Here is a 142423-nt window from a genome sequence, read left to right on the forward strand (position 1 = left end):
AATTCCCGACATTTCTTTCACTTATACTCGGCACCACAGCAGAGAAAAACTAAGTCGATATCTAAAAGTTATTATGGTTCTATTTTACCTGTCCGGCCCACTCGTGTGGCTTCTGAGCTTCAATGTGTTTGACCCCCCTGGTTTAGATAGACTCAACTGTCTTTTCTGTCACATATCGATCAAAATGCTTCATAAGCAAATCAATTTCTTTCAAAAAATTTTTTTTTTTAAATCATCTCCTGTTGAGGCTGGTGTTAAATTACAATAAGTGCAGCATGTCGAGGGTCTCTACTTTTGGAAGTCAGGATTGTTGGGAGAAAAAAATGTTTTACTACAAAGTCGTAAAACAGCTTGTTTCACGCATGTGAGTCAGTGAAGGGATCAGATATGAGAAGTGCGTTCAAATGGTGAAAACTGTAGAGGAATTACAATAAAAAAAACGAAGCTACATTTAGGTAGCAACAGTTCGGTGTTGATTAAATGACGCTTCATGAGCACTTTGTGGTGCTGTGGATCCCAGCTGGATCAGCTCAGGCTCAGATTGCTGTGTAATTTGCTCCTTTATCACACACTTCACAGCTTTTCTCTGGGCAACTTCAGCAGGTGTGTTCACACAGGTGGGACGGAGCTCTCGATCTCCACTTCTCTCTTCATCATAAACAACAAGAGAAGAAGAGAATGAGCTGATTCCAAACAAGCCTCACCAAAAAACATTTCCAATTATACACATCTGCACGCCGCTTTATGGACAATATCCTGCAGATTTGTCATCATTGCCACACACCGACATTCAATGACGGCCTAAAGATTATCCTGCAGGCCTGGTTCACAGATCTTTGCAAACATTAACGGGACCCGCGTACACAGTTTATAAACCTGAGTACACTTCTTCTGATGTCTCAACACGTCCGATCTGTGCACATATTTGCAGATCTCCTTCACACACTTGCTATAATAAAGCCTACAAATCTCACTAACACAACTCTATGCTATCCCCACCGTATTCCACTTAATTCACACATGCATTAAACGTGCAACACTTGAGTGTGTTAAATATTACCAAAGCGTTGTTAATAGCTTATTAATTAACCATGTAGTATCCCAGCAGAAGCTGTAATATCGTATTGATGGAAACCCTTTGAGATCTTGACATGTGAAAAGTTTCTCTAGAAATCTGCTTTCCAATCCCGTGATTGGTCAGCAGCCGTTCACGCTGGAAGTGTATGAAAGTGAAAACGACCGAGAGGAAAATCTGCAGTAATCTGAGCCCGTTGTTTGCGAGGAATACAGCCTAACCTGTCGGTCTCCATCTTCCTCTAATCCTGTGTTGTTTTGTCCCTACTGACCTGCAGGAGAGAGCAGGTGAGGCGGGGGGATTTCTATTTTCAGCTTTCCAGTGTTATTACTGCGGCTGCAACAGCAACCGCTACCTGGATATAACCCCCCCACCCCGAAGCCTCAAGTGCCCCTTGACCCGGGCTAATCGACCAACCACAGACACGCGCCGGCTTCAGGGAGGATTCTGGTTCATTCTAAAGCCGGTCTGATTGAATCAGACTGAATGTAAACAAGCACTCGACTCAGACGAGAACAAACTATCTGAACGGAAACCGTTTCTCCACAGCTCACAGGCTCACCTTTGCCTCAGTGACCTCTGACCCCTCGTGAGGTGATTAAAGAGGCTCCGACACACTAAACGACACAGTGGTAACAAACCTGCTGACCACATGGATTTACTAGATAGGAGCCTATTTTATCTATTTACATAAAGTCACATATCGATGTTCAGAATGGAGTGGGAGGACGTAGAAACTTGTGAAATCCCCCCAAAGAATCACATTACATGGCGTTACAAAGATTTAAAAAAAAGAAAAAGAAAAAGAAATCAATCCAAGCATCATAATCTTTAGATTTTCTTTTGAACTGTTTTATGTTTGGACATTAATTCAGTTCACATGCAACTTAATTTCATCCAGAAAAGGGGCTTAACTGGTCAAATAGCGCCATAATAACCTTTAAATTGAAACTTTAAAGTTTTTCTTAGTTGTAGTGCAGAGCACATGTGATGAAAACGTTTAGATTTTCACAAAATCAAACACAGAAAATAAATACAATCTCAACATAAAGGCCAATTTTAATGGAAACTGCTGGAGCAAAATACAGTTAAATGTCCAAAAAAACCCCTTCTCCTATAGCTGTTGCATTATGGGTGTTTTTACACGTTCACCCTGACAGAGCGGCTTTGGGACGAGTTTGATGACAACAAGGTAGCTCGCTTTCACCCCAGCGTCTCAATATCTCAGTCTTCTGATCTGGTGCTACACTTAGGAAATTTGTTAAAAATAAATAAATAAATAAAGGTTTTCTTTGAATTCTTTACAACGCCTGCTTTATAACAATAACCGGAAAATTCCAGAGGAGATTTTGTGAGCCTGCCTCTCCTTTAATCGCTGCATCTCAATGGCAACAGACGCAACAACAACAACAGCAATAATGATAATAAAATAAATAATAATAATAGTAATAGTAATAATAATAATAAAAACAGACGCCTAAGATAGTAATCTTTGTGCTTTGCCACTAAGGCAGGCACACACTTCAGATAGCTCCATTATAAAATGAGCAAAATCGATTTCCCTCTCTTCACAATCTCAGGTCCTTACTTGTACTCGATTTGTAAAGTTCTGTATATTTTATTAGGTTTGATGCAGGAAAAGTAAATGAACGTGTGACCCAAAGTTAATGATTTGATTGTGCTCACCGAGCTATGACTCCAGATCTTAACACAACAAATAAAATATGGTGGAACTACCCTGAGCAGTTTAATGTTTGAGTAATCGTGCTTTAATGCTACATGAGACATGACTGATTACTGCAGCGACAATGACCCATAACTACATCATAAACTAGTCCTCACTGGCACATCTCAGGGAGATAGAGTGACAATTAAGATTAGATAAGTTTGTTTTCAGTTTTACCATCAACCAGCTAAAAGGTGAGCTGCTTTTCAAACTTTAATCCAGCGTGACATTTCATTAGCGTGTCATTATAAAAACGTACTGTGATATTTTCATGTTTGTGTGAATCATTGCAAATAAGTTCTGAATAAATATGAACCTGAAGATGCGTCAGTCCCTCAAAAAAAGGTTTTAATCCTCAAATGTTTCTAAACTGAAGGAAACAAGTGAAAACTCAAATAAAACTTATATAAATAATAAATAAAACCCCCGACCATTTGATCAAAAAACAAAAAAACGACAACAACAAAAAAAACAATAGTTTAAATAGATCAGAACAGCTGGCTTTTGTTCGTAGGTGCAAATAAATCGTCTTAAAGTTTTTGTGCTTCTTCGTCACTCTAACACTTCACATGGATGGACGTAATAATCAGTGATCAGAATCTTTCCCGGCTGACATTGAGCCAAGGGCAGAGTACACCTTCTTCCATCACAGGACAAACACACACACAGAGAGAAGGAAACAGTCGCCAGACAACCCGACAAGCATGTTTCTGGACTGCAGAAGGAAGGCCGGTACAAACAATGAATACTATCGATATTTTGTTTGATTTGAATGCGTTTCTTTCAAGAGTTGGTTCAGGAGAATATCTAAAAAAAGATGTACACAAGAGTAAAAATAAACACTATAATTAGAAAAAAAATGATCAACCAGAGCAATAATATTCTAAAACAGAGGTGTCAAACTTAAAGCTCGTGGGCTCGTGGACAAAAATGCTGCAAAACGCAGAAAACGTAGGACGTAGTTTTGGGGAAATTCCCCCGTATTGTGCAGGCAGCAGCACTCCCAGAACAGCTTCATATGGAAACGGCACATTTTCAGATTTTGGGAGTATTTATGAATAAAACCTTTGGTAGCTCTTTGCACTACCGCACAAAAAAAGACACTCCCACTCTCTTGACTCAGTGTCCATACTCGTCTTACCTCTTGTATTCGTCTTTCCAGCAGATATTTTTCAAGCATACTTACATAATGGTAATTACATAATGGGTCATTTCAGTAAGCTGCGGGCGTGAAGATGCTTTCACTGTCCATTTTTTACATATTTCTCCATATTTTACCGAATACAAAATACTGACGAGTAAATGACTGGCCAGATAGGGCTAAAGTAATCCCAGAGGAAAGGTTCAGTTTAAGTGAAATACTGGTGAGTGTCTTAATAATTCAGCCTGACCATAATAAACATTGTGCTCAATAACAGTCATTGTGTTCCTGTGTTTAGGCAGTTGAGCAACATTTTCATGATATCAATATTGTTCAGGAACATATCAAACCACATCAAATCTAACATAAAACACAATTGAATACCCTGCGTGTCAATATCTGCCCACATGCTGTGCTCTTACTCAGCATATCAAGACTTGCTGACAACTTCTGATGGACGGTGAACTTTTTTTTATATGCAAAAGCTAACACACATACTCAGACTCCAAACAGCACAAGTGGGGGAAAAAATTAAGACTGAAAAGGAGAATACTGAATAATGAACAATGTATAAATGTGTCTTTAAGGCTATTATAACATGAAGGCATATAGCAAATGGTTTTATGTTTGTATATGAACATTTTCTTTTTCAGTAAAGATTTAAGTGGAAAAAAGAAAGAAAACGTTTGATTAATGTCAGAAAATGTCAGTTGTTTATATCAGCTCTTTCAGGGTGTAAAATCTGACGCTGCAGTGTTTACTGCTGCTAATTGTATAATTAGATTTCTTTAAGAAAAACTACAGCTCAGCTTTAATACAGAGTCCCGCAGCACACATGCTTGTCAAGTCCTGAGAACAGGAGATAAGAAGGAGGAGGAGGAGGAGGGGGATGAAGAGGGGCTGACAGTACTAAAGAGCTATGGTGGTAGGGGGGCGGGGGGTCACCCACAGCAGCCAATGACAGCAGCCTCAGTTCATGACCGTCATCCAATCAGAAAGGAGTCACCTTTCACCTCAAAACCTGCAGGGGTCCCACCAGTGTCTGAGACCACTGCTCTGATCACCTGGCGGAGGCTCTCAGCAGAACAAACCACACACATAGGCCACAATGCAGGGACGTCTCTACATGACGTTACACTTAACCGCATTTAACTTACAAACTGTCGTGTAATGTGACTTTTACCGACAGAAAAGTCCGTTTTCTCAAGATCTAACACCAGTTCACGAACACATAAGTCATTATGGTTACTTTATAGCAATAGAATAGAACAGAATTTACTTTAATAATCCCAAAGGGAAATATATATAGCAATAAATCTACTTATTTGATCACAAATCAGCATTCCAAAACTATTTTTCTTACATTTCTCACCTGTGTGATTAATATTAAATTATCATTATTGCCATACAGATAGAATTACAATACAAAGAAGATAAACATGTATCTTATTACTTATTGTACTTTTAATTTATGAAAACTCCAAATATTAGTTATTTAATAGCATACACCAAAACAATAAACTTTTTAAATTATCGGCGCGTGCCTTTGTATTAACTGTACAGGTAACTGTAGCTGTTTATAATAAAGTTGATCAACGGAATTTTCCTCTCAAAACGTGTTAAATTGATGGTTTTCCTCTGTAAACTTGTTGTTTGGTGCGTGCGGTGTAAAGCCGTGAAGCTTAGCGGAGTTTCTCTACAGCATTATGATCAAATAAAAGGTACATTTAATCGGAGTGAATGAAAGAAATACTCCCACCTGTAGTTAGACGCGCGGCTCCGCTCCTCAGCACGCGCTCGCATCCACCACATTGTAGTGGATACGGCATACACATCACTTCCGTCGGAGACCTTCAGAATAAATCACTCCAGTTTGAAACTGCTTTCAAATATCCTCCAACTCAACTTTGTAACAAACTATATTTCGTGTACAATAAATTCAAAGCTTATCTTTCTCAATCATATGGTTTTTAAACAATATTGTCCCTGATTTGGCACCATTGGAGCGAATTGAGCATTTATTTTGAAGGTGAAATGGCTGATTTCCATCATATCATACATGAAGGATTAGCAAACTTTGGTCCAGTTAAACATTCACAGAATAACAGTTAATTCTAATAATCTGTGGACAGCTCGTGAACTTCAGCATGCAGGACTGTCTGGACTCTTCTTGTGCAATCACATGCACACACGTGTGTGCTCGGCAAAGTTTGTTTTGTTGAGTAATCTTCAGTAATAATTTCTTTTTACTGCAGCTTGGGCACAGAATGTGAACTGGTGAGATATTAAAGACAAAACGGAAGATTTAAGTGGTTCTATCCTGCAGGAACATTTAAGGGATTAAGGAATTTGGGGCAAAATCAATATACACCTGAATTATGTGAATGTTTTTCTGGCAACCAAAACCCTACAACAACCACCTCATGAATTTAGAGGAGGCAGTCCATCACAGAGCAAACACACTGAGACACACACTCACATTCACAGTGAAGGGCAATTCAAGGGTCACCAATTAACTTCACAGGCACGTTGTTCCACTTTGGAAGGAAACCAGAGAAAATCGATATAAACCTGATATAACGTTGTATTAACTTACAAAAACAAGTGCATCAGCTTCTCTGTGGATTCACACTAAAGACAACAGCTAAAAGGTGTCACATGCCTATTCCAGTTCCACTTCTATTTATTTCTGAACATCTCTTCACAAAAAGAAGTGGAAGGTCAACTGTTGCTTACAAAATTACATACCCATTTCTGAACTGATTTCACAGTAAGTGTAATGAAAACGGATAAACTAAAACTAAAGACAGTTAAACACACACAGTATTTCAAATAAAAAGCATCCAAATAACACCAGACTATTCAGCTTTTTATTTCCTATTGATCTTAGCAGCTGTTAATATCTATGTCAAAGACATCAGATGTTTTCCTAAGCTTTTCAGCATTCGATGAATTGAATGAACTGTTCATAATGGTGCCAGAAGCTGCTACGACAGTAGATTGTCGGGTCTGTAACATGCAGCTGATGATTCATAATTCCAGTCCTCGCTGATTTAGTAACACCACCTAGTGTAAAGTGGTCGCTACAGAGGCAGGCGAAGCTGCAGATGCTCAGCTCTCCATCAATGTGGTTCTTCCCTGAATTTTAATCTCCATCACCTCATGTTGTGTAAAACTGATGAGCCTTTGCAGTCACTGTCCTGTGTTTTTTTTATCTATTTTATAACGTGTGAATCGGTCAATGTGCACTTTTCCATCTTATGTATTCCTTTGTACAGCCCTTCGGTCCACTGTGGTTAATTGAACATGCTTTATAAATAAAGTTCCTTGCTTGGAGGGGAGACTCAGACAACGGACTGGTGAGGGAGAGTCTCCCTTTGGTTCAGATTTGTGTGAAAAATAAATATGATTCATTAAACAGAAACCAGGGAATTGATGAAAAGTCGAGCTTCAGAATTCAGTCAAAGATATATTACAGCCTTCTACAAGTCATTTAAATGTGGAATATATAAATCAAATATTTCATATAATCTGTGTATAAAAGCACGAAAGAAGGAATACATTTACCGAAAGTAGATAATCAATGGCTATTTATGGGGGTTGTTTTTTTCCACTATTAGGATCTGATCTGAAGTAGAGAATCAAACGCATGCATGGAATGACTAGTTTATTGTCAGCATCCTCAGAAGAGTTCACAAAAATAAAAAAACCTATAATTAGCTGATGAAATGTCACCAACCACAGAGCAAACAGTGACAATGACATGAACAGTACAGATTCAATTATAAATAAATAACATTTCATTTGGACATGAGTTTCTCTGTTGGAATTTCATAGAAAAATCAAAGTGCGGCAAATCAAGAAGCACAAAACGGAACACTTAAAAAAAAAAGTGTTCTGAGAACTTTTTCTGACAAGAAATACTCTGATACTGTTGGTCTGAGTGGATACTGATACTGAGTGGTTCATCACATCAGGACTTGTCTTCACTGGGTCAAGTGATGATCGCTGCTCAGGTGCATGAAGCTGCTCAGGTGATCCAAATGAAAAAAGCACTTTGTGACGGGTGATAAATAATCTTTGTCGTCTCTTCATCACTTCTTCTTACATGAGTGTAAAAGCCCCCGCGTACTCCCATAAGAACAAGAAGAAAGGTTCGGCTGTGAGGACAGTCAGCTGCCGAAAAGAACTCTTGTTCGGCAGTAGAGTTCATACTCTGAGAAGCCGTCCAAACCGCAGGCCACGCCCCCACAGCCGCAACAGCGCAGCTTCTTTCTCACTTCTGATGTTTTCAGAAATACATTTTGCTGAACCGTTTCAGTGATGAAAGAGAACGTTTGTGTCCAGGCCGCCATGTTGGTCCAGTTTTGATGCTTTTAAGTGCGGTAGCTGACAGAACCGGAGTGACGCGTTCAGGGGCATCACGTAACGATCCACAAGCAGTGCTGAAGCTTCGGCAGTGCGGCACAGGGAGACTTCGGCCTTGATGGTTGGCACAGCCCAACAAAATTTCTTCAGCCAGACGGAGCTTGCAGGAGAAAATGACAATTTTATTCGGCAATACCCCGGAGTGCTGAACTTTCTTCTTGTTCTCATGGAGTACGATTCGCCCCTTCTGTCCTTCAGTCTCAGTGCATGATTTGCCCTCATGAGGGGCGAGTGCCTGACAGTCTGATGCCCCTGTGGGGGGGGGGGGGTCAGCTGGGGCAGAAGGAGCAGTGCACGCCCCCCGTCAGGTCTGTGACGGTGCTCTCCCTGACCAGGCTCTGCAGGAGCTGGGTCTCTCTGTCCACGTTGTGCATCTTCTGCGTCAGCATGAAGCTCATGGGCAGGTGGTCGTAGTAGTGCAGCGGCGCCCCCTGCTGGGACAGGCTGTAGCCGAAGCCCGCCAGGCTGACCTGGTCACACAGCAGGCTGGCCAGGTTCAGGGCGGAGACCCCCAGGGTGGGCACGTTCTGCAGGAGCGAAGCAGGACACAAGACTGTTACGAAAAACACGATGAGTGAGACTTCCTATGAAAAGAAACCCGGCACATTTATTCTATTTATTGATTTTTATTAACGACCATCTTCTTCCAACTGGAAACTATCAGTTACCGACTTACTGTCGTGTACTATCAGTGCTTACATTTTACGTTTACAAAAATGAAACGCGCATCTTCATCGTCAGTATGACCGCAGAGCGGAGAGAAGTGAACGGAGTTGATTCACTGGTGCGAGGAGCCACTCTCAACCTTCGGGTTGACATCCTCAAAGGGGGCAAGATGGTTTTACAATCTACAACCCCAATTCCGAAATTGTTGGGACAAAGTGTAAATTGTAAATAAAATCAAAATGCAATGACTTTCAAATCACACCAGCCAGTATTTTATTCACAATAGAGCTGAGATAACATAGCAGATTTTGAAACTGACAAGTTTTACAATGTTATCCATAAAATTAGCTAATTTCAAATTTGATGGCTGCTGCAGGTCACAAAAAAGTTGGGACAGGAGCCTGATCACCAGGGTGTAGCATCCCCTCGTCTTTTCAACACAGAGTGGAGGCGACTGGGCATTGAGGAGACAAGTGTCTTGAGTTCAGCCACTGGAATTTGATCCCACTCTGGTTTAAAAGAGGCTTCCAGCTGCTGGAGAGTTTTGTGTCTCCTTTGACGGACTTTGTGCTTAAATATGTGCCAAATGTTCTCAATGGGTGAAAGATCAGGACTGCAGGCAGGCCAGTTCAGCACACGGACTCTTTTGCTCCGAAGCCATGCAGTTGTAATAGCTGCAGTATGTGGTTTTGCATTATCCTGCTGAAATATGCAAGGCCTTCCCTGGAACAGACGTCGTCTGGAGGGGAGCACATGTTGTTCTAAAACCTCTATATACCTTTCAGCATTCATGGTGCTTTTTAAAACATGCAAGTGTCCCACACCATATGCACTAATGCATCCCCCATACCATCAGAGATGCTGGCTTTTGAACTGAACGCTGATAACAGGAGGGGTGGTCTTTCTCCTCTTTAGCTCAGAGATCACCACACCCATGATTTCCAACAAGAATTTCAAATTTGGACTCGTGTGACCACAGGACACTTTGCTACAGTCCACTTTAAATGAGCCTTGGCCCACAGAACACGGCGGCGCTTCTGGATCATGCTCAACAATGGCTTCCTTTTTGCATGATGGAGTTTTAGGTGGCATCCGTGGATGGCACGGCAGACTGTGTTGACAGACGGCGGTTTCTTATAGTATTCCTGGGCCAATTTAGTAACGTCAACGACAGAATCACGCCGGTGAGTGATGCAGTGGCGTCTCAGCGGCCGAAGATCACTGGAATCCAGTAAAGGTTTTCGGCCTTGTCCTTTACACACAGAGATTTTTCCAGTTTCTCTGAATCTTCTGATGATGTTACGCACTGTCGAGGATGAGACCTTCAAAGCCTTTGCAATTTGACGTTGAGGAACATTGTTTTTAAAATATTCCACAATTTCTTTACGCAAGCCTTCACTCGTTGGAGAACCTCTGGCCATCTTTAATTCTCAGCCTCTCTAAGACATCCCCTTTATAACCAATCATGTTACACACCTGATGCCAGTTAACTTAATTACTTGCTAGATATTCTTTCAGCTGATTTTCTTATATATCAACTGCTTTTTCCAGACCCTTTTTTGTCTGTGTCACAACTTTGAGACCTGTTGCAGCTTGAACATCGAGAAAAAGCAAATTTTGTGGATAAAAATGTCAAATGTCTCAGTTTCAACATTTGAAATGTTATCTATGTTCTAGTGTAAATAACATATCGGCTCATGTGATCTGAAAGGCATTGCATTTTGATTTTATTCACAATTTACACTTTGTCCCAACTACTTTGGAATTTGGGTTGTAGATTTACACGAGCGATATCAAATAAAAGGAGTTTAAAGCGAGAGTAGATTCACATTTGTGTTTCATAATCTGATCAGAATTTATTTAAAGAAAACTGGATTTGAATGAGTTAAATTCTGTCCAGAAACTCACAGCAGATAGAAACTACTCAAAGGAACTGAATTCAACAGCGCTGTTCCATCCACACCGGGATGAGCGAGGGACGGGAGCGGGGTGATGTAATGAGAAGCACAGGGTGATACAGCGTAACCGGCACTGATGAATATCACTGACACTAGGGGGAGCTGCTGCTACAAAACTTACTGTTAAATTGTGGCCCTCAGGGGATGGGAGGGGAAGAGATTAGAGATTTTAATTACATTTTTCAGTCACTGCTCAACCTGAGCAGGTCCTGGCAGGAGGCAAGGAAAACAGACCAAGAGCTGAGACTGAAATCTCAACCTCTTCTTAAATCTGTGTGGAAGTCATATTTATTGCAGAAGGGATAGATTATTGTTTGTTCTGCAGAGAGAGAAAGACTGAATAAGTGTGTTCTTGCCTTTAAAGGTGTGTAGAGAAGATTGGAGGAGGGGACTATACCCTGTGTTTAGACGTTAGAGCACATTACTGGAAGCACAGAGCTGATGGTTCCTATCTGGTTGGTGTTACCTGGTCCCAGCCCCACAGGCGTGGCCGGGGCGGAGGATACTCCAGCAGATCCACTGCCACCTCTTTGATGACCTGCGGGTTCAGGAGTCTGAATCTGGACGGATCGAGGGGGATTTCATCTGGAACCTTCTTCCAGAAGAAGATCCAGTCAAACAGAGGCTGCAACAGGAGGAGCAGAGGGAAGCATGAGCATGCATCGATACAAGACGTGTTTGTGAGTCGCTTCAACCGTCTGATGGGTGACCAAACAGTAAACACAAAGCAGGAAGTAAAAGTGAAAACTACTTTTCACTTCTTCACACCATAAAGCCTTAGACACATCACATGCTGAGTTTAATTTTCTCTCTTTGTCACTTGCTCAGGTTTGACATGTTAAATGCATTTTTCAATAATAAATTAAACCATTGAAAACATACTGATTCTCCTCCACACTGTTAAAATCAAGGTTAGAGTTCAGTACCATCGAAGCATTGTGTATTTATACTTGAATTTAACCACTAAGCACTCCGGAGGTTTACTTCCTTCAGCTCACATTTTGAATCCCTCCTCCTGGAGTATTAGAAGTTCTGTGTTCGTGCGATCACTATCACTCTGAGTCCAGAATAAGAAGCTCCGTGTGGAGTTTCTATTTAAATGTGGCAGACTTAACATTTAGACCGACTGCGAGACTTCAATGAAAACGACTGTAAATGTTTCTGGCTGCTCAATTATCTCCTGGACGCATGCAGCAGGTGAATATTCTTTTAAAATCAGGGCGTTAGTGGATCCGGCTGATGGACTCAAACACTGCAGTCGCCACTCACTACAGTCATCTTGGTGATCATGGCAGAGATCCAGCTGATGTCCACAGTCTTGTACACCACGGCTACAAACAGGCTGTGTGGGTCTGCGTCCATCCAGTGGAGCGGCGTGCCCTCCGGATAACTCATCCGGATGCTGGTTCGATTCCCAACGTCCACGCTGAATTCTCCCAGAGGGCCGCTGTTAAGCCTGAACAACAGAGAAAGACTGATGCTACCACAATAATCTGGTACGTTACTACTCACTCCCTCACGTGACAGTGACACGGAGCGTTACACTGATCAGCCATTACATTATAACACGGCACCTGTTTGTGAATAGGATAAACATACCAGGCAACATTTTGCAGTCAAAGGGTTTTTACAGCTTCAAAAAAAAAAAAAAAAAAAAAAAAGCTGGTATAAGGAATATCAGGCAGCTGGTCATAATGTTCTGGCTCAGTGATTTAGCCACACCTGGCTCCAGAGCTCCGCTTTAACAACTCCTTGAAGCCAACAGAAAATGTAATGCATTAAAAAACGCGTTTATCTTATTTCCATTCTCTTTGCACATTGTAATATTTTTCAAAAGGACCCTTAAGTTCCGACTGATAAAAGTGGAGCAGCTCAACACGCTAAAACGACAAGAATAACAAAAACATTGGTTGACCCGAGCTGAAATGGTTAACTTGCTAAAAAATGTCTCAAATTGATACAAAAAAGAATTATAGAAGAAATTTCGAAAATGACCAAAATGGCTAAAATTTGAAAAAAAAAAAAAAAGATAAATCAATCAAAGTAGCTAAAACATGAAAAAAAAAAATCCACAAAAGTAGCCAGAAAAAGAAACAAGCAAAAAAGATAGCTTGACAGAGTAAATCACTTGAAAAGGTGAATCAGGAAACATACTTAAAAAAAAAGATAAGAAAAAAGAAACTCTTATTATATCAGAATGTACATTCATTCATCCATGGTACTCAGTGTATAGGCGGGTGTTTAATCATGAAATAGGATTTTGACATTCATCAACCATGAGCTCATCAATCAAGTTTCTGTCCATTGTTCTAAACTGTAGTCGTGAAACATCATGTTAAAGGTTCAATATTGCGTCTCTAAAGGTTGCCGACCCGTTCTGGCTGCTGTCCTGTGTCTGCTGACCTGATGATGGTGTCGAAGCGGTCGAGCAGCGAGCCCAGCTCCAGCCCTTTGAGGATGCCTCCGTTTCCCACAACCACACAGCGCCGGCACTGGCCCGCTGTCTGCTGGGTGGAGTCGGAGGCCGGCACCTGCACACACACACACACATTCAGATTCAGGACATCCGGGGAATTCAGCGCCATCGACTTTTACAGTTTGGGACCTCCAGGCGCTTTTATTGCACCGTCCTGGGGTTTCCTGGTGTTGCAGGCCTCGCCAGGAAATTCCAGCTTTTCTGGAAACTTCCTGTCTGAAACTCTAAAACGTCCTTCATGTACAAAGTGTCAGTCGACATGCTTTGTGGCTTCCAACCTGCTCAGCTGCGTTCTTCAAGTTCATCGAGACCTGACACATACACAAGTGCTGAAATCAAAATTTTACAAAGCTTTTAAAATTGGAAATGCATTTAGAAAATAAAGAAGGCGATTACTGTTTTGATTGAAGCTCAGATCACGTGAGCTTTACTGGCCTTTTGTTTGCAAAAGACTCCACGCTCCACCGAGCACAAAGCTCTGAGGCGCGTCTTTGTGCGGTCTCATATTCAAAATGATAAACAATTGTTGCACCTTTAAACACGCTGGAGTGTGTCTGACGGCTCCTTTACACACACTTTTTAACTCAAGTGACTGAGTTACGATAGAACAACGTGTGATTAATGTTTCTCTGAGCTGGCAGTTACAGGAGGATAGGTTCTGCAGTCACCAGCTTCAGTAGGTCCTTGACTTTGCTCTGGAGACCTCTGAAGCCAAATGGCGGAGGGTACAGGAAGACGTCGTCTGGGAGCTCCTCGTCCCTCCACAGGAAGGGCCGGGTCATGTGACTGGAGGCGGGGAGTCGAGACAACAAGCTCTGCCTGGAGCTACCGGGGCGGCACTGATCGCCCAGGACTCTGTGCACGTTATCATGGACGAGCTGTGCGGGAGACAGGAGAGGGGGGGGGGGGGGGGTTCAACAGCAGTTACATAATCACACAGCAGCTATGTCACAACACTGGCTCAGTCAGATTGTTATTTCTACCTGACACCTAACAAAACACTCCACAGCTGCTGTATTCAAGTCAGCCTGTTTGAGCTTTTCGTCTCAGCGGCTTGAAAGTGTTAAATCAGTCAAATTGTGCAGCTTGTAGCAGCTTCAAACCGCATAAACCACCAGGTAAAAGATATGTCCGCTTTTGCATCTCTTTTAACCAGACGAATTAAATTTCATGTTACATGAAAACACTTTTTTAAGCATATATAGAAAAAATTTACATACGGATATTATTCTGTAATAATGACGCCATGTTACTGCTTTTATGTTTATTAATTGCAATGCTAATGCCTTGTTTGTTACAATATTTCATGTTCCATTTTTATCTTTTCTCTTATGCAAATACGGTACAGTAGCACTGTTGCAGGGGTGATGGGGCTCTGGTGGAGCAAAACATGGGAGATACATTGTATTTATCAAACGTTTTTCTGAGCATTGAATTTTCTCTGTTTTTCAAACCTTCTGGTGTGCAATACAGTGAAATAACACAAAATCTTCTCCTATAGCTGTAACATTCTCCATGTTGTTGCACAATCACACTGACAGCATGGCTTCAAGCTTTCATGGCAGCGTCACCGATACCTCAAGCTGGGGTCTCGGGGTTGCTTTCTGTCTGCTAATCTTAAGAAATTTGTTCAAAAATCTATGTTTTCCTTGAAATATTGACCATTGTCTTGGTGGTTTGACTGCCGGGCTGGAGCATCTTGCATGCAAAGGTCGCTTTACGAGCATTATCATCGGTAAACTTCCTCATTTGGGATACTCGTTGTTCATGTTCCTTCTTCATGGTGGCTGTGAGTCATGTAGATGCTTTTACCCTTTTATTATGCAACACCAGAATTCAATGTAATCCCTTGATCCCCTACCAGTATGGCTCCACCCAGTTCTCTGGCAAACACACTCACACATGCACAGATTGTTGCGAGATCTGCAACACAGTGAACTTTGCTTTGACCTTCTTAAAGGCAGGATCGACGGTCATCTTCAACGGTTGGCTTTTCCCCACCTCCATCAGTGGTAGAGAGACCATCCTCAAAGCCAGGAACACTAAAAACACCACCAGCACCCACACACACCTGGAACACACACACACACAGAGAGGAGAAAAAAAAAACCCAAAAGGTTTCAGTTAACATCGAATCCAAAGTGAGAAGCGAACTTGCCGGTTGGCCTCAGCTGGTAAAGAGAACAAAACTGAGAAAAGATGTGCTGAAAGGTTTCACTACATGTCTGCTCTGAACATATGGAACGGAGGATTTTCAGTCTCTGTTATCGTTCGCAGCAACAGCCAGTTCTTTACAGCTGAGCTTGTGCAAATCGTTCATTAAGTCGTGGCGTGTGTGTGTGTGAGTGTGAGTGTGTGTATTCAGGTGTCCATACAATGCATCATGCCAGGACCTGTCGGCTCCAAACAGAGAAATGTCTCGAGTTTCTGTGGGCAGTGTGCACAAATGTGCCCACTGCACGTTTGTAGTATTGGGTTTTCTGTAGCAGTGCCACTTTGACGACGGACTGAAACCACAAGATTTTGGAAAAAGAGCGAGAGAGTGCTCAGAAGTGAAGCGCTGCAGACAGCTCGGGCAAACAAGGGGAAAAATGTTTGAATGACGTCAAAAACAGTAGGAAGATCTTTTATCTCACATTTCGTACAAAGTTGAGCCAATTGTTGATTGAAATGACCTGAACCAACCAGATCAGCGATTTTAAATGGGCTTTTTAAAATACTTTAAGAGAACTTAAGATATTCCTGTTCCGCATTATACTCGGGCATTTGTCTACAGCAGCCGTGTCAGCTCTGATGCCTATAACATCAGATAAAACCGGCGTCTCAATCGTTTGTTTTTTTAACTCAACTTTCCTCCCCGTTTGTGGCCGTATGTAGAATTTAGTCACCCGGTGCACATCGTCAGAACGTGTGCAAAAAGCCTGAAATATCAAATGGTAGCGAATGTAAAAAAAAAAAAAAAAAAAAACATGACAAACTGAAACTAGACAGGAAGCTACAAGACTTAAGAGTTGGCTAACAAAACTAGGAATAATCTAACTTCTGATTTAATCCGGAATGTTTCACAGTATGTTTTGATAATATACGACCCTATTTAAGTGTTGAGCAGTTCAGCCAATAAACACGGAATACATACAAATGACTAAATACTTGTTTGACTTAAATTAAATGGTTTGAATGGATCTCTGCGCTCAATAAATAATACTGGTCTTTTTTTTATGAAACACCACAAAAAGACAGAGATTTCTGTAAAAAGTACATCTGAACGTCTGTGAGTCTACTGAAGAGGCCGCATCAAAAATAATATTTACCGATACACTGGTGGCAGTCTCAGATGGACCTGTGTTTTCAGCTCGCAGACAAGAGTACAAAAGTTTTATATGGATAAATAAATGTGACATTTATCCACATCTAATTGTTTTCTTTGTTTGTTTATTTTTTTTCTTAGCATGAGACCGTCTGCGGGACATCGTTTCTTGCGCAGACAGATCTAATGTCACCATCTGCACAGAGTCGGGTGTCTGTCTCACCAAGCCACTGGTGCTGACGCAGGAAACAGCATGAGTGTTTGTGTGCCGCAGTGAGATCTCCACCTGTGTGAGGTGAGGCGCGCGTGAAGCCTCATGTCGTCGTCGTCCTCCTCCTCGTCCTCGTCGTCCTCGTCCTCAGGTGAACCGGACTGGCGGCGATGCTCGAGTCTACGAAGCCCTCTGGCTCTCAGGGATCTGGGCCTGAACACACACGTGACAATTAGACGGCCATCTCCGGTTACATTCACGCTGTGCTGCAGTCAAAACAACAGTCAGACGGCAGGACAAAGAAAAGATTTGTTATTGGAGGAGACCGGTTTTGATTGATTTAATCGTTCGGTTAAAACGCACACAAAAAAGAAGAGCACTCATATCTCTTTAAACACTCAGCAAGCGTCACACACGTGTTGTTTTACATATGCAAACTTAAGCATGAGGCTTCACTGCATTAGTTAAATAGATCAAGAAGAGACGACTTGTGACAAACACATAGGAGATGATGTTGATTCGTACATGCAGATGCAGATTTTCACATCTTTTGTAGATGCACATATTTGTCATATTTTTATTTTCACACCAGCGTATCTCTCAAAGAGACAGCGTGACGTTGAAATTAGAGAATGGAGTCATCAGTTGTCAAATCTGTACGCCACCTTCAGGTTATAGATGATGCAACGATCCATGGTTCAGCGGTTGAGACTGTTGAGGAATACAGATACCTGGGTACCATCTATAGCCCCGTTTCCACAGTGCCCCTAGGTGCCGGTACGGGTCAGGTCGGAACCGGTTGTTGTGCGTTTCCACTGACTCAGAACCGTTAACAACCGGTACCATTGGTAACCATTTCTCACTACCCCTCCACTTGGGGTACCAGGCACAATGTGCCGGATATGAGGCGGAGGAGCTTCAACACTGCCGTCTGCTCATTGGTCCGTGACAACCGCTGTTCTCCCAGCAAGCAGCCATTTCTAATCAGTTCTTCTGCAGCAATCAGGTAACTTTTTTGAATATGTCCTCCCGTAATGGCGTCACATCCTGCGTGATTACACAACCGTTCATAACCCCGCCTACATTTCAAACCGTTCCCCGTGTAATGGAAACGCGGCACTGATACGGGTCTGGTTACGGATAGTCAACCCCCACCTGACCGGCACCGGTACCAAGGGGCACTGTGGAAACGGGGCTTTAGACAACCAACCGAGGTTCTCCTCCAACACTGAGGGGATCCTGAGGAGGTGCCACCAAACGATGTGCCGACTCAGAAAACTGAACTCGTTTTCTGTCAGCAAGAACATCTTACTGACGTTCTACTACACATTCATTGAAAGCATCTTGTCTTTCTCCCTGTGCTGCCGGTATCACTCCATCACCCCACAGGACAGGAACCGCCCGCGCAACATTGTAAAGGTGTGTTCGAAGACTATTGGACGTCCTGCTCTCCACCTGAGCGCTGTGTACGAGCAGGAGACATGCGGCCTGTCACGTCGCATTCCTCAGTGACACTACACGTGCGCTGTTCTGTCCATTGGAGCTGCCCCCATCAGGTCGCAGGCTCCGCTGTCCGGCCTGCAAGACCCAGAGAAGGAGAGCAACTTTTGTCCCCAATGCTGTTCTCCTGCTGAACTCCAAGGTTTTACAATAACCGGGAATTTTCCTAGTGCAATATTGTCCATGCGCAATTAACCTCTGGACCTGTGCAATAATACAAATCTGCTTGCTTTTTAAGATACTGGCTTTCTTATCTATTCTATTAACTTATTTATTTATTATGCCTTTTATGTATCGCTCTTTGCCAACCTAATTGCCCCTTGGGGATAGATAACGTTTTTTCTGATTCTGATAACGAATGCACCTCTCGATAAGCTATGAATGAATGAATCTTTGTGTTGCTCATAGTAGATGTTACAAATGTGAAAACAATGCAGGGGGCACTATGGAGCCATTCTGCCAGACACTTGCACAATTAAAATATATGCTATATAAAATACATTTAAAACGGTTCCCCGACGTATGTGAAGACGTTTCATGAAGGTTTGAGCACGTTTAAGCAGTCAAAAATGCAGCTGATGTAATATCCTTCACAGCACCGGAAGAAAGTATAATAACAACAATTATAATAATATCTTGCGTTCCGATATGGTCGCACCTAGTTCTGCTTGTTAGAACCCTAATTAAAAATGCCTCTTAAAAGCACTGCTTTTAAAAGCTGAGAATCGAATCTAATAAAAATGTATCCCATTCTGAATTATAATTATCAAACTGTAGAAATCCAGTCTCTGTATTCATGGCAACATTTAGTACAACTTTTTGAGGGGTGTTATTCTCATTTCAATTAAGTGTGTCTCTATTTGTTAATCTGTCTTCTTTGGTATAAATTATACTTACAGAAATAGAGTTTGGGTACAAATTTAAAGAAATAACCTTGTTCCATAGAAAATGCCACATACGTCAGCTCCCGTGTACATTTTGTAATCCAGTTACGATCTCAAACACACAACGGGATTAAGCAGTATGGTTTAATTTAGCAAGTAAAGCTTTTGTTCTGCACCAAATGCATGTGGTGAGATGAAGACAAGTCCTTCTGGGTGTTTGTGTAGGATCACTCACTTACATGACCTGGCCATTGAGCTGTCCTACTTGTTCTCCAGTTTATTTGTTCCGACGCCGTCTGCTCGTTAATGGCCAATAAAAACTATACGTTCACGTCGAACATCGCGGCTGTGGATCGGTGAGGGTGGAAAGCATGTCGGTGCACCTCACGCACAAATACGAAAACAACGACTTTAATCCGTCGAAACACAAAAACACCCCGCGACAGGACAGCGGGTAGCAGCGCGAGCCCCCCCCCCCCCCCCCCCCCCCCCCCCCCCAAGAGTCCGTTGGAGACCCCTGTTGCAGATGAAATAGTTTCCCAGTTAACTGGTGACCGACTCTCGTTTACGTCCGGTGTTGAAGCAGACGGTTAAACGAGACGGAGCTCTGGGGCTCCGAGTTAACGAAAAGGTGAAAAGGGTCCTGACACGTCACTGAGAGGGCGGGGCTCGAACCCAGGTCACACCTTAACAGGAGCCAGCAGAGGTAGTCACCACTGCACTGAACCCCAGGCTGCAGCAGCTGTTCCCCAATGGTGTGGTCCAGGAGCAGTGAAGACGAAATTAGGCCTGTGTTGTTCATACAGGGACACAATGACTGGATTAATGATGTTCTTCGGGGAGAATGAGCTTGTTGCTGTACCATTAACTAGTGATGGTCAAATCAAGCTTCATGAACCACTGTCTTGATTTCCTGAAGCCACTGGATGGCGCTGTCTGTTCAACAAATGTTTGAAAGCACACTCATTTAAAAAAAAAAAAAAAAAAGTGATTGAAAAAAATCTATTTCGAATCTGAATGTTCAAGGTTTGATCTTCAATTTTGAAAAACAAAAAACACTGTATTCAAAATAAAAAAGAAATCTGAAAAGTTTTTTCACCTTACATAAAATTTTGATTCAGCTCTGGAATTCTTTTGATAAAATCCTTTATTTTCATTTTTCACTCAAATATATTGTTTAAAATGTAGGTGTTATTTTTCCAGTTGCAGGTGTAATGTTTTCAGATTAGGATCTTATTTTTTTACATTGAAATCCCGTTTTCAAGTAAAAAAAAATTTTTTCACTTTCAAAACTTTTTTTCAGATCGTATTTTTTCAGGTTCAATCTTTTGGCCCTGTTCTTGTGTGGGGGCATGGCTTTCACTGAGAGGGGCGTGGGATTCAGGAACAGTGGGTACTTAATATATAACTCAATACTCTCTATACACTGTATTCTCCTAAGTCCTAAGTATCGTCAGGCTGAGTAACGTTCAGGAAGACGTTTTCCCAAGTAGGGATGAGCTTTGTATGAACTAGTTTCATACCATCATCTGCTGTTAATGTTCTCAAAGTGTTCATTCCAAACTTCAGTCCTCCTCAGTCGTCCATTTTAACAATGTTTATACGTGCTTCCTTTGAATCTCAATGAAGGCAACACAAGCAGGGTACGGTCCGAGCTTTCTTTGCAACGCTGTCACTCACAATCCCACGCATGATCCCACATCCCTCTCAGTGAAAGCCACGCCCCTCAGTGAAAGCCACGCCCCCACGCCAGAACAGGGTCAAAAGTTTGAACCTGAAAAAATCTGATCTGAAAGTGAACGTTTTATTTTTGTTTTTATTCAAATTAACAAACCTTTTGACCTGGATCTAGCTCCATAAGCATCTATCATCAAACCCACAGTGTCATCTGGTGGAGTCGGGAAATAAAGAAAGTGGTTCATGAAGCTCAGTTTGGCCATCACCACCATTGACTTTAACCTCGTTTCCACTGTGCAGTATGTGTCAATACGGTAACGTACGGCATGGCAAAGCGTACCCAGACCCAACCCGAGTACGTTTAAAATGTCGGCGGGGTTGTGAATGGCAGCGTAATGCGCCAACATTTAAATAAACCCGGTGAACAAAACAACAAGTGACCACAAAGCGGGAAATGAAAAATCGTAACGCTCTGGTACGGCTCTTTCAGTACATAAATCCACAGCTTTTGCAGTGGGGACGCATGGGAACCTGGAGCGTACCGTACTGGCACATTCTGTGCAGTGGACATGAGGAAAAACTGCAGAGCAGTTCTGTGTTGACTACATGCACCTGCTAACTCTAGCACCACTACCACTAAAGACTCAATTTCACAACTTGTATGGTGCAATTTCACAGATGCCAACTGCCACTGAACCCAAGTGAAGAAGAAGAAGAAGAAGAAGAAGAAGAAAGGAAACAGTCAACAGGGATGAAAAAGCTGCTGATAAGAGAGAGAGGGAAACAGTCAACAGGGATGAAAAAGCTGCTGATAAGAGAGAGAGGGAAACAGTCAACAGGGATGAAAAAGCTGCTGATAAGAGAGAGAGGGAAACAGTCAACAGGGACGACGAGAGCGGTGGGAAAGAATGCAGATAAATGGAACCAGCAGATGGCGGTAGTGCAACTTTATGGATGCAAACTGCCATTCAACCCAAAGGAAGAAGAGGTAGACCCTGTGGACCACACGTGTCGAACTCCAGGCCTCGAGGGCCGCAGCCCTGCACGTTTTGCATGTCTCCCAGCTTCAACACAGCTGATTGCAATGAGCAGCTCGTTATCTGGCTTTGTGCTGAATGTGGTGATGAACCATCAGGACATTCAGGGGAGGGAGACATTGAAAACGTGCAGTGCTGCGGCCCACGAGGATCTGAGTTTGACACCCCTGCTGTGGACAAAGGACGTCCACTTCTACTTCTTTCTGTGCCCCCCACCAGTCTCTCAGTATCTCTGGTCAACCTGCTGAGGACACTCTAAGCTCAGCAGCCACTTCTGTCTGAGAACTTCTGTCTGATAGTTTGCATTGGTGATGTACTGTTGATCAGTTGTTTGGTTTAAACAAGATCACGTTAAGATCACCAGTGAAGGTTCAGGTTCATAATGAACTTTCACCTGAACGCCCAATATCCCACAACGATGGTGTATTCACATGCCTCTATATCAGTTTTATTTTATTATTGCATCCGCCAAGGAAGTAATAAAATCATGGGCATATATTTATCTGTTTGTATGAATGTAGCACGGATGTCGAAATCTTCACCACAGATAGATGTTAGGCCATGGAAGGTTCCATGCAATTTTAGAGGCGATCCGGATCATGATCCAGGATTTCATTTTATAGGCTTTTAAGAATTATTGTTTATTTTTGCATTTGTTTCTGCCACTTAAGATACCACTACAATAATTCTGTAACTGTTGGCTTGTTTGAAAAACCCAATACACAATTCCTTTTTTTTAAACTTATTTTAAACTCCATATATGTTGGAAATATACAATACCTAATTGTTTACCATGCATTCGCAGTATAAATCTCCATGATTACATACAATTGATTTGTTTGGGATGCATTAAACTGGACTAAAACCTTCCGACATAAAGTCCTCTTGTGTTAAAGGATCTACCACATCGATAAGTGAAGCGCAAACAATATCCACAACTAGGGAAACGGTTTTATTGTTGTTTTGTGCTTGTTTTTGTCCATATGTTGAAAAATGTACTGAAAAGGTATTAGAATAAAAAGGAGATCTATTAATGCAAGATGTTAGAAGAATTAAAGTACAGCGTTATGGGGACTGGCCCCAGTTTTATTACGTTTTTTTACCGAGGTCTCCTCTGCACAAAAACATATTTCTTAGAGAACAGGGGTGAAAACAAGGCTGATGAATTCAAATAAGAAGTTTCAGCAGAGAGGTGGACGCTTTAATTGCTCTAACGTGGAGAAATGCGTCAGGATCGGCCCACATAACGGTACCTATGAATATTTTAATATATACCCACATAAAAGACATTAAGAATCGAGGTAAATGTAAGTGAAACCGCACTTTCTAACGCACCGCACCGCCGGCTGTTCCGCTCCGTGTTGAGTTCAGAGGAGCAGCAGGCGGTAACCGTTAAACCGAGCGGTCCGCTCCCGCAACGAGAAGCCGTTTTCTTCAGTCGCCCCTCGCCTGAAAAGCAGGCCCGGCTCCTCCATCATGTGTGGAGTCGGTTACTCACTTTGTCATGGAGAGCCCCCGTCCCTCTCGAAGTCTCCTTCGGGGTTGAGAAAAAGCCTCAGTCTAATGTCTGCGTAGCTCTAGAGAGCAGCCCCATCTTCAGCCTCTTCAAAGGGACTGGCCAATCAGCGGCCGAGGAACCAACTCACCACATCCGGTTTCACAATATTATAACTACCAGTAAAGAAGCCACATCCTGAAGGTTAACAAAAAAAAAAATAAATAAAAAGCGAGATCACTTAAATAAAATATATTACCAAAGAGCAAGTCTCCACCTCCGAGTCTGGTTCTGCAAAAATGTTTCTTCTTGTTAAAATTGGAGTTTTTCGAATGTCTCCTCTGATTAGTCCCCCCCCCCCCCCTGTAATGGTGCATTGAGATGACTGTTATATTTGGTACTATAGAAATGAAATTGAATCGAATAAAGCCAAATAGTTTTTACACCTTATATATTTTATTATTAAATACAAAACAAAATCAAATTTGTAAAGACATTTGTTGGATTTTCTTTTAAGAAACAAACACGACATGCATCCTTTTAAATTGTGATACAGAAACTGCTCACGTATATCACTCATGCCCAATGAAACTGAAAAGAGCTCTAAATAAAAGTGGTATTTATTCATATTCTCATCAGTGAGGCAAAGCTTGTCACAGGACTGGAGCCACTTAATCATGTGACTTCATATGAAACCAGTGTGACTGGTGACTGAAGAGTCTGTTACTGCAGGGGCTGTTTCAGCTCAAACAACCCAGTCCCCCCTCGAACCACTTTCCCCACGACAAGGCAGGCAGACGGAGACATCAACTGGTCACGTGACCCTGAAAAAGAGAAACGGCCATGAGCTGCCACTGCACATCAGACAAGCCCCATTCAAAGTTCACTTTAATAACTAATCTTAAGACCTACTTTTTTTCCTTGGCTTTTAACCAAGCTTGAGATACTGCTTCCATTTTACTGTCGACTTTTTACTGTTTTATTGTTTGCCCTTTATGGTAAGTGCTATACAGGACTGTCTCAGAAAATTAGAATATTGTGATAAAGGTCTTTATTTTCTGTAATGCAATTAAAAAAACAAAAATGTCATACATTCTGGATTCATTACACATCAACTGAAATATTGTAAGCCTTTTATTATTTTAATATTGCTGATTATGGCATACAGCTTAAGAAAACTCAAATATCCTATCTCAAAAAATTTGAATATTTCCTCAGACCAAGTTAAAAAATAAAAGATTTATAACAGCAAAACAAAATCAAACATTTGAAAATGTCAATTAATGCACTCAGTACTTGGTTGGGAACCCTTTTGCACGGATTACTGCATCAATGCGGCGTGGCATGGAAGCAATCAGCCTGTGGCATTGCTGAGGTGTTATGGAGGCCCAGGATGCTTCAATAGCGGCCTTTAGCTCATTTGCATTCTTGGGTCTGGTGTCTTTCAGCTTCTTCTTCACAATACCCCACAAATTCTCTATGGGGTTCAGGTCAGGGGAGTTGGCAGGCCAATCGAGGACAGTAATGCCATGGTCAGTACACCAGTTACTGGTGGTTTTGGCACTGTGGGCAGGTGCCAGATCATGCTGGAAAATGAAATCATCATCTCCATAGAGCTTTTCAACAGATGGAAGCATGTAGTGCTCTAAAATCTCTTGGTACACAGCTGCATTGACTCTGGACTTGATGAAACACAGTGGACCAACAGCAGCAGCTGACATGGCTCCCCAAACCATTGCTGACTGTGGGAACTTCACACTGGATTTCAAGCAACTTGGATTGTGCTCCTCTCCAGCCTTCCTCCAGACTCTAGCGCCTTGACTTCCAAATGAAATACAAAACTTGCTTTCGTCTGAAAACAGGACTCTGGACCACTCTGCAACTGTCCAGTGCTTCTTTTCCATAGCCCAAGTCAGACGCTTCTTCCGTTGTCTTGAGTTCAGGAGTGGCTTGACCATGGGAATACGGCTATTGTAGCCCATTTCCCGGACACGTCTGTGAACGGTGGCTTTTGATACCTGGACTCCAGCTTCAGTCCACTGTCTTTGAAGCTCCCCCAAATTCTGGAAGCGGCTCTTCTTCACAATGCTGTTAAGGCTGCGGTCCTCTCTCTTGGTTGTGCAGCGTTTCCTGCCACATTTCCTCCTTCCAACAGACTTTTTGTGAATGTGCTTTGAAACTGCACGCTGTGAACAGCCTGCTCTTTTAGAAATTTCTTTTTGTGTCTTACCCTCCTGATGGAGGGTGTCAATGATGGTCCTCTGGACAGCAGTCAGGTCAGCAGTCTTCCCCATACTTGTGATTTAGTTTACTGAACCAAGCTGAGTGTTTTTAAAGGCTCAGGGAAACCCTTGCAGGTGTTTCGAGTAAATTAGACGATTCAAGTGATTAGTTAAATAGCCTGCTAGTATACTTTTTCATGATATTCTAATATTTTGAGATAGGATATTTGAGTTTTCTTAAGCTGTATGCTATAATCAGCAATATTAAAACGACAAAAGGCTTGCAATATTTCAGTTGATGTGTAATGAATCCAGAATGTATGACATTTTCATGTTTTTAGTTGCATTACAGAAAATAAAGGACTTTAACACAATATTCTAATTTTCTGAGACAGTCCTGTATACTTACCACAAACTTTATCGCAAATCAAGATAAAGATGACTTGACTTGAGGCTGTACTTAAAAATAAGAGAATCACATGAACGTTCACTTCAAACAGAACAGCAGCTGTGGTGAACATTTATGACTGAATGTTCGACTGAACGTGTTTCACCAACCATGCAGAAAGTACCGTTAATTTCTCCACTCTTTTACCCAATTACCTTATGACACCTTGTATGAGTACTGCATAACTGTGGAAGCCTATTTCTGCCACTCAACTTACACTTGACTGAAAAAAATAAATCTAAATAAATCCCACGGTAAGTCCTAATTATTAAAAGGTCTTCCAAAAAACACAACATGAGACCCGAGCTGAGATATCAGCGATGCGGCTATGTAAGATTGCAAACTAATATTAGCCTGAACTGTATTATTACAACATTAGCTGCAGTAATTATTTTAATTCAATCACGTAATATCTTATCACACATTATTGATTGTCAGAGTTTTTCTGCATTTACATCCGTCGCTTTTCCCTCCATCATCCGCCTGACCGGTACCAATCTGGAGATTTAATGATTACAGACACAATGAATGTTCCCTGTAATTTTCTTGGCTGAGAGTTCTTTCACACTGTGGAGCTTTTCCCCAATCACTGTTTTACAACCATCCGTATTTCCTCACCCATCATGGTGGCATCTTTGAGAAACTTGTAGCTGGTCTCAAAGGTCATCTGCTGCAGCGGGGAGGAGTTGGACCTCATGGCGTGGCGGTTCAAGGGCTTGTACACACCTTCGAAACACATGTAGTCTGCCACTAGAGACAGATGCCTGGGATCCACCTGGATGCCTAGAGACACACAGAAACAGAAACATTCAAATTGGGAAGGATTCCGACAGTGTGTGTGTGTGTGTGTGTGTGTGTTGAAGTACCGTAGACGGCAAAGACGTCTTTGATCTCCTTCTCGATGACTTTGAAAGCCACTTCGATCCCGTACGTGTTCGCCATGGCATGAACCTCGTTGGAGTACAGTCTATTGACGTCCAAGACCTGCAGTAGAAAAAAAACCAACATCACAGAAAGAGTTGAATTCACTGTAATGTTGTTACGCTACACTCAGAGAAGTTTACGAGAATTTAAGCTTTGCCACAGTTTAATGTTTTCTGTTGATCCAAAGTGATGATGTCAAATCCTAATACCTGTAATGTGTCATAGACTGAATCATACCAAGATAAAGGCCCTCTAACTAAAATAGGAACGACCAAGGAGGAGTATTCATTAGCCTGGATACGGTCTAAAGTTCTGGTGCTGAAACCAAAAAGCAATATCCTGAAAAGACCCGATCATATTTGAGGGTGTCATGACTATTTTTTTGGAAGAAATACTAATCTGGTGAAGTCCGAGAAGAAAATAATCAAAACCACTTGGGAGAGTTTATAGCTCCATTTTGCAGGATAATTTAATTCTTCCAGCCGTTTCCTCTTCGTTGTTCACTTTTATATCTGAATCTGAAAGATGGTTGAACACTTTCTCGTGGATTTAGTATGAAAAACATGAGTCATCTTTCTCGCAAAATATAATTTCTTCTGCCTCATGGCCAATCAGGCTTTTAATATGGTCAAAAAATAATAAATGATTTCCTTAATAAAAGTGAAAAGGGTATGCTTTGGTTTTTTTTCTAGGTCCTGGATTCAGAACATGAGCTACACCAGGGGTCGGCAACCTTCAACACTCAGAGTGTGTTTCCGACTGAACACAACACACTGGGAGCCGCGGGGAAGTGAGGGTACCTCCTGTCAAACAGCACACTGTAACAAACACACAGATACACACACACACTCATGGTTTTTAGAATTTTATGGTGACGTCAGTGGAGGTCAGAGACATTTTGAGCAATGAGAGGGCAAATATTTGACCAATCAATGGCTTTCTGTGTTCTGGATGTGAGCCATTTGACCACTATGAACAAATATTTGCAGAGTGGTGTGAAAGCTTGACTACGTACGTCACTGTACATGAAGATCTCCTGCATGTTGATGCCCTCCGTGTTGAGGAGCGTCTCCTTCTCCCCGGTCTTCGTAGTGGTTTCGCTCAGCAGGCAGCGGGTCAGGCCTTTGGTCTCCATGATGACGGCGTTCTGGGCCAGCGAGGAAAGCACCGAGGTCAGGTCGAAGTGCACTTTGCTGACCGGCAGCACCAGATCCACCTGCGAGGAGAGGAAGAACAGAGCCTCTGAAGCAGTGAAAACCTTCTGGAACGCGACTTTATAATGTTCACTAACATCCTGCAGTCGTGTCCTGTCATCCAGAGAAACATGAACCCAAAAGACAAAAACAAGTTCCACTTTTTTGGAACGATTTCTTACTTTTAGTTTTCTTTATTCAGCGTAAAAAAACCAATCATACAGTAGCAAAAGAAATGACAACACCTTCATCTTTTGTTGTTATGCAAGTGTGTGTTCATTTAGTTTTGCTTCATGGTGGAAAAAGGTATTTCTGATGGAGTTCTGCATGTGCTCCTCCACAATGTATATGTGTACTAAATCGTTTTGAGTCGTTTTCATGTGGACGCATATTTCGGGCAACGATGCCATGTGGACGGGAAACCTATTAAGGAACGACAGGGAGAAAAAGGATTGTTTCGGCTCGTGTGGACAGTGACAGAGAGTTCGACACTATCGTTTGCAAGTAAAACTATACTACTTTAAGGAAATAACCCCAAAAACTAAATCAACGCTCACCTCACACCAGAGCTCACACTCATGGTCAAAACTGTATTTCTCAATGGCCGGGTTGGACTGCACCACAACGTTGACTCTGGTCTGGATCCAGGAATCTCCTCGTTTTTCTTTTTTGGACCATTTGGTGCTCTTTTCCGGGGTCACTTCCTCTTCCACTCCCTCCACCACCTCCTCCGAGTAAATCTCCTCTCTCTCCGCTCCCTCCAGCTCATCCTCCCTCTGATCCTCGTCTTCGTCGTCACCTTCGGCCTCGTCCTCACTGTCGTAGTCCACCTCAAGAAGGAATTGGAGATTTTAGACTGTATCATATCGGCCAGGTTGGAACCAGACGAGTGTTGGAGCGCTGACTTTGAGCTCATACCTCTTCCTCCTGCTTGTCTTTTCTCTTGGCGTCTGTAGCGTCAGCGTCTCCTTCGTTGGCCTGATCGTCGACGACCTCCCTCTCCTCCTCCATGTCGCCGTCATCGGGCTGCAGAGAGCGTCACAGGGGATCTTTATAATCTTACAACCCAACCAGAAAACACCAAGGATCCCGTTCACACGACAATGTTTCAAATGAAAAGCATAATTTTTGCCTCTTGGTTTCAGAAAAGTTTCGCCGTTTACACGGCGACACAGAAAGTGATGTCTATTAAAACTGTGGTTGGCATGTTGGACCCAATGACGCTGTTGGTTGTTTTTGTAATGAAACCAGACACATATGCATGCAGACAACAATATGCTATAAACATTAGCACACATTCGCAAGGACTGACGACTAAGTTGGATAGTTATCACGGTGACTGTCAACTATAAAACTACCAAGTCCCAGCAGAATATGGACTGGGAGTCATGACACTCTGGAGGAACACGTTGTTATTGTACATTGTGCCTGTGGCGAAGAACTATTTATTACAGACGTGCTGCACATGCGCAGTAGCAGCATTTCAGTAGCTCCGAGCACAGTTGTGGTGGAAGCAGGCACCCAAAACGCAACAAAAGTTTCCTGTTTTCACTGGAAATCATCGTGTAAACGGGGCCTAAAAGACTGCTGGGAAGCCATAGAAGTGAAACCGGACCCCTGCTAAATCGGCGGCTCCATCGCCGCCGCCATCGTCGTCCTTGTCCCGGGGGGTGGCCTTCCTGGTTTCCACGGCGATGGAGGCCAGCTTGGCTGAACGCTTCTTTATACCTGCAAGGAGGAGATGGAAAAATCTGGGGGAGTTCGGGGTTGGGGAGGTGGAGGGGGGGTTAGGAAGTGTGAGCGTCACAGTTTCTGACACATGGAAACACACAGAGACGCACAGACTCACCTGGTCTCCATGTAGCGGAGGATCTTAGAGGGGGTCAGCAGTTTGTCTTCACTGTAACGGTGAGGAGGAAGGAAGTGGAAGGTGACTTTGAATGTTCGCAGCTTTTGGCATTTGTCCAAGCGCAGGCTCTCGACCACGTCCACTTTCTGCAGCACCTACACACACACATAAACACACACATAAACTCACACACACACACACACACTAAAAGCCAGGGAATAAAAATGGGTCTTAAGATTACAAGTGGACCGTGAAGCGGATTGTCGATCGACGAGGCTGTGAACGTTCGGTGTATGGACGTGTGCACTGTGGATGAGTCTTTCTTCCATCTTTTACTTGTTGGATTGAGACTGAGTGAGGTAGAAAACATTGATTTTGTGGCCACGGTCAGGGACAAACTGTGGTTTAACAAAAGAGGCGGCAGAGAGATACAATTTACACACAGGATTGTAAATAGGTTATGGAGAACGATCATCTGAAACCACTCTTCTGAAGGCAGATCATTTCTATTCCCTCTTCTCTTCTTTGCATAATTAAGTATGATTTGAAAAAGCCTCAACGCTTCTACATCTTTTTTTCCCCCAAACAGCTTCAAACATCTCCATATATCTTTACATTTAAAACTGCAGTACAACCTCATCATGTCTCTCATTTATCCCAAGCATGAGAGAACCGTGAAGTGTTGTTCTCCAAACACTGTAACTTGCAGCCAAAAGTGAATGTGCACGTGACTCCTGAATCATTATTCTGATTTGTGTGTTTGACACCAGCGACATCTTCAATGATCATACATAGAACTTTTGAGTGGAAATATTTTCTCATGAATTAGCAAAAGTGGACCTTGGCACAAAGGAAGAAAAAAGGAAGTTTGTAACCAAAAGAAGAAAGAAAGAATCCCAAAGATGAATACAAATGTACTGACCTCGGCCAGGCACACCCTGGTGAGTTTCTTACGAAGCGTCTTTGCTTTCTTCAAGGCCCTCTTGTTGTTTAACACGGGGACACTCATCATGGGAGTTTTGATGTTGGAGCTGGCCACCATCAGGATCTCTCTCAGTCTGCGACAGACACACACGGAGTGAGACGGAGAAACATCACACGTCACCTTAACTGTGGTGATTAGTTCCGAAATGAAGCAGAATCAACTTTAAATGTCTCGTAATACACGGAGACATGTTGAGTTTTACACAAGGGCTTGAACAGGAGGCACTGAGGACACACGCTCTCACACACAGACAATATAATAAACCAAAGTCACACTCTTCATACTGAGCTACTTGTGTGGCACAGGATTCCTTACCGAGGGATCCCCAGAGTGACGTTCATCTCTCCCCTGCCGGCAAAGTGGAAGGTGTTGAGGGTCATCTGGGTGGAGGGCTCCCCGATGGACTGAGCGGCCAGCAGCCCCACAGCCTCCCCGGGGTCGCACAGGGAGCGCTGCCACTTGTAGAGCAACAGCTGGCGGAGGCTGAAGACACAGAGGAGAGACAAGGGCGGCAGCAGATCAATAAAAACTGAACATGCACCAAGCAGAAACAACAAGTTGGTGCAAATCACACACACTTATTCTGGATGTTAGAAAAAAAAAAAAAAAGAGAGAGAAAAGTGAGATATACTTAATACTGCTACCTTGCATGTCAGAGCAAATAGTCCTGCCCATGCTTGAGAAGGATTCATTCATAACAATGAATGCAGTGTGTGATCTTCTCTCTCGAAATTTAACAGTACTTTTCTAATAAAGTGAACATTTTCTACATTTATAATATTTATCAATAAAGTCAATATTTACTACATCATCCTCTGGATCAAATGTGGAGACACATTTTATACCTTACAAAAAATACAGAGTGTTCCAAAATAACGAAGAAAGAAAAACAATGTTTACAGCGTACTGTTTTCTGTGTGCATACATAGGTGGCTAGATTACATCAAAGCAGCACCAACTAGTGGAATTACATGAAAACTACATCGTTTTCAAAAGTTTAAACTTTCGTGAAACAAAAACACAAAAATGTTGCGTTTTCACTTGTTGAGTAAATGGGGGCCATGTTTCTGTGTTGATCCCGCCTCTCCTGGCCGGTACCTTTCCGTGTCCACGTCGTCCTCGCCCGTACCGCTCCGGCTCTGCAGGAACTTCTCCGTGATGTCGTGGAAGTTCTCCGACACGGAGCCGAAGCAGACGTCGGGCCTCAAGACACTCAGCGAGGGCTCGGGGCAGCGGGACGCCTTGCGGTTGTATTTGGCCTTGTTGTCTTCGTCCAGATCGCGCCACTGCTGTATGAGCTGCGGAGCGAGCAGAGACGGAGTTACTCGACACTGCAGGAGGCTGGAGGAGCAGAGCAAGACACAGAGACAGCCCTACCTTCAGCACGGCGGGAGGTCTGTCGGAGGGAGTCTCTGCTGCGGCTGAAGCCTCTTTTAATTTAGCCAACTTCTTCTGGGAGTACAGCAGGAAAGCACCTGAGAAGTTAAACCGAACACGAGCTGGAACATTAAATAATTCCCAAAATCTCTGGCACATCTTCAAAAAACACCCTTCAGCCCTGTTCATTCAACTTTATTTAAGTGGTTTTGAATAGTTTGTGGAATGCAGCCTAACATTTGACATGTTTTGACAATCATATGATTTCAAGATTGTAAGACAAATAAAAAAAAACATTGTAGTTCTAAAGCGTTTTCCAGTATTTTTTGATTCTAACCAAACCAGGGTTGAATAAAAGTTTTCCCCATTCTTCCTGGAGCTTTTCGATGATCTGGACACCCTCTTTTCCCAATCAAATGGTTATAGATTTGCTGATGATCTTAAAAATGAAGGAGAGGCTGCCCATCCAATTATATAGAGACAGACAATCGCAGCTAACAGTAATTTAAAGTCACTATCTGTTCTAGGATTGTATGAGGAACATAGAGTTGATGGAGAAAAGCCAAGCACAGGAAACACCCCCAAAGAGGAGATCTGCAGCCCCCCATAAGACAAGAGGTTTTTATTGAAGCTCTAATTCATGAAAAACTAATGCTTTGATGCTCCAGAATCTGACAAAGGAACAAGAAGTGATGGTGTTAGGCGTCCCTCAGAAGGCCATGAATACATTTTTATAAATAGTTACACAGAAAAATTTTAACTTCAAGCTGGGACCCTCTGCAACCACATCAATAATGTGAAAAAATATTGCATAAAGCTTCAGAAACAGGGCCGAGATGTGTTGGGTAAAAAGTCATTAAGGTTTTATAGAAAGTACTAGAAAGCTGTAAATTTGGCTGTGGAGTTGAGTCAAACTCGGCTGTCTACCTTTGCGTGGACATGCCGTCTCTCTCTTGAGCTTCCAGCGCTGCACGGCTGCAAAGTGTTTGCTGGCAGTCTGAGAGTCCAGACGAGCCAGGAACTGGTCCAGGCCTTGAGACCTCTTAATGACCTGTAGAGGAAAAGAAGAGAAGCTCATGGTATGCGCTGAACGCTAACAGGATTATGTAGCATCAGCACTGAGGTCATAATGAATGTTCCATACCTCGTAGTTGTCTTCTATGAAGGGAAACTGTCTCGACTGCAGGAACTGGGTCTTGGGGATGTCCAGCCCGTCCTCACCGTACAGGAACTGCACCACCGAGCCGTCGCTGTCCCTCACAGTCAGGTCGTACTGCACCACCAGACCCTCCAGATGTTTGATGACACATCTGTCACAGGAGGGGGTAAGGAATATATTTTACTGCCACATTATTAATCTTCCTCAGCTCAATTTTTGAGTTCAAATTCTCTAAAAGCTGTTTTACCTCTGCAGATATCCTGATCTGGAGGTTTTCACGGCTGTGTCCACCAGTCCTTCTCTGCCAGCCATGCAGTGGAAGAAAAACTCCTGAAGAAGAGATCACACAACAAAAGCTTTACCTGAAGAGAAACAGTTTGCAGACACTTCTCAGGTAATCTGAGAAATCTGGAGAAGACCTGATTGTAGAGACTCCGGCCACAACAATGTAGTTATACCATGCCAGGCCACAAGTTGACGCTATTGGTTGTTTTTCTAATGAAACCACACAAACATGCAGCAGACAACAATTGCATTTGGACAAAGACCAAACTGGACTGTTATTACAGTGACTGTCAAGTCCCAGGAGATTAAGGACGGGTCACGACACTCTGGATGCGAATGTTGTTATTGTCCATCTACTCGCGCATGAGAAAAACTACTATTTATGTGCAAATGCAGTAGCAGCCTTTATGAAAAGTTGTGTTTGCCCCATTTACAGACGAATGGTTTTCAAAAAGTTGCGTTCCCTCCCATTTCCACGGCAACAGAGACCGTTTTCTAAATGTTTCGTTTTTCTGTTTTCACAGAGACCGAGTTGGGCGGTTATGAAAAACTACCATTTTCCCTCATTTACATGGAGACAGGGTCAGACGGTTTTCAAAAAGTTGCATTTGGGAGCTGTTTTTAAAAAGTTGCATTTCCAGTGGCTCTGAGCACTGTCGTCATGTGTACGCAACAAAGGTTTTCCATTGAAAACTCAGTGGTGTAAACGGAGCCTCAACAAATCGGTCTCGTTAACGGGATTTCAAGAGGTTAATGACAAGTCTAATTTTTAGAAGACATAAAAAGAATTCTCCTCTCTCACTGTGTACCTGTGGTTTGATGCCCGTCAGAAACCTCCCGGACACAAAGCCCCCGGCTCCCGGTGACGGGTCGTATGGCTGGAAGCACGGCAGGAACTTCCCAGAAGGCATCAGAGGAGGTCTGCGACCCTCCAGCTCGATCTGACCGAGCAGGCATGAGATCTGAACAAAACAGGGCATCAGTCAGCGTGGTGATGGTCGGAATCCGAGGAGCAATGGACGAAAGTAAAGGTGGATGTGGTTTGAAGTCTGTACCTGCATGGTGTTGACCGTTGATCCTTTGGCTCCGGACTGGACCATCAGCTGGAGGTTGTTGTCGGGGAAAGACGTGTGCAGACCAACTGGCATACAAACCTACAGAGACATGAATGGAGAGTCTCTGGACTGCAGCTAAGTGGCGATGGAACTAGAACCTTCAGTGTTTCTTACCTTGTTGATGTCGTTGTTCACCTGGTTGGCCACTTCTTTGAACTTGTGGTCGGCCAGCGTGAAATCTCTCTGGTCCGGGTTGAGGTGAGCGTCCTGCCAGCGGCCGCGGGCCTCAGCTTGATCCACGTTGGAAGGCAGGTTGAACGCAGCCTGAAGGGCCTGAGGACACATTTCATTTGATCCATGTTATTTATTTCTGCCTTGACTATTATAATAATCAAAATGAGAAGGTGCTGCCCCCTACTGGTCATTTACAAAAGAAGTTCACTCATGAAGAATATGCAATTAATACATATTAAACCAAGATTGAAATGCAGAGTTTTTAATTTACTCAGATGCTTTTCAGATTCTATGATCTTGTTGGCACATTATCTTCTCTCCTCTATTCTGAGTGAGCAAATGAGATGCTCCGCATCAGTCACAACAAAACAAAAGCTCCAAAAGAATCATAAAATCCCATACAATTTATCCAAAATGTCACTAAAATAAACACAAAAAGCTGTAATTGATCACAAAATCTATTAAAAAAAAAAAAATCACAAAATTATTAAAAAGCCAAAAAAAGTAACTCAGAAGTTATAAGCACAAAAACCACAAAATGAACAAGAAAGCTATAAAAACCTAATTTACCAATTTTAAACTTGATTTTAAATTGTGATCTTTCATTGTGATTCTTATTATTACTAATAGCATTATTATTATTAGTAGTAGTAGTAGTATATGTGATGTTATATTTCTGTGTATGATTCTTGCATAATATCAATTGTTTTGGTCAAGCTTTATCTCTTTAAATATAGCGTTTTTATTCAACAGTAACGTTTTTAACCAGTACGTTTTAGATTGTGAAATACTTTGAGCTGCATTTTAAATATAAAGTGATTAAGTTATTACCATAAACAGTATAAATACCAACACTACTCCTTTTGACCTCTGTATGCAGTACATGTTGACCCCCGGCAGCCATGTTGAAGCACCGCAGGGCCCATGAACTCCACCTTCACTGTAGCAGCCATTTGGGCCAGTGGCATCCACGGAGGAGGACGCACTGAATTTGACGAGGCTGCCGATCTGTGTGAAGCAGCTCAGACTCACCTTGGAGCCGACCTTCAGCGACTCCTTGATGATTTTCTTCCTGCGTTTGTTGGCGCCTGGTTTGACCAGGATGTCCTCCACTCCTGGAAGTAGACAGGGTCGTTCAGATCTTCCAGAACGGGACAAGTGTGTGTAAGTGTGTGTAAGTGTGTGTGTGTGTGTGTGTGTGTGTGTGTGTGTGTGTGTGTGTGTGTGTGTGTGTGTGTGTGTGTGTGTGTGTGTGTGTGTGTGTGTGTGTGTGTGTGTGTGTGTGTGTGTGTGTGTGTGTGTGTGTGTGTGTGTGTGTGGTACCCAGAGTGAAGCCTCTGTAGAGCTGCAGGTAGGCTGTGAAGAGTCGAGCCAGGCAGCTGAGCAGCTTCCCGCTGGTCTCCCCTCCGTACAGCTCGTAGCAGCAGTGCACCAGACCGTAGGCCGAGGAGCCATAGTGGGCTTTATCCAGGACGCCGACCAGCAGCTCGCCCTGACGGATCACCACCTGGGAACGGGACCGTTACATCAGCCCTCCGCCTTTACTGTAGTGTGTGCGTGTGTGTATGTGTGTATGTGTGTGTGTGTGTGTGTGTATGCTCACTTTAGAGTCACACATGCTGTCAGGTGAGTATCCTGGAGCTGCTCGGGGGGATTCCTGGATCCACGCCTTGCCCGGGATTTTGGATTTTCCGACCAGGTTGAGAGGAACTGCTTTGTCTGGGATTACATTCAGCAGCAGGGTCGACACCAACTGCAACACACACACACACACAATCCTAATCTCAATCCTGACATCATCTGTAGGTGTTTCTATTCAAAGTTTAAAAAAATCTCTCTCAGGTGAAGTTTACAATACGTTTCAAGTGAAAACGCATCGTTTTTATGTTTCATTTCAGAAAGGTTTCACATTTTCATGGCGACATTTTCAGAAAGATGTAGTGAGCATGCCAGGCCACCGGTTGGTGCTGCTGTTTGTTTTTGTAATGAAACCTCACACACACATGACAATGGGAGTACACGGACACTTGTAGAGTTAATTATATTAGAGTAGGAGAAGCTCCTGAAATATTCCAGATATTTTATTAATAATATGATTACATAACTTTTCTTCCATTTTATTCTCATGAATCCATATTATTGCTTGTGTAGTTTGTAACTGCTTTTTCTTGAGATGAGATGGCAATAATGGATTACATTTTTGTAGTTAAAATTTACATGTGAAATTCAAGCTTGAACATGCTAAATTGAACTTTCAACATATTTACGCAGTAGATTTGTTATGGAATTAGTCATTGCATCTTAGAAATAAAGGAAAGTTAAATCTCTCCATGGACTCCAGGAACAGCCACTGACAAACCGGGATGACCAGTGTGCTCGTCTTCTCTGACTATCCCTCCCGAGTCTCCCTTTCTTTTCCCCCCTGGGACTTCAAATACTACTCATGACAGAAGAGCCCAGACGCTTCCTGTACCTGTTTTCCTGTCCAAAGCTTCTGAGGCTTGAGGATGGCCGGAGGCAGCAACCTCACTCGGCCCGGCCGGTCGGTCAGTCCTCGGTACAGCAGCTCTGTGTACTGATCTCTGGAGAAGAAACAGCCCCGGATGGTCATCCTAGTCCCCGACACCATGTGGTCCTGGATCAGACCCGCTAGAGGTTTCCCATCCTGGAGGCGAGCGAGAGAGAGAGAGAGAGAGAGAGAGAGAGAGAGAGAGAGAGAGAGAGAGAGAGAGAGAGGGTGAGAGGAGCGAACGCTTGTGAATGACTGCATTTAAAGCGCTTCAGATATCTAGGAATTTTTCCACACACCTTGGGGACGAGGTACTGCTTGTCGGTGCTGACTAGCGTGTAGGCCTCGGCTCGGCCCAGCTCGCTCTGAGGGAAGTGCGCGTTCATCTCGTCCCCGTCGAAGTCTGCGTTGTACGCCTTGCAGTTGGCGTAGTGGAGCCTCAGCACCTGCGACATCGAGCAGTTTGAGTCAGGTTTTTTTCTCTCTGAATACTGTAGATCCCAGGAGAAAGGAAGAGCGGCCGCACCTTCTCCCCTGGTAAGATGCGAGCACAGTGGGCCTGTATGGAGGGTCTGTGCAGGGTCGGCTGTCTGTTGAGTAACATCACGTCTCCATTTTTGATGTGGCGATTCACCTGGATGCACAAAGACAAAGGTTTTATCCAGTCAGACTGCAGAAATTTAAGTCTCCGCCGGCTTATGGCGACAATTATCTCTGGTCCTTCGACATTTTCCCAATACAAACATGAGGAAATAGACCAATAGAAGACAAATAAGCATCATTTTATTCTATACTCTGTAGCTATGCAGTGGTTTTGTGCGTTCAACATTCAAACCTGTGCAATCCGTCTTTAAATAAGTTTTAGTCCACCGTTTAACATCGATATATAGAAAGCGTCATTCTCAGGAGAAAACCCTTCACATGATCATAAACCCTGTCATTATTTCTAACGATCATGTATCCGACTCACTATCTTCATGGGCATCTTGTGTGGACCCGGCGAGGGCGTCAGCAGCTCCTTAGCAACCGCCTCCCTCTGCGCCGCGTCCTTCGCCGACAGGATGATCCTCCGGCCGTCCTCGCTGATCACCATGGAGGCGCCCGGGTGCACGTTGGGCCCGTTGATGACGGCCTGGCGGAGCTCCTTGACGTTCCACGGCGTGACGGGCTGAGGGTAGGTCAGCTTGGTGGCAAACACCTGCACACGAGGGAGGAATCGGGAACATTTCAATGAGTTCAGATCAGATATTGTGGAGTTTTAAAGAGGAAAATATCCCATTGGAGACATTTTAGTTCAAGAGGCTCATACAGTCTAATTTCATGTTGAGTAATTGAATAGCGCCAGGTCAACCTTTGAATTGAAACTTTCAAGCTTGTTGTGGATCAGAGTTTACGTGATGAGATTGTCTTGATTTTCACAAAAACCTATTAAATTTTAATTATTACAGATAGTTATTAAAATTACACACGCTGCTTCAATTCGGATAGTTTCAACGCAAAATGCATTTCTCCTGAGAATGATAAAATCCACATGTCAGTAGAATATTCTTCAGGACAAGGAAGCTGTTGGCGATCTTTCTCCTCATTCCCATCATCGACAATTTCAAACACTGTTCGAACTTGCTGGATTTAACTATTTTCTTTTGAATATATTAATTAACTTGTTAAAACCTGATGTCAATGTAGTAACCCTGCTGTTTATGAATATGGATGTTGATATAACTGTCTGCTTTTACGTTCATGTGCTGTAACTCGTGTCTTTTTGGAAACATATTTGAATAAAAACAAAGAATAAAAAATAAAAATTCCACATCTCGTAAGCTGGTCATGTAAACCTACGTCCTAAACTTACTATCTGCCATGATTTGGAATAGACGACACAGTTTTGTTTTGGTTTGTGAACAAGAAAGATTCATCTGTAAAAACCTTCTTTCACTCAGGTTAAACAGCAAATACGGCGTGCTTCCTGGAAAACCTGGATCTTTCATTCAAAATCGTAACTTCCCGACGATAAATACTACAAATACTTCAAAGAACGGTTGTTATAGTAATGTCTCGGCTGTACCATGGGTATTCCTATCTCGTTGACTCCGATGTACATGTCTGGGCAGATGACGGATCGAGCAGCGTAGTCCACTCGCTTCCCCATCATGTGTTTCCGGAACAACCCGTCCTTCTTCTCCAGGATCTGTCGGGACAGAGGCAGGGGCGTCTTTAAAACTAAAGGAAGAAGACATGTTCTTTGCGCTGCTATTTGCGGGTCTCGCACCTGTCTGATCCCGGGGTATTTCTCCGTCATCAGTTTGTCCATCTCGCTGTCGAACACGATGTTGACGTGGCTCTGCAGGCGAATCCACATGTTGTACAGTTTGTCCGTTAACGTCTGACCGGGGATCCCGGCCAGGAAGGTTTGGTCTGTCTGCCCCGTCTTCTCTGTCTTCTCCGTCTGCTCCGTCTGCCCCGTCTGCTCCGCAATCTGGAGGAGAGGACAGTGCTCAGTATCCACAGCTGAAATCAAACTGTCTCTATAGAAGTGAACGGGACAGCCGAAGTCGCCCCTCTCTTCTCACCTCTGTCTCCACCGGGTATTTCTCCCCTGCGATGAGAGCCAGAAGCTTCCTGACGACGTCACAGTCCTTCATGGCCGCCTGCATGTTGACCGTCTGGCCGTTGGTGAACAGCTGATCCCCGAGCCGATTGATTGGACGATACCTGAGGAGAGGATGAGGCGGGCTCAACATGATCGCACCTGCACCGATACCTTAAGCTATGAGCTATAAGACCCCGTCTTTTTGACAACGTTTCAACTGAAAATGCTTGGTTTTCATTTCAGAAAAGTTTAGCTTTTTGTGACTAAATGCACCAACCGCACATGCACCAGAGTACAACACTGCAACACCAGGACCACAACAATATGCTTCGTGAAGTACTCGTGTGAGGAGATCCGCTGGTATCTCCATATGTACAGTCCCTACTTGAAAGAATATAAAGATGGACAGAACTCCCGGTGTGAAAAATCAAAAACAGTCGCAGTCCGCGTGCAAGTCCAAAGCGGTCTGCAGACACGCAATGTGGAAAGCATGGCAGAGCCCTAAAACCACCAAGTCCCGGGAGAATATGGACTGGGAGACATGACACTGTGGAGGCAAACATTGTTGTTATTGAACATCTACTCACCCATGTTCAGAAGAACTATTTACTACAACCGTGGTGTGCCTCCGCAGCAGCAGCGTTTCAGAGAGGTTACGTTTGTTTTCAGTGACTCCGAGCACCGTTACAGCAACAAAACACTTTTGTTTTCACTTAAAAATGTTGTGTAAACGGGGCCAAGTCACACTTCTTTGGCTGGTTTTGTGACTTAAATATCCATTTATACTGGTGCATACCATCTGTGACCACTAGATGTCACTGTAGGACAGTGTTGTATGATGCATTTTTGCACAGATGCAACTTTTAGTGAAGAAAATACAGTATGTCATATATTTGAAATTATAAAGCATCACTTTGTAGGAATTTATTTGGGAGTAGTGTGTGAGCACGTAGATATAATAACCTGCAGGGAGGAACCACCAGCAGCTCCAGGAAGAAGAGGTCAGGATGGAAACCTCCGTCTCCCGCCTCGAGACCCGAGAACAGACTCTTCAGGAAGAAACCTGGAAACAACATCGGACAAACAAATTAGGGAACTTTTAATAAGTTCAGCCTAAAATGGAGGAGATTATAAGTTTTGGTGATTCCTGTGCTTCAGTTCAGCAGATACAAATAATATATTTGGCTAATTTTAGTAGAAATAAATGGTAAAAACATCTGTTAGGAAACATATTGATGTCAGACCAATGAGATCACACAGCTGTCTGGTTAAAAAAAAAAACATTTGAGCTTTTTTAATGTGATTTAATATCAGTTCTCTTCTTTACTCAGAAATCAAAACATTTTTTAATTGATGAAGCATATGGAGCGGCTGGTAAACACCAGCTGACTCCATGTCATTAAAGTTTAAGCCTGAGCCTCTTTTTCAGGTTTCTGCTCCAAAATTACACACCCAAAGTGAATAGAGTATATTTCTGGAATGACAAGGTGTTTTGTTTCTCAAGGTTCTGGACCTAAAAGCAGTGGAAATGTGGCGAGTGGCAAAAATGGCTAATTGTGTTCTTGTAGCTGAGCTTTTTCTGTGTAATTTGATGTGCAATATGACTCCATTTCTGCTGTTAATGCTTTTTGTTGTGATCTTTTCTCGTCCTACCTTCCATCGCCCACATTTTGTTGATGTGCTCTTTGGCCGTGCTGGCAGTCATGTACACTCTCTTCCCAGCCAGCAGATCTCCTGCGAGGAGGGAAAACCCGAGAAGACGGAGAAGGAAGTTCATCTCGTGGATGTGTTTTCTGTAATCTCCTCCTCACGTGTAGTCTCAGGAAGGAAACCCTCTCTGACAGTAAGCGTCTGCTCGACAGTACTCACCTTCAGCTGTGTCGGAGAATGAAGTTCCTGATGGCATCGTGACGATCAGCTTGCTGTTGTGTTCACGTCGCACCGTGGACTTGGTGCAACTGTACGCACATACACCGTGGCACATTATTAAAAAAAAAAAAATCAATTACTACCACTTATAATTATTACCACTTATAGCCGTTAACCACTTGTTTTTTTTTTAATGTATTCTTCAACACGGTCTTGATTAAAAGTCTTTTAAACTTTCAGATTTTCTTAATTCACCTGCAGTGAGGACACTTCCGAGATTTCATCTCAATCTTCCAGAAGTCACTTATCAAACTGCCCTTCTTCTCAACCAAATGTTTGATCTGAAACACAAACACACGCTCAAATTAAAGCTCTTTCCCTCACACAACGTTAAAATGTAGCTTTGCGTGTTTGTGGGTGTGTCCTCACAGGTTTGATGTCGCCTGAAGCTTCTGCATCAACACCAACAATCGTGTCTGTAAACTGCTTGAGCACCAGCTGCAACTCGTCTCCGGTGGCTTTAGGGTTCAGGTCCAGGTACTAAAGAGTAACATGCATGCAGATGAATGAAATCTGTGCAATCTCTTCCATGCTCTCCATCTCTCCCCCTGCAACTCACCTGGTTGAGAACCTGCTCGGCCTGGTAGACCTCCTGCATGGCTCCATGCTCCACTAACTTCAGTTGGTTCTGAAGCAAGTGGATGGCGGCTCGGGGACACGTCAGCCTGCGGCAGGCCAGGCAGGAGCCGCGGATCAGCAGGTAGAGTTTCTGATGGAGGAGAGGAGATTTTTATCAGCTCCTCAACATACAGTACAGGTGTGTGTGTGTGTGTGTGTGTGTGTGTGTGTGTGTGTGTGTGTGTGTGTGTGTGTGTGTGTGTGTGTGTGTGTGTGTGTGTGTCAATGCTCACATCAAAGAAGAGCGGGTTGTATACAGGCAGCGGGAGGTCGATGTGACCCAGGTGACCCGGGCAGTTGTTGAAATCCTGACAGCAGGTCGAACACACCTGGTAGATAACATTAAAAGATTCATAAATTCAAGAAATCTAACAGGGACGGCTGCACAATCATTACAAAAAAATAGACTGAATAGCATTAAATTCTACGTTTCCACTGTGCATTCATGATCTGTATGTCCACACATCCAGTTTCACTCAATAATTTAACATTACAGCCTGCACTACAGCAACTGAAAACCTACCGTCAAGCAGTTTTCAGAACTAGTTTTTATCTAAAAAAAGGTCCTGGCTGCCCTTCGATTCAAACACATCTGGTCTGCAGCTGCACAATCAGCAGGACAGAGCAGCTGTGTGAATCCTGCTATGATTGTTGGTATCGTTCAAACACAATATTGCAACTTCACAGATGTCCACCACCTTCTCCATTTTCGGATTTTTTTTTTTTATTCTTGCAGAAGCACAAATGAGAGAAGCCAATGACATGGACCAATCATCCAGATTAAAACAAGTCAGTCTCAACACAAGTGTTTAATCCGAGAGTGGGCAAAGTATTCATCCTCACTACCAAGGGCCAAAATGTGATCAATCAGTCCTTCCGTAATGATATAACAACACTTACAGTGACTAAATTGTTGTAAATTTGTTATTAAGAACTAAATCCCAGCCTTTTTACTGAATACAGTATATATATATATATATATATATATATATATATATATAGTAACAGTATCAAAAAACAACAGGCATAAATAAAACCTTTAATAATTCCTGAAGTACCACTCATATGCAAAAACTAAAATCCTAAATCATCTTAAAATTCTTCTCCATCAAACGTTCATACCAAGACACTTTGTGTAAATACAACATGCTGATCACAGAGGTTCGGTTAAACATGCTCGTTATATGCAGCTCCAACAGAATTCTGGCACCGTGTCGCACAGGAGAGACACAAAACAAGGACTGTGTGTGTAATCTGAATGTACCTCTTTGGAGTCTGCAGGCCCCAGGGCCAAATCATAGAGGCTGTTTGGAGCCACGTTGCCCACAGCGTCGAGGAACCTGGAGTTACTGATCAGCTTCACACTCAACTTCCTGATGAAGAGATTAAAAAGGACAAAAACAAATTAAGTTACTCTGGATTTTCTGGCATTCTGAAGCCGTTTCATGACTGTACAGACTCTCAAACTTGGGATTTATGCAAACATGTGTTAAGTTACAGTTCCCCTCTGTCAGTCCCGCTTGAAATAGTTAATTATAGATTCAATCAAATATATTTATCTATATTCATCTGATTAGCTCCTTGATATTATATATGTTCATTAAACGAAAAGATTTGAATCAGTGTTCCTGCAACATAAGAGTGAAGGACAAACTGGAGCTTGTGAGATGATCCATGAAGAAAATAATAAAATAAAGTCCTGAGTTTGTGTCATTATATACTCTATAATCGTCACTCAATATCAATGCAGGATGAAGTAAAAAGTTGTACATAAGTATAACCTTGCATTGCACAGAGAAGCTTTGGCAAAGATAACTTTTTACCATACCACCAACATGAATAAAAAGAGAGCAAGTTAGAGGTGCAGTGTATTGTCGCGTCACACTATTAGATTATGTCTGACTATCATGATCAAATTAACCAGAACTGTGCTTTTTAACGATCGTCTCTGTGAAGACATGCTTCATGTTCCTTATGGGAGGTGAGGGGGCATGATGTGGCTGCACTGTAAAGTAATAAAGAAATCTGCAGAATATATGCAAGTGATCCTGATTGACACTAAAAATGAGGACGTTAACGTGTTTTAAGCAGTATTAGTAAATATGAGGTTAAAATTAGACAATAACTTCAAAATAAATGTGCGGATAAATTTAAGAGTCCACAAGTTGTTTTCATGTTTAGCATGTAGCCCAGAGTTAAAATAGGTCCTCCCTCACCTGATCTCCTCGGCTGAGTACATCCCAAACGACATGCCCTCCAAACGGCGCCATGGTACTTCTTTTCCAAAGAACATCTTGTAGAATTAATGACACTTTAGTTGCTTTTTGTTTTCTGAATTTAACTCATGTCGCAGAAGGCTAACCACACGACCAGCAGCTCCTTCTGGGTCGCACGTGGGACCGTAACATCACACTTCACACGGAGAGGGGATACATCGCGATAAAAGATTAGCTTTTTAGAGTAAATGGTATTGTTTGTACGGATAGATTAACGTTAATGGTAAAAAAATATACAGATGAAATAGATAAATTTTCTTCAGGGTATTTATTTTTCAACAAAAGCAGAATTTATCTGTTCACAGGTCACCCCCTCCGTCTTTACGTTAGTGGACTGTCCCTCCCAGAATGCTTCACTTCGTGCCAACATGGCGGCGCCCTGCAGGCACGTAGGGCACTGCATCCGAAAAAACGGAAGAATTTTGTTTTATAACCTCGAGCGGCGGCTCGGGAACAGGTATAATACATTTGAGTGCTTGTTACATCACAGTCATACTGTTTGATTGTTAATATGGCGTCATAAATGTGTTGTGTGAGTGACAGCAACACTGAGGAGGTCACGTCTACGTCTCGTTAATTTATGTCACAGTTGGACGAGGACACAATATTTCTACTTATCTCTTCATCCCATGTCTCTGTGCTCACAAAACCTGCTAAAAGTATCTTCTGTCATACATATTTGCTTGCTGTCGTGTGAAACGTGACCAGTGAGAGACAGGTGTGGACCTCAGACGCTCAGGTTTCTTCTGTAATGCAGCCATGTTTGATTTCTTTCCTGCAGAATAATCTGCTTTGTTTTTGTTGTAATGAGTTTTTGAACTATACTTTCATTATTCATCATTCATCCTTCGCAATGATAACATAATTCTGGTATATTGCCAATCACTACCAACATTATCATGCAAGAATGTAAGATTGACTTGTTTTAATATTGTTTTTACTGTTGTTATTACTTTTAATATTTATTAATATTGTTCGTATTCCTTTGCTTCTCTTTTATTAGTGTCCATGGCACAGATTATTTGTTGTTTGATATCTTCACGAAAGAACCAGACTGCTGCTTTTTGTATGCTGTTGACCGTTTGTATGTTGGTCTCGTGCTTCGCTTCAGTAAATGTTTTCTTAAGCGGCTTCCTTCGGGGCCTTTCTGAAGCTCTAAAATGTCTTAGGAAAAAAAACACAAAATCAGAAACACGAGAAAATCAATCATCAGAATGAAAAGTTTTTGTTATTCTGAGGGTGTTCGAGCTTCCACTAAATGTGCCTCTAAAGACGGACTCTTTGAATATCTGCTGTGTGTAATCGAGTGTTTCCGTGTTTTTTTTTTTTTAGGAGCTTCAGTGGGAGTTCGGCTCTGCAACAACAGGCTGCAGAAGCTCCAAAAGGTAAATCACTAAAAGGGCTTGAATCATTATAAAAAAACCACTTCGTGACAACCGACTTCACGATGAAATAAATGCAAAGCTCATGTTATCTTCACATGGAGTGCTTGATAATGGACGTACTCTCGCTTTTTCTTCTACTCTGCTGTTAATGACCTATTTATAGAGGCAAGGCACATTTCTGTCATTAGCACCATTCAGCCACAAGGTGATTCACAGTTCTTTACTGGGAAAAAAAGGAAATTCAGTCATTTATTGCAATTAGATTGTATTAATGTGGCATTATTACCATATATACTTCTGTTTATACTCTTCATAGCAATACATAGCTTACAATCATCTGATAATCATATAATTATAAGCTCCTTCCATTGTTCCTTGATATCAGCAGTGATTTTGGGCTTTTCATCAGATTTATTGAACGTTGGAGAGAAAACTTTAAAACAAATCCCCTTTCTAAAACTGATTTGAAGCAGTGATGATTGAAGATGGATGTTTTTTGCGTTTTGTTTCAGAGTCTACAGAAGCGATAGTCATCCCCAAGAAGAAGACATGGTATTGCATCGTCATTACTCATTAACTCTTCTTTCTACCAGCTGTAACATTGCATTAATTCAAATTATTTTTGGGGGGTGGGGGGATGCAACAGGAGCAACGTGGCGGTGCTGGAGGCGCTGGCTTCCACCGTCAGCAGGGTGAGGCTCCCTCTTATGTTGTTTTTCAGTCCTCATTTCTGTTTCGTGCGCTCGCTCACCGTCTTTGCTCTCCCCTGCAGGACTCCACAACGTATCCATACCCGTTCCAGGACGATCCTTACCTCTCCCCCAGGACCAATGCTGAGTCTGTATGTACAACAAACACATTCTGCCTGACAGCAACACAATTTATCATCTCTAAGTTTACTTTCAAGTCAAGCGTCGGCCTTGTCATAAAATATGATGAGGTGAAAAAGACTTGAGTGAACAATGAAAGAAGTCAGCGAATTTTCAGTTACCACAGTAAAGTGTCGAGTTCTTACTCTTAATCATTTCTTTCTGTCTCTCTGCAGAAGCTGTTCGCATCCGCTCAAGAGTCGGGACGAGCTTCAGCCAAATATTTCATCAACAACAATCCCAAGTTCTTCACCAAAGACTTTGCAGAGCCACATATACCAGTAAGAAAGCAATGCAGCAGTCACTGAAAACTATAAATAATTTAGTAGTTCTACATCGTAGAACTTTTTCCTCCCACTGATGTAACTTTAGATATAAAGTGATATAATAAAAACTTGAGTAACGTTTAATTCCACTGGCTTTTGAAGATGTAACTGGAATGAATCACTACTTTTCAGTAATTTTCTGTGTGTGTGTGTGTGTGTGTGTGTGTGTGTGTGTGTGTGTGTGTGTGTGTGTGTGTGTGTGTGTGTGTGTGTGTGTGTGTGTGTGTGTGTGTGTGTGTGTGTGTGTGTGTGTGTGTGTGTGTGTGTGTGTGTGTGTGTGTGTTGCAGTGTCTCATGCCAGAGAGTGTGTCGCTGCGTCTGGAGGAGGTGAGCGAGGCGGCGCTGAAGGAGCGAATCAGCCTGAGGAAAGTTACAGCTGCTGTCGACATGTACGATCAGTTGCAGCAAGCCGGTGCGCACCCACACACACACACACACACCCCCACACACACACACTTCCTTTGAAATTGTGTTGAATTATTTTAACTTCCTGTTGATTTAGTCAAAACTTAACCATAAGCTCAACCTTGATGTAGGCACGGCGGTCTCCATGGAAACCGTCTACAACCTGCTGGACCTCATCTGTCTGTACGGCGATAAGGATCCGGTTCAGGAGGGAGAACCTCAGCCGGATGACACAGTGAGTCTTAAAAACACACCTCACACCTCCCCCCTCCACCCCCCGGCTGGTGCTCAGGTTTTGTCCGTGTGTCCTGCAGGAGGCCAGGGAGGAGCAGAGGAGGAGGATGGCGAGGGTCTCCCGGGCCAACGACTTCCTGAAGGTGACATGGAGGGAAAACAACAACGCAGTGAGGATCTTCAACCTGCTGCCAGAGAAGGACACCCGCTGTTACTCAGCTCTCATCAGAGGCATGGTGAAGGTAGGAGGGGCTCCCCCTGCTGGTGACGTTCTGCTTCTGAAAGGAAGATCTGATCCATGTGTGACCATCCACAGCACGGAGCGTACGCTAAGGCCTTCAGCATGTACACAGACCTGCTCAACAACAGGCTGACAGGTGAGACTCCATAGGGGGGGGGTTAATTGAAGTACCTGAAGTAGTCAAGAGTCAATATCTACTCAGGTTTCATTGATTGAGATTCAAAATAAAAACAAGAGCATCCTACTGAACTAAAGGAAAATCTGTCAGAATAATTCTCATAAATTACGAAGTGCAAAGTACTGAAAAAAGAAGATCAAATGGAAAACCTAATGCCGAACTGGGGTAAATGAATTATTAGAATAGAATCAAATAGAAAATGCTCTATTCATACCAAAGGGGCAAATCCAAGGTGTCCAGTCGCTCACCTAATAATCATGATGACGATGATAAAAAATTCACAGTTGCAATCGTGGCAGCGATAAAATAAGTGAACCGGGATTTAAAATGTAACAAAAATGAGGGTGGCAGCACTTTAGGTTACTAAATGTGGCACACAATGGTATTACCAGTTATTGTATTATCTGAATAAATTATTTAGTTAATGATTAATGAGAAATCCGTACAACTGATCAAATTAAACAGTAACTAAATGAATAAAATCAAAACTACCTAATATGCAAATTTTACACAAATTAATATTACACTCCACTACTTACACTAATATTGTGCAAAGATAAATTTTCTATCTTTGCGCAATATTAAAAAGAAACTAGTATTGTAATTAAAGTATTTATTTAATTAATTAACCAAAATATTAGTTTTATGGAGCATTATAGAGGCAGATATTATAGGCAGATAAATTCATATTATATTAATCTTAATCTTAAATTTACTAAACACAATAAAGTGAGGGTCACAAAGTTTTCTTTATTAATCGTGGTTATTTAAAAAAAGAGGTGTGGTGTAGTTTTATTTAAATGTGTGTGTAGAAACAAGTTGATATTATTGTGGAGGCATTTAAACATGTAAAATGATCCTTCAATACGAAATTTAATGTATAATTCAGTTGAGTGATGGTATCGTTGAATGTAGTTATTTTGTTTCTCATAAAATTCAAATCAGTTGTATCAGGATGTAAAACATTTTTCACACTGTGTAGTTACATAGAAACCTTTTTTAAAAGGTTTATTTTAGTCTCGTTATTCCTTTTTGATTGAAAACAAATTGTGGTTGATATTCTCAAAACTTCCACCAGAGGGCGCCAGATCATTATGGTTGCTGGAGCCACCCTGAAAATAATTTTTTAAAAGACAGAGACGTTTTAGTTGAAAAACTTCAATCTCAGTGTTGATGTTTTCATTATGTGGCAAACATCAAAATACTTTAAAGCACAGTTTGATTAAAAGCTGTGGATAAACACATTATGTGCCTCTGTTTTTTTTAATCAAACAAAATAAGTAAAAGAAAAAACATTCAATCCACCAAAATGACAGAAATTCTAAAATTATGCATATTTTTTCCTGGATTTTTGTAAAATATTAACTTCAGATTATTGAATTCCACTTTCATACAGTGGTATGCAAATTAAACATTTTAATAATGTATTTGCCTAATCACATTTTTCTAAAAACTGTCTTCAATATTCCCGCGTTAAATGCATGAATCGAGTGCAATGATGAGGAGAGAATCACACTTTACCTTAAAAAGAGCAACTTTTTCCGGCGTTTATTCTAAAAGTTTAATCATGATTATCAATCAGTACCAATAATTTAGAAGGAAGTTAAGGGTTAATGAAGCTTTTCCTTCTATTTCTCAGCTCAAATGAAGCATACAAAGGCAGGAAAACAACTGAAATCATGACTTTTAAAGACGACAATAGGCGTATTTAAAAAAACCTGAAGGCACAAAAGATGTTTGGAGGAAGGAAGGAGACTAATTACTCCACCATCTCTCCTCAGCTGACATCCACATCTTCAACGCTCTGATCTTGGCTGCTCAGGACACACAAGACAAATACGCGGAGAGATGGGAGCTCATCACGGTAAGACTTGATAATCCAGTGGGATTATTTCCCGTGGGAGTCTGTGTTCCTCCATGCGTTTCCTCCTCCGTCCTGTGCAGGACCTGCTGAAACAGATGAGTCGGCAGAAGCTCCGCCCCAACCTGCAGACCTTCAACAACACGCTCAGAGTGCTGCGCCGCTGCGGCATGCTGGCCAAAACGCAGGCCCTGAACGTCCTCAACGAGATGAAGGCTCTGAGGATCGGTAACTATCACCACACACTCCTCAAGTCATTCCTGACCCGGTGTGTATATGCTGCTGCTCACACACACACACTCACACTCACACTCACACTCACACACACACACACACTCACACTCACACTCACACTCTGTTCTCCCGCCTGTGTGCAGCTCCCAGTGCCGCCACCTTCGAATACATCGTCAGGATCTTCCACAGATCAGGTACGCCGAGCGACTTACATTCAAACATGTATATTTAGGTTTTAAAGTTAAATGAAAATAACTTCTTTATTAAGGGCAAAAAAAAAAAACTCTGGAAAATAATTAGAAAAAAAGGAATTAGAATAAGTTTTCCAGATAGAATAATGAGATAAATTATAGTTGCAACATGGACGGCGCCTTGCGAGCCTCGCCGATCATTTCTGGCTCCCTTCTGTTCTCCGCAGAGTCGTTCAGCCAAAACAACAGCAGCAGCATGCTGCAAGAGGTGATGGCTGAGCTGGAGGGAACCAGCTTCACCTGCAGGGACCCTCACGACGGTCGGTGCTTCGTTTCAACTCCTCCGCCCTGCAGCCTGATTCAATATTCACCTGATTTGGTCTGTGACCTCTGACTCTGTCTCTTCTCCTCCAGTTATGTTCTTCCTGACTGCGATGAAAATTGTAAGTCCATATATTTAAATTGAGTTTCTGTTTGTATATCTTGTACTGATTCTGACACATCGACAGGCCGGGACCACTTTAAAGTGTCTTTCTTTACAGCGTGCAATCAAACTCTAGTGCAGGTTGATTGACTGTGTTTAAGGATTTCAGAAGCTCAGTATCCTCACCGTGTACCCCAACTAATGTATAAGGAACTCGTTTTGACAATATTTTGCTTTATTTCACTTTTTCCTGAGATTAGATCAAACATAGTTGATGAATTTGGGACAAAGTCCTCATGTAAATTGATATTCCAGCAGCAGTACAGTAGAAAACGTGTGAAAAATATTAAACTGCATGGATATTTTGTGATGATGTTCTGCTCAGCGCATAATATGAACGTCTTTAAATATATATATCACTGCAGCTTTTTTTCTAATGTGAGTCTAACCGTGAACTACGCCACGATGGTGAACACTGCTTTAAATGAATGGATTTATATTGTAGGCCGTCCTTTATCATCAGTGACTCTAAATGGCCTTTAATACCCTGAGCTGGATAATCAGAGTATAAAACATTAACGGATAGTCTTGTGCTTTATTCCTATTCTTTTAATTTTGTAGTTATTCTACAGATTTACGTCTTCAAAGTGTTGCTATTTTAGTGGTTCCTACAGCAAAAAACCATAATAATAATAATTACCATGCAGTGATATTGTCTTTTCTGGACTAATTTGTTAAAAAATGTTCATGAATATGTGTGTCTAATTTTTTTGAGGGTCGTTTAGCTTAAATAAAGTAGATTAAACACGATTTCTTTGGAGGATAAAGTTCATTTATCTGACTTTCATCGACCTGGAGGAGCACATGTCAGCTAAAAAGACAAGGCTGGTATAAATGACAAGCACATGACGCAGTCAGCACTTAGACAGACGTCATGAACATTAAATAAGCAATATCAGCTCATGAGGATTTGTTTTGTGGACTTCAGCAGCTTTTTAACCAAAGATTCGGTCTAAGATCACACCTGCCATCCCATGCTTGTCCCCTTTGTCTTGTAGTGTTTGGACAATAAAGACCTGGAGCTGGCGTATAAAGTCCACCGTCTGATGGAGGTCGGGGAGAACTGGAGGCTGCTGGGAGATTCCTTCCATCAGGGCATTTACTAGTGAGTAGTAGACCTTCAGCTGAGTTTCATCCAGGGTTCGGTTATTGTTTGTGTTTTAATCTAAATCCCTCCTCCACCCTCTGCAGCTCTCGCTTCTTCAGCCTGCTGTGCATGATGGAGCACCTCGACGTGGTGATGAAGTGGTACAAGCGGATCGTCCCCTCGGTCAGTGCGCGTTCCTGCCATTTTCACTTGTGCCGGTGAAGGAACGCTAGAGGGAATGTGTGTGTGTGTGTGTGTTTGCAGCTGTACTACCCGAACCCGCAGGCCCTGAAGGATCTGCTGCAGGCGCTGGACACGGACAACCGCCTGGACCTCCTGCCCGCCATCTGGAAAGGTCTGCTCATTGCGTCCACGGTCAGAGACCCGTGTGCCGCGCCACACGTGGTGCTGTCAGACCCTCAGCAGTCTGTTCTCTCCCTGTGTCGCAGACGTCAAGTCTCTTGGCCACGATAACAAGCCGGACCTGGTGGGGGAGCTGCTGAGCCTGATGGCTCGAGACCAGCACGACCCAGAGGTCAGTCGGATGCTCAAATAATCAAAACGACAAGGAGTTCACCCTGAAACGATCTCCATACATCTCCTACTATTTTCTTAGATTGTTACCTGATCCTAATGGCAATTAAAAAGTCAATATTTATTTATAATGTGCTATAATTACTATTTTGGACATTTGTGAGATATTGAATCCTCATTTTCTATTAGAAAGTCTATATTTATAGCATAACACAATGTTAAGTCCTTATTTTAAGAACTAAATCACTATTTTGCACATTTAATAAAGACTTATTTTGTATATAATAAATAACATTAAGTCTTTAAATTAAACAGTCAATATTTATTTTGTTAAAGAATACAGAGTCCTTACTTTAATGTACTAAATTAATATTTTGGACATTTATCAGATACTAAATCTTTATTTCGATAAAAAAAAAAAAAAAAAAAGAATATTTATGACATATTAGCATCCTGATCCTTATTTTATGGCGCTAAATCACAATTTTGACAAAATAATCCACCGAGCCTTTCTTATTTCAATCAAAGTCCAAGTTCTTAGTTGCTCTTTTGTTTTTTTATTATTTGAGTCATTTTCCCGTGTCACCATTACTGGGACTGGTGAGAGTGTGTTTGTGGGGCACTGATTTCTTTATTTTAAAGAGATTTGTGCATCGATTCACTTTTGTTAGTTGTTTTTTTTTAGAAATGATCACATACAAATCACCTTTTTTAAGTTCTTAAGTGACAATTCCTGACATGTAATATTGTTATTTTTGATTTTGTATTTGAGATTGTTGATATTTGAGATTGTGTGTGTGTGTGTGTGTGTGTGTGTGTGTGTGTGTGTGTGTGTGTGTGTGTGTGTGTGTGTGTGTGTGTGTGTGTGTGTGTGTGTGTGTGTGTGTGTGTGTGTGTGTGTGTGTGTGTGTGTGTGTGTGTGTGTGTGTGTGTGTGTGTGTGTGTGTGTGTGTGTGTGTGTGTGTGTGTGTGTGTGTGTGTAGGTGCAGGCCTCCTTCGCAGTGTGTGCTCTGGATGTGAAGGCAGTGATGGATGTGAAGTCTGCCGTGGAGTGGAGCGCCTCCTCGCTGTCGGACATCACCATGCTGCTGCTGCGAGCCGACCGGAGCCTTCAGGCCTGGTGAGAGAGACAGAGAGAGAGAGAGAGAGAGAGAGAGAGAGACACTCTGAGTCCACCCACCTGCACAGGTACGTGAACCTCTGACCTCCGACCTCACCCGCCCGCCGTCTGCTCCTCTGTGCAGGGAGATGCTGCAGCTCTTCAAATCCAAGAACAGAGTCCCCTCGTAAGTCCCCGCAGCCTGATCCCTTCCCCTTCACACGTGAGCAGAAGAAGTGATTGATGCTGTGTCTCTCCGCAGTGAGAGGCTGCTCTACGCCTTCCTCGCCGCGTGCCGCCGAGACGCCGCCCCTGAGAAAGCCGTGGAGCTGGTCCAGCTCTCCGCCGCCTTCTGCCTGCCTTCAACCTCGCGCCTGGCGAACAGAGCGCTGGAGGAGTTCCATCTGAGCGAGGAGCAGAGGTGAGGAGCACACGTCAGCACTTTCCCCCCACTTTTATCCCCCGAACAGCACTAAGATCAGCAGCAGCTGTATTCATGTTATTTCAACGTAGAACAAACACATTCATGGTCTGACTGCCTTAAAAAGTCATTATTTAGCTATCAGCATCAGAGCTGTACTTTTGATCTATACTGAGATGGACCTGGTGCTTTTACCAAAGTCTCTGTGCCTCTCCTTCAGTAAACAATGTGAGCATTTTAGAGTCATTTTCTTTGTTTGATATTTGCTTTTCATTTTCAATGGAAAGGATTCATTGAGATAAAGGAGCTGATTCGATCATTTAATCTTCTTTCTGCTCCCTTTCAGTCAGGAATTTTAAAACTTTTGTTCAGTATTGAATTGTTTTGTTTTTGATTTTTACAATGAATGAAATGCATCAACTAAACTTTTACCACTTCTGCATACATGTGCATACATGTGAACCAGCATTATTGTCTTCATCTTAAACATGACTCACCTCCAGTTAAAGGTACCAGCAGGGTGACATGTCACATGTGGTGCATAAGTTAGTAGAAAAAATGTGTTTAAATGTCTTAATTTATCAAATCAAACAGTAAAATAAAACTCTGAATGTTTGTATTTTGCATATGAGCTCAGGGTTTCATACCCCAGTCGCTCAGTTTGAAATAAGTGTCCGTCATTGACTGCTTTCACTATCTGATTCTCGTGAATGAATCCCTTCCTGTTGTCTCTGCGTCCTCCTCCAGAGCCGTTCTATCTGAGCTGGAGTCTGCAGGAGAGACTCTGACTTCGCAAGACGGCACCAACTGAACCACGTCGACTCCTCCGCACATTCATACCTGTCTCTATACGTGTAGTCGAAATAAATGTGACCGAAATACAACGTGAAGCTGCTTGTCTGCTCCTTTCCCAGTAGAGGACGCTGTTTATCCTTCATGAGGGAATGGTCAGGGAGCGGTTGAAGTTGCATTATAACAGAATATGTGTTTCAAGTTCTTCTTCTCCTTCCTCCTCCTCCACATACTGTGAAGTCATTAAAAGATCTGAGAGAGGAGCATCTTGAGTTTCTAAAGCTACTATCAAAGTCACACACAGTCTGATATCTGGCCAACTTCCTCACATCCCCGATGAGCTGCTTCCTCAAGCTGCGTCGTCTCATTCCGAGGGTGAGGAATGCTGGTATAGTGATGGCAGTGTGTCTTCACATGCCGGCGGGGTTTTACACACAGCGTGTCTGAACAGGTGCCTGTTCCCGGCAGCTTTAATGTTTTTTGTTTTTGTTTTTTGGGACATCAGCGAGACATTTTAAACAGACTCCGCTAGTAGCCTTATTTTCAGCTGAGGCATCTTTATAATGTGTGTACCTGCTGCTGCACACAGAGGTGTGTGTGTGTGTGGGGGGGGGGGGGGGGGGGGGGGGGGGGGAGTCCATACAGGTGAGTCTTTCAGGGATTTTTTATTTTTTTTTAACGTGTTGACCAATCAGCAGCTGAGCTGGCAGCATGACCAAATAAGGACAAGTGGGCTAAAGTGAGTGAAGGGAGGCTGTGTGTGGGTGTGGTCTGTAGACACACATACATGCGCACACACACACACACTGAATGTGACATGATAGGCACGCACTTATAAAAACTATTTCAAAGTCCCATTTTTAGGGAAAATGTCCTAAACTTGTTAATTCATGAATTGTCATTCTTTGCTTTGACATTCGTCTGTCCTGAAGCCTGGCTTGGACTCTGAATAACCTCGGTGCAAAGTTACAAAACAACAATGGCACAGATTGGTTTGCCCTTGGAGAAGAAAAGGCGGGCGAGCATGGCCTGAAAGGAATCTGTTCAGCAGACTTTGCGGAAAAAAAAGAAAAAAGAAAGAAAGAACAACAGTGGAAGTGGCTGGTCAACGACATTCCTGTCTTCCGCCCCATGATGCTGCAGTGTGGCGGAGGTCACACATCCAACCTGTCCACAAACACAGGACGTGATGAAACATCCTCCAAAGCTTCCGATCTCTTATTTGTAAAGCCAGATCTGTGAGGGCGTGACTGTGTGGTGAAGTCATTGTTTTCTCCCCGTGAGGACAGTGTAAACAAGCGGCAGTCATGGGAGGGAGGTAAACAAAGAGGCAGAAAGGAAAGAACAATGTCTTCAATTATATTAAACAATAGATTCTGATTGAACACCAGAGATTGAGTGAGTGATATTTATCTGAACAGCACTGCATAAAGTGTGGTCTCTTTCTGGTTTTAATTACTATTATTTCTTTTTTTTATGAATGAATGTACATTTAAAGGAGCTGTGATAACGTGATAATGTTAAAATGCATTAATGTGGAGACTACAGTAATGCTGAAACACACTACTAATATAGAAGTTATGGTAATGTAGAAATGCATTAATGTACAGTGAAGGCTGATATGTAAGTATAGTCATGTAGAAGCTACAGTAATGCAGTAACACAGTAATGTAAAATCTACGGTCATGGTAATGTATATCCTCTGATAATTCAGGGATAATGTAGAGCATATGGTAAAGCACATGTAAAACCTATAGTTATGTAGAAGTACCTTAATGTAGAACCTATAGTAATGCAGAACTGCAGTAATCTATAAACGCGATAATGTAAAACCTATGGTAATGTGTAAACTAATGTAGAGAATACAGTTAAGTAAAACTTAATACCAGGAAATATTTCACATTTCTTTCAGTCTTACATTTAATTTATTCGCAAAAATTGTCACCATTTACTTCTTTTTAACGGCGATATCAATGACCCTTTCACATAATGGGGCATTTCTACAGCTTTAAAAGAATGAATGGCATCCAAGATGGTAAATGTTTACCCTCGCTGAGATTGACGGATACTAACGGGCAGCGAGTGCAGCCCGTCCTACACAGTGGAAACAGAAAAGGCCCAAAATTCCACAGATCTGGAGTCATCCTGGCTCAACCTCTGCTTCTGAACTGTGTCATTACATTTCCAACTGGAGCTGTAACACCACTGAAAGCAGCTTTTATACCCCTTTAATACTGTCATCTATCAAAAAATATATATATATATATTAACGTTCACTTGTTGGTTATTATTGTGACAGTTGTCACAGAGCTTTTGTCACATGAGAAATAAATGACTAAATATAGTTGGACCAATGACAGGATGATTAAAATGTGACTATTTGTCCAATCTAGTTTTTGGTATCCGAAGACCTTTTCACCAATATCCATCCATCCATCCATCCATCCATCCATCCATCCATCCATCCATCCATCCATCCATCCATCACACTCATACAGATGCTGAAAAGTTTTATAACTAACTGTGTTTAGAAAATATTATTCATTTCAAAAGCAATTCAACAAATCGATGACTGGCCTCGTCAACAACCTGAATCTGGATGAACTTAAAATATCCATGCATGGTGTTCTGGATGATGGAATGTGGTACAATACGTTCTGTCAATAATATTATTTTAAACAAGCGGCGCCCTGCCACTTAACTTCATTTTTAGCCGATCAATATGTTTGTTCTTCATGGATGAGGCTGTGCTAATCCCACATCCTGAATATACAACAGACATGAGCAACTGCTGGCTGAAAGATAGATTGACAGGAAGAATTGATTAGTCATGCTTAAACCTGATATCAACAGAAATTATTCCTAATTTATACTAAAATTAGCAGCATTTTAAGGTGGAAATGATTGAATACATGAATTTCCTTTGAACAAACATAAATAAAAACTATTCAGGGAAATGAACTACTCGCTCCAAGAGAGTGGGGGCAGTTATGGCCTTTACCTTGCAGCAGTTCTAAATTATGGTTGTGCAATCCAGCACTATTTAGGCTGATATGCTGTATTTCATGGAGCAGATTCTTAACTATTTAAAAAAAACTAATAAATATGTGCAGTAATAAAGTGTTTTTACTCATACAATGTGTATTCATAGTCTTGTTTTTAATGCTACATGTTTTTACATGATGGCCCATTGAATAATGTCCTCAGTCTGCCTCGCCCACCCGGATGCTCAACGTACATTATTGGCAAATACAGTTCATCTCCCATCTGCAGGACTTCTGTGGAATATCTGCCGACACACTGAATGTTCATGCATGCCATTGCATTGACTAATTTCCATATGTGGCTGGTTTATGGAGCTGCAGTGGTTATCAGACAGACTATTAAGAGAAGAGCTTTGCATGTGTGTGTGTGTGTGTGTGTGTGTGTGTGTGTGTGTGTGTGTGTGTGTGTGTGTCCAGGGTGTAACCTGACTTAAAATCAGCTGGGATCTGCTCCAGTTTCCAGAAGCCTTGAGTTTGATGCAACATATTAAAGTAATACTTAAGGAGTTTGCACAAAAAGTTGGTTAAAGTGAGAAACTGGAAGTATTAGTCAATCATCAATACCATTGGTCACACTTCAGCCTATGTTTTGTGTAACTCTGTCTGCTGTCTCAGAGCTCTGCGGCTGCCAGCCTGGACATGCAGGAATTCTTTGTCCTCCTCCTCTCATACCTTTCTTTCCCTTTTTTCCACCCCCTCTCTCTGTCTCTCTCTCTCACTCTCTCTCTGGAGTGATGTGCTGAATCTTGTCAGAGCAAATTCCACGGAGGAAAGAAATAACTCTGCAGGAAAGGAGGCGACTTAGCCATTACCTGCATGAGCACAAACGTCTATTTTAGCATCAGCCCGAGCCTCGGTGGTCCTAACATGTCTGTGAACAGAGTGACCGGAGCCTGATTCTTGGAAATGAGAGTGTGTCCTTTAATCCCACCATGGAAATAACAAGTGTCCTGTTCAACAAATGAAAACCCTCCTCTTGCCAGGCTGTGGATGTTTGAAGAAGACAAGACACTGATGGCACTGGATTGCAAGCTGTGACCAGATTTATCTTAATATAATCCAACCTCTCAAAAAGCACTGACACACCAAAGTGCTTTGTATGTTTCTCCCAACCAAAGAGGTGCAGAAATATATTTTATTTAAAATGTTCTATCACTTTTTTTTAATGCAAATGAACTCTGGTTATACACTCTGCACTGTTTATAGAAAGACTACACACGCTAATTCACTTTTGCATGTTTTTGGACTGTGGGAGGAAACTGGAATATAAAGAGAAAAAATGCAAACTCCACACACCACACACACACACACACACACACACACACACACACACACACACACACACACACACACACACACACACACACACACACACACACACACACACACAAGATCCAACATGCTGCAGGAAATCTTGTGAGTGAAGTATTAAAATCCACAAATGAATCTCAATTATCTGAAACAATATCATTATGAATGGGATCCCCGGTTTTGCATGACAGCTTTTTAAAAGTTTTCCTCTGAAAACACGTCTTTTATTCAACTATTGTATACCGTGTCTCCCTGTCTGTATTTTCTTATCAGAATGTTTGTCTAAAATAACGGTGAGAAATTAGGCATGCTTGGAGTGGATTTCTAATCGTCTTTATGATTATCAGATGCTGCAACAACTTGAGCCAAAAGGTAAATTCATTCATTTGAATTAAGAAGGATCCATTTAAATCAGGTATTCGCTGCTGCAAGCTTCTGATAAACCATGTGTCCAACAGGTCAGCCTCACATTCTTCATAATTTAACTCCAATTTCTAGGATTTATAAGGCTTTAATACATTCAGATCATCTGAAGTGCTTCACTTAGTGAGCAAGTAACTCAGCTAATCTGTGAGAGTGGGCTATCCGTCAGGCTCTTTAGTATGTTGAAGAATCCTATCTGATCTGTGTTCAGCGTGCATTTGCCACACAGTGGATTTCATGTGTTTAATTAAAGCAAAACCACATGGTAACTTTACATGCTGCATCTTTAGGAAGAATCAATTCATGAAAATGCCCGTTTTTCATTGTGTTTTAGGAGACTATTTTACACAAAATGATATTGTGATTTGTGGCGTGTGATGTTCACAAATTGACCTTGGGGCAACAAATTTACCCCCAAAATACTCGAATGCTGCCTTTTTGATTTAATGGAGGAATAATTTCACATTTGCCATCTACTATCTATATATTTATTTATGGGCTAAGACTTGAAAAGAGGGTTCTCGTCTTCTTATTGTATTGTGCTTTATATATATTCAAATTATGAGGCTTTGAGTAAATTTGACTGTGATATACGTATCTCGGCCAAATGTCCTCTGCTTTTAGAAATGACAAAATGGTCACGCTGTTTGGAGCCACTGAACCTGCTTCAGTTCAGTACTGTTCACGTGTTTATAACCCCACAAAACAACATTTTTAAAATCCCCTTTATAGGAGGTTCAACACACATTAATGTGTCTCATCGTCTTCTTTTAATCGCATGATAGTTGAGAAAAATACACGCTGCGATTGAATGACTGTAGTTGCCTTTATCCATTCGCTTCCCAGAATTAATGGGAGTCAACAGATACAAACGGGCAAGTCAGGTGACGTGTGGATGAGCTCTTTTTCTCACACATTTGTTTGGAGCTTACCTAGTCAAGTTGTGACACGGCAGCTGGTGGTTGCAACACCACTAAACATATTTGGTTAACAGGTGAATCACTCCGTCTTTTAATGGTGAAGCTTGTAATGTTGCTCTAACAGGCTATTATCGGGAAATAGCTTCTTGGGGGAGTGTCAAAAATATCACGAGTGAAGTGGTGGGCGCACTGATGTCATGTAGTCAAAATCTGCAGGGAAACAAAGACCACCCTTGATGATCGGTGCTCCTTTCGTAAACAGCAGCCCGAGGACCTTGGATTGTGTCTGCTGGTGCATAACTGGGTCTGCGGGCAGGCAGCCGGCTCATGTGATAACACTGATAGTATGTCCACCAGCCCAATAAACTGTTGGCCTATTCACTATTGTTTGCCCCTCAGCAGTGTGTGTGTGAGAGAGAAAGACTGTGGCAGGAAGAGATGGTTTCAGAGAATAAGAGTGAGAGAAGCTGACGCAGCGACGATTGTGCAGTTTTAGCAGGATGCTGCTTCAAACGCATGACTCATGAAAACAAACAGAAAAAGCTTGTGCCGTTTTAAATTTAAACACTTTATGACACCTGTGGACAATGGTGAGCCGCAAAGCTTCTTTACATGAGCTGCAATGAAGAGTTTCCTCAATATTACTGATGCTCGTTACTAAAATGTGCTTTTAAACATTAAACCAGTATTGTTTGTGAGACTTTATAAAAGTCTCGGTCATTCTTTTTGATGCATGCATCCTTTTTATAGGCGCTTTTTAAAGGTCCCATATTCTGCAGTTTTTCAACAATTTCGGACATGTGTCAAAAGTCCAACAACATTGCATTCGAAGTGTATTTCCCCAAATTGACCCTTGGTCCTGAATTTCAGCCAGTCTAAAAGTCCCTCTTGTGAGCTCTGCTGAGAACAGGCTGTTGCTGCGTCTGTACCTTTAAATGTGAATAAGTTGTGTCTTTCCTCCTGGGGAGAAGATCATTGTTGCCAGATTGGGCGAGTTTCAGCCCAATTGGACTTCTTGGGGAACCTGTACCTGTGTTACTTTTTTTCTTTCTTTCTTTAGTGCACTTGTTTGTTTATGAGGTGTCCTTTATTACGCATATACAGTAATAGTTTTATGGTTTTAACATGAGTATATCCAGAGGTTGAGATTTTTATTGAGGTGGGCGGGTTTTATGTTGTGTTTGGGCTGGAAACGGATCTGGCAACCGTGGAGAAGACATGGCTTTCCGGTACCATGTGCTTTATGTTTATGGTGGATTTCTCGCCATGGCTCACAGAAACGCTGTTTTTCAATCTTACCAGTTTGAACCAGAATCTAACCCAGAAGGAGAGGCTCCTGAAGAAGTTCAGTTCTGCAGCAGGACATTTCAGAATTGTCAGTTAAAAGTATCGTGTGTCTGAATATGTTACTTGTTTTTGTTGTATCTGTTGTTGCAGTCACTACCATGTAGCTAACACTCGCCCCCGCTAACTGTACATGTAACTGTTACAGTTTTTCATATTACACTGAATTTATTCAGTACCTCAGTAATCTTTGTGAGTTTCTATTTACCTGTGTGAGGGTCAAAGTGAGTATCCACTACCAGAGGGAGTGGTTATTTCCCTGCATGACATCATGAAGGGAAAATTACTGAATCATCTGTGTTGGCTGAAAAATTAGAGCAAGAAAGTGAGGAAGATGACAGAGTTTCTTCACTTCACAGGCTATGGGGACACATATTACTTTTAGAAAACCATGATAAAGGGAATTTTGCATAATATGGGCCCTTTAACAAGTGGTGAGGTCAAGACAAATAATCCAGTAACACTTAATCATGGGGAAACCAAGAGGAATGGTGGAGGAGGAATATGCTATCGCAAATACCAGGCACCTTGCAGAATATAAACAGCTCATCTGGTTAAATGAGTCACTCTTCGTTGTGTGGCACATCCAGGCAGGAGAAGGGTTTCCTGTTGTTTCATGAGTAGTCAGAGGTCTTACTCTTATCTGTATCCATTCACCTTCTATATCACCTCCCTGGAGGTACCATCTGACCACAAGTCAATCCTGCTCTTTCCTGTTCAAATAAAACACAAATTTTCTCTAATTTCTTTCATCTTGTCCGGGTGCATTTGTGGCATACAGCAAGACAACAGTGAAGGCCTGAATATAAAGGTTAGGTAACCGCTTGAATACGGTGTGATTACCAGTCGTTATAGAGACTCGAGTATTTATTGTTTCAATTGTTTAAATTACTGATTCGAATAGTTAGGATCTAATTAATGAAGTGTACTGTAAAACATCCCTAAAAGTGTGTGTTTGTGCAGATGGTCAACATGTGACACAATCCACCTGTAGGTGCTGACACAGCAGGATTTGTAGGTTTGCATGGCAGCTGATCGTTGCACACAAAGGTGAAGGATTTCTGGTTTGACTCATTACAACCTGACGGTTTCATTCTGTACAACACAATCACTTCAGAGTAATGAATAATAGCGGAAGTGGAAGCAGGAAAAGATAATATCACAGCTATCAATCAGTTTAACAAACAAATGTTTGGAAAGTTGTACACGAAGGAAAATGTGCATCATTTCAATAATAAATTAGAAGTTTTAAAGGTAGACTTCAAATGTAATGGTAAAACAGACAATAGTCATATGCAGAAATATATCCCAATAATGCTATATGATTAAAATAAATGAACAAAGAAAGAGCCAATAAAATACAAGATGAGGCAATGTGTATAGAATATATATTGAAGACGAAGAAATATTAACTAAAAGGACAGAATAGAACAGTTTTTAACAGTGGTAATGTCAAATAAAAATATTTTAAGGCACTTTTAGTAACTGGTAATTTATTTAGTAAATTGGTGGAGAGCTGCACATTTTTGTTTCATCAAAACAGAATTGAATAGTCTTTTTCTGTGTTCGATGAAGTTGCATTTATACAAGCAGCTAGTTTAGAGATTCTATAACAGCCGTTATATGTTCTCTCTTGATGTTTACTGAGTAAACACAGTAAAAATGTTGTGATAATAAACTTTTGTAAAAACAAAAGGAAAGCATGAGTCAGTTTCTCAGCTGGTTTCGGGAAGGTCTGACTGGTGAAATGTTCCTTAAGTGAAAAAACTTGGTTTTGGTGATGCTGTTTCCATGTGATTTAAAATCAATAAAATTGCACTAAGCTTTCTAATGTCATCTCTACGTTGAACAACCACACGTTCTGTCTGATATGGACGTTTTTTTTGTCAGCCATTTAACTGATCACAAGAACTGTTTTGACCTCATTTATAATAACCAGTCACTCAGTTCGTCATTCAGTTTGATTCATGTCGTCGTATCTCATGGTTCTCCGGATAAATATCACTGCGTAGCTATTGTCTGCATAACGATGGTAGTTCATAGAATGTTTTTGGATTATTCTCCCAATAGGAAGCATATGGGAACAGTAAGGGACCTAATATAGAATCTTGTGGAACACCGTGTTTCATATACAATGTTCAGCTCGATTGGCATCAAAGCCATGCTGATAGGGTTATCGTGCATAGTGCGACAGCTTTATGACAAACCTTTTGAACATTTCACTACATTTTAAACCAGAAAGTTTCATTAAAATTGGCTTTATATTGAGATTGTCGTCATTTCCTATAGTAATTGTTGGTTGTTTTTGTTGAAAATATAGACATTTTCATTACATATACTCTGCACCACGCCAAAAGGAAAACTTTAAAGGTTAAATTTAATGGTTATTGTGGCACTATTATACCAAGCTGACCCAATCAAGAAATTGACACCCCTGGTATAAACTGAAATTAATAGAAAAGAAAAAAGTATTTTCATCTTGAAATGGTGAATTATATCTGGTTTTGCCATGTTTTAAATCACATAACGGATTTAATTACAAAGAAATGCTCTAAAATTATTCTATTCATCATAACTGAGTTGGAAAATCACAAAAAATTGTATCTTTCAAGTCGTTAACATAAATGATTTATCTTCTTTTACCAGGAAAACAGTCAAAGCTTTGACATTTAAGTTAATTTGAGTTGATTAGGGTTAATAGGGTTAATTTAGGCCCTTGTGTGATTGGGCGTGGTCTGTTAATTAGGCCCTTGTGTGAATGGGCGTGGTCTGTTAATTAGGCCTCAGTGCGAATGGGCGTGGTCTGATAATTCGGATCTTGTCTGAATGGGCGTGGCTTGTTTATGATTAGGATAATTAACCACAGGTGACAAATTCTAGAACTTTGTTTCAGGTTTCCACTTTACCTGTTTCTACTGTAAACACTGAACGGGTTGCTGGTTTTTTTTTTCCCACAAAGGAGGCCAGACATGACTCCCCCAGGAGGAGGACAGAGGAGAAAGGAGGGGGAGGTTTGATAAAGGAAAGGGGTGGCGCAGAGGGGCGGAGCGTCTCCTCTCCCCGGGCGGTGTCGGCGGAAGAAAAGAAGTGGCAGAGAGGCAGAGGGAGGCCGACAGAGGGTTTCATTTCACCGGGTGGTTTCACTGAGCTGCACCAGGAGACTTCAGGTAAGAGGAGAAACACGGTTTTAGGCGTTTATGGTGCTTTTCCCCCCACATTGAACAGTTGCAGACTGGTGTTGTGTTCACGGACTTCACGGAAAACAGAATCTTTGAGGTCAATGCGGCACGTCCCGTGTTTATCAAATCGGGGTGAATTAAATTAATGTTTCCTCTTTTAATTAGAAAAAACTAAACCAAAATATGCTGTAACTACCTTAAAAATTTTTTTTTTATGTCACTCGGGTTGTGCTACGTTACTTTACACAATGAAAGCTAATTTATCCCATTTAAAATGCATCCCAGGTATAAACTAATATTTTATTAATTTGCTAGTTTTATATCTAACTTAAACATAGATTTGTCGATTTTTGGATGGATTCATTCATGCAATGATACTAACTGCTGAAGACGGCAATCACCTGCGAATAAGAGGAATGTCGGCGTGTTTGTGAATAGATGGTCCAGACACTGTCTGTAAATATGATGATCTGAACTGCAATGTCATTCTGATCACTGCCATGTGCTTCAGCCTCCACAGGAACAGAAATCTGTGCATGTTTGCTGCAGACCCAACAGCTTTTATCCGCACGAGATTTATTGTGTCTCGTATGCAGATCTGTGCTGCACATGTGCTTGGTGAAGTGAACTCAGGAATGATCTCTCACCATTCACCAACTGACATCTGATTGTACTGATACGGGCAAACCCCAGATCCCTTTTGAAATGGACTCTTTCCCCTTTTTTTTTTTTTTTTTTTAAAGCAGTGACATCTGGTGGCAATGAAATGCACACTTCTTGTGTCTGCAAATGAAGGTCCTTGAACTGGAGCAGCACAATAGCTATATCAGATTTATGGCTGTGGAATCGCTTTGCAAACAAATTCCAAACGACTGACTGAACTGTATGATTATATATCTGTACAGAATGCACGTATGCTCTGAAAATGGTCAAATATGGAGGAAAAATGCGTTTAGATATATTCACAAAAGTTGTGTGATTAAGCACAGATGATGGGGGCAAACATCAAACTTAAAATGTCACAGCTGATGTTTGTATTCATTGGAAATCATAATGGTATCCGGACGTTCAACACGGCTTTAGTATAAGAGAAGCCAAACAAGAGACAAAGGATGGCTTTGGAAATGCAGTCCAGTAAATTATTAATTGCTCTTGATCATGATTTTTGCTTGTTTTGTATCCAGGCCTGGCTTGCTTTAGATGTTTGTCCATTCATTATTCAAATAGCCCGAGGAGCAGTTAGCTGTCAATAGGCAGTGTACCATGCTTTTGCCCCAAACCCGTTAGTCTGTAATCTTGTATTGTTGGTATCCATGCCTTAATCTGGCTCTGTTTTGCTTGCGTGACAATGTCCTCAAACAGTTTGCATGTCTGCCCTAAAGCTGAGCCTATTTGTTTGTCACCTTTTGTAATGTGATCACGAGACGTGGGTGAAAAATCCAGGAAGGAAAAGAGCGAAATTCTCAAATCAGCATGGGGTTTGTCAGGGTTTTACAGCTGTTATGATCACATGTCTTTCCCTGCATGATGTCACGGATATCTCGGGGTAATTGAGCTTGATTTGTCTGAACAGACGGTTTCATTGATTGTTTGAGTGGAATCTGTCAAGTTGACTTAACTCCTCTTTAACAGGGCTTCGCTCTGTGCAGCAGGAGGCTGTTGCCCTCTCTCATCTGCAATTACTGAACTTGTATATCTTATTTTCTGTCATATCCCATGTGTTGTTTGATACAGTTGTCTAGCAGTCGCCATAATTCTTGTTTTTACTGCTTAATGTTTATCCAATAAAATATTAATCTTGCTCAATGAGCTTAACCATTGAGTTAGTCTGGGTATTTATGCTGCAATGAAATGCAATTTGAAATCTAAGGGTGCACAGCATACAGTTTGTTAATTAGCAGTCTCCCTTGAATTTTGTGCAGTGAGAATGAACTAAACGAGTGTATTTATCCAAGATAATTAAAGGTGATACTTAATTTCGCCAGTAGATGGCACTGCTGTAACCTATTCTCAGCCATTTCAAACAATATGTCAAGCCACGTTGACATTGACACAAAAGTGATTCCTAAATTACAAAAAACTATTTAAATAAATCAATGTATATGTAAAACTTTCAGTTATGCTGGACTGCTGCACACAACATTGACAGCCATAAGTAATCTCATAAAGACAAAACGCATCAATCTATTTTGACATATATATAAAAGATGCTGTGAGTGTCACCCCATCTGGACACCGTGTTTCTTATTTTTCTGAGCTTCTACTTCCACTCTGGTCTCACTCATCAACTGCACTTCAGAAATAAACCGGTCCGAATAAAATGAACAAAATATGAAAGTAAAGAAGGAAACATTTAGTGTGTATCACAGTTAATGGTGATAAACTAGACTCATTAATACGGTAATATGTGGCACTTTATGAAAACGTGTTAACAGAAGGAGATGTGATTGTATAACAGGTCATGCCGCTATATGATATGGACCATTCTATCATATAATTTATATTTTCTTACACTCGTGCGAGGAGCTAGATATCTTATTGTACTATTTATGGAGACGTACTGACTTTGTGTGGCTGTTCTGATACTGAAATCCAGACTAATTGTTTAAGAAGACGGTTTTCATTTAGAAATGGAACCCTGAAGTCCTTTAACATAGTTACTTAATGCCACATATTCATGTTGATTTACCTGTTTTTGTCCAGTTACTAAAATATAAACGCATCTATCTCCATAATCTACAGACGCCGCCTCCCCTCACCTCCATTATAGAATGTTGTAATGGTTTGAGAGGCAGCGTGCATCAATCTTTCAGAAGCAGTCGGAGTCTCGGTGCTGCTAAAAGGCTCTTTGTGTAATAGATGGAGCTGCAGCCTGCTTCCTGTCTGACTTACTGTAACAGATCTGTTTGAGCCCCAGGCTGATCCGGACAGTAAACACTCCAGGATAAATCTGACTCTGATGTGACTTATGTGGATTTATTCACAGTACCAGGCCCGTGTTGGAAACTCATAAATGCTCATAAATAACTGATTCTTCTAGAGCCGCTCAATATTAAGTAACTCTCAATTTAACGTGGCACACTCGCGTCATCAAGGACCAAATTAGATTTTGGTGGTAAACATTTCTCAAAGACCAATCCATAACATTGTCTTTTATCATAGCTATGAAATAAAAAGTGTGCTTTTAGACTTTTTGATCTGAAATGAATCTGATGTACAAAATGTAAGGCAGCACTCTGGTTTTTTTTGCCAATCTTTCTCAAATTCAAGATCGTTAAAAAAACAAAAAATGCTACAAAAAAAAGGCAAATCTTGACAAACTGAGGGAGAAGAAAAGAAGGACCACACCACCACTCTGTCACAAAAGAATATGTTGTATGGGAAATAAGTCGTTCTTTACTCATTTATTAGATAACAGTGGCATCACGTCAGCAATTTAGCAGTTCCAGGTTAAATTCCACAAAATATTCGGTAGTTTTGTACAAGACAGAAGTTGTTCAGGAGTTTTATGTAAAAGAAAACAAGACAAACGGTAAAATATTAATCTGCAAGTTCTTCTAGCAGCTTTGTGGCACGAAACCTCCTTTTTGTCTTAAATGATTTAAGAGGAAGGGGAATGTTTCAGTGTTCTGTGGCACAAATTAACATTTTAATTCCAACTCAGTGAAAATGAGGACAGATGAAGAGTAGAAATGTCCATAATGATATCTGAGGGTTAGATATGAGGTATTGCTGTACTGTGTGATAAACACATGCTAAAGTATTGGATTTATTTGATTATTTGTAATGTTTATTGCAAAGTTTATTTTTTCCGTTCTCTTTTCTGCTTCTGAATTCTGGGCTCCTGTCACCAGTTACAATATGATGTTGAAATTATACATAGTCAAATATATCCACTGCAACACAATCTGATTGGATAGATGTGTATGGAAACTTTTACAATATTTGCATTGCATGATACAATACTATATACTTGCAATTCATTGTTCAGTCCTAATTTCTTTATATGCATCAACATTTTTAGTTTGCCTGAGTAAAAAAAAATCTGAATTATACAGACGAGTTACATTCTCACATGTCAGTGAGTGTGCATTGAAGATTATCAGGTAATCTGCAATGATCAATCCTCTGAGATGAATCAGTCCTACTAGAGATTAAAGAGTTTATTACATTTTGTTAGTCTCTTCAACAAAACTCAAACCATATCAGATGTTTATATAATTCAGAAAGAAACAAATGATGTGTTTCCCCGTGTGTCCCACAGGTGTCAGGATGTCCACAAGCATCTGCAACGAGGAGCTGGAGGAGATCAGGCAGACTTTCCAGAATGCCGGTCAGTAAACGCGTGTGCTGATGACTTGAGTGATCGACAGGACATGTTTTTCTTGGGACGTCTGGATGGAGATGAAAGCTCTGAAGTCACATGTCGGAGGAATCATTCAGTTCAATGGTTCTCTGAAGAGAAACTCTGTCGTTCAGTCACATTTAACGCATCCCAGGTTACAATGGAGTCATCTTCTCCATCCTGATTGGTTAATGGGAACACTTTAGTAGATAAAAATAAACTCGGTCATCATTTATCACTGACGCACATCACTGCAGCCCTTCATTACAAGAATGTGTTACTGGAGCTGGAAAAGATGAGTGTACAGTGTTGAAACTCGGTAATTAAATAAAAGGGCAACATGGTTCACTTCTGCTGTGGACTGTACAAACAAGACAACTGATGTTGACTGTTGATTTTAGTTGCTATAATCTGGCAAATTAAAATCAAGTGAAGTCCATAATTAATTGGACATTGACACAGTTTGCCGTATCTGGAGGCTCCACCACAACAGGTTTGAAATGTGCAGCATCGGCATTAATTTCAGAGGTTTTATGTGTAAATCAAGTGAACGATGAGTGAAGGAATGAAAACATCTTAAATATGGGCTTAACTACAGCAAAAGGAGAAAGGTCGTACGTGCTAATATGATTGAAAATCAAACTGTCACCTTTTATGTGATGGAAAATCCTTCACAGTACATGACAGCAGATGCTGAGTTTACTCTGTGAGGAAGTTCTGCTGGGTTTCTTCAGGTTCTGCTTGTTCTTTACTTTCTGAAACAAAACTGAAGGGGAAAAGTACGTGTTTCTTCCTGATGGTACTAATGCAAATGATTCGTATCATCACAAGACGCCAGTATCCAGAAAGACTATGCCACCGCAGACCTAGAGTTCCACATTGTTAAACAGTGACGTGCGCTACGTCAGGGTTGTCAAACACATTTTAGGTCAGGGGACACATGATCAGGACTGAACAGATGCTCTTGGAAGCTCTCGGTGGTTTAAACTCTGGAAAAGTCTTGTCTTAATTGTACATTATATAGTCTGAACTCCTTCACTGATGGTGACAGCAGATTCATGACCTGTTGTCTGCTCCATGTAGCTGAAATCATGAGGGATGAAGACGAATGAGCAGACAGTTTTGGTTCTTTGCGAGGAGAGTTGTGATTTTTTTTTTAACGGTTCTTTTACAAGTTTTTATGGCGCTCATGATGCATTCAAACAACTGGGGAAACTGGAAAGTCTCCAATCAGCAGAAAACTCCCGAGATCATCACCCATAAGCTGAAATGGATGAAATTGTGATGATAAAGTTACTTGATTTGAGTTTTCTGGAAATTTATTTGTCTAAAAACCTCCAGTCTAGCTTGTCATAAGTTGGAAGGAGTATTGACTCTTCGGTTCATTATTTTTTGCTCTGACCTTTTCCCCACTCCTGTCCTGTGTAGATGAAGATAACAACGGTTACATCTGTGCCTCCGAACTCAGCAGCCTCCTCCAGGAACTGAACTTTCCTTTACCGGGATACAAGATCAGAGAGCTCCTCAAGACGCTGGACAAAGACAACGACAGCCGGATCAGCTTTGAAGAGTTCACGGCTGTAGGTAACATTTACAGAGTCGCTCACTAACCCGCCAACACACACTTTGTCTGTTGGGTTGACTCGGCATGTGCAATTTTAATAAGTAAGACGCGTCTGTGATTCTGGATGTAAAAATCTGAAAAAAACTAACACATTAAGGTATATTGTCTCTGTAGAAGTACCGGATGAGAGATTTCCCTGCTTTTCATTACAAGTCCCCATTTCTCTTTGGAAAATGAGCATTTCTGCAATTAAGAAGAGAAAATAAACTCAAGCTGCTTCTTCTCAGAAAAGATCTAAACCAATAAAAGTTTTTCATATCAAATACTGTCTTTGTGTTTTATATCAGAACTGCTGATGAAACTGATTCTGCAGATAACGTACAGTGTCAATGACTCTAATCTGGGGCGTGTCTTTTTTTAAAAAAAATTTTATTGTCTCCAGATCCTGACCGACTTGAAGGATGACAAGTTGGCCCAGCAGTTCAAGAGAGCCCTCAACAAAAGAGAAGGCATTGTGAACCTGGGAGGAACCAGCGAGATCTCCAGTGAAGGAACTCAACACTCGATCTCTGGTGAGTCTTCGTCAGTGAGACTGAGAGTCTTCGTCAGTGAGACTGAGAGTCTTCGTCAGTGAGACTGAGAGTCTTCGTCAGTGAGACTGAGACTTCATTGTTCCTTCAGTTTCAGCCGTCTAAGTGCACCTTGCAGTTATAATTTGATTTTGACTTATTTCTACCCAAAAGATATACGGATACGCCTTTGTAAGGTTCTGCATTTATTCACATCATGCCACATTGTTGAATGTATATAGTCCAAATTAGGTCAAACTCAATGTTAAGCATCCAAAATGTTTGTCTGCTGCTCCTTTTTGAAAATGTTCTTCTTTGTGTTTCAGAACAGGAGCGCTTTGCTTTTGCCAACTACATCAACTCCAGTTTGGAGAAGGATCCGGACTGTGCAAGTCTTCTGCCCATTGACCCAAACACAGAACAACTCTTCAAAGCTGTGGAAAATGGCATCTTACTCTGGTAGTGTCATCACCTCGACTGTACCCGTACACGTTGTTTTTTTGTTTTTTTTCTTTCTTTCTGAACAATCCAGTACAGTTTCATCACATGTTTCTCTGACCTTCCTCGTTTCAGTAAACTCATCAACCTCTCAGTTCCCGACACCATCGATGAGAGGACCATCAATAAAAAGAAACTCACTCACTTCACCACACAGGTTAGTTCGACGCTCAACTACTGAATCGGGGAACATGCATTTGTACACAGTGCTGACTGCATTTGATCTGGTGCACAGTATTACTGAAAACATATTGTTTATATGTTTTTGTTTCAAGCTCCAGTGTTGTGCTGACTCCCACTTTTCTCCTCCAAACAGGAGAATCTGAACCTGGCTCTGAATTCGGCTTCAGCCATCGGCTGTCAGGTCGTCAACATCGGAGCACTGGACCTGAAAGAGGGGAAGCCTCACCTGGTGCTCGGACTCCTCTGGCAGATCATCAAGATCGGACTGTTTGCTGACATCGAGCTGAGCCGCAACGAAGGTACGGTACTCCGTGTGCAGAGTGTAACATGTGCTCCTGCTTTGAGTGGATTATCATCCATCTTGTTCTCTTGCAGCTATCGCAGCGCTGCTGGAGGAGGGGGAGAGTCTGGAGGAGTTGATGAAGCTCAGTCCTGAAGAGCTGCTGCTGCGCTGGGCCAATTTCCATTTAAAGAAGGTCAACATGTCCATATCCAACTTTTCCGGTGATATCAAGGTGAGGACAAGTCGCATCGCCTTTCTGTCCACATGGTCTTAGAGACGCGAGTCACATCCGTGTCTCTGTCTTTTTCCTCTGCAGGACTCTCTGGCGTACTTCCACCTGCTGGAGCAGATCGCTCCGGACGGCAGCAAAGACGACGCTCCCAGGATCGAGGTCGACATGAGTGGTCAATATGTGAGTCATCTGCAGCTTCTTGTCATTTCTAGGTAGTAGGAGGCGTCTCAAAGCAAACTGAATCGGATCAGTTGGACGAGTCTGCTTACTAGATTATCCACCCTAGTCCTAGACCAAAATCACTTTGTCTTGAAGATGCTGTGACGTTCCCACACCCACTAGTGGTTTTTTTGTATCTCTCCTGAACTGAAAATCTTAATATTGATGTATTTTCAGATTATAGTCTGTCTTCATTCTCTCTGTGGCAGCCTCCGTTGGCATCATAACTTTAGTAATATTCAGTTTAATGTTGTCCAATCTGAAGTGAGGAGAGCATTAGTTTATTAGTGAGTTTTTGTCTGAGGATGTGAGCATTTTCTCCATTCGGTTTTATCATCTGGCTGAATGCCATGACGTTTCAAATAGGGCTGACAAATCAAAATCATTGTCCTTATAACGGCATGCGCAATACTGCAAAAGACTGAAGTGTGTTGGATTAGGTTTCCAGGCTCTGCAAGCTCAGAATGACTGAATGGTAAAGGTGAAACAGAAATGCAATAAATTCACATAAATGGTATCATTAACTAAGAAGAATGAAACAAAGCCTATTACTTAAACACAAAAAACTACATGGCCCGGCCACAGCTGGTGTAAATTAGTGGCAAGAGAGAAATCACTAAGCAAGACTTTATGACGTAATGTAAACATCAGACAAAACGGAGCAAAATATATAAATGTACACTTCACAGAACAACCATTTGAGAGAACAGCTGACACGTGCACAAGTGTTATATTTATGTTTTTTCACAGATTTCTGAAATACCAGTGGGCTTGTTAAGGTCTTATTTCATGTCAACGTTGGACAAATTCACTTAAAGTTGTTTAGAACAAGCTCCTACGTCATATAGAATATATCAGTGGAGATACAGGGACTCTAGAAGTCTGATAGGCACGCTGCCCAAAAATATCACCAGTCCAGTAAAGCTGTGCTTCTGGTCTCCTAATGCAAAGTGTTCAAGGCTTTCAGGATTTTTTTTATTTTTTGATACTTCCAGAGGCCTCTTCTTTTCTCACGGACCTGGTCTGTAGTGATCAACTTGTTGCTCAATGAAACAGGGAACGGCAACAGAGCTGGATTGTTCTGATTCCATACAATCAGGATGAGCTTGATATTGATGTGTGTGTTTTAATATATCTGAGCTGTTTCTTTCACTGAATCACAAACATTCAGGTAATTCTGTCTGATCTTTTTTGGCCAAAGTCACCGATTCCAAACTAGGAATCTACAAGGAGGAATCTCTTTAATTTTTTGTGGGAAAACGGGATCAGAAAATGCTTTGATGGAGTAAAACTAATAAATTCTATCTCTGCCGTTGCCAGCAATCGGATCTTACAAAGAGAGCCGAGCTGATGTTGGTGCAGGCCGACCGTCTGGGCTGCAGGCAGTTTGTCACTGCGACGGACGTCGTGTCTGGAAACTCGAAGCTCAACATGGCGTTCGTGGCCACGCTCTTCAACAAACACCCGGCTCTCACCAAACCCGAGAACCAAGACTGGACCCCCATTAGTAAGCACGGCTCGGTCCTCTCACACGTTCGCTTTCTTCACGAGTGATAGCTAGTGATGGACGTCCATCTTTCAGGTGAGACCAGAGAGGAGAGGACGTTCAGGAACTGGATGAACTCTCTGGGAGTCAGTCCACATGTCCACCACATCTACGGGTCAGTCAAAACAACTGCTGTCGTTATTAAAGCGTCGAGGTTCGATATGTAGTGTCAATATATTTCATCTGTGTGTGTTTGTTCGTGTTCAGTGACCTGATAGACGCCATAGTGATCCTGCAGCTTTATGAGAAGACTAAAGTTAAAGTGGACTGGGACTCCAGAGTGAACATGCCTCCCTTCAAGGGAATCGGAGGAGGACACCTAAAGAAGGTAAACTACTTTGTCAGCAGAACTTAATGAGCGCATTCCTTCAGTTTGTATACTACACTCATTGAAACTTTTCAACTCCTGAACAAAAACGCAATCAAACGGTTAAACCGATCAAAATGACACTATAAAGCACAACTTTCACGCCCCGTTTACACAACACCAAACTTGTCTGAAACGAAAACGACATTGTGCAAACTGAGCTTCAAAATATAACTCTAAAATTCTCATGGGACGGCTTTAAGAAAAAAACTTTCACAATCTTGTTTCATCAAAATCACCACATGGTGTTAATGTTTCTTTTTTACCAGAGAAGTTATTGTTCTCTAAAATGTTTTATCTTCTACATATTGGTTGTAAAGAAACAAGGAAGTAACCAAATATGGGCACGTCCTCCATAAAAGGCTAATAATAGAAATTATTTTAACATTTGGTCTTGTAATTAAGAAGTGACTGTCAAACTGGGGAGAGCATTTTGTTTATTAACGTAGATATTGATTTAGGTAAGGACATCAGTGGAGTTATGAGATTTTTTTGTTGTTTGAAATATACACAACTTATTTGGTCCAACGTAACACACAGGTTCTCATTATAAAACCGTTCAGCCACATATCTGCCACTTGTTGATGTTTTTGAAGGCTTCTTTTTGCACAATCCGCTCCCAGACTAAACTGCATGTTCTTCGTCTGCGTGTTTCCACCCACAGTCCAGAAACATGTGTTAGAGGCTAATTTGTGACTGTGACACTGTCCTTAGACGTGAATGTGAGCATGTTTCCCCTTGTGACCCTTTGTCTGTGCACAACAGATCGAAAACTGTAACTACGCCGTGGAGCTGGGGAAGGATAAAGCCGGTTTTTCCCTGGTGGGAATCGCGGGACAGGACCTGTACGATGCGAATGAGACTCTCACCCTGGCACTAGTGTGGCAGCTAATGAGGAGGTGAGGCCTGTCTTATTAGCCATGGTAACCCATGAAGTACAGTCAGTCTGTGGTCTGTGATGGAGCTGCAGTTTTCTTCAGTACAGGAAGGGGGAGCTGTTTCACTTAAACATGAAGCAGTTGCAGTATCTCACAATGCTTCCAGTAGATTCAGAGTTTCACTTTCCAGTGCTGCTTTGGATTTGATTTGGAATTTTCCACTATAGATAATAGATTTCTTCCCATGCAGAGTGCACAGCTCAGGGTTTTGTCACTTTTTAGGAAGTCAAACTCCAAGTAATGTCGGCCGTTCTGAGAATCAAACACTGCGTGTCCTGTTGTCTCCTGTTGATCCCTCTGCTGTTTACACTGATGTTGCGCGGCTGATACATCATTGTTACCAGACATTCCCACAATACAAAGTCACTGTTTAGTTACACAATAATTTGGCCTGCTTGTGGGAAATTACCAGTAATCTAATTACTGTTTTTGTTAAAGTGATCCCTTACTTTACTTGTTACTTGAAAAAAGTAATGGAATTACAGAAACGCGTTACTGTAATCGGGGGTAAAGACGGTAATGAAAAATAAATTCCATTGAAAAGTGTGTGGGATATTTCACTTTGCAGTTTATTTATCCTCGATCACAGTTATTGCGGGTTTCTCTGACAACGACCGTCCTTTCTGATGCTGTGACGTCCCTGTGAAGGTACACTTTAACAATCCTGGAAGACCTCGGAGGAGGAGAGGGCGACGTTATCTGCGACGATCTGATCATCTCGTGGGTCAACAAGACTTTGGCTGACGCCGGCAAAACGTCGTCCATCAAAAGCTTCAAGGTAAGTGAAGGAAGAGTTAAGCCAACAAGCAGCCTGACATTTACAAAGGCAAAGCTCTCTGGGAGTTTTCTGGGTTTCCTAATGATGCCATCCAGATCACAGCTTCTCCAGAGCCGTCCTTGTTCCTGTCAGTGATAACGTATTAGTTATCCACAGTGCTTTACGTCCATAAATGTAGCATGCATGCGATTAGAGGAATTAAACTAAAAATACAGCTACAAGCACAACAGATAAAACTGTAAGGGCATCACAATACAAAGGGTATTAACCTGATCTCTACAAAAACAAAGCAAATATCTACATGTTCCCAATGTAAATGAATAAACAAATATTGAGCTTGGAATTTAAAAGAACTAATGTAAAGCCATACATGAGATTATGAATGAATGATTTACTTTTGTTACACCCCAAAATATTCCATATAGTACACATCAATGCCCAAAAATATGAGCAATATACAAAAAACAAAACTAACCAAAAAAAAAGCCCAATTCCATTATTAATAATCCGTTGGTATTGCTCTCCATTGTAAAACTTAATTATTCTGTATTTTTAAGCTTTTCTGAAAGTTAACAAAGAACTACTACAGTTAATTTCAACACTGAGACTTGAACTCCTCTATATTGTTTATCAATTCTCACTTTACGTGAATCCAAAAAAATAAAATAAAACCTTCTTAGGGCTTCAACTCTGAACCCAATATGATATTTCAAAATACACAATGTCTAAAAATGTTGACGCGTAAGACTGTATAAATAATGAAATTAAAATAACCTAATCTAATAGCTCTTAAATCTTAAATCTAGATTAGTTTTATACACCTCTCGGCACTGTTGGACATATGGCACTATAAGTAAAAAAATAAAGAATTTGAAGGCTTTTCCAACTTGGATTACAAGTTTTATATAAAACTGCCAACTTTCATCTCCAGTCATCTCATTTAATGTCAACACATTTTTTCCCATAACTAATTATTTTAAATCATTTCCTGAACAAAATGAAAGTGTGGCAGTAAATAAAATGATATTCAAATTATTTGATACTGTACAAATAAGTCTAAAATAGCCTAGGTCCCAGGAGTAAACCTTGTGGAACACCACGTCCCTGTTCTCAAGTGAATTGAGAGCCAATGGAGCAACTGAAGTGCAGGACTGATGTGTTCATTAGAAACTGATCTGCAGCATTTAGAAGTTTGAGGGAGTGGAAAGTTTGAATTTAGATCATTGTAGTGCTCTGTGGGGACCTCCAAGTCATCCTGGTCATTAAGTGTCTTACTTCGGATTAAAGATTAATTTTGAAAAAAAAAACCTCTCACAACAGAGTTGAATTTCAAGAAATTAAGAAATGTTGAGCTTCACAAACCTGATTTCACTTTCCGAAGGTCAAACTCCCCGACGTGTTTCTGGATGCACACGGGAACAATTTACCATGTCTGACATCTTACATTGCAATTGTCTGGTAAAACCTGATAAATGCATCAAGTGAAGCTGCTGTTTATGTTTCGCACACGGCCCAAACTTGTGCCTGTTTCACTCTTCAGGATAAATCGATCGGTACCAGCCTTCCAGTCCTGGACCTGATCGACGCCATCCAGCCGTCCAGCGTCAACTTCGATCTGGTTAAAAAAGAAGTTCAGTCAGACGAAGATAAACTGGACAATGCAAAGTGAGTAGCCTCTCCAATTGTACACTCCTTCTCTTCTCCTTTTCATATTCTTCATTTGACTCTAACTCTGATCGTCTTTAAGACTTGGAAATAAAGTCCATCTGTGGTTTTCACTTGCTTTTCTTCACATTCAGGTGACGTTGGTGGGAATTATGTACAACAGAAAATGGGGGGCTTACTGAAGAAGTACAGTGACAGAAAGAAAAATTTAATACAGAGCACATTAAAAAGATAAAAGTAATCATTAATTGTATATTACATTTTTTTTTAAACTGTTAGCACTATCACATTTTTTGAAGTCTGGATTTATTGGTTTCACATTCTAAGTCCTTTCATCTAATAAAAAATCATGTTTAAGATACTTTATCACAACATTGTGGCTTACAATTAGAACAATTTCAATAAACAATCAATATTACCTTAATATATAGTATCACATCTAAAAGGATGTTGAGTCATGTTTGAGGATTTCTATATAATTATTTCCAGAAAATGTGATAATAGTTATAATCTAACAGTCTCAAGAAACTGCCCCTTTCACCCTGATGTCTATTTTCTTATTTGCACATATAAAATGAAAACAACTGATAACTTCTTTCCAACAATTTTCTCACCACATGTTTAAAAGGATTGAATTCCTCCGATATTTAAAAAAGAAAAAAAATCATGTCTCACTCCTCTTTTCCATTTCTTAGCTTGGTTTTGTCTCAATAAACTCAAGTAATGTCACACAGACAACTTCAACTGGACTAATAAAATAAAAGATAGTCATTATGATGAGCTCAGTACTCACAAGCCTTCCTCCCACCAGGTACGCCATCTCCATGGCGAGGAAGATCGGGACGAAGGTGTACGCCCTGCCCGAGGACCTGGTGGAGGTCAACACTAAGATGGTGATGACCATCTTCGCCTGTCTGATGGGGCGAGGCATGAAGAGGGCGTGAAGGGGACGCGTACCGCCGTACCATCAAGCTGCTTTCATGAACTCTGAGTGTTCGTCACCTGCAGGCTCAAGCGAAGCGACAACCACTTTCAAAACTTCACCGGGCGAGTTTTTCTGCTCTGTCTCAGTTCCTTCTTCCCTCTGCCTTCAAACAAAGTTTTTCCCCTCATCGAGCATGTGCTTCTGTGCCAGCCTGTCGGTAGAACAAACAGCTCTTGTACTTAAGCCAGAATGATCTCCTACTCGAAACCTTTGGGCCTTTTTTATATAATTAACCAAAGCTGTGCTCAACTGTTAAAGTGTGAATGTGTGCAGAACGCAAAGTTGACCAAATAATATATAGAATAAAAACATTCTCTGCGATTTTAACGTCTTTCATTCCATAACAATGTCTTATTTAAGCTTAAAATTCATTAAAAAGACAAACCCTAATTGATGTTTGCAATTATGTAAAACTATAAAAAACTACAACAATAAATTAGATTTCACACCTTTTTGAATAAAAAGAACTCCACTGGAGATTTTAAAACAAACTTGCTCCATTCAGGCCCTGTTGTGTAACGCTGTTGGATTTTATTGGCAAACCTCGATGAACTGCAGACATGCTTGTAATTTGACCCCAGCATCTGTGTGTTGGCTGCTGGTCTTTCTGGAGAAGAGAGTTTTCTAAAAGCTGATATTGTGAAAAACAAATGTTCTTTCTATTCACACTAGTCTCATTAACATGTTGAACCTGACCATGTAACAGAATAGATTCACTTTACATTTCGCCTCACAGTCGACATAAATCTGCCTCGGTTTCCAACGCTTCAGCATCTGGAATAGAACTAAGCCTCTACAGTTTGTGTTATTCTTCAATCCTCCATCTGAGGGCGCTGTACATCTCCACTGCAATCAGACAGCAGACTGTTGTTGCCTTAATCCTCTAACACTGGTGAATTTTGCAGTTGAATATTTAGAAATGTTTCGTTTTGCAGGTTTTTTTCCCGTCATTCAGAATAGTTCCCTGTAAGTCATGTTATTTGCTTTTTGACTCGCCACTCTTAAACAATGTTTCGAGCAATACTTCCATATTTTAGTGTGTACAATCAAATAAGCTCAATAAAAAAACTGTTTTCCATATGTTATTTGTTCAGTGTGCCTTTCTTTGAGTCTTTAATACCACTTGTGGTTAATTACCTCAAAATGTACTACAACCGTAAGGAGAGGTGTATCCTAATTATTCTTCCCGGAAGAAAACCTCCACATCCTCACTTCAGCATCTTGTTCAGTTTCAGAGCCATACAACAGCTGGACTTTATCTTCAGGAAACCCTTCAATCACGGAGTATCTCTCCATCCAGTCCACACTGTGAACCTCGACTGCTTTGCACTGTAATTCATCTGCAAACGACACGATCCCTGGAGACTCCTGTCATGTTACCAAGGAGGGGACACATGCATTAGTGTTGCACTGCAGTCAGGTTGTCTCACAATCTCAAGTTTAATGCTTCGATCCCTCAATCTCAGGTCCCAGCCACTTCTTCTTCTTCTTCGAGATGTTTCTGTGTGAACGTGTGTTTCTAGTGTGTATGAGGTGTTGACAGGTGAAAAGCACTGTAAAGTTTAGTTTAGTAAATAATGTACTACTACAGCATTCCATTTAAAATGACTTCAGATGTATTTACATTGGTTGTGAAATTGGTTAAACAGAAGGAAGGTTTTTCCTATTAAATAATGTAGAAAAGCAGTGCCACAGTGTTCATATATCGACATGTTTTTTTATTTCATTTTTATTTGGGCGGTTTGGGTGGGTGGGGGTGTTCGCCGGGCGCATTAGAGCCCAAAATGTAACGAGGAGCCAAAATGAAAAAACAAGCTGAATTGTTCTGACAGTACATTTTAGAACAATTCAGGTGGTTGTCACATGTTGGGTGGTTGTTCCAACCTGGACTCTAACAAGACTCATCATTGCATCACTTGCTCCTCCTCTTACTGCTCCATCTCCTCCTCCTGCTACTTCTTTCTGCTCTCTCTCCTCCTGCTCCTCCTCCTTTCTACTCTCTCTTCTGCTGCTCCTCCCTCTACTCCTCCTCCAGCTCCTTCCCCTCCTTTCTGCTATCTCTTCTTCTGCTCCTCCTCTTACTGCCCTATCTCCTCCTCCTGCTCCTTCTTTCTGCTCTCTCTCCTCCTGCTCCTCCTCTCTCTAGCACCACCTAGAAACACTACAACGGCAGCCTCGGCCCGTAGGAACGTCGTAGAGAGATGAAACCAAAACTCAATTGTTCGTCTCATCAAGGCCTACAATTCACCTGCTGTTGTGGTCTATTCTGTACCCCTTCCTTCTCTTCTCTTTTTTGTTTTCTTTCTTCTCTATTTTAATATCTTTCCCTTGTTTGAGTTTATGTTGTTTTGCTCTCTTCGTTTTTTTATTTCCAATATTTTTCTCTTCTTTTTCCACATATTCTTTTAATTCTTTTCTTCCTAGTGTTTATTGAACAGTCTCTCTTCCTCTCCAACTTCTTTCTTTTTGCCATTTTCCACTCAATTTTTTGTGTTCAGCACTTTTCTAATTTCGTCTTGTTTTTTATTTTCCACATCAGGGCTTATCTTGGCTTGTTTTTTATTAAACTTTTCTCTCTTTAATGCTCATTTGTTTTAGTTTTTTTAAGCTCTGCTGCTCTGCTTTCATTTCGTGTTAGTTGATTTATCTACACGTATTCCAGCAGGTGTTATTAAATACATGGGAGAGGTCTCTTGACCAGGTTGGTATGTGGAAACAGACAACACCAGATTTAGATATTACACATTTTCCTGTCCAGCATTCATGCCATTTATGGGTAATAATACATTTTTCTCCATTTGCTCATGAATCTCTTAGTCTTAAAGACCATCTGTCCCCACTGCAGACGACAGAGGGCTCTGTGTAATTCCACTTCCACTTTGAAAGCTTCTGTCACACCAACAGCACAGTTTCTTGAATGTCCTGGATCTTCTACTTCTGCCACATGCCGCATGCCGTTTTTACCATTCCGGTGCACGCTGCTTGGAGTTTATCAACCCCTGTCAGGTTTTATGAGGACAAATAGTTTTTTGGTTTTTTTCAAGAAGTGTTTAGTGTGTTTGTGCATCATGGTGGTTTTCTTCCATTGCAGTCTCGTGAGGATAAATCAACACGACTCATCTATTCATTCATTCCTCCCTCTCTCCGTCCATCCATTAGAACAAGTTCAATCATATTTCACTCCATATTTCTTTATATCTCGAATCTGTGACCAAAGAGAGCCAGGATAGCGCGTGTGAATTCCTTGTGTGCAGGTGTGCACATCAAACACATCTTCTTCCCAGTAATCAGACGAACCCTCGCAGACAAAGACGTACTGCTGGTTCAGAAGCCACTTCAAACCTGGTTGTTGAATTCAAATGAGCGTGCTGGCGAAAAGGAATACACACACGCACACACACACACCACAATTTGCAATTTAAATTCAGCTTCTTTTTTTTTTTTTTTAAAGACCATGTGATCATTGCTTTTGTCACTTACATTTGTTCACTCCACATCCATGAATTCATCTGGTGGTTGTTCGCATTTACAGAGAAGCAGAGGAACGATGGACACATGAGGGGAGCCGATGAACCGGCTGAACGGCTGAACAACTGAACGGAGGGACATTGGGAAATTGATCAGGTTGTGTCTTTTTGTCTTTCCCTCTCAATATCTGTTGTCATAACTACCATACCTCCTGTTGCCATGCCATCGGGTTCCTGATGGAGGATGACCTCGGAGTGGATGACCTTCCTCTCCGTCTTGTTGCTCCGTCTGTGTGTGCAGGTCTCCTCACTGTGGCAACTTACATGTTGTTTTTCCTTTCAAGGATGTGTGGAAGGACTTGTTAACTTCGTGTGTGTGTGTGTGTGTGTGTGTGTGTGTGTGTGTGTGTACAGAATGACGGGTCATATGCAGGATTCACAGAGGCTCTCTGTAAAAACATGGACAGAGGAGGAGAGCGAACGAGCCGACAGCACACTGAGCAGGTACACACACACACACACACACACACACACACACACACACACACACACACACACACACACACACACACACACACACAGTAATTCTGTCACATTAGGGAACTTTTCATCGACTTACATTCGTTTCAGATCAACTTATTTGAACTATAACCATCAACTGTTTCTAAAAAGTTATTTTATATTTGTCCCCATGTCATGAAAAGCCAATATAACTTCAGTGTGTTAACAGATTTCGATACAAATTATGTGGGTAGTTACACGTTCACCATCATACTAGATTTTGAGGTTCTCTTTGTTCAATTTGTTGACGATGAAAATAATATGAATCTTATTTGAAAGACAAGGCTTCTGAGCTGAATCTCTTTGGAAACTTTTAATGCAGACAAAAAATATATAAAGCAAGACCATATCAATGTTCGTGGTGCATCAAGTGCTAACATCTAATTTAGCTTTCAATTCAAATGATATCTTTGCTTTTCAGCGTATGAAGTTTCAGGCTGGTTTGGATCACATGTAGTTGAGAATCTCAATATTGTTTTAACATCGTGTTGAAAAGACCCCAAGTGGCCAATTATCAGATATGAGCTTTGTTACTGTCGTTTGTGACACAAGCAAGAAGTTTCTTTCAAAGCTTTAAACATCAAACAAAATGTTCATCTATATACGTGTTTTGTTCTTTGCACTCACTGGATTGTTTTTGCGGTCCACAGAGGACAATCTATGTGCGACGACAGTTCTTCAGAGCTACAGAGAATGACCGCCATCGACAAAAGAGAGATGAATTCCCAGAATTCTCTTCATGGGCGAGGCGCCCTTTCCAGGTAAGACAACACGACAAAAGTCAAGATTCAAGGAGATCTAATTAGTTTCACAAAGTGATCATATGTGACACCGTGGAGACGTTCAGCGTCCAGTCGCCGTTCTCTGCCCTCAGGATCGTTGGCATGGTGATGACTCTGAGAGAGTGGGCTCAGAAGAGCCTGAACGAGGAGAACGAGCGGCCAGATTCCTTTCTGGAGCGTTTCAGGGGTCCCACCAACGACATGCCGGCCCCGCCCAGCCGCATCAGCCACAGCCACGCCGGCCCAGACGCAGAGCATGAAATCAGACGCTCCAGGCGAACGTAAGAAAATTAAATTGGAAAAATACACAAAAGATGAAACGTCAAGCAACATATTAGTGTCTTTTGACTGACTTTCAGGAAGAGGAGGTGTACTGTTGTGGTCTTATCGCCATCGGATGATGCTTACTACTACTGGCTGATGGTGATCGGGGCTGCAGTTTTCTATAACTGGACGCTGCTTGTTGTCAGGTAAGAATTTGTTGAGCTGTTGGGAGTTCTCCCAATCGCATTACGACAATCTAACAACATTCGATCCCGTCTGAAACGTCGCTCAATAAAGATTCCTCATGATGGAGGTTTCAGATTTTGAGAGAACAATTAAGACCTGCAAGCAAGAAAACTACAGTTCAGGCTCAAGGACTTTCATGTGTAGAGTTTGCATGTTTCCCATGTGCATATTTCTCCGGGCCAACCAGCTTCCTCACTCCTTGGTGCTTCAGAATTTCTTGGAGAAGTGTGTGTGAGAGGTGTGTCAGGGCAATTTCAAAAATGTGGATCTTGGAAACTGTTTTCAAAAAGTTCTGTTTTCAGTGGCTCCAAGCACTTCTGTCGTGTAAACAGACACCCAAAACACAAAGAAAGTTTTCTGTTTTCACTTGAAGACCTTGTAAACGGGGCCTTGATTTTCTCAATACACATTTGTAGCAGATCACACTGAAATCTGTCAAAGCCTTAATCTGGATAAAAGATTTTTGGATAAAAGGGTATGAGAACACAGACTACTAACTTACTTAAACTTACAGCATGACACAACTGGAAGCTTTAATAATAAATAAAACCTTCTCCTGGAGTATAATTTTCATTTCGTTCTGCATGGTCTATGACGTGTCCACACCCTATTCTTATTTGAATATTAATATTTAAACAATATCATTCATACTTTTTGCAGAGCATCACGATGACAATCATTAAATCTCGTCTTGAAGCAGGCAGATTTAGCAAACACTAGAACCTGGTCGGGGAATAACAGGTCGAGTTTCATTTGAACTTTAAAGTATGGGATATGCTGGAACCTAAAGATTTCTCAATGAGTGGATTAAATGTTTCTCTTTGAATTTACTGCAGTTCTTTCTCCTAAACGATGTTAGTCAATAGTTCTGCATGATATGACCCAACAGTATTGATCCAAACACATAACAGACAACTTTTATCTGAGGTCACTGCTTGAAAGAGGATCACATATTTGCTTTCACTGATAGTATCACGTCCTTCTGTTTGAAATGTCGCTGGGATGTCTGTTAGCTCTCCGTATGTGTGTTTGCAGGGCGTGCTTCGATGAGCTCCAGATGAAGATTGTGCTGGCGTGGCTGGTGCTGGATTACATCTGTGATGGAGTCTATATCCTGGATATCGCAGTTCGTCTGCATACAGGTTCATTTTGACTTCTTAGCATCAAACTATATAACCAATTGTTCTTCCTCTCGTTGAGTTGTAATTCATGTGTATGTCTTTAGGAGAAGACTCTGTGTTTGTTGGTAAATCAAACTGGGTTTCAAAGTTCTCTGGGTATTTATTATGTTTGTAAAGGATTCCTGGATCAAGGCTTGATGGTGAAAGATGTGCGGCGCTTGAGAGAAACCTACGTCCGAACACAACAATGTAAACTCGACATCTGCTCCATCCTTCCCACCGACCTCCTGTACCTCTGGGTCGGAATGAGCTACACGCCTCTTCTTCGGTTCAACCGCCTGCTGCGGCTGTCCCGTCTGTTCGAGCTCTTCGAACGAACCGAGACGCGGACGGGCTACCCCAACGCTTTCCGCATCTGGAAGCTGGTTCTGTACATCCTGGTCATCATCCACTGGAACGCCTGCGGGTACTACAGCTTTTCCAAGATTCTGGGACTGGGTTCTGACTCCTGGGTTTATCCCAACGCCTCTGACCCCGAGTTCGGCTCCCTGACCAGAACTTACATTTACTGTCTGTACTGGTCCACTCTGACGCTGACCACCATTGGAGAGACGCCACCTCCTGTTAGAGATGAAGAATATCTCTTCTTGATATTTGACTTTCTGGTAAATTTATAATATCTTCCTAGAACGAAAAAAAAACCTCCTACAATGTGTAGCTCTGTAAACAAGGACTGCACTTTTTTTTTCTGTTCCAGATTGGTGTTCTGATTTTTGCCTCCATTGTGGGTAACGTCGGGTCAATGATCTCCAACATGAATGCAACGAGAGCAGTCTTTCAAACCCGCGTAGACACACTGAAACACTACATGCACTTCAGACATGTGAGCAAGGTGCTGGAGCAGCGCGTCATTCGCTGGTTTGACTACCTCTGGACCAATCAGAAGACAATAGATGAACAGGAAGTGCTCAGGAGCCTGCCTAATAAACTCAGGGCCGAGATTGCCATAAATGTTCACTTGGACACTCTAAAGAAGGTAAAGAGCCTCATTAGCCAATAGCTTCATTTGGTTTTTTCACAACATTAAGTTTCTGTATTTTTGTAGTAAACTAAGTCAAGCACGGTTGTTCAACAGTCAGCACTATATCTTCAGTCTCAGACAGACCAGAGTTGTGTTCTGACTGTGCCCGACCTTGTGCCCTATGTAAACAGGAAGCAGCTCCTTCCCCATAACTCCACTCGAGATAAATTGTTAATATAAACTTGATGGACTAGATCAAGAGATTCTAAGACTGTGTTGCATCAAGCATTACTTTTGTGTTTCTGTGTGCTTTTGGATCTAGGTTCGTATTTTCCAGGACTGCGAGGCAGGCCTTCTTGTGGAGCTTGTGTTGAAACTTCGCCCTCAAGTTTTCAGTCCAGGAGACTACATATGTAGAAAGGTTAGTATTCTCTTTTGGGCTCGTCAACGTTTTCAAAATGATGTGAGTCTACAAGGAAATGGCAGAAATGTTGAAAAGGGTATAGTTTTCCTCTATGGCCACTAGTGGGTGCTGTTGTTTGTTTTTGTAATGAAATCTCACACACTTTTGGACAGAGAACAATATGCTATAAATATTAAGAATGGCAAGTACACAGATATTCGTAAGGACAGACAATGAAGTTGGATTGCTGAGTGTGAGAAAAGTTGTGTTTTCCTCCATTTCTATTGAGATGGAGTTGGAGTGTTTTTGAAAAGTTCCATCTTGGGAGCTGTTTTCAAAAGAAGTGGCTCAAAGTACCATTGTCCTGTCAACGGACACCCAAAACTCAACAAACGTTATTCATTTTCACTTTTGAATGTCGGCATGTCGTTAGTTGCGACAGCTGACACACTGTGATGCGCATGCTAATGTCCCGCTCCAGTGATCTCAGTGCTTTTACATGATCAGTCACATTCTCCCATCCACGCTCAAAATTCACTTCCTCAAACATACAATAGCTGCCATGGCTCTCGACGTTTGTCCACAGACACTTTGACACATAGACAAATCCATAGGGGGCATCAAACCGCCAACCCTCAGACTGTACGATGCTCGATCAAACAAACCATATCAGTCCCAAGTGATAAAATTCTTTTAAATATAGCACTTCCAATCTTCCTGTACAGTTTGATTTGCTACTCATGCCATACAAGCTACCTTACACTTACCTAACACACCGGCTCTGATCTTCTTTCCAAGGGAGACGTAGGGAAGGAGATGTACATAATAAAAGATGGCCGCCTGGCAGTGGTCGGGGAGGACGGAGTCACCCAGTTTGCTGTGCTGACCTCAGGAAGCTGCTTCGGTGAAATTAGCATCTTGAACATAAGCGGCAGCAAGATGGGGAACCGGCGCACAGCTAACATCCGGAGTCTGGGATATTCTGATCTCTTCTGCCTGTCCAAACAAGACCTGATGGAGGCGCTGCAGGAGTTCCCCGACGCCAGAGCCCAGCTGGAGCAGAGGGGGCGGGACATCCTGAAGAAAGAGGGGCTTCTGGAGGAGTTGAACGTGTCTGCTGGAGAGGAGATGGAGGAGAAGATGGAAAGGTTGGAAACCAGCCTGGACCGGCTGCAGGTCTGTTCTGACCAATCAGCTTGTGGGAGATATTGAAAGATCTCATGATTTCTTGCAACGACAATGATGATGGGTGTTTTCTTTCAGACATGTTTAGCCCGTCTACAGAGTGAGTTCAACTCCTCCCAGCTTCGACTGAAACAGCGCCTGACAGCCCTCGAGCAAAACACCACGCTGGCCACCGGAAGTGGCTTTTTGTCGGACGTCGATGGCAACGAGAGTATGTCAGGTGATGGTGTGAGGAGCGAAATCAACATTCGGCTCTGATGGACATCGCTATTTGTTTTCTAGTGTGTAGCTGTAGTGTTTTCTTTCTTCGAGATGACTCGTGCTTTCCAGTATTCCATATTACACATATAAATGATGTTAAATGTTTTGCTGGATATTTGGACTAAATGTGGGAAAAGTGCCAAACAATAAGATTTATATACAGAAACATTTACGGTCATCCGCTGATGGCAACACACATTTTTTTGTGATTATAGAATGTGTGTTTTGATCAAACAAACATTTCACTTTATACTTTTTACTTATTCTCAAAATCCCAAGGATACGTCTTTCCCGTTATTTTATCTTGTATCTTTTTAGGGCATTAGCCCAGACCAAGTATATTAGAGTTGGTTTCAGTGTGTCCCATTAGATTTATTCACTACAGCATTGTTTCCATGTTCTCATTAAAGATGTAATGCTTACCCACCCTCTGTCTCTCTATGATTTTTTTCATCCGTTTCCAGTTTATCGTGTCCTACTTGCTCCAGCTGTTTTCGATGTGAGTCTGTCAAACCTATGAAAATTGTTCAACCCTTTGTGATCAACCATGTGTTTGAGAGTGAAATAAAGTTCAACAATTGAGACATTCAGAAATGTGGAAAAAAACATAAAGGTGCCGTTAAATAGTCAGAATAACTAGACTTATACTTATGCCTCGATATTACTGTAAAAAGAAAAGTCTTCAGTCACAGTGGTCACACTATAAAATGATAGAGTGACTGATGTGAATAAGATAGCAATGTGTCAGTAAAGTTTGATCATGTGCAAGAATATAATTGTTGCTGATATATATGTCAGAGAACGCTACAACTGTGTCGTCATCATGCCCATGACGTGGTGCGGCAGCCATCTTAGATGGGTCTCCCACGCTCACCACAGCTTTCATTTCTACTGAGGAAGCTGTAGTCCAACCACAGCCATCATAAATCATTCATTCATAAGTTATTCTCTTTAAAAAAGACAAACATGGTGTGGGGCACATTAATAGATGTATGGATGAATGACTGAAGCAGACTTGCACAGTTTTGAGGATGAAATTTCAGGTCATCAGGAGCAAGGCTCAAGGCCCCCAGAAGCCGATGAAATATGTCATCATATCTCATAATGTAACTGTGATTCTAAGACATTTTATGAAGAAAAAAACACTTTGTGTTTGAAATTACGTTTTTATTAGTTATAGATAGCTGAGATGAACAAGTCCATCAACGTATGTGTGCCTGCAAGCGTGTTAAAAATTATGAATCAGCAAATGTTTATATTTTAACCACATTTTTACTTATAATTGAATGTTTGTACACAGTTTTAGTTTTTTCCATTCCTAAGACTTAGTGGTGTTTTGCTTGTTCAGCTTCCTCTTGTGAGTCACTGTGGGTTCCTTTCTTGACACCTCCGTATCCATTTCTGCACAAAAACACAAAAATGTTGTTATCAATCCTTGTCCCATAAAGTTTATACGGTCAAATGGTAGTCTGCCAGGAATCATCAGCCTGCTGAAGGCAGTCGAAATGATTTCAGAATGCAAATATAACACAATACCTTTCTTGTCCTTCTGTAGTGTAGACTCGGGATCATCCGGCTGAGGATCGTCCCACTTCTTATAGTAATACGGCTGATCAGGAGGTCCAAACCTCTGGATGTAAAACACACCACATAATTGAATTTTGTAGCTCTGGAAGAACAAGCAAAGCCCCCCTATCCTGAAGCATCTGTACCACACCTTATCAGGCCACATGAAGCTTATGAAGAGAATGACGGGGAGTCCCACAGCAATGACGTAGACACCCAGGAGCCAGGGGCGCTTCTCCAGGGCCCTCAACAAGGTCTCTATCATACCTGGCTGCAATGCACCAACACATTATGCTATTCCATATAACATATGGAGTTTATCAATGCTCCTTTATGAACATACATTATATTATCAACAAGCTACAAATAGTATGAAGACTAAGACTACAGTTCTAAGATTAAGAAACCAAGATCCATCCATCTTCTATGTGTTTTTGGACCCTATTTAAAAGACGTTTTCAAATGAAAATGCAAAATGTTTGTAGCATTTTGGGTGTTCATTTACACAACAATGATGTCCAAAGCCACTGAAAACTGAACTTTTTGAGAACGGCTCCTAAGGCAGAACTTTTCAAAAACACTCAACCTTTAGGGAAACTGGGAAAAATGCAACTTTTTGGAAAATTTGTCAGTCTCCATCGAGGTGTAGACGAGGAAAAACGTAACCTTTCTTAACTATTTCTGCTGCACCACAGCTAAAATAAGTACTTCTTCTATGCATGGTCGAGTAGATAAACAATAACTGTTGACTCCCAGTCCATATTCCCCTAGGAGTTGATAGTTTTACAGTTGAGCGTCTCCATAATAACAATCCAACTGCTTCGTCCGTCCATATGAATGTTGGTGTACTCCCATTGTTAATGTTTATAGTGTATTACTCTTTGTGGCCTGACATGAAAACTACATTGTTTTCAGTGTTTCTGCCATTTCCATGTAAACAGACATCATTTTCATACTGTTGCCATGTAAACGTGAAACTTTTCTTGAATCGAAACCTCAAAAACGATGCATTTTCACTTTAAACATTATCGCATAAATGGGGCCTCTTTGTGTGAAAACACAACTATAACGCCTGTGAAATGCTATAAAATAATTGTTTAATGCATTGTGTATTCATTGGCCAGTCAGATTTATTATGCCTGATGACCCCCATGTTGACAAAAAGAGCTGAGTCATTTTTATGCGTGAGTCAATAACAGAAAGACATTAACATCATATATTCATGTATTTGATAATGTTATCACTGAACAAGATCATCACATATTGTAGGTTTTCTTAATATTATTCTGCCTGTTCACTTGCTGCTGATCAAATGTATTTGCAGACGTAAGTGTAATGAGATGATCATTAATAATCATTGTTGTTGCTTCCACTGTTGATTCGGACGTCATCTGTACAAATGTCAATACCGCTCCTGGCTGTGAATATATTAGAAATTGCTTGAAGTGCTTACCAGACCTGCAGCTGACACTAATTTCACACCGTCTACTAACATCAGGGACAGCAACACAAAGCTCAAATCCATCTGTGAAACACATGGTCATATGCACACACACATTCACATGAGTGGAAACAAAGCTATTTGTTTTCCCACGTATACTCTCATATAAACAATCAGGGTCATAGCAGGTCGGACCCACAAGGACGGACACACACACACACACACACACACACACACACACACACACACACACACACACACACACACACACACACACACACACACACACACACACACACACACACACACACACACACACACACACGATCGACCCAACTGTTCATACAGGTTTACGCAACAGATAACAACTGTAAACCACCTGCCTCAATCCACAATGAAATAGAAATAGAAGGAGGAGAAATGCAGTTTTCTGAGAAAGAAATATGACAGAATACAAAGTTGCAAAACCAAAAAGCAGACATGTGAGGCAGAGAGAAGATATAAAAGTAGCACAAAGAAAGAGCTGCAGTGTACTGAACTGAACATATTTACCTTTTTTAACGCAGCGATGATCCACAGTTTCTGTTCCTTGAACGTCTCTTCCTGAAGACTTACAGAGACACGATGTTGGACTTTGGCCCTCGGTCACTTGTTACACAGTCACTACTTTAATGGGGTTTAACACCATTATTAACACACACCTGGCAACCTGGTCAGCCTTTCAGTTAAAAGCCTTATTTACCCTGTGTTTCATCATGCCAGTAGTAAATGATTGGTGTGAGGGTTAGCACAGATTAATGGTAAAGTCTAATGTAAAACGAATGTTATCTGTGAAACTAAAAAGAGGTTTAGTCCATACAATCTGTAAAAGACAATATAGTGACTTGTTGTGAAGCTGTTTGAGGACGAGATTGGTAATAGTTACTGCATAAAAACATTGTCACAATGATTTTTTTCACAAGAGGAGATCAATTTAAAATGAAACACTTGAGGAGATTAATTGAAGGGAAAAAGCCTGACAGAGCAGGAGAAATAAACTTTTCTTAACAAAATTAATCAAGTGACTAAAAATGTAGGTCATATACCGAATTAAATATTTAGATGTTTTATATTTTACTTAAATAATTCATAATAAACTACAAAACAGCCAAACACTGGATCATACACACACTCTCAGGAGCACATGAAAACAAGGGCTTTAGTGTGGGTTTATTGGACATGTGCAAATCTGACTTTTGCAGATTTTCACACTTGTAACCATGTTTACACCGCAAAGTTTTCAAAACAATGTCCGTTTACACGGAAACTTCAGAAACCCTGAAACCCTAACCCCTTGAATGCTGACATTGTTGTTATTGTATTGCACCCCTGCATTAGAGTGATAGCAATCATCTCCGTTGATTTACCATGTCAGGAACTCTTGTTCCAGTGTGACGGGTAAAATCCATCTACTTTTCATCTTTGATTGCGTAAAACAAGTAACAGCCACTTAGTTCAATTGAGTGTCTGTGTAATTCCTGCAGACAAACCATTCTCTTCTCTCAGCCTTGCAGTGAGAGGTGACCTTGAGTGGCATTTCACTGCTCGCCGTGTTTACTCGAGCTGGCACAGTGCTGCTCGTCACCGGGGACTGCTCACATCTTTCAGTGGCACTAACGAGGAAGTGAGATAAGTGGGTAAAAAGTCAAGAAGCTGGCGAGAAGAGAGGACAATGCAGGCAGTCTGGTAAAAACAAAAGTGAGCAATGCAGTGTACATCTGTTCTGGACACTCCCTGCATATTTTGGTATGTTTTATGACTGTTGAGAATCAGGTATTTCATCAGGTTGTTTTTTTCTTTCACTGTCCCTGGCCTGCTGCCCTGTTTGCCCTCACATGTGGAGAAGGTAAACTGCAGGCGAGAGTCAGATAGAAGAAACTGAACTCAGAGAAGTAGAAGTCTCCCAAAGAAGAAGATGAGAGGTCCTCTGTTTCTGCTGCTCGTCGTCACTGCGGCACAGTCTCTCAATGTAAGTCTATGTTGTTCAATCTTTTACTTTCGCTCTTTGTTTATGCCTTTCACTGTCTCCAAACCTTGAATCGTGTTGTTTCACATGCCAATGATTTATTCTTTACAGCATTAATGAATCAAGACTAAAGGAAGGCTGATATAACTGTGTGCAATCACAATAAAGCACTAAGTCTCGCTTAACAAACATGTATTGTCACTTCACTGACTTTTGCTCATACAATCTGTAATGCTTACTAAAAATGCTATTTAATCACTCTGAACTACCTGTCTATTAGACACACAGTGATGTGTATTTTCTTGTAGATTACAGACACAATGCATATAAAGTGATCATATGATGAAGGATCCAGTGTTGTGCATGTTACTAACCAATGACAAATGTATTCCAATGTCTGATTAATGTTGTTGTTATAGTGTTTGCTGAGCCGTGAAGGACAGTTTCATTACTGAAGATGAATTAATGGGAGGAAGATATTCCTCAACATTTGCATGTATGATCTCTTATGGACTGATTACTTATGGATAATTATAGTATGAAGGCATGTGCGTAGGCATCAGACGCGTGCCGTGAGGAGGTGGCCCGTCTACGGGAAAAAGAGAAACTTCTGAAGAGCAAGCTTCAGAAACAAGAGCTCCTCCTACACAGATTACAAGTACTGAACCAACCTGGCAACGCGGACAAAGTGAGAGGCGACCAGAGCCAGGACGAACAGTACACAGGTCAGGGCCTCAGGACTGTCACACGGTGTGTGAGAAACAAACTATCAACCATTTAAGCTCCCAAATGTTGAATTGTGTATTTGTGTGTGTCAGATTGCTCCCAGCTCTTCAGCGCTGGCTCAAAATCCAGTGGTTTATACTCAATCAAGCCAGTTGCCAGCCCTAATCCTATCGAGGTCTACTGTGACATGAGTGATGGAGGTGGATGGACCGTCATACAGAGACGGATCAATGGATCAGAGGCTTTTAATAGGTGTGTGTGAACATTACATCAATGTGTGATCATGTAAGAAACAAAATCATCCATCTATCTGTGTGTGTGTGTGTGTGTGTGTGTGTGTGTGTGTGTGTGTGTGTGTGTGTGTGTGTGTGTGTGTGTGTGTGTGTGTCAGGTCTTGGGCAGAGTATAAGGATGGTTTTGGAAACAAGGGCGCAGAGTTTTGGCTTGGAAATGACCTTCTGCATTACATCACATCTCAAGGTAAGGTCGGTATGACCGATTAGTACCATTAAAGGTGTTATTACTTCCAAGTAACAAATAAGATCAACAAGCTTACTATTAGAACTGAAAATACCCTGGAAGTGTTGTTTTCTGATTCTTTCAGGAAATAATTCTCTGAGGATCAACTTGGAGGACTTTGATGGCAATCAGCGCTATGCCGAGTACAAGAACTTCAAAGTAGCTGATGAAAAGGTGTTAATATGAAGTGTCAGTGACAAATATACTTCAAACTCAGCAATTGATTAGTTTTGAATGGTTCATCATCAGTAATCTTGACTGGTTTATTACCATTTTGGCCCGCCTTGAGGAGTCTGCATGCTGTGTCTGTCTCTGTGTTTGACATGTGACATTGGATTGAGCAGGTATAGATTATTCATTAATACATTTACTACAGTTGTCAGGCCAACAGATAATAGGTTGGTGGGAGCAACGTATGCCGGCTGGATACATGAAAGAAGAGATATGGTGGCCTCTAGTGGCTATAATAGGTACAACTGAAACAATGTCAGCAGGCAGGAATCAGCTATCCATGGTGTCTGGAATTTGCTCACAGTCAGATGGGATTGGCTCCAGCACCCTGCAGCCATTAGTTTGATGATGTCCAACAGAGGCGCGAACACAGTTCAGAGCTGGAAACAAACCAAAAACATGAAGACTATTTTGAGTTGTGTGTTTAAATCCATTTGTTTTAAATGCCGTTTAACCCTGTGCAAGGTTTCCAATCCCAGTTTAGGGTATATATTTGGTATAACTGGGACAAAAACACTCTCAGTCACACCTAAGCTCAATTAATGCTCACCGTTTAACCTCACATGCTTGTTTTTGGCCTGTGGGAGAAAACCACAGTAGCATAGACAACCCAGAGCACCCAGAGAAAACCCATGTGTGCACAGGCAGAACATGAAACCTCAACCAAGAAAAGCTTATTGTCGATTTAAATCCATAACTTTCTCGCAATGAGGCAAGTGTGCTACCTACTATACCACCGTGCAACCTATAAACAAAAGAAGAAACATTGTGCACATATCTGAAGAAACAACATATCTTCAAGTTGATTGTATATTTACCAGAATCTGAGGAGTTTTTAATCCAATCAGACGTAGATCACTGCGGTCACAGTTAAATAAGGTGTAGTTTTTATTAATCAGAACCAAACAAAACAATAACATCTTTTTATTTCCCTGTATTCTCATACATCTATAAAAGTAATTTAAAATGACCTCCTGAGCAAAGTAAATCATGCAAGTGGTCCTCATTGTGCTTTATTAATATCATTGATGACATGAAACAGGCTTTAAACCAGAGGTGCCAAACATATAGTTCAGGGGCTACATACAGCATGATTTAATCTTGAGTGGGTAAAATAGTACCATAATGACCTTGAGATTCTAACATATACCCGATAAAAACGTCTATATTTTCACACAACCAAACACTTAGTACAAACAATTACTGCAATCTCAACATAAATTCAATTTTAATGAAACCTTCTGGTGCAAAAAAGAGTGAAATGTCTAAAACAAATGTTGCATTATGTATGTTATAGCAAAATCACCCTGACAGCATGGCTTTGAGCTTTCAGATAGCTATCTGTCATGGCAGCTTCACTGAAATCTCTGCTCGGATCTCAGTTGTGTTGAGGCCACTACACCTTAGGAAATGTGTAAAATAAAATACAACCTGTCCCATTTCAAAGCTCATAAAACTGACCGGCAGCTTGTATCTTCTTCTGCAGGAGAAGTACAGCCTGACCTTTGGAGCCTACGTGGGAACTGCTGGGGATGCTTTTTCTGGAAGCTTTCAGGTGGGAGTGTCAGAGTGGGCCAGTCACCAGGGCATCAAATTCAGCACCCACGACCAGGACAACGATAACTACAAGGGGAACTGTGCTCAGGAAGACAAAGGAGGCTGGTGGTTCAACAAGTAGGGATTTCCATGTTATCAAATCCACTTTTGTCAGTCAGCTGTCACTAAAGATTTCTTTACAATTCACTCCCAATAGGTGTCACTCAGCCCATCTTAATGGTATGTACTATCCCCACGGGCACTACAGTGCTCCAACAGATGATGGCCTGGTTTGGTACCCTTGGAGAGGATGGTGGTACTCTCTGAAGACCAGCGTCATGAAGCTGCGACCCGCTGACTTCCAAATCCATCCCATTGATGATCCAAATGCAGTTCAGTGCAGCCCACCTTCCTAGAACATGATGCAACACCTCCTTGGGTTTTAATGCAAGTAGATGAATTCGCAGATGAGGGGAAATGACGATAAAACAACATTTTGTTACATGTTTTATAAGAGATCCATGATTAGAACTTGTGAAAGTCACTGAGACACTGATGTTGCAATAGGAAGTAGCCTGCACACACAGCTGTCTGTTTTTGCTGGAGCAAAGGGAAATCTGTGTGTGTGTGTGTGCAAGACACAGGCAGGAACACTGCACCCAAGGCACTGAAAGGCCTCATTATCAAGCAGCTCAACACTGACTCTCACATATGTTTAAGCCATAATTTACAGTAAAAGGAGCAGGTTGCACGCATTTATTGAAGCTCTGATCAACGTTTAAACTGCATGTGTGCCACAGACATGTAGGATAGAATAAGGCTCCCAGAAACAATAGTGACACTTGAGGATGTTGTGAGTGGGGTCCGCTTCCAGTCAGTTTCTGAACAAACACACAGCTTTACAGTATATCTCTGTTATAAACACAACTCAAGAAATAAAACATAAAATCTTTGTGCTTGGATTTATTTCACCGATATCATTAATCTCATGCTGTTCTAATTTTATATTTGGTATAAGGAATTTGCTATGTTAGACTTTGGCTTTGCAGGCTGCCTTTTTACTGAAGCGCTAAGACTATAAGTAAACATTGTGGTGTCAGTCTGACATTTTAAGAGGTCTGGAAGATTCTCATAACATTCATCTTTGGATCTATAAACACTCATCAGCCACTTCATTGTGTATACCTGTTCAAATATGTGTTGATCCATTAATCAGCCGATCAACCAGCGGTAACTGAGTGTGTTTAGACATGTAATGAAGTTGAAGGTGAGCATGGAATTGGAGACGAAAGGTGATGAATGTGGCCGGGTTGTTGGTCTGAATATTTGACAAACTGCTGATCTGATGGGATTTTCACACTCAACCATCTCCAGGGTTTACAGTGAGAAAATACCCAGAGAGGAGGAGTACCGGGTGAGAAAACCTTGTTGTTACCAGAAGTCAGAGGAGAATGGACAGACTGGAGAATGTTGGGGATGATGGAAAGACAACCGGACATCAAATAACCACAGGATACAACCTGCAGTGTGTAGAAGAGCATCTGTAAGCTTTTCCAACAGTGTGAACCCTGGCGCTGACGAGGACCACCGGGTGTCCCTGCTGTCAGCTAAGAACAGGAACCTGAGGCTACACTTCACACATTACCACCAAGACAGGAGAAACCTTGAAGGTCTGGTGAGCCTCTATTTCTGCAGAGTTTGAAGACTATAAAAGCTTCGCACTTGTATTCATGGTTCAGGCTCCAGGTTTAATGGTGGAAACTTTACATTCTACTGGTTCTGATCTCTTATGACCTCAGCGCACCATCTTTCTGACGGAGACGTCCAGTAGGACAACGCACAAAGTTAGAAAGCTCAAACTGTCTGAAACATTTATTTACCATTGCAATTTCCTTATATGCTCAAACACACGTGGTGCATACAGAGTCAATATAACCAGAGAGGGAGGCAGTAGAGCAGTGCTCTCCTTCCTCCTGTGAATCCAACAGTCTGGGCAGCCTAACGCAGTTGCCAACAAGTTTAGAGCACATGACTTGGTACCACCACATGAGTGTTGTCACACTCTCAATGATTTTGATGTTTTGAGTGGAGAGTGTTGTAAAACACGTCAGTCCAACATCTCCAAAGGGCGTTTAACTGAGTTGACAGCGTGTCTTGTAGACTTAACTGTAACCTTTTGCAATTTATTTTTTTTATCATTGGTCTCCAGTACCACAGCAATACAGTGGCTTCTAGTAGCAGGGAGTTTATTGGTTTGAAATGACTTGGTTGAAGAGTTGCATGTTCTTGCCATGCCTGTTTGGATTCCTTAATTCCTTTTGGAGTGTATGAAAAACTGTCCATCTGTATTTATAATCCCTGAGATGAGCTCAAGACTTGTCCAGGGTGCTCTGCGCAGTGAAATGTGTGTAGATGAACATTTCTGTATCTATTTATCATTCATAGTTTTCATAAAGGATTATTTGCTTACTTCAAAGAAGCCATAGGTTGGTTTGCTGCTGATTATCACAGTTTGCTCTCGAAATACTGTCAACTTATACAATGTGTATCCTGCCTCCTACCTTATGTTGGCTCTACGACTGGCAACTTTCCTGATAATTAAATTCACAATCAGAAGAAGAACAAAAGTTCCTTTGTCTCCTGTTTTTATATAACAAAAAGAAAGAAGGTGCTTTTTTTTGGAGACCAAAATTCAAAATATAATTGAAGATTAAACATTAGTTGTCATTGTACCAATAGCCCTTTTTTATATTATCTATCTATCTATCTATCTATCTATCTATCTATCTATCTATCTATCTATCTATCTATCTATCTATCTATCTATCTATCTATCTATCTATCTATCTATCATCCATCCATCCATCCATCCATCCATCCATCTATCTATCTATCTATCTATCTATCTATCTATCTATCTATCTATCTATCTATCTATCTATCTATCTATCTATCTATCTATCTAAACTAGAGGTTTGCATTCCCAGAAGAAAGTTCAAGTGTGAATGCTGAAGGCTGAGTTAAGCTAATCTATATCCCAGTACATATAACACATATATCTAATTCAACATGTCTGAAAGGGGTAGGAATAAAAGTTTTAAAATAAGAATGATCAGTTAATGTGATGGATGAATAAGTTTAATTCCTATAAAAAAAAATGTTTTATGTCGAGACAATGAAGTCTTTGTACAAATAAATCTATTGCAACACAAACCCAGGCAGGGACCTGTATCTGGAAGTATGCGTCTTTAATGAAAGCAACTGTCCCAGGAAGGCGGCGCTTTCTAATCTATGCAGAACTGCCCTCAGACGAGAGGCCCCGCCCATTGCAAAGTACCGTGATGAGTAAAACGAGCGCACGGAGAGGGGTTTAAACGGGCGCTGATTGGCTGACAGTCCTTCACACAGATCAGTCAGCTGGAGCTAGAAGGAAAACAACACATTCTTTATCTCTCCGGGATTTCTGGGACCTGCTACGCTTTCGTCACAGTTTTCATTCTTCACACAGCTTCGTTTGGGTTATTTTTTAAAATATTCATTCAGGAAGCGAGGATGTAGTGTTTGTGTCGGGCCGGTTTTTTGTTTATTTTAGTAAACGCTAAGGTTAGCCTAGCCTCCTGCTAGCCGCTGCCACTAAGCCTCGTTCTTCCGCCTTGGTGTCTCCAAGGTGACGGCGGCGGCCGCTCCATCCACACCGTCACCCCGGGTCTACTCCCCCCCCGCTGTCTGCGTCCCGGAACCGGGACTGTGGATGACTGAGCCCGCTGGGCTGCGAGCCTGTTTCTGACGGGCGGGCCGATGCGAGGACGGAGGGGGACGTAGCACCGTGCGGGGTCGGAGAGGAGATGTCCGTGCGGGGATGCCTCTTCCTGCAGACGGTGCTGCTGTAGTCGAGTGTGCACGGCGTCCCTCCTACCGAACCAGCGGCTACACATAAATGGATGGTGGGGTCGCAGCATGCCCACCCCCTCAACTATTCACACCACCACGCCGCCGGGAGGGAGCATCAGTGGGGCAGGAGGAGGCGGAGGAGACGGAGGAGAAGAGGGGCCCATGTCTGCCACTTCCAGCGCTCCCATCGACTCCTCGTTCCGGTTCGTCCCAGCCTTCTGCCTGGGCGTGGTGGCGGCGGGAGTGATCCAGCTGGCCTGGGGCGGGCTGACCCTCACCTCCGTCTTCCTCAAGCTCTTCATCTACGTCTCCTTCGCCCTGCTGTGCGTCCTGGCCGGGAGTTTCGTCCTGCTGGTGCGAAAGAGTCCTGTCAAAGTCAGCTGCTTCGACCGGAGCAGGAGGCAGTCCGCCGTGCTGCTGGACTTCTTCAACAAACTCATGGTAAGAAGAGCTCTGAGCCACAAGGATGAGCCAGGGAGAGTCTTTTTAGGTAGCCACGAACGAAAGGGATTCTGTGGCCACAGATTAGGGAAGTGTTGTTACTCATTCCATCAAAAGTGGAAGGAAATCTCCCATCTGTCCATCTTCTCTTTTGTCTCACAGCACATGGGACTGCAAGACTATGATCAGACACTCAAGACAGGTCACAAGTCTATCACAATTCCATATACCAGGGGTGTTCAACATGAGGCCCGTGGGGCAAAAACCAGCCCACAAAAGGCTTCCATCTGGCCTGACAAACCACCAAGGAAATTGTAGAATTTTCAAAGAAAACATTGATTATTTTTAAAAGGAATTTCTTAAGACAAGTGGCACAACACTAAGTCCCGCGCTGTTCGTAACACTGTCACAAAAGATGCTATCAAACTAGTCTCAATAGCCATACAGTCACATTGAGTTTGTAATAACATGTATAATGCAACGGTGATAAGACATTTTTATTATCATTTATATTTTAGACATTTTACAGTATTTCACACCAGATGTTTTCATTAAAATTGTCGTCATGTTGAGATTGTAGTATATATCAGTAGAAATAGTTTGGTTTTGTAATAATATAGACATTTTCATGATGTACACTCTGCACCACAACAAAGAAAAAGTTTATACTTTAAATTGAAAGGTTATTATGGCACTATTTTACTAGTTCAGCCCAGTCAGAACAAAATTGAGCTGTTTGTGGAACCTCAACTAAAAATGTATTTGACCCCCTTGATCTATACCAACACACATTCACACCTAATTGCAGTTTATTGTCACTAATTTCATTTAACAAGCACATCTTTGTGGGAGTACCTGGACAAAGCATGTGAACCTACAGGGGCTATTCTAGCTTTAAACCAAGAGGTCTAACCAATATATCATTGAATGTCCCCTTGCATCATCATGTATATGGAATTTGCCAACAGTTTACTCATTCTGAGCCTTTAGTTTAGACTAATTATTCTGCTTAGATTTCTTTGATACTGTATAGATATGATCAAAATAGAAAAGAAGAATGAAGCTAAACTTACTTCTTTGTATCGGGGTGTAGTTATTGATGACTAAATCGTCTGTATGCATGAATGTGTGTGGTTATATTAGCCCTTTGATGGACTGATGACCTTTAAGGGTACAAAGCCTGTCATCCAGTGTCAGCAGAGATTAGCTTTAACCCTCCGAGACCCTGCTCTGAAGGAAAACTGGATAGAAAAATAAAAAGCAATAGACAGAAGGTTTGTGCTATGATGAACCCTAGTAGCAGCACCAAAGGAAAGAACCATAGATTTGTATTCACAATCAGTGATGAGGCACCTTTTATTCAAATCACTTATGTCTGAGAACAAAAAAGATAATCATCAGAATACATTTTATTTATTTATAAACAAGATCTATAGCTGTGTCGCTCAATCCTGGTCCAAGACGACTGATGGAATAATGGCTAAGAAATAATAATATGTGGTATAAAACCCAAACAAAGTCAGCGTACTGACTCCATAATGTGTCTCATCCCACACAGATGAGTGAATTCCTGTGGATCTCTAATGGCCTAATGTAGAAGCCATAATGCTGAATCACATCTCATGAACACTTGCTTGTTTTCTCTCTTTCACCCCCCATCTCTGCTTCCATCTCAATTATTTCTCGTCTCTCCATGTTTTCCCGTCGTCTCCCTGCCCTCCCATCCTCGCTATGTTGTTCTATAATAGATGAGGCAGACTCAGGCTTCTGGATTTAGACTCACTTGCTACACACACACACACACACACACACACACACACACACACACACACACACACACACACACACACACACATACAATAAATGTTAATGTATTCTTCCAGAAAAGGGATTGTGTCCTTGCAACCTGCCAGTGGCTGTTCCTAACAGGCAGCTGCAGCCCAGTGGTTGTCTTTCAGCCGCAGCTGATGACTTATTGATGTGGGCAGCGGAGAAATATTGTCGCAAGCATTTGTCTGGCGGACATGTCGGACGAGGGAGGACAAATCAGAGCCGCCTCGTCTGGCAGGATTTGAGGCTGATTTGGACACACGGGTCTCACTCTTCTCTTTCCTTGTGTTGCTTTCCAGTGTTTGAGGATTTTATGTCCCCCCCACTTTCTGTGATTCAAATGAAAAAGAAGTGTTGTCCTGTTTTGCAGGGTCGTTTTGTGGTGCTGCCTCAGGAGTCCAGTCAGGGCCGGAAGGTGGTGGTGTCACACAATGTGGATAAAGCCCTGCAGGAAGGTAATGACTCACCTGTGCAATGGATGGAGTTTCCATGTTAATGCTAATACATCAGGGACTGTTGTGAGGGACTTCAATCCAGACTGAGCGTCCGCTCTTCTTTACGGAGCAAGCGCGAAAAAGCAGCAAATCAGGATCCTTACGGTGGATCACGTGGCAGTCTCATGATAGCCTGAGATCACTGGAGAGTTGAATGTGACTGTTTTTAAAAAGTTGCTGCTCTCATCAAAACAATATCACCTCCACCATTGTTTGCATCTATGTTGATTTAGGTTTGAATTTAGGAGCCAAATTGGATCTGAAAGCGCATCTTGCGCATTCAAAAAATGTCAACTATCTGAGAATTTATACCATTATTTGATTTTATTGACATTTAAATATATGATGAAGTGGGGCTCTGTGTTACCAGATATAATCATGTGCTTTATTCCTGCTCTGTTTGTGACAGCTGTTTGTTGTCACGGCATAAATACTGTGCACTGAAATGTTATAATCTGTTTGATATGGATATGCAATCCTTGTTTCTGCCATGTGCAGAGATGCATTTATCCCTGTAGAGTACATTTGCTGTTTCATTCCTAAAATAGTGGTTTAATTCAAAAATCACCCAGGATTCAGATGGGTTTTCTTTCTTTTTTTTATTCTTTGTTACATTTCATGAAGTGATTCCAACTGCTGGAAACACTCTAAACTTCTGTTTTTGAGAAAACTGCTGACTTATGGAGCTCTGTGACCATCAGTCATTGATCCCTCCCACTCATTACACCAGCTCTTAACACACACACACACACACACACACACACACACACACACACACACACACACACACACACACACACACACACACACACACACACACACACACACACACACACACACACACACACACAGAATCTGTGGATCAGTATGTTTGGCTGCCAAGTAACAGATGGCACCAGGATTTACACTGATAGTGTGTATTTGCACATGCTCTCGTCTGTGTTTTGAAGAGTTCCACTGGAAGTTCGAACGCTCCTTACATTCATGGACAAGACCGGTTGAGTCAGTGAGCGGGTCCTTTGGTGCATCAGTGTGTCTTTTGGCTCTGTTCCTTTAAATTGAACCAGGCAGTGAGCTCAGGTTCTACATTATTACCTTCACTGGGGATCTGTCAACAACTGAAGACTGGACACACTTTATAACTATGATTCTGTTTGACATAGTCCACAGATTGTACATTTTAGTGGCTTCAGAAAATCAGTTTGTATTTTAAAAAAATTAAGTGTTTAGCAATCTTACAGAGTCCGTTGGGGTGTTTTGTGCATATTTTTTCTGTGCATGTATGGGTTTTATGCACACATCAGATTCTTCCAACAGTTCAAAAACATGTGTTTGAGGTTAATTGGTGAGTCTGAAAGGAGTGAGTGTGTGTTTGGTCTGTGATAGACTGTCTGGAGTGTATACTTCCTTCACCCGTAGTGAGCTGGGATCAGGTGGATGGAAGCTGCAGGTTGTTAGTGGATCGCATGTCAAAGTCATTCCCACCGACAGTCTTTACATCAGGGTTGTTAAATATAAGGCCCGTGGGCAAAAAGCTCATGTGTATGGGATCCCATCAACAAAGTGAAGCGTAATCAAGGTTGGGCCATCATTTTCTCCAGGTAATCAGGCTTCCCTCCACCCTGTTATGCTGTGCCAGAGCTGTGTAATCACTGAAAATGTGTGTGGCCTGAGGGTCACGTGTCACCACCATCTGCTCCTACGTTATCTTTATCAGTGCTGAAGGCTGATTCACTTATTCGGCAAATCAAAAAAGGAATAATTGATTTGGCTCACAGCTTCTATGGAATCCCTTTCCAGTTCTGATTCAAAGCACCACGCGCTGTCCTTCAAAGCCAAACTGAACTAACATCATTTATATGCGGTCATCAAAGCTGTCGCTGGTAATTGAAATTTCTGGGTTTGATTTCTTCTTTAACGTATAAATAGACATTTGTGAGACTGAAGCGGTGGCTCATGATACTCTGGTTGCAGTTGATTGTAGCTGCGATGTTTCCAGCTTTCCTCTGGTTGTCGCCTCATCAATGAAAGAGAGTGAGAAGCTTCCCTGGTCCACCTCAGCTTTCAGTCGGCTGTAACAAGCTCTCTGGAGGAGGCACAGAGCAGATGAACGAGCAGTCCCCAGACTTTGACGTGGCACAGCTGGGTTTTGGGGAAATGAAACTTTGTGTTCAGTGGAAAATAGATTCAGGATTGCTCTTTTTGTCCACCTAACACAGCACACTTCCCTCTGTTGCTCCCCCCTAGTGTTTGACTATGCCTACCGAGACTACATCCTGTGCTGGTACACTCCTCTGAGTCACGATAAGGGCCAGTTGTACTCCATGCTGTCGGAGGACTGGTGGCAGATGATCGGGCAGCTGCGATCCCGACTCGCCAACATCGACCTGGTCAACGTGGTGTGCTACGACAGCATCCGAATCCTGCACACACACTTCACTGACCTCAAGGTTGCATCTGCCAGGTACAACACACATCTGTTGCCTTTCAATCTCCAAGGCTGTCAACCGCTGTGCAATCGGGGGAAGCCGCTGAAATAATGCGACTCCCGAGGTCTGACTCACAGTTGTTTACCAGGAAATGAGCTCCACCTTTGTGTTCCTGAAAAGAGCTCTCCTCTCACCTGTCACAGCAGCGTAATTTCATGTTCACAGACGGGGTGAAATTACTGCTACACAGTGTAAATAGCATTAGAACATTTTCCACTCACTCAGGTACGCACGCAGACCGCAGTAAAGAGCAGACACAGTGGTGATTCACGCATCATCTGCCTTTATTATCTCTGCAAGTGAAGCGAGACTGATGATTTGACCACCGGCTTCCCTCATCTTCACTAGTTTGGGAACAATATAACAGCAGCAGGGTCGCATTTTCCAAGAGAATTACCACGGTGGTCAGGAAAGCTTTATCTTATCTGATGTGACACAATGATCTCGAAACCATCCCTGCCGCTCCCTGTTTCAGTCTCTGTGTTAATCTGCTTCCTTTTCACGCTCGCTCGCAGGCCGGACGAGTGCACCCGGCCGTTTCCTCTCCATCCCTGTTTGATGAGCCCGGACTCAGAGCTGGCCTTCCTCCGCTGTGTGGCCAGAATCCTGCTGCTATGTCTGCTGCCACAAAAGGACGCCAAATCTCCCACACTACGCTGCTGCCTCACGGAGGTCATCACCACCAAAGGTACTGAAATCACATGAGGCCACTATGGCACCAGGGCTCTGCCACTCAATCATACCAAACCAGGGGTGTCAAACATGTGGTCCGTGGGCCAAAACCAGCCCGCAAGAGGCTCCAATCCGCCAAACCACCAAGCAATTTGTAAAAAATTCTAAAAAACTGGATATTTTTTACCACATTTTTTAAGAGTAGTGAAAATGGCACCACAGCCAGACTCAAGCTGAGATATTAGTGATGGGGTTATTATGGCCCTATTTTACTGGTCTGTCCCACTCGAGATAAAACTGGGCTGTATGCGGAATCTGAAATAGAATGTGTTTGACACATCAGATCGACACTATTTCCATTGCATCAGGAATGAAACGGTGCTTATTGTGTCGTAGGGATTGCTAATATGACATTGCTCCAAGTCTTTTGATTCTAACCTGACTGCAAACGTTGCTACAGTTCAGCCGTGATGTGACAAATGGGTGTGGACAACTGCACGACACGACACGCACCATTTGTCTCTGTTGCTCTGCCAAACGTTCGGAGCTGAATACATAATGGGGATGAATTTGTGATCAAACTTTGTTCCTGGCACACTCGGACAGTATTCACAGCCGACACGACAGCAGGAAAAGCACAAGCGCACCCTCGCTGGTGTCCTAATGTGCTACAGTCAAACCCTCTGCTGAAGTTTGTCTTCAATCTCCAAGGGAGAGGGGTATTTGTGAGCTGCTGGGAAAAAAAAGTCTAATAGGCTTCTGTTGAAAATGCTCTGATACTGATAGTATCAGTTGGGTTCTGATACTATCTGGTACAAGATGGTGCACAGTTTGCAAGATAACTTTGTGATTCTAAAGAACAGTTTTCGTAATACATTCATCTGTTTTTCATTTGAGTTTTGTTCCGAATTATGACTATACTTCTTCGTTTAATTTGCTATTTGAAGAGAAACGAATGTTGTGCGCTGAAGGACTCAACAAAGTCAGACAATCAACTTTATTTCATGAACTGGATCATTTCTGTTGTTGTTATGCTTTGTAAAGAGGCACACAGTCATTTTCCCTAATTCATTTTCACATTCATATGCAGTTTTTTAAAAAAAGATTTTTTTCCTTGTGTGTGTGTGTCCCAGTGCTGAAGCCTTTGGTGGAGGTGCTCAGTGACCCGGACTCCATCAACAGAATGCTGCTGTCTCAGCTGGAGCAGCGGGAACAGCAGGCTGAGCAGCAGAAGAAAGCCTACACCTACGCTGCCTCCTACGAAGACTTCATCAAGCTAATATCAACTTCTGCTGATGTCAATTTCCTCAAACAACTCAGGTAAGACAAGAGGTGCACACGCATATAACCCCCCCTGGTTGCTTTACAGTATAAATATCTATGCACTTTATATCTGACCGGTGCCTTGTTAATCAGCCAGCGTAAACCAGTTATCTGTTCATCTGCTGACTTGTTGCCATGGGAACAGACAGCGTCTCCTCTCCAGTGCACTCGCTGTGAATGTGGGGTTGGCGTATTACTAAAATGTAATCTTGTTAGGCTGGAAAATGATGACTTCACACTGATGTCTTTCTTTACTCACTGCATGCTGTGCATTATGTGTTTCACAGTGATGGTGTTCCATTAGATCTTCATGAATGAATCAAAACAGCGGGTCGTATTCTCTCTGTGCAGGTATCAGATCGTGGTAGAGATTATTCACGCCACCACCATCAGCAGCCTGCCGCAGCTCAAGAAGCAGAAAGGTAGCAGCAGTGCTTTTCACCACCGTGATGCAGATTGACGGAAGCATGGATGCTTGAGAAATGTGTGGCATTAAAGAAAAGCACTGTTTTACTTTGTTTTTGTTTCCACTTTGAAGGCGCTGGCTGCTGTGACCTTTGATCACTGTCAGTCACAGACTTATTTAACAAGTTTCCTAAGAGTAGCGGACACAACACAACACTGAGACGTGAGCTGAGATAGTGGAGAAGCTGCTATGAAAGCTTGCGATCAAACTAACCTCATAGCCATGCTGTCAGCTTGAGTTTGTAAAAACATTATTATTCAACATCTGTAGGAAAAGTTCTTGGGACTTTTCACTTTATTTTACACCAGAAAGTTTTGTTAAAATGAGTCTGACACCCCCGATGTAGACTCTTGAGTTTACTCTTAATGTTTAAGACTGAAACCCGAGAGTGAAACCTTGATCTGAATCTCAAGGCTCAGAACTGGTAAACATCTGCGCCTCCCATCTAATGCAGTGATTCATTGATCGCTGTCACCAGCAATGGAAAAGACTAGTGTCAATGCTTTCCTTATTGAATACTTCAGTATGGAAAATACATTAAAAAAAGATTTATTTCTGGTTAACCAAGTTCAGTTGTGTCTTGCCTGAATTCAATCAGGTTTTAAGGCAAACAGTAAGAGAAAATGCAGATTGTAGATATGATGGGAAACCTGATGGTCAGTCCAATATGTGAGATAAGACCCTGTTAAGGTGATCAAACCAAAATAAATGTTTCATGCAAAGCTTAAGAAACTACAGTCAAGAATATAACGGACATTTACCTCTGAAAATGTCAAGTCGACTAAAAATCACTTTACCTTTGGCATTTAAAAGATAGATTGAGCTTATCAAAACCACATTTTTTCTTTTCAATGGCTTATACAGGAAAAAAAACAAGCAAGATGTTGACAAAATCCATGGTCTCCTGATTTTATTGTTTTCCTATTGAATTTGATGTTTTAGTAAAAATTTTACGAATATTTATTTTTTTATTTTTAGGGTTGTATAGGCATCAGGATTTGTATGAAAACATCACATATATCAATATGAGTGGGTCACAAGTCTTTTTTTAAAAAGAAGAAAATGTACTGTAAATCTCGGTAGATAGACTTTCACTTAAAGTGTGTTCCAATGATTGTCACATTCACCCGTACACACACACTACAATGAGTGACTGGGTTCCTTTCACTGTATCTACAAGGCAATCATTATCCTCACTGTACCAAGTGAGACACCCTCACCCCTACTATAAAACACTTTTGTTTTTGTTTCCTTTTAAGTTTGGGATTTCTTCTTTCATTTTGCTTCCAGCTTTAAAATATTTTGATATTCTCTTTTTTTTTTTAATGGTGGTAGTTTGTTATTTTTGGCTGCATGCATTTATGGAGTATTATTTATATGTAATTCAGGAGGAGACTTGGTGATGAAGATGACTTGAGTGTACTCGATTTCCTTGTGTTTCCACCCAGAACGAAAAGGCAAAGAGTCCGCAGCAATGAAGGCAGACCTGCTGAGGGCCAGAGATATGAAACGATACATCAATCAGCTGACGGTTGCTAAGAAACAATGCGAGAAGCGTATTCGCCTGCTGGGCGGACCGAACTACGAGAACAACGAGGAGGGAGGAGCGGACGAGAGCGACGAGCCTCAAAGTCAGAAGGTAAGCGGCTAAAAAATCAAATGCTCCCCTGAGCTGAAATGGTGTCTGGCTTCTGGATCTGTTGTTTTGTCTCTCCTCTCTTGTCCAGATTCTCCAGTTCGATGACATTTTGAGTAATCCAGGTTACAGGGAGCACTTCAGAGTTTACATGGAGAGAGTTGATAAGAGAGCTCTGATAAGCTTCTGGGAACTAGTGGAAACACTTAAAACTGCCAATAAGGTAACTGCACACACAGTACCCAGGATTTCGCCTAACTTCTGTTTCTAACTCTGAGAAAGAAAAATAAAAGAGCTTCTTGAGCTCCCTGGTTTGAGCATTTAGAGGAGGTGCACAGGATTTCTCACAGATGTGATGAAAACTTCGTTTGACAGAACGAGGTGCCCCAGATCGTCGGGGAAATCTACCAAAAGTTCTTTATGGAAAGTCGAGAGATCCCGGTGGAGAAGGTTCTTCTTAAGGAGATCCAGCAGAGCCTGGTGGGCAACAGAGGGACACAAGTCTTTGTTAGATTACAAGAGCAGGTAAATGCTCCTCTTGGTACTTTGGTCCAGGCGAGAGTCTTTTGTTTGTAAATGTGAGTCACATGCTTGTGTTGTTTGGCTTCATTCTGCAGGTGGCTGAGACCATGAGGGAGCGATACTACCCCTCCTTCCTCGTTTCTGACCTCTATGAAAGGCTGATCAAAAGAGATGAGCAGCACAGCCAATCACGATGTAGCACGGAGGAAAAAGAGGAAGGGGTGAGAAAAGCACACGCCAAATTTGACAATTTTCTTCACTTATAAGTTTCAATCAGATTTAAAAAAAAAATATCAATTCCCCTCCCTGCGCAGTGCCAGAGTCTGGATGCAGAAGCGGAGGTGTGTGACGAAGGCAGCAAAGGAATTAATGAACAAGCCAGCTACGCTGCTACCAAGCTCCGGCTGCTCTACGACAAACTGGAGTACAAACGACAGGCTCTGGGTTCCATCCAGAACGCACCCAAACCCGACAAAAAGGTATCAGGACGCAAGAGAGTCGATCGAAACAAGAGTTTCTTCACAATCTGCTGCGGGATATCAAAAGTCACACACACCCAATAGATATGGTTTCTTTTTTTCCCCCCATGTTGCATATAAATGTAAATAACTATTAAAGAGTCTGATCAATATGAAAACATTTAATTTTGTGATATGAAATTTGACTAATACTGTAGCTGATGGCTCAGTTTCCATTTTCTAATTATTCCTAAATTTATAAGCTATTGAAAATGTGAATCATATCAAATTTTTTCTATTTTGTCCTGAGTGACTGATCAACATTCTTATTAATTGACCTTCACTCTAATGAATCTCAGCTGAAGGTTTTGCTCTATAAATGGTTCAGATGATGGAAAATAGGCCCGATTCCTTTCACGTTTTTACGCCTCAAATTTCAATTTTTATAGGTGTAATTATTGGCAGATTTCATAATCAAGAAGCCAAGACTGTAGAAAAACAAGGCAAATCCCAAACTAGTGATCGTCCTTTTATCTCGCCAACATCCAATCTTAATCTGGTAAAAAAAAAGTATCTTTGAGGCTGATGTGTTATTGTTGGTGTCCCAACCTGAAATTCACTTGAAAGGAAAGAAAGTCATTTAAATTCATCCAAATGCTACATCATGGTGATCTGAGTTTTATCAGGATATTAACTCAGAATTGAGGTGAAATGTGATCAGAATGTGTATTGTATTGCATCTGCCTGCATTCATACTGCATCTCTTTGAAATATGACACAATATCCATAGCACTCATGATCAGAAGGCTCACTTCCCGACTAAACTCAATTTTCTTGGTTCATCTTCAAGACAGTTCTTTATTTAACTGTGATGATTGTTTGTTTTTTTTTAGATCGTGAGCAAGCTAAAAGAGGAAATCGGAACCATGGAGAAAGAGCACAGTGAGCTCCAGCAGCATATCACAAGGACGGACTGGTGGTGTGAAAACCTGGGGCACTGGAGGGCGACCATCACTACTGCCGAGGTAACAATGACTCCATTTAGCACTACACTTGGTTTCTATGCTGGTTGGAGCACATTTCATGCTTCAACTCTAACTTAAGACTCTGCTTTCCAGAGTGGTTTGCAAGGTGAGGCCGTCCTCTCACACGGTGCAGGATAGAAGTAGATATCCAGGTCAGCCACCTCAAACATTTACAGGAGTGTGTGAGGATGATCTGCAGAGTCCACACAGAGCATCCATAGAGATTCTTTTGTAAGTGCATCAAATTGGACTACGCAAGCAAGTCACGCCACACGGATTGTGGAACGCCCCGATCCAGTGCGTTTAATAAGTGTGAGACACACTTGATAGGCTGTGGTAATTATCTGTCCAACCACCACGTGACCTTCTAATGATGATTTCATGGCTCCCAAGAAAAATGCACTAATGTTAAATTGCAGCCCCTTGACTGTGTGTGTGTGTGTGTGTGTTTTTCAGGCTGCTGAGGAAGGCAGTGAGACCGTGGCTTCCTACTGTATCTGCGTCAGCCTGGCAGAAGGAGAGGAGACGGCCAACAGTCGCTGGAGCGTCTACAGGAAGCTCACGGAGTTCCAGATGCTGCACAGGAAGCTGACTGAGGTAACTGAGACCGACACGTAGATCAATATTTCCCTCAGGGCCACCTGCGCCACTCTTCCATTTACAGCACTGAGGTGGAAAGACTAGAAATAATGACGTGATGATTGATTTATTGCAGGTAACAATGTGTCCGTTTGAAGCCTTTATAGCATGCCTCTGTGGTGTTTAGTGTGCTACAATCAATTTAACTGTGAGATCTGAAACGGCACCTGCTTTTATTCAGTGTATCTCATGTCCTGTGTTTATTAGTGTGCCGTGGACACATATAAAGTATTCTTTTAACCTCTGTGTGTTTCGCAGTGTTTTCCTTCACTGAAGAAACTGCAGCTGCCGTCGCTCAGTAAACTCCCCTTCAAATCCATCGACCAGAAGTTCTTAGACAAGAGCAAAACTCAGCTCAATGCCTTTCTCCAGGTAAATCTTTATCTCACTGTGTGTGACAAATCACTTTAGAGATGCACAGATACGACCTCTTTTTACTCCCCATACACCACAAACTGTGGATCAGTGTGTCGTTCTATCGAAACCAGCATTAACCTTGGGCTCACCTGTTGGATCATAATGTTATGGCTTACCAGTGTATCTCCGCAGGTTTTAACTCCTGTCTGAAGTGAGAGCGCTCCAGTGTTTCTTTTCCTTTGTTTTCAACCAAACACATTGAATGTTAAACCCTTTTCCACATTTGTGGGTGAACTTTTTTCAGACTGTTCCACATTTCCCATTTCTTTTATCCCTGACTGGGATGTGTTTTTCTTTCTTTCCCATCTAATTAAGGTTGAGATGGTTCCTGTTTAGTTATTTGTTTTGGATTACCCAAAGTGATTATTCCCTCAAATAACTGACTTGTTTGGGCTTTTCTAAAATTGAAGCTGCAGTCATTCATGTTTCCTTTTGTCCCAACCAAAAGTTATAGGATTTATTTTCAAGGGTTCCTCCAACAACTCTGAGATAATTATATTAATATGAATGTGAGATTGATCCATTCTGCCGTTTCTAAGGAGGGGGGGGATCAACAGAAGCAACCTGGATGTTTTCCACTACACACTGGTCAAAATTACAAACTTCTACTTTTGTGTAAAACAAATCTTATTTAGGTGTAAAACTGAACTTTGAACCATCATTGTTTTGATTATCCTTTTCCTCAGTGTCCAAATATTTTGTGCATAGCATCGTTTCATCAGCCGATTATAATAAAACACATTGATTTGTTAAGGACCTGAATACCTACATGGTTATAATTAAGCATATACCAATACCAGTATCTGTTCGATACCAGGCACGAGTACTTGCTCTCATAAAACTGCCACCGATACCACTTTACGGCAGCATGCGGTTTACGGCACTTAACTGCAAAGCGCAGGCGGCCAGTGAGGAGCGCAGAGCTCTATTTTTTTTTCTGCTGTCAATATCGTAAATTGACGGCTGGAGGCTCCCTGCCTAAAACAGTGCACTGAAATGGAGCTGCCGCTACTTAACTGGCTTTAGCAGCCAATATACTGCCTGTGTACTCATACACTACTCATTTTGGAAAAAAGTGGTATCGGTGCATCCCTAGTTACAAGTATTTTGGGAATTGAAGTCCTAAAGAACCTTTCAACATCTGTTTCTTCTTATTGATCATAGCTGTGGATGCTGACTTTAGGTGTCTCTTCCCTCTGTGTGTCTCTGTGCGTCTCTGTGTGTAGCGTCTGCTGACAGATGAGCGGCTGTGCCAGTCCGAGGCTCTCTATGCCTTCCTCAGCCCGTCTCCAGAACACCTCAAGGTTTGAAGTGCTTCTAAATAACACGCCATTGCAGAGTGATGGATACATGCCGCACATCAAACATTCGATCCAGCGTCATCGTTTATTTACGTCCTCTTCAATTTGTGAAGGTGATGTCCATTCAGAAGAAGTCCTCCTTCTCGCTGGCGTCCTTCCTGGAGCGGTTACCTGGAGATTTCTTCTCCCATACTGAGGTAAACACTAGTGCAGATGTGGTGAAGCTGCCGCAGCTCTCTGCTATCCTCTTTCTCACTGTGTGTAAACGTCTTTAGGAGGACGGAGACGACGACAGCGACCTGTCGGACTATGGCGACGAAATGGACGGGAGGAGGGACGCGCTGGCCGAACCTTGCTTCATGCTGATCGGGGAGATCTTTGAACTCAGAGGAAGTGAGTGAGCACGCCGAGCCGATCGTGACCTCAAACTGTCACCGAGATGAATTGATCTGAACTTCTCCCTGTCTGTCTCCACGCTCAGTGTTTAAGTGGGTGAGGAAGACTCTAATTGCACTAGTCCAGGTGACTTTTGGACGAACTATCAACAAGTAAGTGGAGCAACGTGATGACTGTGGAAGTTCTGAACCAGGGCTCTGCAACCTGAGGCTCTGGAGCAACGTGTGGCTCTTAAGCCCCACATTTCCCATCCTGACTTATAATAGAAAAATTGCGACATAAGATCTAAAAACTGTATATGAAAGTTTCTAAGTTGTGTTCATTTCATTTTACAAGTTAAACATGTCCAACAACAAGCTTTTCTTTTTTCTTGGTCAATCTGAGATGAATTTGTTATTGTTCCTAAGAACTTCATCCTTATGGATTCTTCTCCAACTTCAACAATAAGAGAATTCATGAATGAACCATAGTATGCAACCCCAGCAGTTATAAGAAATTGTTGGGATACCTAAATATTCTTTTTTCCATGTATTCTTATCCTGAATTCCTGTGAGATCAAACTTTAAAGTCGCTGCTTCTTCTCAGACAGATCCGGGACACTGTAAACTGGATTTTCTGTGAACAGATGTTAGTCTGTTACATCAGCGTGTTCAGGGACGCCTTCTGGCCAAACGGGAAGCTGGCTCCACACGTCAAGGTTCGAACCGAGTCTGAACGGACCGAGACGAAGGAGCGGGCTCAGCAGAAACTGCTCGACAACATACCGGGTGTGAACACACACACACACACACACACACACACTCACACACTCTACTGCTCTCTCATGCACATGGCAGAGGAACATTTGAGTGAAGTGACACTAATAACACATATTTCTACTTTTCCAAACTCTTCAGTCACTGAACTTTCTCACTAAATCTTACAGCTGAAAGGAGCTCATTTTTTTTATTGTCGTCAATATTTACGAATCACTGAAGCAATAATGTTTAGTTTCTTCTGATGAGCTGAAGAGAAACCAGATTCTATCATGGATCAATGGCGCCACCTGGAGTTGGATTTTATATCAAAATTTGGGATTTATTACTAAACTAGAATGTGTCTGTATTTATTTGCCATATTTTGAATATTCTTCTATAATCATGATTACACTTCTTTATATTTATTGTATATTATATTTCAATATATTTAAAATAAACTAAATATGTAAAATATTTATACCTTTTCAACAGATAATTAGTCTTAATATGATATTTCTAACATGTTTAAATGAATTATGAAATAAGTGGAAGCTAAAGAAATATAGATATAATATAAAATGTATATATATGGAGAAGGATGGGGTTTATTAAATTGTACTTCTCGAACATGCAACCAGATTATATAATTTGCTGTTACTTTTTTACTGAAATATCTTTGGTTGATTGGTGTAAACGGTTGATTTTTGATATTTGATTTTGAGCATGTTGGAAATATTAAAAATGAAATGTGAAAAAAACTATTTATGAAATGTATAACCATGTGTTTTGTATTGAAAAGAAAATAATCATTTCTATAAGCTTACAAATGTTTGCCATATTTACTGATTTCGTCTGTTCTCATTTGGAACGTTTTCTCTAAATTTAGATGCACTAGCGAATCTGGTGGGTCAGCAGAACGCTCGCTACGGGATCATCAAGATCTTCAACGCTCTGCAGGAGGGTAGCGCCAACAAACACCTGCTCTATGTAAGAACGTCTCTTCCACCAAACCTCTCTACAGTTGTCCCAGAGCCATGATTGTAATGATTCTCTCTTTTTTGTAGGTTCTAATGGAAATGTTACTTAAAGAGGTGTGTCCTGAGCTGAGGGCAGCGGTGGACAACATGTGAACTCACTCAGTCTCGGCAGGTTCATCTTTCAGGCCTTTCTGTAGCCGACCAATCACAAACTGCCAAGCCAGAGGGGGAGCAAGCCTTCTTGGTGCGGGTCAGAGCCGAGTTCCTCCGCGACGACACGGTGGAAAGCCGACCTGGCTCCGGGCCGAGAGGGAGCGAGGTTTGCCCTGGTGCGGATCTGAACCGGGAGAGGTCACACGGGAGTTTGACCTCTTCCTCTCCAGACCCATCACACTCACAACAGAACAAACTCCTCGTCGTTTCAAACATCACTGAAACAGCATGTCTGTAACCGAACAAACTGAAAGCAAATCTCTTGTTCTGGTGTGAATCTTCTGGTGTGACTCGCGGCGGTCTGCTAAAACAACTTGATTGTTGGGACTGTTGATTTGTGGAGTGGATAATCCACAGACCTCGAGTAAATCCAGCAGAGGTGGTTGATTTCTGTCTGTAGGTTTGGGACCTCTCAACATTCCTTCTACACACACAACCTGAGCAACAACATTTGTGTTCTGTGATTCTGATTCTTGTTTAAAGCTTATAATTGTGCAATATAATGTCATGTAAAAGTAATGGTGATCATTTTATTTATGATTATTATTGATAGATTTTATTTTTACCAAAAATTGTTTAGAAAGCGTTTATATAAGCAATAAAATGCAAACAAAACATCTCATGGTGTTTCTGAAGTTTCTGCCACACAAATGTCTTGATGTTGTCTATAATAAACATGGACAAATTGTCACTTGGATTAAAAAAAAAAAGTTTTTCAGCTTGATATCAATGAGGTTGCTGGCTTTCAGCTCCTTGCATGGCTGCAACCTCCATTGGTGCGTGAATGTGTGTGTGAATGTGATAAACGATGCAAAGCGCTTTGGGACTGCTCACACAGTTGAAAAGTGCTGTACAAGTGAAGTCCATTTACCATTTCATGTCAGTATCACTAATATTTCAGCTCAGGTGTCAGTGTTGTGTTGTGTCTGCCACTTTTAGTAAATTTACTGAAAAAACAAATCAATGTTCTTTTTGATTTTTACCATTTGCTTTGGTGCATTCATTGGCTGGATTGGAGCCAGATATATTTGACACCCCTGAGCTAGATGGTGAGGTTGGTGTCAAATTACGGGGGGGTTGATGCGGCACAGCAGGTTGAGTGTGGGTCCGAGTGTTATACAGAGTCCACGTGTGTTTGAGATTCATCAATCTGTGCCTGGAGATGGATCCCAGTGGAGTTTCAGAAAATTAGGAAACTGTAAATTAACACAGCAGATGCCTTCAAGTGTAAATAAACCAGAACTAAAAGCAATTTACACAAAATCACTGAATCCAAATGGAAAGATTAAAAGCATTCGGAGGAGCGTGATGGTAATGAGTTTATCCATCAGATCTTTACAGAATCATATGCCAGTGTTTTTGTCCATTTATGTTTATTGATGTCCAACAAATCAAATAATGAAGAATTCAGTGGTAAATCAGAGATTTCAATCTGAGATGATCAGTAACTTAAAAGCTTTTTGTAATGTGATTATTTTACCAGGATGTCCCAGTGTGATGATATCTTTTATGAAAGACCAAGCTAATGAAGCATTACATTCACAAGATAAGAGGAGAAAACCTTAGAAAACATGTGTCGTAGTACCACAAGAAAACTGCCTTTTCCTCCCTTGTAGGATTTTTTCATGGATATGAATGCACCATGTGTTTCTAAAGGGTGGGGATCCTCTAGAAGAGGAGGAGGCTGTGAAGTCCAAAAACAGGATCAATATCGAACTGGATTGAACAAAAGCACCTAATTGCATTAATCAGCATACATGTGCATGTGGTATTGGTGTTAATTTAATGGCTTTGTCCCTATTGTACTTGTTTTATTTTTTTAATCTCCTGTCCCCCTTTAAAAACCTGTCATTAAAACAGATTTATCTGATCAGACAGTGTTACTTTAGTTTCCAAAACTAGTGCATATATATATAAGAATCCTGATGTAATTAAATTTAGTGAAAGTGAAAAGAAAATAATTTAAAGATGTCCTTTTTTTTCTTTTTTTAAAATTGGGATCATGTATATCATCTGACTGGACAAAGGAAAACTAGATAAAATGAATGCTTGAATTAGATATGTCATGTATAAGATATATACATGTAAATTTCCATTTCATTTCATGCTGCTTTGTCTTTCACACACGAACAGCAGAACGGAACCTTCGTGTTTCAGTGAGAGTCGGAACCGGAAGTACAAGCGTACCGTGTCGTAAGGTTAATATTTGAACAGGCGTCGCTTAAACTCTGGCTAAAACTCTGGCTAATCGTGGCTTTCGTAACTTTAGTCCCTAACTACACTTGGTGGTAGGTGAGTTTTATTATTAAGTTACAATTGACGATGATCGCTAGTCGCAGAGGAGGCGGGCTAGTGTGGAACCAGACTTAGGTCTTTTGTGTTGTTCTAATTAGCTTCACTTCGGGTTTAAACACCTTTGTGTTAAATCCAACACGCTCGTGAATGTAAATTAACGTCAAACGAAATAGCCAGAACATAAAAAAGTTTGGGTTTAGAACTGCTCTGTCACTTTCTTATAGTTGCTCAGCTGGCACTGTGAGCGGGTTTAGGAAGGAATGTGACGCGCAGGTTGCCCGGACAACTGGCCGGAAGTGAGGCTGTCAGTGAGACACAGCGAGGCTGTCTATGGTTTTCTGGCCTGTCTGCAGTGAAAAGTGTGGGAATGGTGGTTGGATCTCTCAGTTTGGTAATGGATGACGAACTGGAGAACTTCATCAAGGCGCGCAAGGCGAGAATGGCCGAGGACAAAGCCAGTTTATCACACGACCCCCCCTACATGGAGATGAAGGTAGGTTTGATCCGCTGTCAGAGGAGAGAAAATGATCAGGACATCCAGGAAGATTGTGGGTCGGAGCTCAAGCCCTGGTTCTGGGAGCGTGTAGGGATTACATATGCAATTCAACAGACTTAAATAAATTCATCTGCTGCAGATGAATTCGGAGAAATTTGTTCATGCAATTATTTTCAGCAGGCTGGATTGTTGTGACTTGTGTTCACATGTCTCAGTGAAAACGTGTCAGACAGCTGCAGCTCCTCAAAAAGGCTGAGTCCAATATCAAGAGGCTGGAGCACTTTACACCCAAGCTTCTATCTCTGCACTGTGTGTCAAAGGATCCACTTCAAAATCGTACTTATTGTCTATAAAGCTTTGAAAAGTTACGTCTCAGATTTACTAGTAGAATATGAAACACCCAGACCCCTGAGGTCCTCAGGAGGGGATTCACTAACTGTACCTAGAGTCAGGAGAAGCAAGGTGAAGCAGCTTTTAGCTCCAACAATTATCACCTGTGGAACAAACTTCCTGAGGACTGCTGACACACTCTTCTTTTAAATCATGCCTTAAACATTATTATTTGCTCAGGATATCCAATAAACAGTAGGTTTTCCTTATTTTATTACTTTTGTCTAAATAAAGTTTTTACTTTATTCTCCTGTTTATGCCTCTTTTAATTGCCTTTCTTACTTTCTCTAGTACCATTCGGACACAAGGCACAACGTGTCACAAAGAAATATATTTGCCTTGCCTGAATAATGTTGCAAAAAGCTGGCAGGATACACACTCTGTACAGGATACATGTCTGAAAGACAATCTCATCTTCATCCGCAGCCAATTTATATTCATCAGCTTGTCTCTGAAGATTGTGGGACGAAAGCATAGAAAAGGCGCAGGAATGCACAAACACAAACAGCATTGGGGTTTCAGATCTGAACTATGGCTGCCTGAGGTGACAGTCTGATAATGTAAACATAAAGTATTGCAATGATCCAGGTTTCCATGTTCTTCCTCTGCGTCCACAGTCCAAAAACAAAGTGTTATAGGTTAATTGGCGACCGTAAACTGCCTGAAAGTGTAATTTTGAGTGTGGGTTTTTCTCTCTCTCTCTCTCTCTCTCTCTCTCTCTCTCTCTCTCTCTCTCTCTCTCTCTCTCTCTCTCTCTCTCTCTCTCTCTCTCTCTCTCTCTCTGTGTTTGCCCTCTGTCAGTCTGGTGACCTTTCAAGGAGGCTCTCAGCTTTTAATCATAGTTGACTGATACAAGCTTCATCCTTGCATGACCTAAACTTTGATGAAGTGGTATAATATGTGTATATGGACTTCTGAAGGATCGGGGTTGGCATGATGAATGATGTATGGAGGATAGAAAGGAAATGGATCTCTTACTTCTGCTGTATCCAGCTTTTAATGTATGCTATCCTTCTTGTTTCTCAACTACAGGCCAAACCAGACAGAGGTTATGTGTCCAAGGAGAATATTCCCCCCATGTCCGTCACACAGGGTAAAGGTACCGCCATTTTTTCCTGTTATTATATATATTCTTGAAAAAAAAAAGTTGCTCCTTTATGACTATCAACATGGTTCCTCACTCTTAAAAAGAATGTCAATTTTTTTTTTCTAATTCCAATAATATGATAAGAAATCTGTAAAGTTTTCCAAAATGTCAGGGAGACATTTTTATCACTGAACTCTTTACTTTTCTTTAGAGTGAGTGTCCATTCAAGTGTTATTCTCATCCTGACTCTGAACAGCATTTGGATGCAAAATTTAGCTGTCGGTGTCAAATTTCTCGGTTTTTTGCGACAGCTTCCAGTGTATTTTTAGACATCACTGACACCCAGACACTGATGTGTCAGCAGAGTATTTTTCACCTAATTTGTTTTAAAGCAAGGGTGCCAAACCTGTGGCCCGTGGGCCAGCCCCGGCCCGCCAGAGAGCCCAATCTGGTCCTGAGATTTTGTAGCTGTGAGAAATTGACATTAACTGCAAAATATTTATTTGACCACCAGGGGTGGAATTTAGTCTGTATTATGTGGTGAATCAGTTCAGGTAATCAGGATTACGACACACAGATAAATACATGCGTCGACATCAGAGATCATTTCTAGATTGTGACAAAATGTTACATAATAGGTATACATAATATGACCGAGCCTGCTATATTATAGTTCCAGCTACATATAACCAGATGTTTTACGCCTTTGAAGATGTAAATAAATACTGTAATAAAAATCCACTGTGATCTGTAAGTTATAAAGCACAAGGTGAACTCAGGTATAATATTGGTGAAATGACAGTTATTTTATAGAAAATTTGGGTTATTAAACAATAGGTCATTAAATGTGACCTTCTGAATGATTTATTAATACTTTTTTACACTAAAACAAAGACAGGGATTTTGAGTTCTAGTTATTTATGGATTATAATGCTTTTATTTACTGGTCTGACCCACTTGAGATCAAATTGCACCGTATGTAATCCTTGAAGCAAATTGAGTCTGTCACCCCTGGGATAAGTGTTGTAGAAAGTATACAAAGAATTAAAAGGGTCATCCTCGTCTCCTTCAACATTCAACATTCAACATACGGCCATGGACCTTCAACATAAGGAGGTTGAGTGGAATGGGATGGAGTGAGCCTATTTTCCTCCCAACACAGCCTGCATCCTTTTGACTTCATGACATGAATGAAACTCAAGCCAACTAATATTTCCTTTGCAAGGTGGTGGACCTTTAACCTTTTTAGCTGATCAATAGCGTGCATACTGACTCGATTCCTAAGTGAACTCTGAGAGGACGTTTCTGTGGCCTGTCGCAACAAAAGGAAAATCCAGTTTTGTCCCCTCGGGTATCTGATGGCTCACTTCACGACAGAACAGCATTGGTGTTTTAACACAAAACTCCTGCCGATAGGTGTGTTGTCAGAGGAGAGTTGCAGCATCGGCCTGCCCCTCGGTGTGGAGTATGAAAGGAAGAAGCAGAGGCTGCAGAACGAGCTCCGCCTGGACTACAGGCGCTACTTGGCTCAAGTAACTCTCTCCTTTTGTTAGCTGTTTAGTAGATCAACACACTGAGTTCAGTTTGTTCGTCATGCGCTAAATTGCACGACAACGTCTTCACATTGCGGGAATAAAGACGTGCTGTGTTGCAGAAGAAACACGTAGAGCCTGTGAAGTCCAGACCTTTCATCCACCTGAATAACTGCACCTCTGCGGAGGTAAGTCTGTTGCTTTTTAAAAGACTTTATCAGAACAACAGTTTAGTCCCCAGTGTTCATCCAGATGGCTCATGTTTAGATCTCCCTGCATTGCCAGAAACCTAATGAGCATGTCATGTCTCTTTTTTTTCTCCCCAGAAAGACCCTCTTGACAACCCGTCACGTCGGCCCACCCTCCAGAGAGATGCCGCTACGCTGACGGAGGAGAGGAGCGTGTCGCACAGGCCTCTGCGCTTCCGCTACCCGGAGGAGGACGGCGAGCACTCGCCACCGCTTCACAGGCGTCACGAGAGGCTTCAGTCCGAGTCAGAGGAGGAGCTCTTCTTTAAAGAAGAGCCGGAGACGACAGGAGGTAGAAGATACAGACACGTCGGGGTGGAGGCCGGTTCTGAGAGGAGGCGAACAGCCGGGATCCAGAGCAGGTAGTGGGAGTTCCTTTTGTGGCCTTGCTGTTTATATGAGGCGTGTTCAGTCCCAGTTGGTTTGATGGTCAGGAGAGATTTACAGGAACTACTGAGGGCAACAACTGCAGACGAGTAAATTAAAGAATTGGTTTAACAGGAATAAATTATCACTGAATTTAAACAACACTAAACTTAGGCTGTGTCAAAAGGAATAGTAATGCAATAATACAGATAGATGGGATGAAATCACATTTTTTGGTGTAACGCTGGATGAAAACTAAACAAACTGTCATGAAGCTTTTCATGACTCAGTAAAGGAAAAACACTTTCTGGACCAGAGTTCACTCCACATTCGCTACTGTTCACTCATATCACCATATTTAAATGACTGTGTAGGAATTTGGGGCAATAACACATTTTTACTACATTCACTGTCTACACTGTAGAAAAAGGCCATAAGGATCGTTCACAACACCAGTTACAGAGATCACACTGATCCACGATTCTTACTGTCAAAAACAGTCAAATTCACTGATTTGGTTCTTTTTCAAACGGCACAAATCATGTACAATGCATCAAATAACTCACTACCAGGGAACATCCTGAAGCTGTTTGTTAAAAGGAGAGTTTTACATTAAGGAGGGAAATAAATTAGAAAACATCCACGTGCCAGCACAACTTTAAAACTATTTAGGATTTCTGTTTGTGGAGTGAAACTGTGGAATAAAATGTCGGGCAGCTCAGGCAATGTGCAACCATGAAGCAGTTCAAACAAGAAAACAAATTGTGTTCAGCAGGTACAGGGAAAAAGAAGAAGAAGGAGGCTGGAATTTGCCTTCCAGGTTCTTACATTTTGTTTATTTACCTGCTTGTTTACTTGCTGGTTGCTCTCTTATCTTTGCTTTGTGGTTATATAAGTTTTTAAAAGTTATGAGATGTGATTGGTTAAAAGAAAGAAAGAAGAGTCACAGGATGCAAACAGACTGACCAGAGAGGGAAAGATTTAATCAGCTTATGCTTCTTCCTACCTAGTTTTAATTTTTGATTTCATTGTATTTTTTTACCCCCAGTGAAAGAAGAGGGAATCCTTCAGGCGCTGCCAGAGATGGAAGGCGATCGAAAGCGCACAGCAGAAATGAGGAGGCTGAATTTGCCACCGGTCTCATTATAGGTAAGGACAGCGTGAGAGATGGGTAACTTCTTCTTGACAAGAGCATCAGCACTGAAACAATACTGCATTTCACACACAAGGAATGAATCAAAACATCACTGGTTAACATCAACATGGAAGCCCCAAAAACAGTCTTTACATTTTGTACTATAGCTGCAACAACATAACTTAATTATTCCCCAATAAAACACACAGAAAGTGTGTACATTCACTGTTGCAATATAATTCCTTCTGACGGCAAACTATTTCAAACAGAGATCCATCATTTGATAACATGTTTAATTCACCAACGTCAGTGAAACTCCTGAGATTCTGTCAGCAGAAATAATGTCACTGTCCAGGTCACTAATTCTTGCTAACCTATCTTTCCAAAATTTAGATGGAATTTTAAAAATGCTGCTGTGTCAATTTTCTCAGATGTCCTGACGGCAAAGCGACAAGTGATGACAAATTTGCTGACACATATGAGTAACAACTCCAAACCACCATTTTGCTATAGCGAACAGTCCAACCATCAAAACCATTTTCTTCTCTTGGGTGAGCTGGAGCCAATCACAGCTGACTATGAGCGAGGACAGGCTCCACCCTGGACAGGTCACCAGTTCGTCATACGACAAACGCACAGGGACAGACAAACATACGCACTCATAGCCACACCGACAGGATATTTACAGGAATCTGTTATCCTCAAATGCATGTTTTTGGAATATAAGAGTTGGGGAGAAGATGCAAATTCCACACAGAAAGGCCCCTAAACCCAATCTAGAGTCAGACTGGGGACATTGTTGGTACGAAGAGAGAGTGCTAACCCCCCGCTTCCCCCTATCCGAGATGTTCATACTGGGATTGTTTTAGTCCATAAGATACACTTTTTCAACAATTTCCCATAGTTGGCAGAGGTCCAACACCGTTGTATTCAAAGTGTATCGCCCCAAGTCCAGCCTTGGTCGTGATTTTCAACCAGTCTAAAAGTTCCTCTCGTGAGCTCGACTGAGAACAAGTTGTTTCTGTGTCTGTGCCTTTAAACACTAATGAGCTGTGTTTGTATTCCGGTAGTGTTTGTGAGGAGAAAACATTTTTTAGCACCCGCTTGTAATTTTAGAGGGGAGAGCTCAGCTACCTGTGGGAGGGTCAACGTGAGTATCGACTACCAGAGGAAGTGGTTATTTCCCCACGTGACGTCATGAAGGGAACATCTGTTTGAGCACACATTTCTCAAAAAGAGGAGCAAGCATTTGAGGGAGACGACAGACTTTCTTCACTTCATACACAGGCTATGGGGAGACATTTTACTGTGAGAAAACCATTATAAAGTTACATTCCCATAATATGAAATCTTTAATGTGTCATCATTAAAGCTATAATTGTTATAAATAGACTAATTTTAACCCAGATTTGGATGTTTAATATCCCATTAGAGTCCATGGCCGGGCCTTTCTGTGCAGGGTTTGCATGTTCTCCCTGTGTGTGTGGGTTTTAAGCTGTTTCCTCCCACAATTCCGAAGGAATGGAAAACTGATCAATAGAAGAAATAAGTCCAAGCACACAGAATTGCAGCTGAGGTACAGAATAGCTCCATGACGGACACGACGGAACTCAAAGTGGCTTGTTGAACGAGTATCGCCTAATACAAGTTACTACAGAAAATGTAGGAATGATGAAGGAATGTTTGCGCTCAGTAATATATACACCAAGTATTTTTTGAAAAGAAGAGCTTTTCAGATGTAGTTGAAGAATGATGAATATAAAAATCGTTGCCTTCCTGTTGTGGAAATTGAGGGACATAACAATTCCTCACCTCTTCAGGAGTAACAGATACAGACGAGGTCCTCAAGAGGAGGAAGGATCGCTACAGAAAAGAGCTGCAAGAGCAGATCGCCGAACAGCACCGAAACAAGAAGAGGTACATTGTCATGATTAGCTCCATAAAACCTACATTCTTAGAACATTTGAGATTACAACAGCTGATTTTGTTTGTTGCAGGGAGAAAGATTTAGAGCTGAAAGTTGCGGTGACGGGAGCAAACGACCCCGAGAAACAGGTGAAATGAAGCATGAGCCCGAGTGGTGACGGGTCGCATCACCGAAAGGAAATCTTCTGTGAAAATCATTGATTTTGTTTCAAACTTCAGCCGGATCGAATCAGGCAGTTCGGTCTGAGCAGGAGGAAAGATCTCCATGTTTCTGAGCCCCTCCCAACCGGAGAGAGCGCCACGTCGTCTCTGTGTCGACCTCCGCCCCGCAGCGAGAAGATGGCCGTCAGAGAGAGAGAAGTCCCCCCTCCTGATCAGCCTCACGTGGCCTTCCAGTCCCCTCTGCTGGAGTACAGCTCCGCCCTGGGCCTGGGGGGCCTCGGGGGGCCGGGGGGCCTCGGGGGAGGCATGTTGTCTTCAAACAGCCATCCAGTTGCACCAGCCTTCCCCACGGCCATGGACATTCACAGGTACTTCAACTCTTAACTAGTCAAGGGACAGAGACATCGCATCGTTTTAGGTTTCTACACGATAATGTTTTAATAGTTTCTGGCTGATTTTGGCACCATTAAAAGAAATTGTCTTAGTTTAAGATAATAAATGTGATTTTGGTCCCTTTGGTTCATGAAATATATACATTTTCAAAAAGCATAATTCTTTAAAAAAAAATTTGCTACATTTTCTGGACTGTAAATCTCCTTTTTGTAGTAATACGTTAAAATGTGTTGGTTTGTACCACTAGATGTCAGTGTATGACAACAGAATGAAAACCTCAGTTTTAACTGTTCGACAGAAATGACACCAAAAACTTAAAACTAAGCAGCAGATTTTAATCTAAAGACTTTATGAGGTTTAGAAATGCATGCTGTTATATTCATTTATCAATTAAAACGTTGAAGTTCCCAAGTTGAAATGATAACATATGAGCAAAGTAAAGGTGATAGTTTAGAAATAATCTTCTCATGACAAGAAGAAACCTCCAGCAGAAGCAGCTGGGAGGATCTGACAGGTTTGTATCTTCCCACAAATGCATGTTAAGAAATGTGGCCTTGTTTAATAGGAAAATATGAGTTTTAATGATAAACAGCAAAGAGAAAATCCACAAAACTAAAGAGTCCTAAGTTTTTGAACACAGCTTGGGTGTTTAGGTCCACGGAAAGTGAGAGACAAGTGCTTTATTTTGAATTGAATCATTGTCGACTTTCCCTCTCCAGAAATCCTCCGTTTGCTCCTCACCCTCCGTCCTCACTGAGCGAAGCCTACAGAAGCCCGTACGCTGAGCCTCACCACTACTACGGCTCTAGAAACCTGCTCGGCCCAAACGCAGCCTACTGTAAGCTCTGCTCTCTAAAAGGACAATGTTCTCTGAAAGTTCTAGTTTTGTTTTAGTTTTTTTTAGCATAGACATCAATGTTTGATCCTTCTGCCCAGACGGTCATTTGTCCGTCCCGGGAGTTGGCCTTCCCGTGTCCTATTGGACTTCACCACCAGGGGGAGCTGTGCCGAGTCAGATTGGAACCCACAGTCCTCACAGTCAGCTCAGTGGAAGCAGCTTTCCTGAGCCACAGTTCCTGTAAGTAAAACCTTCTCCACTTTGGATGCAGGGTGACCATATGACCGTCCTCCAGCGATGTGGCCACTCTTTCTGCTTTTTCAGCTTCGACTGCAGTTTGTGATTGGACGTACATTCTTGAGTTTCCATTAGGGGCTGTAATGTATATACCAGGAGTGTCAGACACATTTTAGCTGAGGGGTCGCAAAAAGTCCAATTTCATCTTGAGTGGGCCGGACCAATAAAATAAAGCCATAATAACCGTTAATTTAAACTTTAATGTTTTTCTGTGTTGTGGTGGTGAGTCTACGTGATGAAAATGTGGGATGATTTTAGTCCACGGGCCTTAAGTGTGACACTCCCTGGTATTCTGCTCTGACTAGGCTAAACACTGAGCCTGTCATGGACTCACACGCCAGGAATGTCCCCTCAGAGGTCCCCAGATCTACCAGGGAAAGGATTCTGAGCTACAGAGATGCTCTGAAACTACAGGTGAGTCAAGATGATGTCAAATGAGCATTTTAAATAGAAGGCTTTTATGAGATTGAGTTCAGGAATTCTGATAATCCTCTCGAGGCCTGAGCCCCAGGGGCTTTAGGTAAACTAAGGACTTCAGAAGAAAAATCCTGGGAACCAAAACTGTCGGGTGTTGATTGGATAATTATAGTAGTATGAGATTATATGGATGCATGTATATAGATCAGCCGTATGTACACTTGATATGTAATCCCAGGGGATTAGTGGTGGATCTGGATTAATTATAAATTAGTTATGACAGAGAAACACAGGCAGCATCATTTGACATCTGAACCATTCATGTTTTCTTTTAAAAAGAACAATTTAATGTCCTAAATCTCAACCTTCACCACATTCATCAAACATTTATAGGTCCATCTAAAAGAAAGTCCTTTTTCCCATAATGTGGTATCAGAATTTTATTCTTCCATATATTTAAGATTTTAACAAATAAACTGAACTAGTCAAACCCCTTTTAGCTTCTGCTGGCGTTACTATCAACTTATTTATCACACTAGAAATTGTGAGTATAAAAATAACAGACAGAACAAAAGACTCTTTATTAATATTTTAACTCTTTGAGATGAACCTGTAACCTGAACTGTGGATCAACTCTTATTTGAACGCAATCCGGATTTGCAGAAAACCTTTAACTGAATGTTAGCGTGATGTGTTGGCAGGAAGCTTTCATTGGAGGGAGCAGTGAGCCTTACAGCAAGGTAACCTGGCTCTGGTTCAAACTGAAACAACGGTACCGTCTTTAGATCCTCGTACGTCTGTGCTCAGAGATGTCGTGATAGTGTCTGACAAGTTCCCCTGCTCAGGCCATCCTCAGTCCCACCCTCATCCTGCTTCAGGTGTGTTTCCACCTGCCTCATCCAGTTTAGTTTACACAAACTGGAATTTCAGGGGAAAACATCCTTTTATCTTTCCTAATCCTACAGCAAAGAACCCCCCGCCAGCCTGCCATCGTTCCTCCCTTTAGCTTTTTCAGGCAGATCCTCAGTGGTGTAGACTTCTGTCCTTGTAGTATATGAGTTTACATTGACTGAAGAGTCGCCCTGCTGTAGATCCAGGAGCAGCAGGAGCGGAGGTGTCGCGAGAGAGAGGAGAAGGAGCGCTATGAGGCCCAGCTGGAGGCCGACATGAAGAAATACCAGCCGTGGGGGAGAGGCGGAGGAGGAGCCCCGCTCAGGGACAACACGGGAAACCTCATCAGTACGTCCCAACATCTTTCTAAATAAGCAAGAAGTGTCTGCTCCGACTCACAAGGACCTTTTTCTGTCGCCCAGCTGACCTCAACCAGATGCACAAGCTGAACGAGGAGGCCTACAGCAACCCGGAGCAGTGGCAGAGGAGAGCCACCGCTGCCCTCGCTGCCAAGGCTGCCCTCGCTGCCCCCGCTGCCCCCGCTGCCCCACGGACCGAGCACACAGACCCCAACGACAGGGTTTCTGGTACTGTAGCACAGCGCACAAGACCTGACACCAGTGACAGGCTCTCTAGGAATACACAGATACTTTAAGTTCTTTCATTTTACTGTTTTATGAAACTATTTGCTTAAATCATGTAAAAAGGCTGGAATCATATTTTTGTCTTTTTATGGTTTCATTCATTATATTTTTGAGTCTGTTATTAGGAAGTTGACATTTAATGAACTTGCCTTTTACAACACAAAATATTGTGAATATTATTTCTCAGTTCATCATGTGCTTTGCAGCTCGCAGATCCCTGTGAATATTTATTTGAATAGAATATGACAGAAATGCTTTATTAATGCCAGAGGGAAATTCTTTGTCACCTTAAACCACATTGAATAAATAGAATAGAGGGAAAATATCAATAAAACAGAATAAGAGTTGAATATGCAATATTAAATAATATAATGTATACAGGGCAGAGCAGTTCAGTAGCTACAGTATGTTCATGTCAACCTTGTTGTATTTTAGGTTTCACTCATGTCCAGACCTCGCAGTTTGCGAGAGGCAACGTGTTTTCCAACCAGCCGACAGAGCAGCAGCTCCACGAGCGGGACAAATACAAAGCCGACCTCAAGCAGCAGGTAACGGCTGCTCAGCTTCATCGTGCCGCCTGCGTCCCGGAGATGTTTTCAAGCTCAACTTCTGTTCGCAGATTGAGGAGAAGATGCGTAAAAAGGCAGAGGAGAGGGAACGCGAAAGACTGGAGGAGGATAAAGAGGAGAGGAGGCTGGCGGAGCAGAGGGCCCGCATCCAGAGGGAGTTTGAGGAGGAGCAAGATAAGAAGAAACGGAAGGACATGGAGGTGAAGAGCTGAACAGCTGCTTTCCCCTCATTCTCTGCCTTCTTCTTCATCTCTGGCTTGTCTCTGCGTCCTCAGCAAAAGGCGAAGAATGAGGAGCTCATGCAGCTGGCCGAGCAGAAGAAGAAGGAGGTGGAGAGGAAGAAGAAGGAAGCCGACGAGAAGGAGAACGAAGCTCTCAGGAAACGGTGCGAGAGAGAGAGCGGGGCCCAGGTGGAGGAGGTCAGGACACACTCGGCACTCCCAACCCTGTTTATATGGTCATGATTTCATTATGAAGTGATTACAAGGCCTTCTATAATCCTCTCCATAGTGCAGGGGGAACCAGTTCACAAGCCGCTCTCATTTGAACCCTGAGTGTTTCCACACTAAAGATTTTGAACAACCTTCATAGAGCACATGGTCACAGCAGCCCTTGACTCTCCAGTAACAACAGCTGGTCAAAAACTGAAACTCGGGCTTGGTTTTGGTTGATAATTGAATCATGTCTTTGTTTTGAGGCCAGCGAATGTTGCTACCACATGATTTTGTGAATGTAATCTCCTGTGGCTGCTCTGTTGGACTTTACATTTGGGCCTTACATTAGATAGAATCCCGTCTCCACCTGATAATCTTGTTTCTAAGATGTTTCTTAGTCTCAGTCAGTTTGTCCTGCTTGAATGAATGTCAACAGATGGATTAGACGCCCATACTGCTGATAACAACAACGAATCCACCACATGCTTTTCAGGTCCTTTCGTAGTTGGTGAAGATGAGATTCAAGTGTTCAGAGTTGTTAAAATGATTCGACTCGTCCTCGTGTCGAGAAGCACAGACGAGTTTCAGTGTTTGAATGTGTCCTCTCAGCTCTGCAGGCAGCCCTCTCCTCCCATCCCCACTCTGCAGAGGAGACCGCAGCAGTACACCCCGAGACCCCCCACTGTGGACAGCCAGCACTCTGCAGCTCCCCTCTCTGTGAGTCTCCAGAGGCTTTATTCCCTCACATTTGATCCTCTTGATTGGAAAAAAACAAATAAATCCTGTTTTTGTGGTATGTCTTGTCGTTTTAGGAGCGCTCCCTGTCCGGTGTCCAGTCTCCCCCCGTTCCCGCTCGTAGGAACCAGCTCCGAGCTGCAGGTGAACAAACAGTAACTCCAGACTGGCATCAAACCATCGGATTTGGTGAAAATGTTTTGGGACGGATATAAGCTGTGACTTGAGGACCAGGGTTTGACTGTGTGTTTTTTAAGGAGATCAGGGCGAGCTGATCAGTGAGCTGGCACGGTTACGTCGACATCTTTACAATGAGCAGAAAGTCCTGGAGAAGCGTCTGCAGCAGGAGGAGTGGGAGGAGTTAGAGTCTCCACAGAGCTGCAGGTCAGCAACATTAATGGAGATTCATCATAAACGCCGCTCTGCGTAGTTTGATTCTTCACTAAAAGTTTGAATTCAGTTGGAATAAGTAAATACTAGGTCTGAATGATCTAAACTAGCACAATTTTGTAAATACTGAGTATAATAAACCACCAAATTCTACTATATTCATACAGCCATTGTTATAAATAATGAAATAATTAGCTTTAAATGTATTTAAGAGGAGTTGATGGACATCTGACCCAGACACATCACCAGGCTGGAACAACCAAAAACATAATAAAATAGTAAAAAGAGGTTTTACAACCATGATTGAGATATTGTTGCATCATATATTTCCTCATTGAATGACTATATTGACGATACCATCCACTCTACCTAATTTAGATAAGAAAACTGTACAAACCTTAAAACAAAACTTTTAGTTCCATGAAATACAGTTGTATTTATGTATAATGACATAATGTCTTTGTGTGTGTGTGTCTGTCTGTCCATCTGTCCGTCCGTCCATCCAGACATCGGGATCATCCCACAATGGACGTGTTTGAAATGGCCCGCAGGCGGCGCCAGGTCCCGGTCAGAAAGCCGAGCCCTGGAAACATGGAGCCACATAAACTGATGCGGATTCACGACTCGCTGCAGCTCAGATACTCGGGTAACAGTCAGTCCGAAGTGAGGGAACGTCAGATCTTCTCCAGTCCTGACCGCTGTCCCTGTGTCCAGACGCTGAGTCCAGGCTGGAGGAAGAGGATGTAGGAGAGAGGAAGAGGCAGGGCGTCGGTGATCCGTATCGGCAGGCGAGCAGCCGCAGGTCCACATTCCAGGACGGTACGAAGGACAAGGGGAAAGATTGAGTTTGAGCTGGTTCTGTAAATGTTGACTCTATGTTCCTGTATTGATGTATCGCTTTGTTTTTAATGGACGAGTCGCCACATTTTGAATCACTGAAATATTCACTTCATTTCTTCCACAGTTTGACTTTCTACCCGTTTCTATTGTTCAGGCTGAATGAAAGAAACTTCATCTGTGCTGCAGGGGAAACCAACCTAAACGTCTCTGTTTCGTTGCAGATTATTCTGACCTGTCTCCACTGCGGCGACATGATCATCTGGTGAGACTCTTCATTTCCGCATTAAAACATCGGGAGCAGGGGTGTCAAACATAAAGGTCGTGGGCCAAAACCGGCCCGCAGGAGGCTCCACTCCGGCCGAACCACCAAGCAAATTCAAACTTTCACAGAAAACATTGATTTTTTAAAAACAAAATTCTCCACAGTAGTGGACACAACACAGCACTGAGACCTGAGCGGAGCTATCGGAGATGCTGCCATGAAAGATAGCAAAACTCGCATTAGCCTCAAAGCCATGCTGTCAGAGTGAGTTTGTATAGACATGCATAATGCAACAGCGATAAGAGACGGTTTTCTCTTGGTATTTCACAGTATTTTGCACCAGAAGGTTTCATTAAGATTGGCTTTATGTTGAGATTGGTGTCGTCTTTGGTCAAAATAGACATTTCCGTCACGTATACTCTGCCCCACAACAAAGAAAATCTTGGAAGTTTAAATTTAAAGGTTCTTGTGGCACTTTTTTACCCGCTCAAGATGAAATTGGACTGCATGTGGCCCCTGAGCTGCGATGTGTTTGACACACCCCCTGGTCTAGAATATTCCACACTGTGCAACTTAATAATGTCACTGTGTGTGTTGCAGAGGAGTGAGATGGAATCGGCTCGAGGGTCTCTCCTCGAGTCGGAGAGCGCCTTCATTGGTAAGATCACAGATTTTCTGTCTCTGAAATTAATAATAGATCAAACGGCGACGCACACAGTCTGACAATAGACCAGAACAGAATATACTTGATTTTCCTCCTACGGTTCCTCAGTGAAACCACATGTTCTTTCTCTCTAGTTATTTAAATATCTAATTATGGCTGTCATTTGACTCCTAACTCGTTTTTACCAGCACTGTGAGTCTTTAATGGATGAGTTCAATAAAGACCGGAATTTAACAGAATTTCTGACATTTTCATGCCTTGTTTTATACTTGATGTTTCTTCTTGTTCATATGGATCACTACTTGTTTGTTTTTTGTCGCTGTAACCTCAGTTTCCTGTGAAGGAGCAATATAGTATCTATCTGATGCAGAAAAGAAAGAGGCTCCAAAGGGTTCACATCCTTTTGTTTGCCATTATTACAAAGAACCGTTGAAAACATCAACAGATTGTATACACAGTATCTATGTAATTCCTGTAAAAACACTTCAAATGAGCATTTTCATGCTGAGAAGTAGTATAAATTTGAACAGATTTCTAACGTTTATTTCAGGCCTTTAAACCAACAAACTGTGAACTTAAACAGATAAAAAAAATTTTTTTTTAATATTAGTCAGATTAGAAAAAAAGCTCTTATTTAGTTTCATACAAAGTACTGAAAGTAATGTTTGTGATCCAGTAACAGAAAGTCGATTCGCTAAATCTGTAAACTGTTTCTTTTTTTTTTTCAGTTATCCTGTTATAAAGTTGTAAGATTCAGTCCACAACAAAAGAGAGGAACAATACATTAAGTTAGAAACCTTTTATGACTAATTGACTATTAATATTGAAAAGGTCTCATGAATTGACGTGAAAAGTAAAGTTTTATGTATTTATTTTAAGTGTGTGGGTCATTTGTAGGCACATCACTGAACAGTTCGGTGTGTGTAGGTGTGTGTAGTTAAAATGTTTTTGTGTTCAGACCCTCTGGAGGCCTCATCATTACCTCAAACCCCCGAAGTGGAGAAGAGTCGGTATCTGTCAGCCAGAGAGAGGAGGAGGCTGAACAAGCACAGTCAGCAGGTACACACGCACACGCACGCACACGCACGCACACACACACACACACACACACACACACACACACACACACACACACACACACACACACACACACACACACACACACACACACACACACACACACACACACACACACACACACACACACACACACACACACACACACACACACACACACACGCAGTTCGACCTGGAGTCTCTACTTTCTCTCTCTGTGTTGTTTGAGGACCGAGCGTCTTCCAGCCATCCCACCGTCCACACAGGAAGTCAGCTGCAGCAGGAAGTGAAGCCCCTCAGTGATTGGTCGAGCTGGAGCAGGGGGCGTCGCCTGGTGGCTCTCGATCAGCGTGGAAACACGGCCGGTGAGACCTCAGAATAAAATCCAGAATATGCTGAAGCTCTGCAGCAGAATTGAGTTCCCAGCTGTCTTCTCTCCTCCTTCAGGACCCTCAGACGTGTCTGACGACGAATCCCGCCCTCCTCGCTTTTCTCTCCGCGGCCTGAACCGTCAGAGCTCAGAAGAAACCGAGGACACGGACATCTGGACTCGCCCGGGAACCTCGGACACCTTCAAGTTCTTCAAACGTCCTTAAAGAGGCCGTATCTCCCCGCAGACTGAAAGGTGCCTTAACGGCTTCATTTATAGACCAGAGGACAAAACACCATGTTCACGGTGGAGGGATCTTCCCACAGTGGGAACCTCCAATCTGTATGAAAATATTGATTTTATTGATTCTTTTTGGAATAAATTATATTTTAATAATTGAAGCTTGGCATCCTTTACTGTAAGGCCACATTCCCACGACAACTTTTCAAGTGAAAACTCAACATTATTTATATGGCACTTACAACCAAAAAAACAACCCCACTGCTGAAATAAAATGTTGTACATAAATCGACATTAAAACCTAAAGACTTAAGTTGCAAAACGTTAAAAAAATACAATCAAAATGATAAAAAACAAAAACAAAATGACAATAATAAAAGCAGGAGCAGAGTCTCAACGGCGTCAACATCCCAGGATTGAAAATGCTTTTCAATTAACTTTTTTTTTTTTTTTAATAAAAGACAGGTTAAAAATAAAAGAAAGTGTTTTTGTGTTTCCATTTCAGAAGAATTTTGTGTTCGTATGGCAACTTTTTGAAAATGATGTTCGTTTATACGGAAACGACAAACGCTGAAACCGATGTAGTTTTTGCATGCTGGGCCAGAACAGAAGTTGCCGCTGTTGAAACCACAGACATGCCAGCAGAGAACAACACGCTATAAACATTACCAATGGAGAGAACACAGACATTCGTATGGACGGACGACCAAGTTGCGATTGTTGTCGACTCTCAACTATTAAACCACCAAGTCCCAGGAGAATCTGGACTCATGACACTCTGGAGGCAAACATTATTGTTATTGTCCATCTACTGAGCATCATCTGACTCCTCTGGAAATCAACACTCACATCTGTTCTCGGATGTTTAGCAGGAAAAGACACTTGCACACATTAAAAGAGGAAATATTGAGAGTTTCTGTCAAATTGTTTTAGGAAGCGTTGCAGGTTTTTGTTTTTCCTTTTTTTTTCCTTTTTTTGTTTTAAAGCCCCCGGTCCAGTCCTCTGCTTCATTTCCTCAAACCACAACAGCCGACGTAATCTTGAACATCTCTAGATTCATCCAAACAAATCAAATAGTAAATGAGATTTGAGTTTTTCTGTGTGTGCAGGTATTTATCTGAAGACTAACTCCGATAGCTGATGGATAAATACCCTGCATGAGAATAGTGCAACACAAGAGGATAACTGGTATATTGCAGTTGTCTTTATTGCAAAAACTTTGTAGGATCTGTCTTTTTAGAGACGCTCTGAGATAATAACCCGTTACATCTATAGAGGTGAATTGACTAATACAACAAAGATGACTACAAAAAAAACAGAAAAAACCCCATAAATCTCTGCTGAAAATATCTACACTTTTAAACTCTAAGTGTGAAACTTCATAAATGCAACCCTAACTTCATAAAAACTTTATTATAAACATGTTTAGTGACTCTAGATGAATACTATTTGGTAGTAGTGGTAAAAAAGTAGTTAATAATTAGTGATGGCCAAATGAAGCTTCATGAACCAATGTCTTTACTTTCTGAATCCACTAGATGGCGATGTTTGTTCAACAAATGTTTTAAAGCACACTTCATCGCAGGCCTTTCAGCCTCTTATCTCCAAACTAACTGAAACACCCACCTTAGATGTTCTTTAATATTTAAACGTAATGTGGCGTCCACGTTGAGAGGTGAAAAATAAGAATCTTCATATACAGCCTGAGATTCCAGCCAGTGTTTCATTATTATATTTGTTTCAGTTCTTCACTGAATTCTGAATCAAACATTTGATTTGAACGTCGGCGTGCCCAAAATGTAAAAACTAACACGCTGGAAGAGTTGTGACTGGGCTATTTTGTTGCTCAGTATATTCAACTTTTAAAGCTTCACCTCAATAAAAAAAAGTGGATGAATACTTTACAAGAACATAAACAACAACAAATCGGAGGGACTGGGGATTCAAGTCAATAGAACCAATCTGAGGGAGATGTGGTCAAATTCTTGAATTTCTTTCCTCCTCTATTTCAGCATTTAAAACTGCTGTTACACGTCTGTACATATTGAACATTTGAATGCAGACGCTGTAGTAGTAAAGGTTTTTATAAATAAGAGTTAAAGTGGTGGAATCTTACTTAGCTATAATGCTGATTTAAAGTCTCTGGATGCTCTTTGTGCTGGTGTGTTTATGTTGGAGCTTGAAAGCAGTGAGAAAGTTCATTTATATCAGTAATCTGATGACTTGTCTCACATCCTGGAACTGTAACTCTAATATTAATTAGTAGAGTAGAGCTGAGTGTCCTTTAAAGATGAAGACAAATCAACTTCTTGAAGGTCACTAACCAGGAAATTTATGGTTCCTCATCCCACAATTACTTTTTACATTGTAATACTGTCATAGAGCTTTTGTCCCCAGTTGGTGTTTGGTTTTAGAAAAACATCACAGAGCAAACTGGATGAGTGGGAAATTAACTATTCAGCAGAAATATCTGAAAACAATGTTGGTTTGAAAATACAGCAAAAACAGACTGCTTCTACTTCACAGATCATACATTCCATTTCAATTCGGTCCAGTCACACTTGTAAACGCAAACAAATAAAAGAGACAAGCTTCAAAGTGCCATCGTTAAAACAGGAATATTTAGTGTCAATACAATCTGAAACCACAAATCATAATTAAATTCTACTTGAAATTAAACTCTACTTAACACAGCTGCTGTTTCATAGTTTATCAATCCTTAATATCGCCTCGTATTAACAATAAATGACTTATTTAGCTTCTTAACAGCCTCCTGGGAGAAGTGCTCAGTCATGATTATCTTCGTGTTTCATCTTCATACACTCACAACGTTTGGCTCCATTTCCCAGAAAATGACCATGAAACGCACCTCGTCTCGTGTGTGTGTGTGTGTGTGTGTGTGTGTGTGTGTGTGTGTGTGTGTGTGTGTGTGTGTGTGTGTGTGTGTGTGTGTGTGTGTGTGTGTGTGTGTGTCTGTCCAGGATCCCATTCATTTCAGTCAGCCTTATGAGTCCTTGATAAGGCTAATGAACGCCGTAGCTCACTTATGGTAATCAGTCTCTTGAATTAGGCCTCTGCTGGCATGGCCTGTTAGAGGAGATCAGAGCGTAATGGACGATATTAAGGCCGCGCTGCTCACTGGAGAGATCTGTGTGTGTGTGTGTGTGTGTACGTGTGTGTGTGTGTGTGTGTGTGTCTTTCACAGAGTAACAGGAGTTTTGTGAAACTTACCACGTTATAAACTGGAGTGAAGACTTTCTGCTCATTAGGAAAGTGTGGTACCGGCCTCTCACCACAGGAGGGCAGTAGTGTATCAGAGAGGACTCCTAAAGGAAAAAGTGTCCCTGTAAAGACTGAGTTAACATATTCACACAGGAGCCAGACCAGGCTCATTTCACTGGGCACAATGTGTACGATTAAAGCTGTGACAATGTATTTAAATGTATTCAGACTTGAAACTCACACTTAAAACATCTTCCTCACTCCTCTTCCCTCCTTTTTGTCTTTCTCCTTGTCCTCTCCTCCTCTCCTACTCCTGCCCTCGTTTGCCTCCCCTCTCCTCCCCCTCCCCCTCCCCCTCCTCCTCCTCCTCCTCCTCCTCCTCCTCCTCCAGTTCAAGCCAGGAGGCATCAAACAAAATTTTGGATCAATCGTTTGATCATCCCATACAACATCACTGCTACGCCCAATTTAGCTGACACACACACACACACACACACACACACACACACACACACACACACACACACACACACACACACACACACACACACACACACACACACACACACACACACACACACACACACACGCTTGTGCGGCCTATCCCTTATGTTACCTCTGGGATGTAGCTGACAAATGACAGCGCTACTCATCTGCCAACCCTGAATCTCTTCCTCGGCAGGGTGTGTGTGTGTGTGTGTGTGTGTGTGTGTGTGTGTGTGTGTGTGTGTGTGTGTGTGTGTGTGTGTGTGTGTGTGTGTGTGTGTGTGATCGTTGAGGGACATGGGGAGATGGAGGGGAGCGTTGGCAGGACTCCTGCTCTCTGATTGGTTGAAGTGCACATCCTGCAGAGTTATGGATTTTTGACAGAAAAGATAGTTTGCTTCGACCATGTTGCTCAGCAGACTATGAAAAACAGGTTATTTTCTTTCGAGCCGAGTACAAACCAAATATTTGTGCTGGTAAAATCTGTTATTTGGCCTTTTATAGATTTTTTTTTTTTCTAGTGGGGTGCAGGGACAGAGCAAAAATAACACTATAATAATCTGAATGAAGAGGAGGAAGAGGAGGAGGAGCTGCAGAAACGACACCAAACCTAAATAAATGGTAAACCTGTGCGAACATACGCAAGCGCTGCATGATTCTGGTTGAAATGGACCTGTTTGACAGGGTTTTTTGGAAAACTTGGAGTGCGACCTTGTGTCGTCTGGTCTGGACTCAGGTTTTAGGACACATCTTGACTTTGTGGCAAGCTGCGCTGAATCTGAATGAACAGATGTTTAATCTCAACGCCGATCCAGGAGCCTGTCAAGGTCACGGAGGCAGAAGGGAAGGCGTGGGCCGTCTCACCTGACACAGCTTTTGAGGCCCCCATTACTTCGCAGCGCTTTCGAGTGAAAACGGGAAATGCTTGTTGTGGTTCTGGCTGTTCTGTTTACATGACAACGGTGCATCGGCGCCAGAACGCCGTCGTGAGGTGAGAAAGGAGCACGTCTGCCCTTCTGCCTCCGTGACTTTACTCTCCGCCAGAGAACAAAGATGGCGACTTTGTGTTTGATTCCTTTCAAAAGTTACAAGAGTAATATTGCTGTCTTGCTTCGCTCGTGTGGAACGCAGAAGAAGAAAGAGTGCACCAATGATTTTTAAGGCTGACGGCATTAAAATTTGACGGCGTCTTTCGTTTGATTAGTCACAACAGAGACGAGGATGGAAGTTTCCCAGCTGCTAACCAAGACACTTTAATCAATGCGGAGAAGATAAAGCACAGTTTCCATCAGGTATCCAGCACAAGCTCATTTGTGGAACATCCTGCCAGTCAAAGCAGAGCTTTTCTGTCCGGATGAACTCGGATTCACATTTGTCCAGCAGTCCCAGCTTGAAATTCCCCCCCAAAAATTGCGAGGAACGAGACACGGAGCAGATCAGTCCTTTGAGAGCTGAACGGCTCAACGGAAGAGGGAAGCACACGAGGCCAAAGTGTGAGAGATCAGGTAGAGACAGACGCTTTAATTAGTTGACTGAGAAATGCCCACAGCTGTGTGTGTGTGTGTGTGTGTGTGTGTGTGTGTGTGTGTGTGTGTGTGTGTGCGTGCGTGTGTGTGTGTGTTTGATGGCTTTAATTAGTTGAAGTGTGAGATGAAACACTGAGGAAAATCAACAAAGTGGCATCTCCATAAAGGTTAACAACCGCTCGCTTCCTCCCCTTTTCCTTTCTTCACAACAGAGGAGGAGGAGGAGGGGAAGGGGGGGATGAGGAAATGAGAGCGTGGAATGAGAACGAGGGAGAAGAGACGAAGACAAAGTAAATATCTTTAATCAAACCGGTAGCTCAGAGAGCCAGCAGCTTTATTAGCTGTGTGCCCGCGCGCGCGCGCGCACACACACACACACACACACACACACACACACACACACACACACACACACACACACACACACACACACACACACACACACACACACACACACACACACACACACACACACACACACACACACACACACACACACACACACTGACTGTTGTTCCAAGGCATACAAATTGAATTCTGCCCTCCAGAAACTGGGGAGAGCTTTAGTTTCAAGCCCGTGTCTCACTGTACAGATTACAGGTAGAAGCACAGAGATTACTGCGAAACTAAAATTGAGCGTCTAGTTTCTGATGTCTCGCCCGCGGCCTGAATCAGGAAAAGATATATACTTGTATTCCCTTTGTCTCCTGTCTCTCCATCCACTTCACTGCTGTGAGATTATTTAGGTAAAGGAGGAAGTTGATGAGAAGAGATGATGTGCGACATGTTTCAGTCTGTGGAGACCTGAGACTAGAGACCATTGCAGAGGAGACGGGACGGAGGATTGTGTGTGAGTGTGTGTGTGTGTGTGTGTGTGTGTGTGTGTGTGTGTGTGTGTGTGTGTGGTCTGTGACTCATCACATTGTTAGTTGCATCAGCTCGTCCTCAGTGCATGTGACCTCTGTTCCATTCGACAAGATGATTTCCTGTTTTCGTTCCAGTTTTGGGAATGACGTGTTAAAACGTCTCACAAGGTGGAACTTTTCGAAAAAGCTGCGACTCCATCTCCGTGGAAATGGAGCACTGCTGCAGCGCATCGGCACCACGGATGTAGTAAATAGTTCCTCTGCACATGTTGAGTAGCTGGACAAGAACAACCAACTTTACCTCCAGAGTGTCATGACCAGTCCATATTCTCCTGGGACTTGGTGGTCTAATAGTTGAGAGTCACTGTATTAACCATTACACTTCATCTTCTGTACATGCAAATGTCCGCCTGCTT

At 41.9% G+C, this 142423-nt stretch overlaps 9 protein-coding genes across 12 annotated transcripts; 6 read left to right on the top strand and 3 right to left on the bottom strand.

Moving 5' to 3' along the window:
* Positions 1–7593: 7593 nt before the first annotated feature.
* st3gal5 (ST3 beta-galactoside alpha-2,3-sialyltransferase 5) lies at positions 7594–23710 on the bottom strand. Of its 3 annotated transcripts, XM_080465324.1 has the most exons (9): positions 23585–23703; positions 20059–20161; positions 17064–17201; positions 15421–15541; positions 14139–14348; positions 13398–13525; positions 12264–12450; positions 11461–11619; positions 7594–8897 (listed from the first exon to the last, which is right to left on the bottom strand). In XM_080465324.1, the coding sequence occupies exons 3-9, from the start codon at positions 17093–17095 to the stop codon at positions 8640–8642; spliced, it is 1095 nt and encodes a 364-aa protein (XP_080321450.1). In that variant the 5' UTR covers positions 17096–17201; positions 20059–20161; positions 23585–23703; the 3' UTR covers positions 7594–8639. The 3 variants fall into 3 exon arrangements, with proteins under 3 accessions (XP_080321450.1, XP_080321448.1, XP_080321449.1); XM_080465322.1 differs by lacking the exon at positions 20059–20161 and having other exon boundaries at positions 23585–23710; XM_080465323.1 differs by lacking the exons at positions 20059–20161; positions 23585–23703 and adding an exon at positions 19612–19849.
* Positions 23711–24023: 313 nt separating this feature from the next.
* On the bottom strand, positions 24024–45353 carry polr1a (RNA polymerase I subunit A; the record flags this gene model as incomplete). 2 transcript variants are annotated; one of them, XM_080465316.1, is made up of 37 exons in its annotated part: positions 45175–45353; positions 44223–44331; positions 43192–43287; positions 42900–43049; positions 42710–42820; positions 42536–42621; positions 42281–42369; positions 42065–42145; positions 41375–41474; positions 40392–40533; positions 40091–40297; positions 39887–40009; positions 38792–39019; positions 38348–38455; positions 38121–38267; positions 37786–37977; positions 36916–37065; positions 36636–36819; positions 36345–36427; positions 35253–35411; positions 35079–35177; positions 34833–34985; positions 33986–34068; positions 33724–33889; positions 33507–33630; positions 32580–32677; positions 32301–32500; positions 31518–31685; positions 31140–31275; positions 30218–30372; positions 29984–30119; positions 29287–29394; positions 28926–29198; positions 28191–28391; positions 27118–27235; positions 26870–27034; positions 24024–24405 (listed from the first exon to the last, which is right to left on the bottom strand). In XM_080465316.1, the coding sequence occupies exons 1-37, from the start codon at positions 45249–45251 to the stop codon at positions 24305–24307; spliced, it is 5106 nt and encodes a 1701-aa protein (XP_080321442.1). In that variant the 5' UTR covers positions 45252–45353. The 2 variants fall into 2 exon arrangements, with proteins under 2 accessions (XP_080321442.1, XP_080321443.1); XM_080465317.1 differs by lacking the exons at positions 24024–24405; positions 26870–27034; positions 27118–27235; positions 28191–28391; positions 29984–30119 and having other exon boundaries at positions 29066–29198; positions 45175–45347.
* A 225-nt stretch (positions 45354–45578) lies between these two features.
* Positions 45579–55757, top strand: ptcd3 (pentatricopeptide repeat domain 3). Its single transcript, XM_080465319.1, has 23 exons — positions 45579–45691; positions 46567–46619; positions 47132–47171; positions 47266–47311; positions 47392–47460; positions 47665–47769; positions 48103–48226; positions 48351–48454; positions 48534–48695; positions 48770–48830; positions 50654–50736; positions 50817–50961; positions 51111–51161; positions 51386–51478; positions 51573–51601; positions 52641–52747; positions 52834–52912; positions 52994–53084; positions 53179–53264; positions 54247–54383; positions 54508–54549; positions 54625–54783; positions 55531–55757. The coding sequence occupies exons 1-23, from the start codon at positions 45603–45605 to the stop codon at positions 55592–55594; spliced, it is 2019 nt and encodes a 672-aa protein (XP_080321445.1). The 5' UTR covers positions 45579–45602; the 3' UTR covers positions 55595–55757.
* A 9840-nt stretch (positions 55758–65597) lies between these two features.
* LOC308110765 (plastin-2-like) lies at positions 65598–81048 on the top strand. Its single transcript, XM_080465318.1, has 16 exons — positions 65598–65784; positions 70061–70129; positions 71570–71721; positions 72148–72277; positions 72601–72733; positions 72848–72929; positions 73089–73254; positions 73331–73470; positions 73555–73650; positions 75010–75196; positions 75272–75350; positions 75443–75563; positions 76368–76501; positions 77189–77318; positions 78859–78983; positions 79795–81048. Exons 2-16 carry the CDS (start codon positions 70069–70071, stop codon positions 79925–79927), a joined length of 1869 nt encoding a protein of 622 aa, XP_080321444.1. The 5' UTR covers positions 65598–65784; positions 70061–70068; the 3' UTR covers positions 79928–81048.
* Positions 81049–83850: 2802 nt separating this feature from the next.
* LOC308111298 (cyclic nucleotide-gated cation channel-like) lies at positions 83851–89706 on the top strand (the record flags this gene model as incomplete). Its single annotated transcript, XM_080466160.1, has 10 exons — positions 83851–83939; positions 84647–84757; positions 84871–85059; positions 85138–85248; positions 86324–86430; positions 86587–87074; positions 87167–87445; positions 87753–87851; positions 88632–89009; positions 89097–89706. 10 exons carry the CDS (start codon positions 83851–83853, stop codon positions 89274–89276), a joined length of 2031 nt encoding a protein of 676 aa, XP_080322286.1. The 3' UTR covers positions 89277–89706.
* Positions 89707–90597: 891 nt separating this feature from the next.
* On the bottom strand, positions 90598–92885 carry LOC308111299 (calnexin-like; the record flags this gene model as incomplete). The annotated part of the gene is made up of 5 exons (XM_080466161.1): positions 92839–92885; positions 92299–92370; positions 90997–91116; positions 90816–90909; positions 90598–90680 (listed from the first exon to the last, which is right to left on the bottom strand). Exons 2-5 carry the CDS (start codon positions 92368–92370, stop codon positions 90598–90600), a joined length of 369 nt encoding a protein of 122 aa, XP_080322287.1. The 5' UTR covers positions 92839–92885.
* Positions 92886–94158: 1273 nt separating this feature from the next.
* On the top strand, positions 94159–98255 carry LOC308110652 (fibrinogen-like protein 1). Its single transcript, XM_080465082.1, has 7 exons — positions 94159–94294; positions 94848–95016; positions 95110–95269; positions 95409–95497; positions 95622–95710; positions 97254–97441; positions 97521–98255. Exons 1-7 carry the CDS (start codon positions 94241–94243, stop codon positions 97717–97719), a joined length of 948 nt encoding a protein of 315 aa, XP_080321208.1. The 5' UTR covers positions 94159–94240; the 3' UTR covers positions 97720–98255.
* A 2415-nt stretch (positions 98256–100670) lies between these two features.
* On the top strand, positions 100671–118180 carry snx25 (sorting nexin 25). Its single transcript, XM_080465376.1, has 21 exons — positions 100671–101635; positions 103836–103920; positions 106207–106423; positions 106964–107136; positions 108254–108440; positions 108795–108865; positions 110358–110548; positions 110637–110768; positions 110921–111070; positions 111163–111288; positions 111382–111546; positions 112419–112550; positions 113007–113147; positions 113448–113561; positions 114833–114910; positions 115021–115104; positions 115183–115300; positions 115389–115455; positions 115889–116070; positions 116927–117027; positions 117105–118180. The coding sequence occupies exons 1-21, from the start codon at positions 101261–101263 to the stop codon at positions 117168–117170; spliced, it is 2955 nt and encodes a 984-aa protein (XP_080321502.1). The 5' UTR covers positions 100671–101260; the 3' UTR covers positions 117171–118180.
* A 1218-nt stretch (positions 118181–119398) lies between these two features.
* On the top strand, positions 119399–135960 carry LOC308111300 (centrosome and spindle pole-associated protein 1-like). Its single transcript, XM_080466162.1, has 27 exons — positions 119399–120018; positions 121444–121510; positions 122915–123030; positions 123153–123218; positions 123357–123640; positions 124693–124793; positions 126600–126696; positions 126777–126834; positions 126925–127235; positions 127980–128098; positions 128197–128338; positions 128701–128809; positions 129904–130051; positions 130126–130290; positions 130783–130895; positions 130967–131116; positions 131192–131335; positions 131960–132067; positions 132163–132229; positions 132343–132469; positions 132982–133121; positions 133190–133294; positions 133537–133577; positions 134178–134235; positions 135200–135300; positions 135527–135662; positions 135745–135960. Exons 1-27 carry the CDS (start codon positions 119893–119895, stop codon positions 135891–135893), a joined length of 3348 nt encoding a protein of 1115 aa, XP_080322288.1. The 5' UTR covers positions 119399–119892; the 3' UTR covers positions 135894–135960.
* Positions 135961–142423: the final 6463 nt, after the last annotated feature.

The sequence above is a fragment of the Lipophrys pholis genome (genome assembly GCF_963383615.2).
Source record: "Lipophrys pholis genome assembly, chromosome: 6".
Classification (NCBI taxonomy): domain Eukaryota; kingdom Metazoa; phylum Chordata; class Actinopteri; order Blenniiformes; family Blenniidae; genus Lipophrys; species Lipophrys pholis.

Coding starts and splice junctions, on each gene's coding strand:
- st3gal5 (XM_080465322.1), bottom strand. Junction 15,542..17,063: donor GCGCGCCTCACCTCACACAG/GTGGAGATCTCA, acceptor TGTGTGTTCCAG/GTGTGTGTGGGTGCTGGTGG. Junction 14,349..15,420: donor TCGATCCTGCCTTTAAGAAG/GTCAAAGCAAAG, acceptor TCTCCCGCACAG/CTCGTCCATGATAACGTGCA.
- ptcd3 (XM_080465319.1), top strand. CDS start 45,603: ATGGCGGCGCCCTGCAGGCACGTAGGGCACTGCATCCGAAAAAACGGA. Junction 47,770..48,102: donor TTGCAGAGCCACATATACCA/GTAAGAAAGCAA, acceptor TGTGTGTTGCAG/TGTCTCATGCCAGAGAGTGT. Junction 48,227..48,350: donor CGATCAGTTGCAGCAAGCCG/GTGCGCACCCAC, acceptor ACCTTGATGTAG/GCACGGCGGTCTCCATGGAA.
- LOC308110765 (XM_080465318.1), top strand. CDS start 70,069: ATGTCCACAAGCATCTGCAACGAGGAGCTGGAGGAGATCAGGCAGACT. Junction 70,130..71,569: donor GCAGACTTTCCAGAATGCCG/GTCAGTAAACGC, acceptor TGTCCTGTGTAG/ATGAAGATAACAACGGTTAC. Junction 73,471..73,554: donor ACTTTTCCGGTGATATCAAG/GTGAGGACAAGT, acceptor TTTCCTCTGCAG/GACTCTCTGGCGTACTTCCA.
- LOC308110652 (XM_080465082.1), top strand. CDS start 94,241: ATGAGAGGTCCTCTGTTTCTGCTGCTCGTCGTCACTGCGGCACAGTCT. Junction 95,017..95,109: donor CCAGGACGAACAGTACACAG/GTCAGGGCCTCA, acceptor TGTGTGTGTCAG/ATTGCTCCCAGCTCTTCAGC. Junction 95,498..95,621: donor GCATTACATCACATCTCAAG/GTAAGGTCGGTA, acceptor TGATTCTTTCAG/GAAATAATTCTCTGAGGATC.
- snx25 (XM_080465376.1), top strand. CDS start 101,261: ATGCCCACCCCCTCAACTATTCACACCACCACGCCGCCGGGAGGGAGC. Junction 113,562..114,832: donor AGCTCAATGCCTTTCTCCAG/GTAAATCTTTAT, acceptor CTCTGTGTGTAG/CGTCTGCTGACAGATGAGCG. Junction 114,911..115,020: donor CGTCTCCAGAACACCTCAAG/GTTTGAAGTGCT, acceptor CAATTTGTGAAG/GTGATGTCCATTCAGAAGAA.
- LOC308111300 (XM_080466162.1), top strand. CDS start 119,893: ATGGTGGTTGGATCTCTCAGTTTGGTAATGGATGACGAACTGGAGAAC. Junction 128,099..128,196: donor CGGCCCAAACGCAGCCTACT/GTAAGCTCTGCT, acceptor CCTTCTGCCCAG/ACGGTCATTTGTCCGTCCCG. Junction 134,236..135,199: donor GTCGGAGAGCGCCTTCATTG/GTAAGATCACAG, acceptor TTTTGTGTTCAG/ACCCTCTGGAGGCCTCATCA.